Raw genomic sequence first — 139231 nt, 5'->3', positions numbered from 1 at the left:
TGGAGCTAAACGGCTCGCTGTAGAGGAGACAATGGAGCAGAGGAGGCTGGTTGGGAGCACAAAGCCTGGACTCAGGGGAAGGAGAACAGGTGCAGGAGGAGCGCAGGTTCATCAGTGCAGGAAGGGAGCATTTAATGTGCTAATCAACATTACAATACCTATATTTTTTTATTGTTTACTCTCCATTTTTGTTGCTCAGCCTCATTGGTGTTTCTGCTGCACTGCACTTCCCAGAGATCACCTGTCAATCAAACAGTAGCTTTTTTAATGCTTTTTTATGAAGTTTGAGTTCCTGTAGGTGGCGCTCTTTTCTCTGTCTGTTCAGCCATGGTGGCTATCATTGCTCATGCTAACTACCACCAGTGCTTCTTTTATTTATTACAACCCACTGCGTAACGCTTTAGAATACAGCCCGCAAATAAGCATGTAGTTATAGTATAACTACGGGGTACAAGGAGTGAATTTAGACTGTAACTAGAGGGTAACAAGATCTGTACTTATAGTATAACTACGGGGTACCACATTGTAGTTTTAGTATAACTACGGGGTACAAGGAGTGTAGTTATAGTATAACTACGGGGTACAAGGAGTGTAGTTATAGTATAACTACGGGGTACAAGGAGTGTAGTTATAGTATAACTACGGGGTACAAGGACTGTAGTTATAGTATAACTACGGGGTACAAGGAGTGTAGTTATAGTATAACTACAGGGTACAAGGAGTGAATTTAGACTTTAACTAGAGGGTAACAAGATCTGTACTTATAGTATAACTACGGGGTACAAGGAGTGTAGTTATAGTATAACTACGGGGTACAAGGAGTGAATTTAGACTGTAACTAGAGGGTTACAAGATCTGTACTTAGCGTATAACTACGGGGGACCACACTGTAGTTATATACTATAACTACAGTCCTTGTACCCCGTAGTTATACTATAACTACACTCCTTGTACCCCGTAGTTATACTATAACTACACTCCTTGTACCCCGTAGTTATACTATAACTACAGTCCTTGTACCCTGTAGTTATAGGCTACTATAACTACAGTCCTTGTACCCCGTAGTTATACTATAACTACACTCCTTGTACCCCGTAGTTATACTATAACTACAGTCCTTGTACCCCATAGTTATACTATAACTACACTCCTTGTACCCCGTAGTTATACTATAACTAGACTCCTTGTACCCCGTAGTTATAGGCTACTATAACTACACTCCTTGTATCCCATAGTTATACTATAACTACAGTCCTTGTACCCCATAGTTATACTATAACTACACTCCTTGTACCCCGTAGTTATACTATAACTACAGTCCTTGTACCCCGACTACACTCCTTGTACCCCGTAGTTATACTGTAAATACACTCCTTGTACCCCGTAGTTATAACTACATGCTTATTTGCGGGCTGTATTCTAAAGCGTTACCCAAACTGCTAATGCTGCTGGAAATGCAAAACGCATCACTTCCTCCAGATGACTTTTCCCAGGAAAGACCTATATCAGACACCAGCTGTTTAGAACAGCAAATATAAAAGCGTCATGTTCAATCTGAAAATGGTGTGCACCAGTTATTGCTACAGATTCAGGGTTGAACGTTATGTTTCCTTGTATGTTTCAATGCACCATTATGTCTGTTTAAATAAGCATTTTGCTACGTGTTGTTGGGGCTGAACTTGACCCTGGATAGTTAGAATCAGAAATAGAGAGTAGCAAAATAGACATTTATTTACTGCTACTTTAAATGTCCAAGCGAGTTCCTTCTATTGGAAAATGACATTGAACAAAACCTAAACAAAAACAGAAAAAAACACGATATTAGATGATCAGGCAGGATTAATAATTCACTTCTAAACAGCCACAACTCTTTCAGTGATAGAGTGATATTCTGGGAGGGAGGAAAAAAAGCCCCAGGTCAATAAGACCCTGCTCTGGCTCAACAGCCTCCTCTGGGGCCAGAGAGATAATCAACTTGAACGAAACCACGCCCCCTTTTTCATTCTAGGAGAATTTATCAGCGGCTCTGTGCTGCACGCTCTGCATACAAGACCGAGGCAGAGGAGATAGTGGATCACCAGCAGACCCATGCTGAAAACACATCATCCAAAACCACATCTCACTCCTGTGGACGCTCAGCTTTTCAACTCTGAAAGATGGATTTTCTAGACCACAGCTACTTGGACGCGCGGTCTCCGTACGATTACACCTTCAATTTCTGGAACGATTACCTCGGTTTGTCGACACTTGTCGCGCAAAATAAGATCCACAACCCGGCCCTGAGCCCCAACTCTATAACCGAGTCTCTCAAAGCGACCCTGGGTCTGGATGATTCCCCGGAATGCTCCTGCGTAATTGGGCACGTCAGCGGGGACAGCAACGACGGGCACTTGGACTGCTGCTGCGCGCCGCCAAGCTCACCTCCGATCTCCATCTATGATCTGAAGGAGCGCATCTCGCTTCTCAGGCCGTACGAACATCTGTCTGCTGATTCAGAGAGAGAGTCACCCGCCTACAGGGGCAGCTTCGGTGGCCTAGACCTGCTCTCCATGGACAGAAGGCGCAAACAGACGCAGAGGTGCAAACCAGAGCCGAAGGTGTGCGTCTTCTGTCGGAATAACGGTGCACCGGAGGAGGTGTACGGATCTCACATCTTGAAGACCGCGGACGGAAGAGTCCTGTGCCCCATCCTCCGCGCATACACCTGCCCACTCTGCAGTGCCAACGGAGACAATGCGCACACCATCAAGTACTGCCCGCTTTCTAAAGACCAGCCAGGCCAGAGAGTGGCCAAGGGGGGCAGAGCCATTGGCAAAAGGCTGAAAATATTCTAAGCAAGGAAATGAATGAAGTTTTAGTTGATTTGAGATTGCACTGTGTCTAAAATTACTATTGTGTTTGGCAGTCATTTTTGCCCCAATTCGTGCACTGCACGACAAGTCTGGAAAGTCTTAAAAAGGTTTTAAGAAAACAAGATTTTTATTGATTTAAAAAAAATGTGTCACTGTTTCATTTGTAATGTTTTCGTCTATAATTCTATGGGCACAGTTTACACTTGGATGCATTGTGCGCAATAGGTTTCCCCATGGACTTGGTGATAATGTTGCTCCATATATAACTGAACAAATGAACCAAAGTACTGTATAGATCGACCTGTGAATGACCACTTTCATACTGTAATCAGACGTTTAAGCAGTGCCAAAAGCAGCCAGGCTGTGCGCATGTCAGCGGACTGCTTTTGGTTTGCCAGATGACAACGTCAATGAATATGCAGCGTTCCTGATCTGAAATGAATGTTAGTCCCACAGTTCATTGGCTTATTGATGTAAGAAGTGTCATAGGTGGTGCGATGCAAGAGCCTACTGTAGGCTAGCTAGCCTATATACTTCTTTATATCAAGCACATTTTTTCTGAGATATTAAATGTTTTCTACCAAAGGAGTAGGCCTACATTTTTGTAATGAAACTTATCCTAAAAGTAATTTCTGTATATTGTTTGTTGGATGTCTTCTATTCTTTATGTGCTTTTCTCTCGATAGTATTTTACAGAATTTTACAGATTTCACCTGAATGTAAAAGAAAAATACAGTTGACCTGCACTGTTGTTAAAGTAGGTCCAGGCTACTGCTGAATCTGCTCTCCTATCATTAATCATAATTATCATTAATTTGTATTTACCTTCATGAATTCAGTAACACAGTTGCCTACAGACTAATGGTTTTCCACACTCATATTCCATGTGGAAATGTGTATATTTGCAATTTCTGTAATTGTAGCCTAATAAAGGGGTGAATAATTTTAGCTATGAAAAGCCTGACATTCCAAAGTCTTTATGCGTCAATAGAAACATTTTATGTACTTATTTTTACCTTATGTATCATTGGGAAATATATTCACTATATGGCCTCTGAATAAACATGTTATTTGCATTTGACTATGCTGGGACTATACCAGATTTTTCATACTAACCTGTGAAGTTACAAAATGAAAACTTCATATCCAATAAATCACCAGAAGAAGAAAAAAATCTACTAACTTAGTTGAACTGTAGCCTACTGTATACATGAAAACAGAACTGAAAAGCATTTCTCCTCAACTGTTTCATCTGAAAACGTCTGCATTGCAATATTTACAGTCATGACTCATGCGATGCCACAGTGCCACCTTGTGCTCAAAACTCTCCATGACAATTTCTCTTGAGAGATTCTACAGTACTGTAGCCTATTTAAAGCTGACTTGACTTTCAAGTCAAGTTTATTTATATAGCCCTAATTCACAGGCAAGTCTCAAAGGGATTCACAGAAAACAGTATAGCTAGATCTAAACACAACCAATATTCAGAGACTGAACAACTTATAGCCTATAAAACAAGCATGGCAGGAGAGGCAGAAGAGAGAGAAACACAGCAGACTAGAGCAGATTTTAGTAAGGCAAGCAATTACTACCGCCTAACCTACCTCCTAACCTACTTAGCGGCAGCCCTCAGCCTTGACCATATAAAACAAGCAACACAAGGTAAAACAATCTAGCCCAGTGATTCATAAACTTTTAACATCAAGGACCCCTAACTTGACACAAGGGGATCGAATTGTCAAGGATCTATTTTCAGCTATTGCTCTCACAAATAAGACATTTCAGCGCTTGGATACAGAAGAAAAAAAAACAGTGTCCAATTCAATGCAGTGTACAAATAAATTAAACTGAGCTTATTGCAATTCATTGCACACTGACTAGTTGCTAATATTTCACCCTGAACATGGATGGATTTTGCCACACAAGACTATACTGAATAGAATAAAAGGAATCAAGGAAAGTCTGTTTTAGAGACTTGTCTGTGATTGGAAACAAACCGGACACTATTTGAACTCAATGTGTGAAGCAGCGCCACCTGTCTGGTTACTGACAGCAGGACTGAAACCATTTTGCTCCAAATGCCTCATGACCCTGGACAACCAAGGGCCCCCGAAGCCCCTACATGTTTGCATGTAATCTGTAGATACATTTGTACTTTAACAGTAAATTTGCACTCTCATTTTCTATCTCAGTTATCATAACTATTCTCGGGGACAACTTCCGGCTTGTTGCTTAGCAACGAGCACCCATGCTCTCCTATGCGTCACGCCATAGATCTTCCATTACTATCTTGATGCTTGAAGCTAGCTTGAAATCCCATCGTCTTTGGTCACGCCAAACTCAATAGAAAAAACCCTGTCCGTTTACTGTTGTCTTGCTTGTCACTAAGTGCGCCCGACCGCTATAACATGACTTTATACCTCTTATGAATTATTGGGGTCTTTTGAATTATTGGGGTCTTTTGTAATATTCGGATTAGAAACCGAAGCTCAGACCACGTCCGTTTCATATACTTGTTTGTTTACAGCATTCACATCCGCGCTTTTGACTTGCTGTCTGCCCCCAGTTGCAGTTGCGTGACATCAGGGTGTCCCCAAGGAAAAGGATGTGAAGTCTGTGAGTGAGTGAGCAGAAATTGTGTTCGGCCACAGCTATGCCATTTTATGTGTGATCGCACTGAATCTTTCAGGAAGTGTAAAGAGCACACCTGTGGGTGACCTGGAGCCAGATTTTTTGATTCGATAATTAGGGCCGCTTAATGGCCGAATTTGCGATGGCTAGACAGATTAATGGTCTGTGCAGCAGCAATAGCTGTGCAGCCTCCATCGGTCACATCACTGCACGGGTATTTCAGTAGTTTACTAAAATTTGCTACAAGGTGATCTTTGACCTTTATCAGCCCCTACTGGTAACCAGTAGGAATTGCGCCAACATTGACACAACTTGTCTCCTCCTACACAAGGTCTCTGGCCTGTAATTAAGAAAAAGTCATAGCTAGATTTTCTTTTTTCATTTTCACCTTTATAGAGGCAACGTGAACATCACTTCCTGCTTCAGCACTGTACCAGAGATTTTCTTCCGCAATTTGTTTTCCCATAGACGTAAAATGCCTATAAAGAGGAGAAAAAAGGAGCTTCTTGGATACTTATAGATAGGTTATTAATTTACGAAGTAAAGTACATGTCTTACTACAATAGTTAATCAAATAATGTACATCTTCAATGAACAGGGGCACAAACGCAACGCGTTTCAACCTCTCTGGTAAAATGCCTATAAAAATAGTTTTACTTGGTCAAACCAAAACGGTTCATCTATATTTAGAATTGGGAGAGACCATAGAACATTTCACTCGGACATCAGACCAAAACCTAAAAAAACAACATTGAAAAAATATTTTCTTTAAACCTGCTTTTTTTTTTTTACGTTTTGGTCTGAGTGAAATGTTGTGCAGTCTCTCCTGTTTGTAAATATATCTGAACGGTTTGGTTTGAAGAAGTAAAACTATTTTTACGAAAGGTCTATAGGAAAATAAATGGCGGATGAAAATCTCTGGTACAGTGCTAAAGCAGGAAGTGACGTTCCACTTTGGCTCTCTATTAGACAGGTCAAAGTGGTGGAGAGGAGAAGCAGTGGATATGTGATAAAGGGCTGGATCAAACCCAGGATGTTTCGTTTACATGGTCAACAAGACAATTCAAGTTAAATTGTACTAGTGGACCTGTGGGAGTTAGACCTCCCCCTGGGAGTTAGACTCCCTGGTCTGGAACACAGTGTCTCTTTTTTTGTACTACTCCCATCACTTAAATAGCCTCAGACTGATGACATCACTGTTCAAGGTTCAAGGTTCAAGGTTCAAGTTTATTTGTCTCCCTTGGGAGAAATTTGTCTTGGAGACAGAGATTCGAGCTGCATACAGACATTTAACACAGATATATCAGATACAAAAAACATAGGACATAATTGCATAGTTGCAACGTGAAATTGCATACACCCTTGTGCATTACCTTAGTAAGGAGCAGCTAGTTATCGTTGAGTAGCTTAATTGAGAGAGGGACAAAGGAGTGTTTATATCTATTGTATTTACACTTTGGAATTCTATATCTTCTACCGGACCTCATGAGCACATATTCTGGGTTCAGTACATGCAAAGGGTCAGAAGTAATATTCCGAGCTTGTCTGACAGCTTCCTGGTCAAAAATGGCTTGGAGGGTGATCGGGGGGCTAGACATGCCCATGATCTTCCCGGCCGTTTTTGCAAGCCTTACAATTTGGGATTTAAATTTGACTGTCAGGTTGCCAAACCAGCTGGCTATACCATACCTCAGGATCGATTCTATGCTCGCCCTGTAGAAAATCAACATGATACTCGTACTGACTCCAAACAACCTGAGTCTGCGAAGAAAGTGCAAACGCTGATGTATCTTTGCACAGCAAGATGTGACATGCGTGTGCCAATTCATATCCTTATCAATATGTACTCCTAGATATTTATATGAGGAGACCTGTCTGATGTTATTGTTATGGACACTTATAATAGTGTGGTCACCTATGGACCTGGGATCTATAACCATCTCCTCTGTTTTTTTTGTATTTATGATCAGGTAATTCTGATCACACCACTCGTCAACCCTGTCCACTCCCTCTGTATGGCTGAGAAGGCTGGAATTGCTTGTTAGTAGGGTTAGTACAACAGTGTCATCCGAAAATTTGATTACATATTGATTCGGATCTGAGCTTACATAGTCATTTGTATACAGAGTAAAGAGGAAGGAGGAGCTTACAGTTCCTTGGGGTACCCCTGTACTACTCAGTGCCTCCTCAGATAGCACACTGTTGAATCTGACCCTCTGTGGTCTCTTAGACAAGAAGGAAAAATACCACCTTATTACAAAGGGGTTCACACCCAGCTTAACTAGTTTCCCTAGCAAAATGTCTGGGTGGATAGAATTGAACGCAGAACTGAAGTCAATAAACAACATTCTAGCATATGCATTGTTACTCTCCAGGTGTTTCAGTGTGAGATGTGCTACTGTGGAGATTGCATCACATGTACTTCGATTTCTTGTATAAGCAAACTGGTACTGGTCACATCATTAGGTAATTAGGGCAATTACCTAATTAAGAACTCTGGCTCCGTCAGGTCACCCGCAGTTGCTATGTTAAAACCATGTAAGCAACACAAGCTGCTCAACATAAGGCAAACATGACACACAGCCTGCACAACACAAGCTGCTCAACATAATGCAAACATGACACAGCCTGCACAACACAGGCTGCTCAACATAATACAAACATGACAAACAGCCTGCACAACACAGGCTGCTCAACATAATGCAAACATGACACACAGCCTGCACAACACAGGCTGCTCAACATAATGCAAACATGACACACAGCCTGCACAACACAGGCTGCTCAACATAATACAAACACGACAAACAGCCTGCACAACACAGGCTGCTCAACATAATACAAACATGACACACAGCCTGCACAACACAAGCTACTCAACATAATGCAAACATGACACACAGCCTGCACAACACAAGCTGCTCAACATAATGCAAACATGACACACAGCCTGCACAACACAGGCTGCTCAACATAATACAAACACGACAAACAGCCTGCACAACACAGGCTGCTCAACATAATGCAAACATGACACACAGCCTGCACAACACAAGCTGCTCAACATAATGCAAACATGACACACAGCCTGCACAACACAAGCTGCTCAACATAATGCAAACATGACACACAGCCTGCACAACACAGGCTGCTCAACATAATGCAAACATGACACACAGCCTGCACAACACAAGCTGCTCAACATAATGCAAACATGACACAGCCTGCACAACACAGGGAAGCTCAACATAATACAAACATGACAAACAGCCTGCAAAACACAGGTTGCTCAACATAATGCAAACATGACACACAGCCTGCACAACACAAGCTACTCAACATAATGCAAACATGACACACAGCCTGCACAACACAGGCTGCTCAACAACATAATGCAAACATGACACACAGCCTGCACAACACAAGCTGCTCAACATAAGGGAAACATGACAAACAGCCTGCACAACACAAGCTGCTCAACATAATGCAAGCATGACACAGCCTGCACAGCACAAGCTGCTCAACATAATGCAAACATGACACACAGCCTGCACAACACAAGCTGCTCAACATAATGCAAACATGACACACAGCCTGCACAACACAGGCTGCTCAACATAATGCAAACATGACACACAGCCTGCACAACACAGGCTGCTCAACATAATGCAAACATGACACATCCTGCACAGCACAAGCTGCTCAACATAATGCAAACATGACACACAGCCTGCACAACACAAGCTGCTCAACATACTGCAAACATGACACACAGCCTGCACAGCACAAGCTGCTCAACATAATGCAAACATGACACACAGCCTGCACAACACAGGCTGCTCAACATAAGGCAAACATGACACACAGCCTGCACAACACAAGCTGCTCAACATAATGCAAACATGACACACAGCCTGCACAGCACAAGCTGCTCAACATAATGCAAACATGACACACAGCCTGCACAACACAGGCTGCTCAACATAAGGCAAACATGACACACAGCCTGCACAACACAAGCTGCTCAACATAATGCAAACATGACACAGCCTGCACAGCACAAGCTGCTCAACATAATGCAAACATGACACACAGCCTGCACAACACAAGCTGCTCAACATAATGCAAACATGACACACAGCCTGCACAACAACAAGCTGCTCAACATAATGCAAACATGACACACAGCCTGCACAACACAAGCTGCTCAACATAATGCAAACATGACACACAGCCTGCACAACACAGGCTGCTCAACATAAGGCAAACATGACACACAGCCTGCACAACACAAGCTGCTCAACATAATGCAAACATGACACAGCCTGCACAGCACAAGCTGCTCAACATAATGCAAACATGACACACAGCCTGCACAACACAAGCTGCTCAACATAATGCAAACATGACACACAGCCTGCACAACAACAAGTTGCTCAACATAATGCAAACATGACACACAGCCTGCACAACAACAAGCTGCTCAACATAATGCAAACATGACACACAGCCTGCACAACACAAGCTGCTCAACATAATGCAAACATGACACAGCCTGCACAGCACAAGCTGCTCAACATAATGCAAACATGACACACAGCCTGCACAACACAAGCTGCTCAACATAATGCAAACATGACACACAGCCTGCACAACAACAAGCTGCTCAACATACTGCAAACATGACACACAGCCTGCACAACACAGGCTGCTCAACATAATGCAAACATGACACACAGCCTGCACAACACAGGCTGCTCAACATAAGGCAAACATGACACACAGCCTGCACAACACAAGCTGCTCAACATAATGCAAACATGACACAGCCTGCACAGCACAAGCTGCTCAACATAATGCAAACATGACACACAGCCTGCACAACACAAGCTGCTCAACATAATGCAAACATGACACACAGCCTGCACAACAACAAGCTGCTCAACATAATGCAAACATGACACACAGCCTGCACAACACAAGCTGCTCAACATAATGCAAACATGACACACAGCCTGCACAACACAGGCTGCTCAACATAAGGCAAACATGACACACAGCCTGCACAACACAAGCTGCTCAACATAATGCAAACATGACACAGCCTGCACAGCACAAGCTGCTCAACATAATGCAAACATGACACACAGCCTGCACAACACAAGCTGCTCAACATAATGCAAACATGACACACAGCCTGCACAACAACAAGCTGCTCAACATAATGCAAACATGACACACAGCCTGCACAACAACAAGCTGCTCAACATAATGCAAACATGACACACAGCCTGCACAACACAAGCTGCTCAACATAATGCACACATGACACAGCCTGCACAGCACAAGCTGCTCAACATAATGCAAACATGACACACAGCCTGCACAACACAAGCTGCTCAACATAATGCAAACATGACACACAGCCTGCACAACAACAAGCTGCTCAACATAATGCAAACATGACACACAGCCTGCACAACACAAGCTGCTCAACATAATGCAAACATGACACACAGCCTGCACAACACAGGCTGGTCAACATAATGCAAACATGACACACAGCCTGCACAACACAGGCTGGTCAACATAATGCAAACATGACACACAGCCTGCACAACAACAAGCTGCTCAACATAATGCAAACATGACACACAGCCTGCACAACAAGCTGCTCAACATAATGCAAACATGACACACAGCCTGCACAGCACAAGCTGCTCAACATAATGCAAACATGACACACAGCCTGCACAACACAAGCTGCTCAACATAATGCAAACATGACATGACACACAGCCTGCACAACACAAGCTGCTCAACATAATGCAAACATGACATGACACACAGCCTGCACAACACAAGCTGCTCAACATAATGCAAACATGACATGACACACAGCCTGCACAACACAAGCTGCTCAACATAATGCCAACATGACACACAGCCTGCACAACAACAAGCTGCTCAACATAATGCAAACATGACATGACACACAGCCTGCACAACACAAGCTGCTCAACATAATGCCAACATGACACACAGCCTGCACAACCTACTGGCCATACAGCAGAGTGTCTTCAGTCAGAGGCTCCACCAGCTCCCCTGCAGTAAGGAACATTACAGGTCTTTCCTGCCCACCGCAATAGCCATCTACAATGACTCCCCTCTGTGCAGAGAGAGGAGACTCCTCCTCCTCCTCCGAATGCACATCACAAATGCACATTTTGTACTTAAAGTGTACATTAATAGCAATATAATATAATGCCTATATACAGTACAGTAATAATCTAAAGTAGGAGTGGAGGGCCTGGACCAGGAGTTTTCCTCTGAACAGTAGTTATAGTTGTATTGTTTTTTTGTAATTGTGTTTGTGTGTTTTTGTAATTTATGTAAATTGCTGCTGCAATGCTGGAATTCAGCAGTTGAAAATGCCAGTAGGTGTTTGATGGTGGGTGGGAGGGGGGGATTGGGAGTGTCTTGACATTTTAATGCTAGGAGTTTTTGCTCCAAAACACTAACTGTTTTTACCAAGTCTGGACCAGAAAGTGAGTTTTGAAGCCAGAGATCTCTGGCCAAGTAATCATTGAGTCATATATTGATCAGCAACCCAATCAAGTCCCTGCAGATATATTGTGGTCATGCTGTGCTATGGGACATCACAAATTGGACTTATTTCTCATGTAAGCTATTTGATACTGACTAAACCTATCCCATTTGACTGGATGGATATGACCGAGTGTAGCGGTGGCCAGCAGATAGTGCTGTGCAGCAAGTAAACCGCACTCTCCAAGACCTCAAGAGATGCTCTAGTGACAGATGCTAGAGCTCATGGGCCTTTGCTAGAGTGTCCCTTGCCGGGGGTTCCCGTTTCGATCCCCAATTGTGTGGGCCTCTACACAACACAGGTTACAGGAGGATGTACAATATAAAGGGTCAGATAGTGACTGCTGGCAGTGACCCTACTCTGAGAGTGTTCTGTAAAGAAAATCTTACAAGTTCAAAACCCGCAACAGCCATGTGGCTCACCATCCATGAAAACTGAAGTCCTTCCTTACTCCTCTAGGATAAAAGCATAAGCTTCATGCCGATCAAATTTTTTAACAAATCCTAATGATGATTTGCAGGTTGTGTTCAGTCTGGACCCTAAACACAGTGGGTGTGTTTCTCTGTGTCAGCAGATACAGATAGCAGTTTCCCCCTGAGCGGTGTCTGTGTCATGCACCATGTCTCCCACACTCTGTCAGGACAGCTGAAGAACATCAGTGACTCATCAATTTGCTCTCTAAATAGATTCAATATATATGCCTAAACAGACAGGACAAACAGTTGCCATTTTTGCAGGGCATCACAGTATGGTGTATCTACTGAGGGACATTGATAGCAATATAGACAATGAAGAAAGGAGGTTATTAAAAAGGAAAATATTCTTTGGTTCTTATTTTACCTGGAGATGAAGTGACAATTAGAGCACTTTCAAATGTGTTTGTTTGATGTCCAACTCCAAGGAAAATGTCATGGTTTTTGTACAGGCTATAAAGGTATAGGTTGAAACCATACCTCATATTAGTATTCAGACAAATCAAGAGACACAAATCTATCACCAAATCAATGCAATCTATACACTAATAATGCATTTATATACAAATGTATAAACACATTTAGCTGAGCACTGTGTAATCTATACACTAATAATGCATTTATAAACTAATTTATAAACAAATTTAGCTGAGCACTGTGCAATCTATACACTAATAATTAATTTATAAACAAATTTAGCTGAGCACTGTGCAATCTATACACTAATAATGCATTTATAAACAAATTTATAAACACATTTAGCTTAGCACTGTGCAATCTATACATTAATAATGCATTTATAAACACATTTATAAACACATTTAGCTGAGCACTGTGCAATCTATACACTAATAATGAATGTATTGCTTTTTAGAGAAGTAAAACCCTTGACTGGATGTTCTAAATAAATGCTCCCTCGCTCTTTTGATTATGCATCACCTATTGATTCACTCTAAATGGCTCAAGGAAAAGACCTTGTTTCAAGTCATCTGTCACAAGGTTTGCCCCAGTTTTTTCTCACCTTGATGGATAAGGTCATGGTCTGGGCTTGCTTGAAAAACACATTTGTAGATGTATTGAGGGTTTCAAGTGAAGCAAAATATGCTCTTAGAAATGCATAGTCTGAGTGGAATTATAATTATTTGCCGTGCTATTAATAGAAGAGAAAAAATGCTCTACCACATCTACTCTGCTTGCCACGGCTGAGAGTGACTCTGAAAACCAACCTCCTCACTGCAGCAGTCTGCTATTGGCTGAGCGGATGCTGACAGCACTGATGTTAGTCTGTGTGGGGGGGGGGGCAGCCTCACTGTATAAAAGGCAGGGATCTGCAGCATCACTGAGCTGGTGCAGTGCAAACACACCCGCTCATCCTCACCGATGGTGTGCAGAACAAGGGGGACATAAAAAAAAACCTTCTGAAACTAAAAATCATCCACATCCTTTTCTTAAACAAACAAAAACCAACAAAAAAGTCATCATGAGCTACGATTCCTACATCTCCTACCGCCGTCCTTGGGACAGCTACAGAGGCTCCCGGTCCACCACCAAATCCTCCATGTCTTCCTCCCTCTACTCCTCTCCCCGCGCCCCTCCGTCTGGGAAGAGGGTTCTGCGGCTGGGCTCCTCTCCGCTGCCCGACGGCTCTGAGCGGATGGACCTGGCTCAGGCCAGCTCCGTCAACACAGAGCTGCTGGGAGTGCGCTCCCAGGAGAGGGAGCAGCTAGTGGATCTCAACGACCGCTTTGCCACCTACATCGAGAAGGTGAGTAGGGGTGGGAATCGCAGAGTAACTCACGATACTAGGCACTCGATAACGATAGTATTGTGATACAGCGTTTCTGCGATAATCAATACATTGCACGAAATTTCATGTCGATCACGATATGAAGAGGGAAAACTTCCCATAAAAATGGGTTGAATTCACATGAATTATGTATTTATTCACTGAATTGACATGAAACAATGTACACCATAGTGCCACTTTAACACACTGACTGCAACACAACTCCACGTGTGAAGTTAAAATGTTTAAATGCCTCACTAAAATCTTTACAATTTGCGCAAATTGATTTTACAGAAAACTAAAAAACGAAATAAAAAACACATTGCAGTGCTTGACAAGCATATCAATTTGTTTTATGTAAACCTGGACACATTTCAGTGCCTGCAGGTTTTAATAAAAATATTGCTATTTGGCGCCAGTGTATCACGATATGGTGCCAGTGTATCAATAATGTATCAGAAGAGGAAGTATCACGATATATCGATATTTTTATATTTTGTCCCACCCCTCAAGGTGAGGCACCTGGAGCTGCAGAACCGGGCCCTGCTGGCTGAGCTGGAGGCGCTGAGGCGGCGGCAGAGCGATCCATCCCGCCTGCAGGCGCTCTACGAGGGGGAGGCGCGTGGCCTGAGGGCCTCCATCGACTCAGAGAGTGGGGAGAAGATGCGTCTGGAGGCGGAGAGGGAGTACTTGCGTGATGTGTATGAGCAGCTGAAGGAGCGCTACGAGGACGAGGCCAGGCTGCGGATGGATGCTGAGGAGGCACTGCAGAGGGCCAGGGAGGAGGCCAGCAGGGCTACGGTGTGTAACCAGCTTGGTAGTAGTGTATTAGCTTACATTAGCTTTATGTTGCTCCTGGATAGCATCAGCGTGGCATAACCGACTCAGTGTAACCAAATGAATCTGAGTCCTCGTGAGTCCAAAGTGGTAGCGACTAAGTTGGTTAAACTCACTCCCCAGTATAAAGGCCCATATTAACCAGCTCCGCCAAGGGAGCTTAGCTCTCTTGGGGTAGCGGTTAGCGAGTGCGCTTTGAAGCGGGAGGTCGGTGGATCGAATACCGCTCCACCCTTGGGCAAGCCTTAACATGGATTGCTGCCAGTGCTCAGTGAAAAAACAAATATGCGCACATTCAAGAGAAACGTACAGGTGCTGGACAAAAGGTGACTATAACAAAGAGAGAAGGTCCTCGCACTGAGGCTCCAGTGCTTCTTTATTTGCAACGTTATCTCAACAAAGATCCTGGAGATGGAAGCGTTGCAAATAAAGAACCAGTGATGGAGCCTCAGTGTGCAGACCTTCTCTCTTTGCTGCCAGTGCTGTCAACACAACACAGGTTACGCCAATATTGGGATTTCACACACACCTAGCACTTTATTCACCTACTTGTCAACCATACAATGCCTGGTCTCTACGGCACTATGATCTCTCAACATACGTGTAGATCGATTGTGTACGTGTAGATCGTTTGACACACATACCAAGGTATGTGTGTCAAGGTACCGAGCAATGTAGTAGGTACAGATGCACGAGCACACCATTATCAGTATCTGTATCTGTTTAACCAACTACATTATCTGTATCCGTATCTGTACTCGGAGGGGGTGTGGCTTAAATCAAAAGTGGGTGGGGTTTAGACTGAAAGCGGGTGTGGTGTAAGTTTTGTTGTTGTCGTTGGCAGTTCAGCATGCCGAGATGCCAAAAAAACGTTCAAAGTATGGCAAACCAAAAATGAATGAGCGGTATCGAATGAAGTACTTAATTTGAATCGGTATCACTTTAAGGGTACTGGTATTGGTACTGGTATTGTAATTTTTTAAACGATACCCAGCCCTAATCATGAGTACGGATATTGACACGTTGCACTCGGATGATACTCGTACTCATAAAAAGTACATTAAAGGATACTCCGTAAAGGATACTCATTCCATCCGAGTATTCAGCTCAACCCTAGTAGTAGGCATATTTGTGACTGTTACAGGTGTCCAACTGTGATGCGGAGGCCTGCGTGGTCTCCCTGTCTGAGGAGCTCGTGTTCCTGAAGAAGGTGTTCGGCGAGGAGCAGGTGGAGCTGCAGGCGCAGCTGCAGATGGCCAACATCAGCGTGGATGTGGAGGTGTCGCGGCCTGACCTCTCCGCCGCCCTCCGAGACATCCGCTCGCAGTATGAGAGACTGGCAGGCAAGAACATGCAAGCGGCTGAGGATTGGTACAAGAACAAGTTCGCCAGCGTGGCGGAGATGGCCAGCAAAAACAACGAGGCGGTGCACGCCATCCGAGAGGAGACCGTGGAGTACCGGAGGCTGCTTCAGTCCCGGTCCTCAGAGATCGAGGCCCTCCGGAACGTCATTGACTCCCTGCATAAGCAACTGGAGGATCTGGAGGAGATGCAGGGGAAAGACGTGGCAAAGTACCAGGTGAATGATGGGATCTGGATCCTGGGCTGGTATGCATGAAGATTAGGGCTGTAAGAAAATGAGTGCTGACGTGCCCTATCAGGTTATCTGATCATTATACATTCAGGCGGTGTCTCGTCATAGACACGTGGTCAATGGGTCAGCATGGGGGAAATCCTCCCGTTCTCCCCATTCAGCATAGTTAACATTTAGCTGCTAGCCCAGCCCAGGCAGACAGGATCAGGGATTCAACCACCGCAGTAAACGCACATCTGAACAGACGTCTATGTACTTGCTCTAGAATCCCTAATCCTGTAGTGTAGAGCCGCAGCCCCGTCCTTTAGTGAGTCAGCCCATTGAAATAGATGGGCTATTTCTCACGCATCAGCCGTAGTAACATTTTGTGGGCGTTCCCACACAGACAGTATCTATAGCTCCACTTTAATTTAAGAAGCTGTCTCAGATCAGCAATCCAAATATTGTTTTTGTTAATTTTTTAGAGCCTTCCTTCTTTATCAAATCGTACACAGTGGAGAGTGGCAGGAAAGATGGCAAGAAGAAAAGATGTGACAAAGGCTGTGTTTCAGATTCAATTCAAAACCACGACGTCACAAGTGTAGACATGCACTGAGGCAGTGATTGTTTTTTAGAGTGCATGAATATAGTTGTTTGGCCTAAAAGGTTTGGACACAGAGAGCTTAGAAGGGACAACTAACCAGAATATACTATGTATATATATAGCTAATGTGACCGAAAGCAAAGCTAATATGACCAAAAACGTAAAAAATTACCACTCTGAATTAAAAAGAAAGGACTTCAAGCGGAAAGCAGAGGAACAGTAAGTGCAATATAAACCTTTGGAGGACACAGTGGATGAGACGACATGTAAAATATTCCCCCTACAGTAGGAACCTCCCACCCCCTTACCCCCCCCCCCCCCCACACACACACACACACACACACGCACACACAGAGCTCTAGCACTCAGTAGCACATGAGAGCAGCAGAGGTGATAGTCCACAAGGTTACTGTCTGTGAGTCAGCTGAAAGAACCCAACACAAATTAGATTTTCAAAATGCTACAGTATATTCATTATAAAGAAAACACATTACTTCAAGCTCATGATTTAATATTTAGAAAAGATTATCAGAATCAGAATCAGAATCAGAAAGACTTTAATGATCCCCTGGGGGAAATTGGGAGTTATGAATTCACTTGTAAACATTTTGTCAACTAAAGACTTACATTCCTTCCTATCATTTACAAAATACCATCTTTTTTTTTTATATATAATTTTGCATATCAACTAAAATGCTTTTAGTCATTTTGTTAGACTAGAGGTCAGCATTTTCCAAATCGTGGATATCAAATTTTGAAGCAAAACTCAATACTCGTGTCTTATCTTCACGTGACTATAATGTAGCTTTACACCAGTCCTTGCCGGGGCTTTTTGCATCCATAACTGTGATATTTGATGACTTTCTTCTTTCATAGATGAGGATAAGTGAACTGGAGAGGGATATCTCTGAAGCCAAGCAGGAGATGGCGCGCTACCTGAGAGATTACCAAGACCTTCTCAATGTGAAGATGGCCCTGGACATTGAAATAGCAGCATACAGGTAGTTCTTCATTAAATATATCTAATGCATAATTCCACCTTGTCTTGCTGTCATGTCACTAAATCAGCTGTTTTATTTATCACATTGATTTTTTTTCTTCATCTTTCTCAGGGATAAGATGTTTTTATAAGCTTATAAGCTTTATAAAGAGCTTGTAAGAGCTCTATATAATTAGCATTTTGTCACTCTTCTATATGTTTTATTATATATGCATTATAAGACTTAACTGTATTATGCTGTGTTCTTTTTTCTTTTCAGGAAACTGCTGGAGGGGGAAGAGTTTCGGCTGGCCTACCCGTGTCTACCCACCCTAAACTAAGATCTAAAAACCTAAATGCCACTTGTCTGGCATAAACCGAATACTTCACACCCCCTCCCTCCTTTCCCAGACCTTCTCATCTCCTCTAACCCTCCAACGCCTCAACTTTTTTACATTCTACCCTCTCATCTCTTGGCCCCTAACACTCCCCCAAACCTTGTTTCCCCCTCCCGACCCGACCCAAACCTCAAACTAAAGCTCATTCGTCCTAAGACAGATGCGCCCTTGTTCTATACAAGAGGTCCACCAGGAAGTCCCCCTTCTTCTACACACGTTCTGACACCATACATCAAGAAGATAGCAAACTGTAAAATGCAGAGTGGCTGCACTGCGTTAGTTAAGTAGCAATGCCGGACTGCCATATTCCTTTGGCTGAGTTCCTCTTCTCTGCTAAGGTCCAAGCAGCAGGACGACCATTCGACTCTCTCTGACCCCCATTGTGCAAACATTTAACCAATTGTTTGTCAAGGAGGACAGAAAAATCCCCTTATCTCTTGATGCTTGGACTTTATCTGTGTTTTGAAGTGACGCAAGAAACCTGCAGTATTATTGATCGGGAACTTGACCAATCGATTATGTATTGTCCTGCACCCCTGGTTCTGTAGTAGTCGTCAGCGAACCAGTAACCTTAAACGTTTAGTTTCATTATGTTAGCGAGCCATTTGTCTCCTTTTAGTTATTCTTCCTTGGCATTTGTATACATACTAATGCAACAACAAGCTTTGGTTGGTTTCAAATGGGAGTCAGTTCTGGTCGTTTCTGGTCTGGCTGGTTATTTGTTTATCTAAATTTCTAATAAAACTCGTTTTCCTTGCAAAACCTAGATATGGAAATGCCATGGAAGACTAATTGTTACTGGTTTGTCCTTATATACAAGCAGTGTATCTATCAGCCTATCTGCATTAGAGTTTTTTCTGTTTGGTGAGATCATTCAGCCTTCAAGCTAAAACAATGAAACAATGAAACTTAAAGGTAACTGCAACTTGTGTGGAAACAGGAGCTCCATGTTGTTCGTATGCTGATCTTAGCTCTAAATGGTGCTTTACATCCGTGAAACTAAAGTCTGCACCTTTACGCTTGGTGTACGTGTGAGAGCCAGCAACATGCTGAATAAATAACATAACTGACCTGCAAATCACTGTGTATGTCTTCTTTTCATTTGCTGACATGACTCCAGTTGGGCTGGACGATATGGACCAAAAATCTCTGTATGTTTAGGCTGAATGGTGGTACACAATATATATCTCGGTATTTTCAACAAAGTGGGCTAAATGTTCAGTTGTAAGTCAAAGCCACATGTGAGATGTCATAAAACAAGATAGGGCTGGGCAAGGATATGGACAATATCAAATATTACAATATTTTTGGCCAAATACCTCAATATCAATACTGCAACAATATTATAGTGATGACTATTGGTGCTTTCACAAACTATTTACACGATGAGATTTGAAAATAAATAATCACCAGTAATGTGGAAATAATGTGTAAAGTGGATAAAGGCAAATAATAGAACAGTTCTGAAAATTACTTCACCGTAATGCAACCTTTAAAACCAAGATATCTAGTTTCATATCATGATATCAACATAATATCGATATATTGCTCAGGCATATATAGACTCCATTCCATTCATTCACTCTATCAGGATATTTGGGTCACATTTGTCAGGGCTGATAAAACAAGTCAACTGCTGGATGAAACGCGCTATCTTCAACTTTTCGAAGGAGAACAGATCAAAACAGACAATATTTTCAGAATGATGCTTTATAATCGATCATGGCTTTTAAATGGATGCAGTAAAGAGGTGCTCGTTCACCAAAGTGCAGTGGAGAGGTGCTCGTTCACCAAAGTGCAGTGGAGAGGTGCTCGTTCACCAAAGTGCAGTGGAGAGGTGCTCGTTCACCAAAGTGCAGTGGAGAGGTGCTCGTTCACCAAAGTGCAGTGGAGAGGTGCTCGTTCACCAAAGTGCAGTGGAGAGGTGCTCGTTCACCAAAGTGCAGTGGAGAGGTGCTCGTTCACCAAAGTGCAGTAAAGAGGTGCTCGTTCACCAAAGTGCAGTGGAGAGGTGCTCGTTCACCAAAGTGCAGTGGAGAGGTGCTCGTTCACCAAAGTGCAGTGGAGAGGTGCTCGTTCACCAAAGTGCAGTGGAGAGGTGCTCGTTCACCAAAGTGCAGTGGAGAGGTGCTCGTTCACCAAAGTGCAGTAAAGAGGTGCTCGTTCACCAAAGTGCAGTGGAGAGGTGCTCGTTCACCAAAGTGCAGTGGAGAGGTGCTCGTTGGAAAACAGGGTAATTTCAAGGCACACTTATCTGTGACAAGAATTAGTGCATTTTTTGTTATTCTTGCCATACATAAGCTACAATAATAAAGGCTTTTAAAGTGTTGTATGTAAGAGAGTGTGCCTTCGATTTATTTGGATCAACTCATAGATGTATTTGTAGACTTGCACATTTGGTAATAAAGGCAAAATATACAAAATATAGGTATTATTATTAGTAGTATTAATAGTAAGGAAGGAATTATAGTCTCCATCTGTGACCTGACAATGAGAACAGTGACTAACACGTGTGGCTTGTGATTTGTTTGGAGCCTGGAGTGCTCCTTTCCTCTCTGAAATTGACTAATAGTGCTGCAGGCATTTCACCGTTTGAGCCAACATCCCCCTTAAATCACTCCTTACCTCCAGCTCTCAATGTCAGGTGAACAACACACAGAGCGCCACTGCACCATATCCCAGAATTCCATCTTCCTGGCAAGCTGACTCTAGCTGTAATGTGTGGGTGCCTCGCCTCGGCAGGAGATCCAGTCAGCAAGATGAAGCCAGGCGTCCAAATGAAACTGCAAATGAAACTCACACACTGAGGAAATATCATTCATACACAGGAGTTTTCATTTTGAGTGCATATATAGGCTAGTGTGCAAAGTGATGACTTGTCATACATAACATGAAGGATTCATCAACAACACTACTAAATTCCCATATACATTGATTTTTCAGCAGAAAAAAGTGGGGAAACTGTTTAGTATATCTTTAATTTCAACAAATAGGCAAATTACACAACAATTATATGCATACATATACACATGTGTATGTATATATATATATATATATATATATATATATATATATATATATATATATATATATATATATACACACACACACACACACACACACACATTTGTATCTACTCACCCTCGTGTCATTGGGAAACACTGGTGAAGTTTTTATGTGCACATAACACATGCCAAATAGGTACTGGTAGCGTTGCTCTGTAGCAGCCTTCTCCAAAATAAATGTGAATAAAAAGTGTCCAGCAGGTCCTGGTTCCAAAAAGGGTTAAAAAAGAGAGCGATTAGCATAAGATACTCCAGATTGTAGCCTGACTCCCCAGATCCAAATGTTACTACATGTTATGGTGGATTTCTGTATTTTGTGAGAGCATTTAGAGACCTTTTCACAGCAGCCATTTTTTTCTGTAGGCCTATCACTAGTTCTGATGGATGGACACACTGGAGGACACACTCACTGTCAGGCCTCGCTCAGAGTTGGCATACAGCCTCTCCTCTCTCTCCCCAGATTCCAACTCCGCTCAGGTGTGCTTAATCAGTAGCAAACGAATAGAGCTCTCCATGGTACTGAACCTGTGTTCACTCATTTTGGCCACTTTTTAGCCTACTTAATTCAAAAATCCGGCCCTGTCACCGTCTGCTTGGGGCCCCTGCCGGTACCCGTACCAAATATAAATGCTGTGTCAGGCTCACGGTGTCAGGGGAAAATGAAAGAGAGCCACATACATACATTACATACTTCGAAATAGCTGCTGTGACCGATAACCTGCAGATGGCAGTAGAGTGCAAAGAGACAGTCACTAAAGTAATCACATCCTGTAGGTCAGAGGACACCAACATGGCCGCCTCCTTGTCGCGATAACATTCCGTCTACATGTCAAAATTCTACCCAAACCCGAGGCCTGCGTGCACTGTGCAGTGACTGACGTTCCGTAGCGTTTCCTCTGGTAACTGGTCGTTTTATCCATAGACTGTATTGTCTATGGTTGTATCGCTTTTCGACGCCGCCATGTTTCAGGTAATCAGCGGGAGGAGCGTGCCCGCGGCCCGTCTGCTCGCACCCCGAGCCGCCGTGCTGCTGGAGGCTGTCCGCGGCAGAAAGTCCCGCGGCGACCCGCCTGCCAAGTCCAAAGAGGGGCGGATCAAAACGCCTCCTCCCGTCGACCCGGTGGAGATGGTGGTGCTGAGGGAGAGATTCACCGAGTACGACCTCATCATGCGCGCACTTCGGTACGTGAACACCACAAAAACCGCAGGCGGAAGGTCGGTCTGTCTGACTTGACACTGTCTGACAGTCACTCACTGACAGAGAGCAGGATAAAGCCAGCAACACTTTTAGCCAGCAACAATCACTGAGACACTGTCTGCCACACAGAACAGTGTGTGACAGTGACAGACCATTGACATATTGACAGACAGACAAGCACTAGTCTCAACGCCAGACCCATGAGTGCTGATACACTGCATGTTGCATGTTGCAGATCTCTCTCTGGGTCTGGGACACTTTCCCTCAGAGGGCTGGTTATGGGAGGGAACCGTTCACTTGGCCAGTCATATGCCAGTGATGGCTTCAGTCCTCTCCAATCAGGAACGACTTTGCGATCAGACAACACGGGAGGCTAGTCTGGGCACCTTTCATCCCGCTTTTTGTCATGGGGCGTAAACCACGGAACCAGAATGAACACCGGAAGGCAGTGCGCCAAAAAACGTCTTTGTTGCCGTTAGCTTGACGTCTCTTGCCTCGATTAATTGTCTGATGCAAAGCTTCTGTATCGGCTTAAAAGATGTGAGATTGTGAATCCGCAATGTTTCTAAAATAACTTCTTCAAAAACTTCGTTCGGTACGTCCATCTTTTGTTTTGTTGTTTGCCATTCTGATACTTGGGTCAAATTGTCAAGTTAACGTAAAAGTTGACGAGCTAGAAACGCTGCCCATCCGGTCTAGGGCGGGCTCTAGGCCGGAACCAGGTAGGGTGACAAAATCAATTGGGGGCGGGAGCCAGGCTCTTTCTCCCCGAGAAGAGCCTGGTGACGCGAGGTTACGGGAGGCGCAGCCCATTTTTCGAACCGCTCTCTCATCGGTGCTACGACCTGTCACTCATTCAATTTAAACCCAAAACCAGCAGTGGCTGTTAACTGGCACATACTCACATGTAGCATGCGGAGCGCAGCGATTCAACATAATATTTGAGTCTGGGGAGAGACTAGACAAGCACTGACTCCTCTGTCTAACCGTCTATTAAAACTGGTTCCTCCAGCGTGTCTTATGTTTTGCCAGTGTTGGGGGTAACTCATTGTAATATAATATAAATGTAATATTACTTTTAGCAGTAACTCAGTAATATTTTTAAACTTATTAAATAGGATTTCAGTATACCAGTTACTTTGTCACTTTTTTTTTTTTTAATCAAAGCACATACAGCACATATTTAAATAAAGATACAATCATTCCCTAATCAAATTGTGTGTTTTTATGCAAATAACTAATATAGATGACAATAACAAAGGAGAAGGATAACATTTGCAATCTTGGACGGTTTACACTGAAATTATTTTTCAGGATGGTTCCAGGGCGGCAATGCCATTCTGCTACTGCAGTTATTTTGGTGAAAGTAATGCAAAAGTAGTGTAATAAGTAACAAGTGACTACTCATACAGTAATATTGTAAAGTAACTTATTACTTTCAAATGAAAGTAACTAGTAATATGTAGTATATTACATTTTGAAAGTAACTTGCCCAACACTGCTTATAGCAGGCAAACACAGGCGTAACTATTAGGTAGTGTTACTACCTAATTAAACAATAAACAATAAACAAGGTGATGCTACATTAATTGATTGAGTTGATTGAATTGACTACTACTGTGACCGGGCTGTGTTCTGTGTGTCTGTCAGTATGGAGTTCAAGGAGGAGATGCTGAGGAAGAGGTACGAAGAGGAGACGGGCTCTCTGGCCGAGGAGCGAGCCAGGCAGGACGAGGAGGAGCATCGCTCCCTCATGGCCTGGAACCAGCAGGAGAACCTGCGCCTGCTCACACTCAGGTCAGGACAACGTCTAATCTGCTTTTTATTAGTATCTTGCTGACATCTGCTCAGCGCTCATTGCTGTGGTGTTTCAATAAGTGGTTGTAAAAAAACAAATCACTGTTATGCTTTGGGATGAACACGTTATTTATGCATTCTACTTCCTCTTTGTCAGCAGTATCCTGGTTGCTCTTGGTTCTGTATCTGATGATGATGTCAGGTATTACTCGGATCTCCTCTTTGTGTGTTTTTTAGACAAATGAGGGTCCAGAAAGAAATGGAAGAGGCTGAGCTGAAGAAGAAAGAAGTGGCCGTTCAAAGAGAGCAAGCGATGCAAGAACTGATCAAAGAAAAAGAGAGCGAGATTTTGCAGCTGCAGGTATGATGTTTAACAACTTTGTGTTTATTTTCTACCTGTGTGGTATTTTCCCCAAACTGGAAGGGAACTTTGTATGGGACAGTAACTCTCTATCACACTTATCTTTGATCTTTACCGCCCTCTATTGGCGATCAGTAGGAACTGCAGTAAAACTGATAGTCAAATGAAGATTAATTTTGAGACCCCTTCAACATGAAAACCATGTCTCAAATGACTTAACAATGAACAAACCTTCCTAAATCTGACTAATAACAACAAATATGTTGGAATACAGTGTACAAACAAAACAAATCCCAAAGCCAACACCTCTCTGCTTTCCCTTGAGTAGTGACAGTGGTCTGTAATTGGCACAAGAAAGTCACATTATGACAATAGAGATGAGTAAGATAGCTAATTAAACCCGATTCGACTAGAAAGCTAATAGTAGCTTCCACCAGCTACTTTTCTCATTTATAGTTTTTATTGAGAGTCGCAATGGTCCATCAAATTTTACAACAATCATTATTCATCATATACTTTCTTATTTTTTCAAGTATAGACATACACACAGAAAAGACAGGAAAAGGAGCACAAAATTGAATTAACATACAAGAAAAAAGAGGGGGGGAACGGGGGAAGTGGGGAGATGTTGGCCATGAACAAGGGCTGAGTGATTTACAGCGGCTTCATCGGGTCCTATGTCTCCTACAAATCATATGAGGTACAATACTGGTCAGAGGCGAAGTGTGAGTCACAACACCTTTTGAAATCAAACAGCAGTGCTGTAGAGATGACCCAATGCACACAACAGAGTCCGCAAACCCAGATAAACATCACCGTTGGTACAGACCCCCATAGAGAAGCTCACAAAAGATGTCTGTGTTGTCCAGTAAAGTATCAAATGTAATGTAAAAAATAAAAAACAAGAAAGTACATAGTTACCTCCAATATGTCAAATCAAATCACAATTACAACACCAGTCTCAACATCCCCAACCAGATACTTTTTCAAAATCGATCAGCCCCAGAACAAACTAAGACAAGGAGCACAGAAGAAACAAATCAAAATATGAAAGTCTGGGTCAATGGTATTGAGAGGTTGCAACCAATTAGCCCAATTTGCCTGGAATCTATTTGTTTGCAATTTTAAAGAAAAGGTAAATTTATCCATCATAAATATATCTTTCGTGATTTAAAAAAAGACTTGTAGTGTAGGCGGTTCAGGCTGTAACCATTTCCTTGTTATTGTTTAATTATTAGCAGCCAGAATTATTTTGAACGGATACTTCTGTCTTTAAGTGTCATGTTTACAGTCGATAGGCCTAGGTATAAACAGAATAGCATTTGAAAATAAAGTCCCCCTCCTAAGATCTTATGTATGTCCTGCCAAAATGAATTAATTGCATTACAGTCGCAGAAAATATAATGATTGGGATTAACAAAACCACACTGTCTCCAGCATGTTGAATCCCATGAGAAAAGGTTTTTTTGTCGAGCAGGTGTAATAAAAAAAATCACATCACATTCTTCCAACAGAATTCCCTTCACCTGAGAGAAGCAGTTGTTTGCCACTGGGCGGTAATTAGTCCCCCATGCTTCCTCAGACACACCTACTTTTCATGTGTTTTGGAAGTATGTGTTCAGTTTATAAAAAAGGAGCAGTGACATTTTTAAATTCAGCTACCATGCCCATCCTGGCTGTATTGCTAATACTGGATTTATAATTTAGTTGGATCCCAAATCAGACCTCTGGCTCACTTTGATGTCCACCCCCCCCCCCCCAACTCAGATGTTTAACTGTCTCCTTTCCATGTTATAGGAGGAAGCCAAGAACTTCATCACGTTGGAGAACTTGGATCAGCGTATCGAGGAGGCTCTGGACAATCCAAAGAATTACAACTTTGCCATCGACCGAGAAGGCCGAGTGGTCAGGCAGACGGTGCTGGAGTGAAACAAACAGGCTGAACTGTGTCTTACCCAGAAGAACCAGGACGGATGACTCGATCCACCTCATTAAATGAACTGCATTGTTCTACTCAGCACTGGAGTCTGGGTTCAACCGAATGGATTCAGGCAGTGGATTCACTTCTGAAAAACATTTTGGACATGAGAAGGTTGTTGTATCTATCATACGAGGAAACATTTGAGATCAGCAGATGATTTGTTTTTGTATACGTTTTGAATTTAAATTGGAACTGAAATTGCTTGTATTTTCCCCCCGTCCAAGCTTTACCCCGTTTTCTCTATTGTACTTGGCCAATTCCTCCTGCTGTCCGTGTTTGTTGCTCCACCCCCTCTGCCAATCTGGGAAGAGTTGTAGTCGACTAGCACATGCTTCCTCCAATACATGTGCAGTCACCACCAGCCACTTCTTTTCATCTGACAGCGAGGAGTTTCACCGACAGGATGTATGTAGCACATGGGACAGTTTTGTCAACTTGGTGACTTCGTTGCTAAATTTAGCTACTTTTCAGAACCCCCTGGTGTCTTTATTTCTCAAAAGTGACTAGCGACAAATCTGGCGACTTTTTCTGACCATGGGAAGCAACGGTAATCTGTTGAATCCAGTTGAATCCTAATGGATTTTGCCTATAAATTGGTGCATCTGCTGCCAGGTTTTCTTTCTCTCTCCTTCTCTCTGCCTGTCTGACACACACAGCACTTCAGTGCAGCCCCTCCTCTCCTTTCTCTCCTCTGCTGAGGGCAACAGGATAGGCTTTACTTGTCATTTCTAACGGCGTATGCCAAATCTGGCCCGGGTGGGCAGAGTCAGCATTTAATATTACAACATACAATGATCACAACAATCAATGATTACCCCGGCTACGCCAAGGCGTGCTTTTTTCGTAAGCATATATTGATATGTAAATTAGTGTGACGTCATCTAGCGAATTTCTGAGCAGCCAATAGCGACTTTGCTTGGAAAAGTGTTGGCGTGGGAGGATCACGCTATTCCCCCCCAGCCCCCCCCCCCCCCCCCCCCGACCTGCTTTAACCACACCACAACCTGTAAATACAAGAACATTGTCTGATATGTCTTAGCTTTTTCACCATTGCTGTCCACAATGGTGAAGTTACAATTATGTGACTGTAAAAATAAATGTATGTTAATACTGCTGTGTCCACTGTAGCACTCAAGTGATTTTGGATTCAATGAGAACTTGATTCTAGAAAGTTGGCTACATTATTAATATTATCAATACAGAGTTGAACTTGATTAACCAGAGCATAAATAGGCTACAAAGGTCTTCCTAATGTTTGTACACAGTGTGTTTGAGAACAAAAGACTACTTTTTGTACCATCAGGAATTCCATCAACTACATAAAAGTGACTGAGTTACCTTTGAGAAAAGAAAATGTTATTTTCTATGTGATTCTAAAAGGAGAGGACAGAGTTCAGATTCATTTCAATAGAAAATTTGCCAGAGCAAAAACAAAATGAAGCCAGATTACCCTTCTCTTCTTTGATGACTGATCGTTCACTGTGAATCGCTCCACATCTGTACTATGTAATGGTCTGGATGAGATTTAAAATGTGGCAAAAAGGTACAAGTACACAAAATATACTTAATTACAGTCATGTGAATACTGTACCATGTGTATATGAACTGAAGTATGAAGTAGGCCTACTGTATGAAGTAGTATGATGGGCATCACTTTTATGGCATTAACATCTTTAGCAAAACCAGGAATACACTTAGCTTTGTTAATTTGTAGTCACCTGAACTCTGCTGGTCTGTCTGATCAGTGCTGATGGCTGGAGACGTTTTAAAGGACTTTAGTTTAACTCAAAGATTGCAAATTCTATAAAGCTAATATTTATTTACAGTTACTCAAACAACAATAGTGCACTGTGAGCGATGCAGGGATAAGGGATAGTTATTTCTTGATGTTGCATTGAAACATTATTCAAACAAACTGGCAATAAGCCAGTAGCGAGCACACTCACTGGTGTTTTTAAAGTTTCGGTGCACGGCACAGCAGAATACTTGGTAGGAGAAGGAGAGCCAGCTGGCCAGTGTGCTGGCATTGAAACATTAACCTAACACTGCCAGATGGATGGGCTTGCTTCACGTGAGTCAGGTTACTGTAACATCTCTGCACATCATGAAAACAGGCTCAGGGCGCTGAGTAACGTTAGCATTGCATGTGGTGCAGACTGGTATTAACGTTCGTCGTGGTGCATTATGACGTCACATTATGACGTCATAGTCTGCTATAAAGGGCGAAATTAGTCAGCTCTTGTCATACTTGTCTAGCTGTCAATAATACAATGCCTTCTCAGAAGAAAAATGAAAAGGAAAGTGAAGGGAAAAAACCGAAGAGAAAAATTCTGAAATCTGAGAGGTATTTGCTGTGCAAAATGCCACCTTCCTGGACGACCCTGCCCGTCGACCCTGGTCCTCAGCCCGGTTATCCAGATGACAGCGTTGCGGTATATGTCAATGATGCAGATGGAAACTTGGCTTACGCAGGATACATCCTCCGACCTGCCGCTGGAGGATTGCTGCCTACGATGGAGATCCAGCCATTCAGTGCAGCAAGTGAGCCAGCTAAGAAAATGAGCTGTCTCGTCATGCCACCAAAACAAGAAAGACTGGGGAGAAAGTTAAAGAAACTCCAAGAGAAGATGGTCGATGGTGCTGGGGATGAGGCTGCAGCAGGGCAGAGTTCCACCCTGGCAGGGCCTGCGGGCAGCAGCCAGCCACAGCGAGGTGCGGGCGCAGCGTGGCGGAGCAGCACACAGCCGCACGTCTGTGGTACCGCTATGGCTGCACCGTGTAATCTGCCAGTCTCCTATACCTCACTCCTACCCAACAACCAGCCCAACGACTACCTCAGCGCTCCAGTGGCACCACCCAATAATCAGTCAGGCTCCTACACCTCACCCGGACCCAACTTCTACCTCACCAATTCAGCTGCAGAAGGGGCAATGATCCAACCTACCAAGGTTCCAACATACCAAAACCCCTCTCTTGCCCCTCAAAGCTTCATGGACCAATTAAGCACACCATTTTCAGCCAGTGACTTAGTCATCTTGGAGGAGTTTTTAGGACCTCTGGTTTATGTGGACAGTGACTGTGATGGCCAGTGCACACACAGCACCTCAGGATCGAGGCTCCAGGGTGGTAATGGAGGTTGGGAATGGAACCTGAGAGCCTGACAACAGACACTTCCCTGGCAATCGATTCCCTGATTATCAACTCGACCTCCATTGTTTTTTTTTCTTTCTCTGATTGCCCTTTGATTTTCTCCCAATTGTAGGGGAGACCTGTGCATCTTGTCACTTTTACTTTTGTTGATAAATAATAAAAGTTATTTTGCACAAATGTATAATCTTAATAGTTTAAATTTAAGTAGGCTACAAAATGTGCATTTGTGACAAGATTCCCCATCACAGGGTATGTTGTCACACTATGCAGAGTAATTGTGATGTCAGTGATATCATCAGTAATGTCACTCAAGCAATTGTGATGTCATCAATTGTTGCTTGAGTGACATCACTGATTACATCACTCACTGATGACATCACTGCACATAGGCATTGAGCACTGATGATGTCATAGACATTGTGAGATCATCAGTGATGTCATAAATCCTTCCCTGCTGAGGTTATGAATTGGACGATCAAGCAAAACTACTATGGCGTAGCTGTGAATGCGAGCTGCAGGGCCAGCGTGGCGAGCTACAGGGCCAGCTTGGCGAGCGGCAGGACGAGCTAGCGAGCCCGCGTAGCGGGCGAGCCTAGGAATCGAGCGCGCGTAGCGCACAAGATGCCTAGTCTTCCTAAAGTTCCCCAAGTCCGCTAACATCATCCCCTGCTCTTCCACACAAGTTGATAAATGCTAACAGCATGTGCTGTCTTAAAAGTCCATCTTCCAGATTATAAAATTGATCAATTTTGTGACCATGCTCATTGCTCCTGCAATTCAGGCACTCACAATTTGGTCTCATTGTTAGGCTAGTTCTCTCATGTAGCTTTGAAAACTCTCAGGTCTGTTTTAAAGCTGTATATTGGTAATTCTCTACTAGTCTCCGTTTTGTCATGTAGGCTAGTAGTTGCTTCAGATATCTTTGCCAGGCAGCTGGCTGCCAGCCTACATCTGGCTATGTCTGAAGGAGGGAAGCTGACTGACAACCCTGAGCAAGTATCCCAAATGCTTAATTGGATACTTGCTCAGGTTTGTTTTTCTAAGCAAGGCAAGGCAACTTTATATGTATATGTGTATAGCACATTTTTTGATGTCCTTTACAATGACGTCATCAGTGGCCGGCCAATGACACTAGTGGATCTCTCTTGCTCACCCAAGGTCCTTAGAATGAGGTAAAGTCATGCTTGGAAACATGTGATCCAAAATGGCATTTTTATTATTCATGTTCTGTCCTCTAGGAGGCAGCATGGACAGTGTCCCACACTGTTTTGAGTGTTTCGTGTAAGATAGCCAAGGTCCTAAGCGTCTCCTGTATGACAACGTGCAACTGATCCACTGTGATCCTCCTGTCAGGCAGGCCTGGCAGGTGACCTGATGATGAAGATCAGTGGAGGAAATCCCCCAGGAGATCTGGAGCAGGGGCCACATCAGTGGAGAGGAGGGAGACACAAGATGTCAACTGATCATGTTGGTTTGAGATTCACTTCAATAAATGGATTTTTCAAGAACACTTTTGAACTGTAGATTTCTTTTTCAGGCCAGAGTTTACCCACCTTTCGATTCACCACTACATGAGTAAATGCTGTATATTGGCTTTAGTGATCTAGCTCACGGGATGTGAAGGCAGTTGGTCTAATGCTGTGCTCACTGTTTAATGTGATTGGTGATTGAGGTTAACAGGATTGTGGCACTGAAGGTTGAGATTAGCAGTGAAACGCCTGAGCAGACTGAGATGATGAACTCTCAGCTCGTCAACAGAGCTGGAGGCTGCTGCTAACAGAGAGTCACGCTCAGAGTGTGTGTGGCTTTTCAATCAGTGACATGGACTCTTCAACCTATTCAGCCAAGCAAAAAATAAAAAAATAAAAATAAAGCAACCTACTGTAATTATGTCAGTACTGGTATTAAGGTCATGACACATACATAGGGAAATACAATTTAGAATAAAATAAACATGTATCTTAGATACACCACAGTCATTATTTCTTTATTTTTATTTGGTGCAGCGGTGTGGTTTACATACCAGCAATTCATTTGGGTAACTGTAGTGTTTCATCTTTTCCCAATAATCTCTGTCTTGGCCATAAAACAAGTTCGAAAAATGGATACAGACTAAGGCTATACTACATTATGACTTCAAACTGGTTCCAAAGCATTTCATACGGACAATAAAGCTATAGTGAACAAAAGCTAATCATTGACATGTACTGTCTTTGAGCACCTTGATAGCAATAAATACATTCACAAAATAAATGATTGTGTGAGTGGAGGCAGGCACATTTTAGCTTGACCGAGTGGTCCAGACGGCAGTAAGATGGATGGAACAATCTGTGTTTTCAGGCTTGTGTACATTTCAGGTATTAAATAATATCTGTATGAACCTGCACTCAAGACCAGTAAGACTTCCACAAAGCTGCATCACACAGAAATGGATGGTTGTTCATGCAAAATAAATGCCTCAGTTTTTTGTTTTGTTTTTGTTCGTTTTTCATGTGTTAACAAGTCTCAACACTTCAGCTTGACACCTGATTCCTCCAAGTAAAAAATAAAACAATCCATTCATAACACGGAACAAAACATTCAATTTGGGAGGCTGTACATTTCAGTCATACAGAAAGACAAATTGTACGACAGACTGTTTAAAAAGACTGTCGACGGAAAAAAGTTCAGAGAAAGATTAGCACTCGAATATTCAAGTATAATAACTCAGGCATACAACACATTCACCAGAAGAAAATAATACTGGGACTTGGCTCCTTCTCCAAATGACTTAATTGATCAGATGTGATGTGATCAGATGGGATTTGGGGAGAGATCCATATACTGTAGGTAGCTGTCAGCAGAGCGAGGGGTATGTGTCTCTCTCGTGGTGGTTCTTTATACATACGAGCCCCTCTTTGCTTCTCACGTCGTTGTGAAATTATTGTTGATTAATCTTGATGATTGTTGATTAAGAAATCTGGTTATTCTGTCCGGGGTATTTCTCAAACCGCCTCTCTGCCTCCTCACTGAAGGCGTCGCCTGGACACAAAGGTTAGAAGTTGTGTCCCAGTAAGTAATTGTATATTAAAAACAATGAATAAAGCAGTAAACAAAACAACTAGATGTGATGTGAATGGAACAATTGAAAGTATAGAGACATTGCGGAGCGTGTCATCATTCAGAAACCACGCCCAAAATGGGGGAAAACACAAACTCCCCCCAATCCTGGCGTTCTCCTATTGCTGCCTTCCAGACAACTGGGACCTTCGGATTTTCTGGCCTCCTATTAGGAAAAGTGCCCTACGTGGTCGGGTGTTGCACACAAAGATCATATATACGGAAGATGAACACTCCAACTTACTTCCTTGACAGCTGGGTCCACATTTTTCTCCTCGCCAATTCTCAATGGCTTCCTTGTTTTGCTCGGGAGTACAAAAAAACTTTAATAGGCGATTTTTTTACATTTGTTGTCTGCGCAGCCCACACCACACAACAGCTTTTAGCTATGTTTAATCCAAGGGAAATGACCGCTGGTGTATAGGAGTGAATGGAGTGCTTTCCCACGTGATGGGCGTGGCCTATTTCATACAGTGTCTCTATCCACCTTATTTTTGTGAGGCTCCCGCTGTAAAATAATTCTGGGAGCAATATCCGGTCTAGAACGTGAGCAGCTGTGTTTACGCTGGCTTGACGCTGCCTGGATAGTACTCTGCACTGCAGCCCATGACTGCAGCGTGTGCCTCCTCGCATCGCATTTCCTTGTCGAACTCCGACATTAAAAGTTTGCTCGTCACAAAATAACACTCGTTTTGGGAATGTAGCCTAATGATGTTATCTATCACATTCGCTAACCTGTTGCTCGTTGAACAAGTCGGCATTTATCAGCTCAGCTGCACCGTTTACAGACGGGTGCATTAGACGGGCTGTGTTGTGTCAAGCTAGACTTAACGGGGGAAGAGGACAGCAGAAGGAAGCAGCCAGCACCCATGGTGCATCATGGCCGCCAAAAATAAGGTGGATAGACACTGCATGAAATAGACCACGCCCATCACGGGGGAAAAGCTCCGTTAATTTCCACACACCAGCGTCATTTTCCTTGAATTAAACATAGCTAAAAGCTGTTGTGTGGTGGGCTGCGCAGACAACAAATGTAAAAAATCGCCAGTTAAAAAACAAGGAAGCCATTGAGAATTGGCGAGAAGAAACATGTGGATCTAGCTGTCAAGGAAGTAAGTTGGAGTGTTCATCTTCCGTATATACGATCTTTTTGTGCAACACGCAACCATGCACGTGACATAGGAGAACGCCAGGATTGGAGGGGGGGTTCTGTTTTCCCCCGTCTTGGGCTGGTTTCTGAATGATGATGCGTTGCGCAGTGTCTCTATGGTACTTTTGCTGTTTTTGAATGCTTACCAATGTGGCAGTTATGGAGCCAGATACGATGGCCGTCATATTTGCAGTTGCATTTCATGGCATTATTGGTGAAGTCGCTCTCAGCCACTTCATAATTTGGATTTATCACAATCTGAAGAGGTGAGACACCGGGAAGAACATTTCCATAACAGGATGGAGGGTTACAGACAGTAATAAAAAACAAAGTGATAGCAGATATTAACACAACATTATTAGTGAATAAGCCTACTAGGCTTATTCACTAATAATAAGTGAATGCCTACTAGACTTATTCACTAGGCTTAACTAGGCTTAACTAGGCTAAGTCCCAGACACACATGCATTACTCAGATGCAGTGATGGATTTTACATGTTTAACTAGCAGGTTAAATGTTAGACCTGGTAGATAGTTCATCTGTTTTGCAATTTCCTAGCCTGATATCAAACTGAATTGCCAACTCGGTACACTGGAGTCAGCCTACAAGAAGGAAGTGGATCACCTGGCCTCCTGGTGCAACCAGAACCACCTGGAGCTGAACACTCCGAAGCTGCACTCCGAAGCTAAAATTAGCGAGAGTACAGACTTTTAGTGTGGGTCACTATGGGTGTGTGACTCCTAGTGGGTGGAAGAAATTTGGTAATTTAGAAGGGGGGGGGGGGGGTCCTCCAACACACTAATATATCGCCCAAGCCTAGTGTCAAAATGCAGTTTGTATGTCTTGTTGTTTTCCTCTGTGTCCCCTGGCAGCATTGGTGCCGTGCTGCTGCTCACCTGCAGAATGTAGTTTCCAGGCTTGATGTCTGTGATGTCGATCCACTGGCAGTCGATGTCGTGACGGTACAAATCCCAGCAGCCCACAGTGATGCCTTGGTCACCGAAGTTGGCACACTCATACCGCTTAGACACTCCTGGGGAACAGATGAAAGATGGATTTACAGTACTGCATGAATGAGTCTAGATAGATAACATTAATATCCTGTATTTAGAAAAGACAGTTTTTAACTTGACAACATAAACATTCTAAATTGGCCCTAGCTTACTTCCTGTTGCAGTGTTTCCTAATATAATAGCTGACAGGAAATACACTAGGTTTCAAACTGTTCCCTAGCAACACAATTCCGTGAAAACCACCACCGTGAACAACTCCAAAAACTAGTAAAGTCATATACTGTACTTGCAGATAATTTTTAACACCTGGATTTCAACTGTTTGATTTGCAGATCAAGCCTATGTCATTTGTAATGTCTGATTTAAGATGCTTGGGGTTGCAGATAGGTGGAGTTCACTATGTCAGGACAACTCAGATAGTTGCAGGTTAGTTGGGAATCCCATAACCTCGTGCTCCAAACAGAAGAACCCGCCCCCCCTAATCTGAAAGGCCACAGCAGCATTGGGGGGTTTGATGCCAGACTCACCCTCTTGGCAGTCTGTGTCCTCCAGGCAGAAACTGGCTTTGTGTCCCTCGGCCACTTTGCTGCCGTTGGCGTTCAGCAGGTCATAGTGGGTGAAGATATCCATGCTGTGGTAGTGTCTGCAAAACACAAGAGAACAATTCATAATGGACTACAAAGAGCCTCATTAGAGAATTAGATGATCCATCCATCATTTAAAAGTGATATCTACTCTTATAAGATGACTGATAGCAGAAAACAAGTTGTACACAAAGGTACATTTTGAAGGTATGGTACTACTGCTGCAGATCCCATCCTCCAGATACTCTGCTTTATTTAATGCCAAAACAAACTGATGCTATTTCCAGAGCAGCTGTTAGACATATTTATCCTCTTCTATCATCGCTGAGCTGTCTGAGAGGCTAAAAAGTGATGAGGAGGTTAAACTTCACAGTTCTCTTCCCACTAGTTTGAAACTGCTACAACTGACTCAGAGGGTAAAATGGATGTGAGGAGATCTGCTGGACACAACTGTGGGAGGAGAGTGGGGTCGTGTCCGGATGTGAGAGATGTCCAGAATGAAGGAAGACAGGAAAGGAGATTGCGAATACAAGCGGCCGAAATGGGTCTTCTTCAGGAGGGTGGCATCTCCCTTAGGGATAAGGTGAGAAGCTCTGTCACCCGTGACAGACTCAGAGTAGAACCACTGCTCCTTTGCATATAAAGGAGCCATTTGAGGTGGTTTGAGCATCTTGTCAGGATGCCTCCTGGTCACCTCCCCAGGGAGGTTTTCCAGGCATGTCCAGCTGGGAGGAGACCACGGGGCAGACCAACGACCTGGTAGAATGACTACATCTCCACACTGGCCTGGGAGCACCTTGAGATCCCCCAGTCAGAGCTGGTTAATGTGGCCATGGAAAGGAACGTTTGGGGCCCCCTGCTGGATCTGCTACCTCTGTGACCAGACTCAGGATAAGCGGTTGAAGATGGATGGATGGACAGACGGACGGATGAAAGTAGCAGCTTATACGAACGAGTTGATACTAGATGAGATGTGGGAAAGGTATAAATGGCAAATGAGTGAATAGCCTGTGATGCAGATGTGCAAGCCATGCATAATATAGTCTCATGGTGGACTGTAAATTTGTAATCTGTCAATACTGATCATCTTTAGCTGAAATTGGCTAAATGGGCGGTGTCTGTCTGTCTGTCTGTGTGCTCGGTGTCAGTCATGATTTGTGACAGAAGTGATGTCATCAGTGATGTCACTTGAGCAATTGTGATGTCATCAGTGATGTCACTCAAGCAATTGTGATGTCAACAGTGATGTCACTCGAGCCAATTGTGATGTCATCAGTGATGTAATAAATCCCCCCAGTCTGTACTTTGAATGATCTTCAGTGGAAAAAGGATGGCGTGCACTCAAAAAGCAGTAGGTTTTCCCAAACATTTTGAGTTGTCAGTATGCTACTTTTATAACATTTGAATCAATTTATAAATTCAGAAGAAACGTCATTCAGAAATGGTTTGGCTAGTGCCTTCAGTGTGGATGTATCGTCGGTAGATTCCCTGCCTACCAACACAAGGGTTTGCATCCCTGTGTTACCTCCGGCTTGGCCAGACATCCATACAGGCACGATTGGCTGCTGTCTGTGGGTGGGAAGCTGGATTTGGGGTTTGTGTCCTGATCTCTGCACTAGCACCTCCTGTGGTCGGGGTGGAAGGGAACTGGTGAGAATAACGTGATCCTCCCACGTGCTACGTCCTGCCGGTGAAGCGACCCCTGTCAGGTGAAAAGAAGAGAATGGCAACTGCGCATGTGTCGGAGGAAGCATTGTGCTAGTCTCGGCTCTCCCGAGTACTTGGAAAAATTGACCAAGTACAATTGGGGAGAAAATGGGGGAAAAACAAGGAAAAAAAATAACATTTTAAAACTTTAACATGATGGTACCTACCACATGAGCATTACAATCAGGCAAATTGGAGTTCGTACAAACATTTGATTTCTCAGACTCAACCAATGACATTATTTCTGCCCCTTACCCATGGCAGGCGTGCCAGACCCAGGAGTGCCTTCCAGCCTTGGGTTTGAAGTCGGAGCGGCCGATGTTGTGGATCTGGGAGGAGAAGCGGAGCAGGCGGCGGTGTCCGTAGGGCCAGTTGGCCTTGGCGGCAGACTTGGACAGGCAGTCCTCCTCGGCAGCGCAGTACAGCATGTGCAGGGGGCGGTCCTCAATATAAACCGTCTGCTGGACCAGCGGGGCGTTCAGGACCAGGTCAGAGGCCGCTGTGCAGAGACTTAGATTAGATCAGTACCCCCAAACTGGGGGTACGTGGTGGTACTACAGGGGCTACTTGAGAGAGAGGGGGACATGGAAAAATGTAAGAATAAATCATGAAAATAAATGAAACGTTAAAATAAATCTGCTTAGGAGGCACTTATTGCAACTCTTTCACTCCATTTCTTATTTTGTAATGTTATATTCTTCAAAAGGTGAGTTACCATTCATTCATTGCATCATATTATAATAACTGGTGATTATTATTCCATAAGTGGTGTAACATTTTTAACAGAAGCAATAATAATATTGACTGAGAATATAATTAGTTATTACATGTGTTATTACATCATCATCATCAGTATATAAATGGGAGCTGGGGCTCTGTCTGTTTGTTTGTTTCTCTGTTTGTTTGTTTCTCTGTCCCACTGTGATTGTCCCACTGTGATGTCATAAATCCCACTGTGACATCATCCATGATGTCATTAATCCCACTGTGACATCATCTGTGATGTCATAAGTCCCACTGTGATATCATCAGTGATGTCATAAATCCCACTGTGACAGCGCGTGTAGCGTGCAAGATCGCTAGTCAAACAAAAGAACAGAACAAAAGATGCACACCACATGTGAGGAGGGAGAGAAACATGAATGGTCTGCAGGCTTTTAAAACCCAGGGAGTACACCGGGCCAACGACCCAACCACCAGGCTCCTCCTCCAACAGGGCCAGGAGAGTGGGAGGCTCGTCACATCTTCAATTCCAAGAAGTGGGAATGCTAATCCTGACAGCATTAATGCCTTGCTCAAGTTGCTCTACCCGTGCGTCTTTCACTCCAGTTGTCATTACTCACTCTCGGAGCAGATGACTCCGGCGGCGAACTTTGCCGCTACTTTCTGACAGCTGACGGTTTTGTGATGCTGGCACTGGCTCAGAGACATCTCGCTGCCCGTGCACTTCACTCCGCTCAGAACCATCTCTGTCACGTTGCTGCTGTCCCAGTACCACGTTTCCTTAGAGGGTCAAACACACAGACACACAACGAAACACAAAACGTGTATCTATCAGGAGAGGATCATTCACAAATGGAGCTACAAAAGAGTTAAAGGGACAGTTAAAAATCCATAGTTTTCGTCTGAAATGTAGTTAGTTATCCATCTAGATCAGGGGTTCCCAAACCTTTTCATCTTGGGACCCAAAAGATACATTTTGTGTCTTCCTAGGACCCAAACTCACAAAAAACATACCGTAATGAGTTGCCATGACGACCAGTTGGCGACCCCCCCCCCCCCCACAGGTCCGTGACTCAAAATGGGTCCCAACCCATAGTTTGGGAAACACTGATCTAGATCGTTTTGGTGTGAGTTGCTAATATCAGACATAGAGAGTCTTGCTTTCTCTTGAATTCAATGAATGGAACTGGATGGCACTTGGCTTGTGGTGCTCAGAGCGTGGTTTTTTTTGTACAACAGCAATGTCTCTTTCCAGAAATCATGACCTCGGTTACTCAAAATAATCCACATACCTTGTTGTCAGCAGTTTCATGTAGGAACTATTTTCTTTCGACTGAACTACACAGCTAGCAGCTTACAGTAGGTCGAAAGAAAATAGTTTGTAGATGAAGCTCACAACAAGCTCTGTGGATTATCTTCTGGAAGAGATTGCATTTTCAAATGTATTTCTTTGGCGCTTTGAGCAACACAAGCCGAGTGCCCTCCAGCTCCATTGTATTCGAGAGAAGGCAGACATCTCTATGGCCAATATCCCCAAAACTCAACAACTTGCACCAAAACGATCTATGATAAATAGCACTTCAGGTAAGAGGGAAAATATGTATTTTTGATTTTGGAGTGAACTGTCCCTTTAAATGTGATGATTTGATCCTGAAAAACAGATGTTCGTGACTCATGTTGGCTGTTCACTGAGGACACTATGTGATGCAGGGTTTATGATCACTGGAGAGCAATAACTTTGTTCACATATAGAATGTGACTGAATAATACTATTGCCTGTTGGCTAGATCAGGGGTTCCCAACCTTTTTTGTGCGAAGGACCGGTAGATACATGAAAAAAAAAGTTGCAGACCGGTTGTAAATTTGAATGGTTTTAGTTACATATATATTTACTCACCAGGTGGCGACAAAGGGTAAATAACAGCCTTTTGTGTTGTACTGTATTTTCTACAGTTCTACAGTAGTTCTACAGTATTTATGTTTTTGTTTCAACTACAAACATAAAGAAACGTCAACTTGAAACTACTATGTTTCAACTACCACACACAGCCTATAATATTATAGCCTATGATTATAAAAAAAAAAGAAAAAAGAATGTACCGGGCTTGCGGCCCGGTACCGAATGCGTTGCGGCCCGGTACCGGTCCGCGGCCCGGTGGTTGGGGACCACTGGGCTAGATGACTACTGAGAGGCCACTATAAAATCACACATAGAATTAGTATAAATAGATCAGCTGACCACTGGACACTTTCTTTTTTTCTTTTTATTATAATTTTTTTCTGATTTCCCCCCATTTTTCTGCCCAATTATACTTGGTCAATTTATCCCCATGCTGCCCTATTGGCTGCCTCAGTTGCTGCTCCACCCTCTGCTGATATGGGGAGAGCCGAGACTAGCACCATGCTTCCTCCGACACATGCGCAGCCGCTTCTTTTCACCTGACGGGGAGCTTCACCGGCAGGATGTAGCACATGGGAGGATCACACTATTCCCACCAGTTCCCTTCCACCCCGACCAGGCACCCCGACCAACCAGAGGAGGCGCTAGTGCAGTGATCAGGACAAATTCCACCAATCCGGCTTCCCACCCTCAGGCACAGCCAATCGTGCCTGTATGGACGCCCGACCAAGCCGGAGGTAACACGTGGATACGAACCTGCGACACTCGTGTTGGTAGGCAGGGAATTTACCGCTACACTACCCGGACGCCACTATTTCTTACACATGATGTATTTTCTATCATGATCAGTGTTTGGCATTCAGTTTCTTGCAATCATAAGTATTCCATTATTTTAGATATTTGAAGAGTTAATTTCCAAAATCCCTGAATATCTCATGTCATCAAATACCACTTAAAGGAAAAATCCACGCTCAGATACTTTTGACACTGTTTCATATCATCGATCTGTGATCTTCAATCTGTGATGTTCAATCCATTCCATGAGTTTTAAGCATTATAAAGTTTATAATTGTGACTGACGACCCTCCCACTGGGCCTGGTGGAGTGAAACTGGGCCTGGTGTACTCATTGTGCTTCAGAAGACCTTCAGGCCATTCAGTTTCTCTCCCTCCTCATGATGCACCTTTTGTACTGTTCATTTGTTTAATGTATATAGTTGTGATGCATGCCCACAAATGCAAACTGACGTTACATCCCCAATAGTTGTTCTTTTTAAGTGTTGAAGGGTTTTATTGTGGATTTTCCCTTTACAAAGTATAATATTTTGCTTTCATTGTGTGCTATAAATCATTTTAAAGCACACATCTAAAGAATAGTGTCACTTTTTCCAAAGGTGGATTCATGTATTTTAGTCCTACTTACAGTGATGGCATGCATGGAGTAGCCCAGCCCTAGCTGCCTGCAAACCACCATGGCTTCCTTTGTGGTCCAGCCTGTGCTGCACACTGTGCCCCACTTGGACCCAACCTGAACCTGCACGCGGCCTTCATAAGTGGTCCGGCCGCCCACTATCCGGATCTGCACAAATGTCCTGCTGGAAGTCAGTGAGGGGAGACACACATGTCCTATCCTGCCTCTGAACTGTCTGGGCTGATTGTAATGTGTTTCAGTTTGGTTGTTGAAGCAGCAGTCAGTGGGGTTAGTCTGTAGCTGAGGTGAACGCCAACATGGTTTCCAGATGCAGTCACCGCTTGGCCTGGCTGCTTGTGAATGGCTTTGAGTTTTATTAGAGGTTTGGTGGATAGCTGCCTGGTCTATCCATGCGGAACATACCAGAACAGCATCTGATCCTCCCATGTGGGAAACCAAACCTCAACTCCAAATGACAGTTAAACTGTTATGTATTGAACACATGCATGTATGTTCAAGTATACTCCAAAAATAAACACTGTTGTGGAATATACTGTATATTTAGCATGATAATATATTCTAGGAATATATTTAAATGTTTTACCAATACTAGAAACAATTTAGTATTAGTAAAACAACATGTAAATGTAGAAATATTAATTATATTGATCAAAAATAATATATTCATGTTTAAACACATCATTCTTGGAATATATTTGAACATAGATGCACATTTGGTATTAAAAAAAATCTGTATACACTCAGTGGACACTTTATTAGGCACACCTCTCTGTTTATGCAAACAGCTCCTCCAGACAGAGTCACGTGACCTCATATTCTGTTACACTCCACAGATCAGTCTGGACTTCCAGCTGCTCATATTGATTTCAGTGGGCGGGAGTACTTGCCTTGACAGACAACTCCTTAAACCAATCAGCATCGCCTAATCCAATCCAAATCCACCCAGAAGAATGGCGAAAACATATTCAGGCATCTCAGACACAGCCGACCTCTGGTGATTTTCATTTTACCTAACTGACCTAATAAAGCGGTCACTGAGTGCACTATATTCAGTCAGTATTATATTTGCATATTTCAAATACGGCAAAAGGCACCCTTCCCCTGGTCATGGCTCTACTCTAGTGGGGTTAATGACCTACTTGCAGGCCGTGGTTAGCGTAGCCCAGGCCCATCTGCCTGCAGGCCACCATGGCCTCCTTGGTGCCCCAGCCCTCTCCACAGATCAGGCCCCAGCTCTGGGTGCCATTCGAGTCTTTGCCCGTCACCTCCACACGGCCCTCATAACGAGTGCGTCCGCCAGTTAGCCGCATCTGTCGGGCAGAAGGGTTAGGAGGCACAAAGCAAAGCATAGATACACAAGGGCCAGGCAGGGACTGTGGGGTAAAACCTCTCTCTTTAGCATTACAAAGTCTTTAATCCTTATGATTTTTGCACAGCCAAATATCTTAAAGTCGACATGAAAAGCTAATCAAATACAGATTTTTAGATTTCATTCAAGTTAAAAAATATATGTTGCTCAGGGTAGGAAATTAACTTTCTTTAGGGCTTTTTTTGCCCTTGTGAAATACGTTTCGGGGGCATTTTGGATAGTTTACAGGACAATTTTATCAAATGTTGGGAAATACCTTAGTTTTTCTATGTTGCATGACAGACCAATCAATGACTCTTATCCAAGCATATTTTATTCCTAAAAGTTCATAAACAATCACAGTAAAAAAAAAAAAATTCTTATAATCTCAACAACACTGTCTGGCATGTTATGTAATGTACTACAGTACTTGGCAAAAACTTTTCAGATAACATGTAGATAGACAGTAGGCTACATAGGTACATGTCGCTATGTAGTTCATTCTTCAACCCACAATAGTCAACTCTTTGACAGCTTTTTTAGGCCCTGCATGGGAGGAGAGGCTCAGCGACTGTTTCTGTCATTTGGATCATTTTCTAGTCCTGACTCAGTGGGTGGTTTGCGTATTGCAAAACTAGTGAGCTAGTGAACTAGCTGGCCAGCTAGCCTGCGCTGCCTGTCACTGAAATAACACTAGTAGGAGGAGGGGGCAGGGGTTGTGGTGTTGGTATGGATGCCTAGCTGGCTACTTTCGAGTCGCGCTTTGGACACAATCCGGACACGCTTTGCATTACAGAGTAACATTAAAATACAGAAAGTTAACTTTATTTTAAATACAGAGTAACATTAAAATACAGAAAGTTAACTTGATTCTACGGGTGTATTTAAAAGCCCCCGTCATCCCAATTCCAAGGGCAATTTTAGATTTTTTACGGGCAATTTGCCCTGAGCCCCCGCTAATTTCCTACCCTGATGTGGCTTGGAGTGGAAAGTATAAACAGGAGAGGGAGTGTTTCTTGCTAGAGCTTTTATCCCACACAGCCCGGCCGCTCTGTGTGTATCTATAGGGAACATGGAAGAGTATGATCTGGTAAAATACAAACTGTACAACCAGTCATACTGTCTGTTAAAGGCATATTGCTGTTGTCAAAAAACAAAACAAAAATCTACAAAAGTTTTTCAGAGGAGAAAAAAAAACTATTTTCTCACTGTGTTTTTCTAGCAGGTTTCAATGGCCCAAGAATGAAAGTCAACATATAAAAATGTAAACTTTCTATTCAAGTAGATAAAAGAAGATAAAAAGACAGAGACTGGAGAACTTTGCTCTTTTTCATGACAGCAGCAATTGTCTGGTCTGGAAGAAATGTTGGTTGAGAATGAAGATGTGAGATTTCTGCACAGTGAAACTGTACTTGTTGTCTCTAAATCTCACATCTTAATACAACCAGCAAAGAAAGTTAGAGCAGTAAACATAAACACGGAATGCAATAAATACAAGTTATTTCCTATAGCATACTATAATAGTTATGCTGTTATCAGGTCAAACCAAAAACAAATGTGATTCAGTAAACTTACACAGCCCTATTTTCACATATACATCAGAGCAATAAATTCAGTATAAAACAATTATTCGGCTCTGCAACTTTGCCTAGAGTAAACACAGATGTAAGATGTAAGATATGAGTAACATTGCCTAGAGCTGTAAACACAGATGCAAGATATGAGTAAGCAGGGTGAGCTCTGACCGAGTTTTCCAGGGCCATGTAGGGTATGTTGCAGCGCACCGCGGCATCCTCTGTGTGCTGACAGTCTTCCGCTGTGATGTTTTTAAACGGGCAGTTCCAGATGGACTTCTCCTGACCCAGGCACTTCACCTCGTTCATGTAGATGGGACCCATTCCTGGACAGAAGAGACACACAAACAGGCACACGTGAAGAGACACACAAACAGGCACACATGTGAAGAGACATACAAACAGATGCACATGTGAAGAAACACAAAAACAGGTACACATGTGAAAAGACACACAAACAGGCACACATGTGAAGAAACACACAAACAGGTACACATGTGAAGAGACACACAAACAGGTACACATGTGAAGAGACACACAAACAGATGCACATGTGAAGAAACACACAAATAGATGCACATGTGAAGAAACACAAACAGGTACACATGTGAAGAAACACACAAACAGATGCACATGTGAAGAAACACACAAACAGGTACACATGTGAAGAAACACACAAACAGATGCACATGTGAAGAAACACACAAACAGGTGCACATGTGAAGAGACACACAAACAGGTACACATGTGAAGAAACACAAATGGATGCACGTGTGTGGAAACACACAAACAGGTACACATGTAAAGAAACACACAAACAGATGCACATGTGAAGAAACACACAAACAGGTACACATGTGAAGAAACGCACAAACAGATGCACATGTGAAGAGACACACAAACAGGCACACGTGAAGAAACACACAAATAGATGCACATGTGAAGAAACACACAAACAGGTACACATGTGAAGAAACACACAAACAGATGCACATGTGAAGAAACACACAAACAGGTACAGATGTGAAGAGACACACACAGATGCACATGTGAGGAGACACACAAACAGATGCACATGTGAAGAAACACACAAACAAGATGCACATGTGAAGAAACACACAAACAGATGCACGTGTGAAGAGACACACAAACAGGTACACATGTGAAGAAACACACAAACAGATGCACATGTGAAGAAACACACAAACAGGTGCACATGTGAAGAAACACACAAACAGGTACACATGTGAAGAGACCGATAAACAGATGCACATGTGAAGAAACACACAAACAGGTGCACATGTGAAGAGACACACAAACAGGTACACATGTGAAGAAACACACAAACAGATGCACATGTGAAGAGACACACAAACAGGTACACATGTGAAGAAACACACAAACAGATGCACATGTGAAGAAACACACAAACAGGTGCACATGTGAAGAGACACAAACAGGTACACATGTGAAGAAACACACAAACAGGTGCACATGTGAAGAAACACACAAACAGGTACACATGTGAAGAGACCGATAAACAGATGCACATGTACACTTTGTGTCTGCATCACTGCTGTGGGGTTTCTGCACTGCACATAGAGATCTCCTGTCAATCAAACAGTGTGGGCGGGACTGTGGCGTCGTTTTGTTGTTGGATTTTCTGTTGATGTCGTTTGAGTTTCTCTTAGGTGCTCATGCTAACTACCCGGTTGTTCTTCTGTTTGTTCCCTAACAAAGTAGAAATGTAAAACACATCACTTCACATCACAGACTCCGGCTGTTTAGAACAGCTAATACAAACATTTCCATAAACTGCATATAGATTTAATCACTATTGTGTTATAGTATATATTTATATATATCAGTCAGTATTGAGAGTAGCAAAGGATATTTATTTGAAAATGTCACAGATAAGGTAAGATAAAGGTAAGAAAACTATACTCAGAGGCACATCTAAATAAGATACACACTAATACCACTTTCATACCAATGACCACCAGGGTTGGACCAGGGTTACTTATAGCCTAGGTAAACCCAGCCCCCACGTGACCTGCTCTCTCAGTTCCCAGTCACTAGTGACTGTAAGCAGGGTGAGCCTGAGAGCAGGTCACTGGGGGCTGGGTTTACCCAGGCTAGGTTAGTTACCCTTCTTTTGTCAATTCACAGCAAGTCAGTCAACTGGTCATGGTCCCTGGTCATGGTCCCTGGTCATGACAATTCAGGGTCACAACCCTTGTCCGACCCTGGTCTGACCCACGTCTGAAGGTGGGTCATCACCAAGCCGAATCGGGCAAACCGGGTTAACCCTTTCATACCCGAAATCAACCTGGGAATAACCCTGGTTGGACCCTTGGTGTGAAAGGTGTATTAGTCTAGTGTTAGATGCATAGAACCTGGCTGTGATATTTGTGTGATTCTTATTGCTTTCTTGTTAAATTTTGTCTTGTTTTCATATACAGAACTGGCAGTTACAGTATGTAACCAATCGTGTATAGGAATGGCTTTCAAAAGACTTGTACCTCTTGCAACAAATAGCCTACACAGTGTATTTTTCAAGCTTTATTAATCCAAGACAGCTTTCCTGAACATGCATGCTCTTCATCAGCAACACAGTTTACATTTCACCTCAAGACAACGCATGATATCATTCCTGTGAAAGGAATTCCTTCAACGGCGCACGTTTCCAGCTTCAGTGACGTCTGGGAATGTTTCTGAGCTGGAAAATGTTTGAAAATTCAGCAGGGGGGTGGTCGGTCTGAAAGCCCTCGGTGTGCACAGCAGGCTCCCTCAAAGAGATTGAGTGAGGAGTCCGCCTAGCTCACTTCCTCTGCGGTGGGAAACGTAATGTACAAACACGACAGCGGACATTGTTTCGGAAAACTGCCCTCCAAACGTCTGCTTGTTTTTCCAGACAGGATCTTGCGGGCAAAATACCGTGCACACCGCGATGTTCTAGGGAAGAATAAGTAATGAGGAACATACACACAAACATGAACACATAGGCTCTGTCTGAAACATTTGAGGCATTTAGCTGAGTGAGTTACAGTGATTCAGTGTCTTGTTCTGGGACACATGGGATCAAACCTATGACCTATTGGGACGGGGCAATCTCTATAGTGGCTAGACATGCAGCTGTACACATGTAACAGACAATGTTTGTACAGCTACCTTAGTGAGGACATTTATTGACATAATGCATTCCCTAACCGCTAACCTTAACCATCACAACTAAAGGCCTAACCTTAACCCTAACCCTAATCCTAACCCTAACCCTAATAGAGCTCAACAGACACGTGACTCAACAGTTCCGCATCCATTTTCTCCATACATTTCTCAGATAAATCCAAATATAACGAGTTTTAAGGCTCGAACCAAGCCAAAAAGTCTTCCAGAGAATCGTGAGTGACCATAAAACATTCGGTTTAAGCGAGAACAAAAAATAACAACAGGAAAAAAATAGATTTCCCCCCGCCCCCCGTTATTATTTGTTCTCGCTTAAACCGTCACGAAAAGTGACGTGCCTGTTGAGCTCTATTCTAACCTTAACCTTACCCTTAAAACCAAGTCTTAAACTTCAAACAAGGTTTGAAGGTGTGCGAGAAAGTGAGGACCGGCCAAAATGTCCCTTTATCACTTTCCTAAAAATGTGCTCACTTCCCAGGCATAAAACTAAAATTGGTCCTCACTCAGATAGCTGTACCATACAAGAACACGCACGCACGTGCTACTTCTCACACACACACACACACACACACACACACACACACACACCAGTAGCATAGCCAGACTCGGCTCATTGGGTGTGCCACAGAAAGCCAGGGTTACGGCCGCCACCAATTTTTTTTTGGGTCTTTTCAAACCAGATTTAGAGGAATATTTGTGTGTTGTTTGCTCCTTTTCGCACTCATTATTAGCAGGTAGAAGCAGTCAATTAAATTGTATTTTTTGGCAACATGTAAAACCACTTTGTTTAGTATCTCAAAAAAGTCTCACCTACTTTTTCCAATGAGTGTTCTAGTCGGGAAAGAACGCAAATTTGGTTGGCATGCAGATTCGTCTACTGCAGAGAGATCTGTAGCGTCAGTGTCCTCTGGCTCTGCACAAACCTCCGGTGTGTTGTTGGCTGCGTTCCCCGCTGTTAACGTCATTGTTTCGGCTGCATCATCTTCTGTCTCTTCTCCACTGTACACCACCAATACAGGTGCGGGAACGGGTGCACTACAATCCGCACTTGTTGAGGGGGAGGGTGACGACGAGTCATCTTCTTCCTCGTCGTTTCTTGCCTTTGCCGAAAAAGCTTAAAAGCGAGCTTTGTTTCATGTCTTCTTGATTTGGCGCTGCTGCTGCTGCTGCTGCTGCTGTGCGTGCGTGCATTTGTTTACTTTACGTGGACACAGCTTAACTAGTTTCCCATGATGCTCCGGGGCACATAGGGCAGCGGACAGTTGGACACAGTGCATGACAGCATTGACATGTGTTTTGCAGACAAAACAAAACACTTTTTACCCCATTTTTTTGGGTGCGCCAGCGGCCTGTCTGGGTGGCATTTGCACACCCTAGCGCACCCGTGGCTACGCGCATGACACACACACACACACACACACACACACACACACACGCGCACGCACGCAAGCTCGCACACACGCACGCACGCAAGGACGCACGCACGCACGCACGCACACTACTTCATTCAGCTTTAGGGATCCTGTCTGCTTTCAGCCAACATTCCCTCAGGAATCTGGCTTTTCAGCCAAATTTCTAAGATGTTTCCAACCAAATGGCTCCTCAGAAGAAATTAATATGTGGGCGAATGTGTGTGTGTGTGTGTGTGTGTGTGTGTGTGTGTGTGTGTGTGTGTGTGTGTGTGTGTGTGTGTGTGTGTGTGTGCGTGCGTGCGTGCGTGCGTGCGTGCGTGCGTGCGTGCGTGCGTGCGTGTGTGTGTGTGTGTGTGGGATAACCTAAAAGAAAAGATTAATTTAATAGTTTTGTTCTAAAAGAAAAAAATCAGCTACCAATACAGCTGGTGTAGGTACAGGATCTATCGCTCTTCAGATTCGGTTCGGCCGGAAGTGCCTCGGCTCTGGGTCCACAACGGGGTCTGACCCTAACCCTAACCCTAACCTTGATTCATATGTTTAATGTATATCATGTCTGATAACATCAGTAGCTTAGCATTAGCTTGTTAGCTAATCCAAAGCTGTCTGCCATTTTGGCCACGTTAATCGCACCACTTGCCCGATGTACAGCCAATCACAATGTGTGCCCGAGCCGATCTTGTAGCCAAGCCGAAATTGCACTGGAATGAAAACTAAAACTCACCATAGGTTGAGGCGATGTCTTGTCATAGACGCTGGGTTAGCTGGCTCAGCCTGGCTGGGGGCGTGGTCAGGGTGGGGTAAATCGCCCGTTCTATCCATTCAGCAAAGTTAGAATTTAGCTGATAGCCCAGCCCAGGCAGACACGATCGGGGATTTAACTACCGCAGTAAACGCACATCTGTGCAGACATCTTGTGTTCTGCTCTAGAACCCCCAAACCTATAGTTTAGAGCCGCAGCACCATCCTTTGGTGAGTCAACCCATTGAGATATATCGGCGGTTTTACCCCACTCGCGCGCCAGCCGTATAACATTTTGTGGGCGTTCCCACACATGCCAGGCAGGCAGGAATGAGTTAACTTGTCAGTCAGAAGCTGCTTAGTCTCGCTGGCCAGCCTCAGTCCCCTCCCTACTGAGAGATGAGTCTGGCGGCACAGGTCTCCATAGTGGGATTGTGATGGGCGGCGCTTGGCGGCAGTGCCCTTGGAAAATTGTTTCCAACAATCCAACTCGCCATTTTCAGCATGTAGCAACGAGCTAGCGTGTAGGTTTCTGCCGTTAGCTTGCTAGCTAGTTAGCGTTATTGTTTTCACTGAGGCGGCAGGGCACTATTTACAGCGACACACAGGGAGGAGGGAGCGGAAGCCGCTCTGATTGACATGGTTGGAGCCAATGACAGAGCTTGTAATAAGCCGGGAGCAGACATCCGGCAGCGACTGAAACAGTCGCTCCAATGGGGAGCAGCTGTAGAGCAGGGGAGGGCTTATCCCAGTTGCCTGTTTCCGTGCAGCCAGACGACTCTCATGGAAGGGAGGGGAGGCTGGCCAGCGAGACTAGAAGCTGCTGAGACCCCAACACGGGTGGGCGGGGCTTGCTGTTCAACGGTGCCAAAATGGAGAAGAAAAGAGGTGCAGAGAGGTGGAAAGAGAGGAGCCTATGTTATGTCTTGGCCTAAACTACAATATCAGTGGTAGACAATTGTCTATTGCCTCTAGAATATCCGAGATAAATTAAATTAATAACACTAGATAACACAAAGATTTTGCTGCTTTTCTTTCAATCCATTGTGCAGAGTGTAATGCTGTATGAGAGTAGTGCTTGGTATAACTGTCTGTCTGTGCAGCTTAAAGCTAGACTGGGCGGGTTAGGCCGTATTTGCTCTAAAATTGTAGGACAAACACTGGAAACAAGCTTTCAGGAGGCCCACATGCAGACGTAGAATCTTGTCTCTAGCACGTAGGATAATATCTGACCCAACGCACATTCTTTTTAATGAATTTGAGCTGAGTCCCACGGGCTCGCTTAAACAGACTGAGGAACTAATTTGTGCCCCAGGCTGTCAAGCTGTTGAATCAGGCTAGAGGCTCAAGATACGGACTAAGGAAGCGCTGCAGCCACTTTCCTTATTCTTGTCTTTTGTTATTGTTTTGTTTTGTCTACACTTTGAGGATGGTGTTGGTTGTCGTTTTGCACTGTTGTATGTATCGATGAGAAACAAGTGTCTGTGGATGCAAGACAAATTTCAGACTCTGTCTGACAATAAAGTAATATCTTATCTTATCTTATCTTACTAATTTTTATTTATTTATTTATTTATTTGTTTGTTTGTTTGTTTGTTTGTTTGTTTGTTTATTTATTTATTTATTTATTTATTTATTTATTTATTTATTTATTTATTTATTTATTTATATTAGGCTATATAAAAATCCCAATGGTCAAATGTAAACAGTAGTGGCTAATTTGAAAGTATGGGTTGGATTGCTTTTGGGGTTTTCTTCACAAAAGTGGAGAGGGAGGCAGAAGCAGCACTAGCAGAGCTGGAGGTGTTGAACTTATCAGAATCAGGAACCTTCAGGGGCCTGTACTACGAATGTTGTATAAGAAGATCCAGGATCTGTCTCTTGATCTGGTTTGTCTAAACCAGATCAGCTCGATTGTAGTTAACTTGTACTACGAACGTTGATTGGCACTCGTTAACTCGAACCAGGTTTTTCTAATCAAGCTCTCAGCTCGTGCACATAAAAATGCCCGTGCACTGGAGCTCGTGTCCGCAAAAGAGGCGTGGTTTTTAACAACTGCCAATCAGAGTGCAATATGGACTGCTCCAAAACTCCTACAGCGCAAGACACGCCTATTTCCTCATTGAATGAAACCGCAAATGCAAATCTGCGTTGGATATTATTACTGTTCCCGAATGACTGTCTAAAGTGACCACTTTTATCCACACCAGTAATTTCTTTGAAGAGCGGTTTCGTAGGCTATCTACAGCTCTCTATCTACAGTCTTTTGTGGAAGCAATGTGTAATCTATCTCAGTCCAAAATCCGTATGTAGCTATAGACCATTTAGGCTCAATAAATAATAATGATCCGTGTCTGTACTTTGTTCAGTATATTGTATTTCAATTTGTAACCGTCAAATAAAATAAAATAAAATAAAATAAAATAAAATCAATGTGTTTAGTCGCACTGATTGAATAATTCCTATAGGCTAATCAATAAAAAAAAGAATGATAATAAAATAAAATAAATGCTTCTGAACTGAATCGACACGGTACGTGCGGGCATAGATTTCATTTATAAAAAATAGCCTATTTTGTGGTCACATATTGTCAGCAGAGTCGCATATCTCCATATTTCATATAATGATGCTGGAAATATGAAGTTCAATCAAATCATACAGGCCAAAAGCAACAGAGTTGCAGCTGCAAAATGCAGGAGTAGCCTAGATATGAATCATCTTAATATGGGATCGCCTGTGTGCAGGTGATCCCTTATTAAATTGCTTAGATGTAGTAGGCTATTCCAGCATGTAGGCTATGACCATTTCAATTCCAACCCAACGTCAGTCTCAGCTCCGTTGCGCACACGGCACCGTGCGCTTTGGAGACGTTTATGTAACCTTTTTATGCCGGTTTAGTGATATTTCTCCACTCACTATTCAGCTGCAATCGATCAGCGGGATCAAACAACGTATCTAGGCTACTTGAGAGCACAAAAATGAATATATAAAAACATATTCCAAAGTGGTAAGTAGGGCTGAATTAAAATAGCCAACAAGTGCAACAAGGCTTTAGTCCTTGATTAACATTAACTTTGATTAACATTACTCATTCAACATTACAATTCGTGCTCCTTCCTAGATGGGAAACTCATCCAGAAAGTGGTTGGCCATTTTTCCAAACTGCTGATTGGTTCGTGGGCGGTGTATTTAAGGTCTAATCTTATCCTTGCAACTTAACCTGCTGCGGACCAGGTTAAGTGTGAAGCATAAGTTGCTATGGAAATATATGTCGGTAAGAAGTTAACTTGCTTTGTAGTACGGCCAAACCAGGTTTAAACCTGAAGTTACCTCGCTAAACCACTAATCTTGCTTTGTAGTACAGGCCCCAGGTAGGCTACAATTTCAGAGCATAAAGTGAAACATGTAGGCTATGCTTATTGCTTTCACATTAATGTGCTTTATGAGATTATCAGTAGGACTGCACAATACAGTTTAACCCATTGATACCTGATGCAGCATTTGCGTGTATATCCCTCATTTGTGTGCGTATCCCTTTAAGACTGCGAACCGCATTAACGTGGTTCGCGGTCTTAAAGGGATACACACACAAATGCTGCATCAGGTATCAATGGGTTAAAGTGGAGATGGACAGTGCACTCTTCCTTAAATTAAGTTTGCTGTGAAGCTTTTGTACAGAGACAAGTTTTTGTTTTTACGTCTTCATATTATACTTGCAGTTATCTAGGCAATGTTGAATTCTATTAGTGAACAAATAGGTAACATGTAACATCACGCTAGCATTATATTCACTAGATCTTGCTTCAAACAGGCCAAATTTTCCTTCAGTTGCCGGCATGTGTGTGTCCGCGTGTGTTGGCCTGGCCTGGGTGGAGTCAAACTCCCGGCCTGAAAGATGGTCCTAGTCTGCCACTGCCTGTCACTCATATGGAGGCCAGGCTGAGCAAATTAAATACATGGCACCATTTTCAAGTCAAATGATCCACAGCTTTCTGCTCTCAGAAACGCCTCACAGATGCTCAGTAATCACAAATACTCTCACTGAAAAACTATGTACTAATGTATACAAGAACATCAGCGAATCTGAGATAGTGGAGGCTAAACACACCTAATCTCAGTTTAGACACCTTTTCATTTCACTCACTATTATAAAATGAAATGAACCTCTAACATGAACTAATACTAGGTAAGTGATGGCAAGAGTTATTAGACAGTGTAATGTGACATGAAAATCTGTCAATTCAATAAAAATCATAACTTCATAACTGGTCCAAAACAATTACTTATTTTTCTGTAGATTTTGGGTTCTTTCTTTCTTTCTTTCTTTCTTTCTTTCTTTCTTTCTTTCTTTCTTTCTTTCTTTCTTTCTTTCTCCTTAAAACTCCAAATGAAATTCCTTGCAGGAATGTGGACTTCATTGAGGTCAGATTGTCAGAGATGACCTGAGAGATGAAACGGGCAGCATGTGGACAGCTGATGACTGAACTGCTCTCTGAAGATACTGTAGTTATGAGCATGTCTAGTCTCAGGTGAAAAAATTACAGATCCACCTATATGAACTATATGCTGCTAATAATACATTAAAGTAGATTATGTTTTAGCACCTAGTGGTACTTCATCATGTCTCAAAGTGAACATCTGATGCTCAGATATCCAACAATAGAAACATATAGCTGCAGCTCTGCTGTAGCTAATGGGGATCTTAAATAAAGACAAAGACAAAGAAACACACGTCCCCCAGGTTCAGTCCTGACTCATGTTAAGTAGTTGTAGTTTATTATTAGCTTTATTATTAGTAGTATTGTTATTATAAACCTGGCTTGGATGTCAGAGGTGCATAGTACGGGGTAGATAAAAATGTTCAATTCCTGATATAGTTGGCAAAAATTAATATATCTTTTTTTAAAGTGTATTTTCAGTAGGTTGTTGTCCCCCCCTTTTTATTATCACATCAACCCCACCCCAAACCCACCCACCTCGCCAGCCCGCCGGATTGCTCCACCTCCTGTGTCGATCTGGGGAGAGTTGTAGACTAGCACATGCTTCCTCCGATACATGTGCAGTCGTCAGGCGTTTCTCTTCACCTGACAGCAAGGAGTTTCGCTGGCCGGACCTATTGCGTGGGAGGATCACGGTATTTGCCCCAGTTCCCCTCCCCCCGAACAGGAGGGGGCACTAGTGTAGCGACCAGGACGCATACCCTTAATCAGGCTTCCCACTACAGACACGGTCAATTGTTCCTGTATGGACACCCGAACAAGCCAAAGGTAACACGGGGGCTCGAACCTGCGACCCTCATGTTGGTAGGCAGGGAATCTCCCGCTGCACTACCCGGACAGTAGGTTGTTGTTGGTTGGTTGGTGTTTGACAGGACAGTGAACAGACTCTCCTCACCTTGTCCCATGCGGGCTCCGGTGAGAGCCTCCTTGGCGCTGCCGAAGCCCAGCTCTCTGCAGACCACGCTGGCTGACTGCAGGCTCCAGCGGTCATCGCACACCGTGCCCCACTCCCCGTTCTTCAGCACTTCCACCCGGCCCTCGCCCAGCCGCGCGCCTCCCTTCAGCCGCACATTGCTCTGGACCACACAGAGACACAGAACATCACATTTTGGTGGAACATTAGAACATAGCCTGGCAAGGCGAGATGCCTGCCATTTCTGTGCTGTGTCTATTGCACTGCTCAATACCAACCAGTCCTATCCCTCTTTGTGTGAAAATCTGTGTCAGTTTAAATTTGGACTTTTGTGTACTTTTTTTATCCCATGGTAAAATGTATCCTCTGCATTTAACCCGTCCTCTACTAGGAACCTTCCTAGAGCTAGGAGCAGTGGGTAGCCGCAGTGCAGCACTGGGGGACCAACTCCAGTTTGATTGCCAGTGCCTTGGGTCACAGACTTGGGACGGACCGGGGTTCGAAACCAGGACCTTCTTGCTGCGAGGCAACAGTGCTAACTACTGAGCCACGTGCCCTCTGAATTGCCAAAGTGTTCCCCCAAGAGTTTTATTGTTGTCAGTGTGGGAATGCCTCTAAAACAGCTTTTAGACCTTCATGGGACACAAACCTAGTTGGGTTAGCAGCTCCAGAGTTTCTGCTATTCAATGCTAGGGAAAACTCTTGGATATGTTACTGCCTTTAATTAAGAACTAATTTAAAAAGAACATTAAATTAAAAAGTAAATTGTGTCAATAAAATTCCATTCCAGGATTTGCAGACTATTTGTGTAGCTGCGGTCAGGGAGGGAGGAACATCCATTATACACTGCAAAAAATGACAAGTTCTCAAAGTGATTTTTAACTTGTTTCCAGACTGATCAAGCTTATTTCATGATAATGTCAAATTATCTCACTGCACTGGCAGATAATCTTGCTGGTTTCAATAAATATCACTTGATAGGCTACATGCCAATATGACTTCTTTCAACAACAACAAAATCATCATAAAACAACGAAGAAAATCTTGAAACAAGACATTTTCTCCAAGACAATTTTACCAAGCAATTTTACCAACCTTGTGGTGAAGACAATACCAGCCCCACTGTAATGGCTGGTATTTAAAATATTGTCAGTTTTTGCAGTGTATCAGTATTAGACGATAATCGGCTGATTGGCCTACCTGATTTTTACTGACCCGATATACCTCCTTATCGATATGTTGTTCAAATTCTATTTGAAACAACATACATATGAAGTAAGTGAAGCATCTATCATGAAGCTAATGAAGATTATTGCCTGTAGAGTCTGGATAATGTTACTTTCCCATAATTCCTATCCAGCCCTTGAGGATGACTTCATTCAGCTGCCCTGCAATTAAGAGATAATACTTTACCGAAGTTTTCATTTTCTTCTTCAGGGCGCTGTTCTGTGTGAACAGCGGCCCGGGCATGCAGCTGACCACGGCCGGACCGCCGCCCGGGCAGGGCGAGGTGTAGTTGGGCTTGGTGAACTCCAGCGGACAGGCAGCCAGGTGGACCTCCGTGCCCAGACAGGTCACAGAGTGCAGGTGGAAGTGGTGCTTCTGACGCTCCAAATACAGCCTGCATGCAGGAGACAGGGTCGGGGAGGGGGGGGAGTTGCATGAATCAGTAAGGATTGAATGAATGAATGAATGAGTGAATGAATACTTCAGTTTTATTTATACAGTGAAGATCAAAAACACGTCAGCATGCTGAGAGGTAAAAGTGCACACAAGAACTATTTTCATTGGCCCTTCTCAGAATGAATGGATGCATGCATCCATGAATGAATGAATGAATGAATGCATGCAGCCATGACCATGAATGAATGAATGAATACTTCACTTGTGTTTGAACAGTGAAAATCAAAAGCATGACAGTATGCTGAGATGTAACTTTTTTAAGTACACATAAAAATTCAATTTTTCATTGACCTGCACCAGAATGAATGAATGAACAAATGAGATAATATATGAATGAATGGATAATTGGATAAGTAAAACTGAACACGTATGCTTGCTTGTGAAACACACAGCCATCAAGCCAGCTTGCTATAATACCACGAGTGTCACTCAGCTTCAAACAGAATATGACAGATATTGAGAAGCCAAACATATGACCTGGAGTAGGGTGGAGATCGCTACTAAATCTGCATTCAATAAAGTGGAAGAATAAACAAATCTAGAATTTAATTCAATATGTGAAAACATTTATTCAAAGCCTGTAGAAAAATGGGTCTTTTAAATCAGCCTCCAATGTTTGTGTAATGTGTGGTACATGCACACAGGCTGTTCTGCAACAACAATAAAACATGTACTTGTACTTGTACATGTACTTACATGTAATCTTTTGGCTAAAATAACCTAGCAAACAAATACGTTTTTGTCTAATCCAACACCAGTTTCCATCAACTAAAATTACTGAATGTGTGAGGCGTGTGTGTGTGTGTCTGTGTGTGTGTGTGTGTGTGTGTGTGTGTGTGTGTGTGTGTGTGTGCGCGCGTGTGTTTGTGTGTCTTTTCAGACGGTTCATTCTCCCCATATGAATTGACCCGCTGAATTGTTTCTCCTCAGTTTACCTTTTGCTAGAGCCGCTTTGTTTAGACTTAGCATTAGCTTTAGCTTTGGATGCCTGCCTGCAAGGTAAACACTGGTTAGACTGCACAGTAAGAGAAAGCACATGAGCTGACAAACAGTGGCAAATCTTAACAAAGCTTACACGATGTTACACAGACAATCAAAAACTGCAACTGCACTCTTAAAAGGATAGGACATTTTCAACACATCTACGTTAAACATCCATCTACACTGCTGCTAAATTTCAGCTCAAAATATGTTAATCAAAATATACTGTGTTGAAAAGTAACAGATGTTTTGCCCCAACCAGACACACAAATATGTTGAAAAGTCGCATCCTCCTTAAGCGTGTATAAAAAAACAAACTATGGCAGAGAATTGCATTACTTACACATTAATTACAGGATAATTATTAACATGTTGATTAGTAGCCTACAAACTATGTTACTCTGTTTGACCTATGAGATGCAAGAAATATCAATGTGAACCTCGAGTTCCCACATCAACCGTGTTCCCTTATGACATTTATTTTTTACTTTTGGGTAGGATGTTGGCTGACAGCTGGAAGCTCCCTATGGATGTATAGCTTAATAATCAATATGATGCTAGATGGTCATATAATAAATAATACTGTACAGTCTAAGTCAGCGGGTTCTTAACCATTTTGATCACAGGACCCAAATGAGAAATGTAGTCTCATCCAGACCTGGTTCAATTAGAATTTGCAAATTATTCACATTATCTTTTGGTTTAATAAAATTGAAGCAAAGACATCAGGAAGTCAACAACATGGCTACAATACAACACCAGGCCAGTGGTTCACTATGTTCAAAATATGAGGGTTTTTAGCATTTAATCAGATTCTAACAGGATGTTTTCAGTTTTGAGGCTGTTCAGGTGCCTGGGTCATCAGCCCAGCTGCCCCTTTCAGACCAGGTTGAGATATGTTTTTGTCAAAGTCTTCACATGACAGTCATGTGATTTAATATTCCTTGCTGTATTATTCATTATCATTTGTTTTTACCTCTTTACAGCCCCTGATGGGTGGTGGGGTTTTACCACATCAATCCAGATTGTGCCATGTACGCTGCAGTAGTAGTCTCTTCTTTCATGTGATTAGCACAACTTTGTGACTCCCATTGTCGTACGTGGCAAACCCCACCCATCTGGTGCTCGAAGCAGGCTAAAACAAACACTGAGGATTATCTGTTCTTGTCATGTGGATTCAGAACACTCTGGCCTGTGACCATTTTAGTTTAAGAACCCAGGGTGTAAGTTATTGACCTCTTCCAAAAACACATGCCATAATAGGGAATGAGATTTCCAGCTGGTGCATTGGATTAGACATACACTAATCCATGGACAAATGAAGCCCCGCTCACTCACGCAGCACAGATTGACAACATCTGTCCCATCAAAACGCCGTTAGCTATGAATCAAAATCATAAAAACACCTCATCAACCTTTTCTCTGATGATAATATCTCTGCACCAAAGATACAAAGACAAATTCTTGTACATTTATTGTACTTGCCAATTAACGCATCTCAGATTTTATCAGGTTTGTGCATTAGACGTACTAGTTAGAAAACAGAAGAAATATTTATGTATGTATTTATGTATGCCATTGATCAGGTGTCAGCCTGTACAATCTGTGCCATGTGAGTGGAAATGTTAAAGAAGAAGAAAGACAGAAAACAAAACAGACATACACTGCAAAAACAAAACTCAATCTTGACAAGTCATTAGTCCATTATTGAGTCCTAAAATTGCAAATTGCTGTGTGTGTGTGGGGGGGGGGGGGAATTGCCAATGGGGTTTGATAATTTCCCTTGTTTTCAATGGAAATCAACTTTTTTCAAGAATAAATGACTTGTTAAGGTGGATGTTTTTTTGCAGTGTAAAAAGAAAACGGAACCCTCCAGACAAGACAACCATGAATTATAACTGGATAAAACAAAACTACACAGCCCATTCACATGCTACACATTTTAATAATACAATATTACAAAGGACGGAGGAGGGCGGACTAGCTTGAAAACGTGGTTATTTTCTACTTCTACAGGAAACCCACTGTCAGAAACACAGTGTACTGAGGGGGTGGGCTGGGGTGGGGGTGTCGACGGTGGGTTGTCCTGCTACAGTATACCTTCCACTGGCCGAAATATTAATCTTTGGCTTGGGGACCTTCTCCGCTGCTCGCTTTTTCAGACGTCTGCAACGGTCAAACAGCCAAATTCCATCACATACAGGGGAGACACTATGCAAGAAGGTATAAAAGCACGCACATCCAAACGCTAAAAACCAGGTGCAGGACCGAAGTGCAACTGATCACCACAAAGTGATGTGACTATATTCACACACTGCTATGTATACACACACACTTTACTAATATGGTAATAATAATAATAATTGATTGGATTTATATAGCGCCTTTCTAGACACTCAAAGCGCTTCACATATCAGGGGAGGGAGGGGAGGGAACTCTGTCTCTGTGTGTTGCACGCAAACATATGCACTTACAGTCTTACACACATACAATCGACAGAAAATGTACACATTTTGCACGCACGCATGCAGATACGCACGCACGCACGCACGCACGCACGCACGCACGCACACACACGCACGCACACACACACACACACACACACACACACACACACAATTAGAGAGAATTAGAGAATTAATACAATACAATTATAGAATGTAGAAGGACTATTTTGATCATAAATTTAGTTTAACTGTTATCTCGTATACCTACAACAGAGATAGTCATGGAATTCTTGACAAAATCATATCTAACAATAAAAATGTTCTCACAGATTTTGGGTTTGTGAGAGAGAATCTCATCAAATAGGGGTCTGTGGTCAAAATGTACTAAAGCGGGGGTCCTTCATATGAAAAAGGTTGTGAATCACACTGAGGTAAAGTACTGTAGTCTTAGCTTCAGTGAATAACATTTTTGACATTCCTTGGGTCTGGAGAGCTCAGGTTACGAAGCTGCTTCAGGTCGCCAACATAGACGTCAACCTCAATTATGGAGTTATTTCAGCTATCCACCATCTAGCAGTGTTGGCCTCAGAGTCTCATTAGGCAGCGACAATACCTCAAAAGTATCTAGGCGTGTAATTGGAAGGTATGGAGAGAAATCAGCCACAAATAATAAAGCTTTGATTGGCTGTTTTGAAACGAGATTTTGCAATCAAATCTGTCTCTCCTAATTGTTTTTTTTTAATCATAAACATCCCTGTCAGTCTTTTCCCTGTCTGTTTCCCACCATCAACACATATACCGACTCGTACTTGAATGACAACTACCTGAAACCTCTTAAAAATGCCTATGCTTGTTTACCTTATCCCAAATATCTTACTTCTCCATGATAATGTTAAAATGCGTCATGTCAGTGGAGGTTCGAGCCAGACTGGCATGGACTCAGACAGGGAGGCAAACAGGGTGATATAAAACCTGTCAAACAGAGAGTACTGTATATAATTTATTCTTTGCACTGATTTGACAAGCTGAGAAAAACTGCATGAATCACTTGTTATGTGTTTTGAAAGGTCTCAGGCAGCTGGCTGATAGAATGGAATTATTTGGAAGAAGATCTCTTTCCTATCTACTGGCCAGCCACCTGGACCCTGCAGACACACACACCTCTTTTAGTCACACACAGTGAATACACATTGGGCATAGTATACTATAACTTGATAACAGTCTACCAGTCTCTTGTTATTTACTAATTCTCACCATGTTACAGTCTGATGACAGTATGTGCAAAATATGTAAACGGACTAACAAAAAAAGTTTTTGTGCAAAAAAGTTGAGTTTTCAATTTATTCTGAAATCAAGGTTGTTAGAAATGGCTGGATATGTCGACCATTGCCGATAGTGGTGGAGGTTCCTCCCTGGCAAAACCTGCAATGAAATGTGTCCTTTGCACTTTATTCAATTATGTAATTGTTCAAGAATAACATTCTGGGGGAAACACTTAATACCTGTCATTCTTTCACAGGAAAATTATCAAATCTTCAGTCACACGACAACTTAAATCCAAAAAACCTTTAGTTCAAAAACCCATTTCTGTCCAACTCTATTAGAAATATACATTATTTCTAAATGCTGGAGTTAAAACTATGCCAGTTATGTTATGAAAAACGTATTTGCCATCTACACACATCCTACTAATATAATTGGAGAGCTCTGTGTCCGTCCGGATGTCCGGAGTTCCAAGGTGCACAATTGCTTTAAATCACCTCAAAATTTGCCAAAACACTTTTCAGGGCTCTGGAATGAATTAGTCTGACTGAATTGAAACAGGCAGCTGGTATAAGCTCTGCCATTGGCCGACTATTTCAGTCGACAAGCGGAAGAAAATCACTTTACGCTCCCTGCAAGCTCTGCCATTGGCTCCGATCAGCTCCAACTGACCGGCTGTGACCATTTATGGCAGGGGTGCCCAAATTATTTCCCATGAAGGGCCAAAACTCAATCTGGGTGGAGGGCCGAGGGCCAAAAATAAACAATTACATTAAAATGTATTGTGTTTTATAGAAAATTAACATTCTAAATCTAAAATAACATTTCAATATAATATATATTATAGTAATAATCTACTTTTTATCTGTTTGGTAATTGTAATAATTTGCAATTGGTTATATATATTAAAAAAAACATCTGCATTTGTGGGGAGCTTAAACATTTAATCAGTAAACACCCAGTTAAAAACAGTTGTATTTTCCACCTTTGTAATCAAGAGAGAAATTTGACTTAATTCACAACTTGAAAAATCCTCAAGGTACTTTGAAAATCAGTTTCGTAGTGGCGACGTATATTGTACTCTTTCAAAACAGCCACTCTCTGTCTGCAAATGAGACAAACCGCTGTTGAATTTACTTCGGTAAAAAAATACTCGTCTTGCCACTCCGTCCTAAACTTTCTTTTGTCAGTGTGCCACTGCAGTGATGATGATCTGTCCATCTTGCTGAGCTGGTGTAAAGCCAGTGACTGGGGAGGGATCAAATATCAGAGCTCACCCCCCAACCAGGTGATTCAGCCAACCAATCAGGAGCGATCAATCCTCAGATAGCAATGCCTCACACCCGTGTGATAGTCGGGGAGAGAGAATACCAGCTGCACAAAATTAACATTAATCGTAGATAGAAGAGTCCCGACATCTCCATTCAGGCGCGGACTGCATAATCGGGCACGTCGGGCAACTGCCCGGTGGCCTGGCCTGCAAAAAATAAAATAAATAAATAAATAAATAAAATTATTTTATTTTTTTCACCCCCAAATCCGTGGCGGGTCAAAAAAAAATGAGCGCGGGCCAAACGTGGCCCGCGGGCCCCAAATTGGGCACCACTGATTTATGGATTTCCTTTCCACTCCCTGCGTGTCGAATCTGTCGATCTCAAATGACTCCGCCACTGTGAAACAACGCTAGCTCATTGCTGAAAATGATGTGATGTCAGTGATGTCATCGACATTGTGACGTCATCAGTGATGTCATAGACATAAAAAAAACTATGTTAGCTCACACCAAACAATTGTTTAAAATTAATAATTTTCAATATTAGACACAAGATGTTAAGTAACTGGGGAACATGTCTAGGATTGGAAAACAAAAAAGATCAAGTTACACAGGAAAGCAAGTCTGTCGTGAATGTTAATGAAGACAATCATGGAGGAAACAAACCGACTGTTGTTGCCAATGATGAACAGAGCAGTTTTGCGAGAGATGTCCAACCTCCTCAGCTTCTACAAAAAGCAAAGAGATTCAGTGGTTACATTTATAACTTTGCCAACAGTGCATCAAAGAAAATATCCAACTCTGTCGTTGAGGTTGCACAAACCATAAAGAAAACTCTGGAGGGGAAGATTGATAAGACCATTTTGGGTGATTTCCAGAAAGAACGGTTTGTTCAGGAGAATGCTGTACCACCATGGGTTGGTTATAATGAAGAGGAGACCATCCACCAATAGATTTGAGCTCTTTCAGCAGACAAACACAATTTTTTGCGGGACCCTCCTGCTGGTGTGCAGTTTCACTTTGACTTTGAGCAAATGTACCCAATCGCATTGGTGATGTTGGAGGAAGATGAGCTCCTCAGGAAGATGCATTTCCATCTAGTCCCCAAACAGGTAAAAGAGGACATCTTCTGGAAAAATTACTTCTATCGTGTCTCCTTGATAAAACAGTCAGCTCACCTCACAGCTCAAGCTGCTGAGAGGAGGGAGGGGGAGAAACATGCTTCCACTCCTGAAGATGTTCCTCAAACAGAAACAGTACAGTGGAAAACTGCCCCTGCCATCATCAGTGCCAACCCTACGGCCAATGAGGATGAAGAAGAGATCTCCACCAGCCCAGGCCTGTCTGAATTTGTGAGTGATGCCTTTGACGCTTGTGAGATAAAGGAGGAAGATCTGCATAAAGAAATGGAGCAGCTGGTTCTGGACAAGAGGGAACATCCTAACAACACACATGCGGAGGAGACTCCAGACTGGGAGAGGGAGTTGCAGCAGGAGCTTTAGAAGTATGAGAAGGTGGCTGATAATGAGAACCATGATGACAACTGGTACAAGGAGATCGAAGAGATGCTGCAGGACGACAGCTAGAGTACCTCAATACAGAGTTTTTTTCCCCACCCCACTGTAATGATGCATTTTAACATTATTTCAGGTGTGTGGAAAGAACTCTGAGGGATCGAATCAGAGCTCCCTTGGGGCGGCAAAGCCATGCTGCTTGATGGAGACCCTAGGCCAGGGGTGGGCAACTATTTTTCATGGGGGGCCACATGAGAAACCCAGATTGTTGCCGGGGACCGAACAGATATTGTCATGCCGTAACCCATGGATGGGCAACTTTGATGATAGAGAGGGCCACAAAAAAAAATCCTCGTTATCAGATTTTGCTGAGGGGTGAACGGCGCCACCGCGAAAAATTTGGGGCATTTGAAGCCAGGTTTAGAGGAATAACTCATTTTTAATTAACAGTTGTGATATCATTATTCAGTATTAACCACCAATATTTGATAATTTTCTCACTCACTCCTATGTCACCACCTGCTCTCCCTGCAGGGCTTGAAATTAACTTTTTTGACCACCTGCCAATATGGCTGCTAGATTTTAAAGTTACCAGCCAATTAGAATTTCCACTAGCCGAAATGTTTTTCTTGAAATAAACCAGAATATGAGTGGGTTAATTTAAGCATAAGTATCAGTAAGTGGCCCGGGATTCTCAAAGCCTGTGTTGAGGGTCACACAAGAACAAAAATGCACTCTTGAAGCTAAATAAATCCAAAACCAACGAGTTAATTATTTAAATGTTTACTTCAATGTAGAACAGACATTTCTTACACATGAGATTACTTTTAGCCTTTTAGCCATAAATATTATTGAAAGATATTCCATACCAGACTGAAATGCTATAACAGAAGTGGAGTATTGGCCAGAATGACATGAACATTTGGAAACGTATTCAGCGGGTATCTTGCATGTTGCCTTCAGATGCATTGTAAAAAAAAAAAGAAAAAAAAAAAATAGAAATTCCATCGCGGGCCACACAGGAGGCGCCGGCCGTATTTTGCCCATGTGTGCCCTAGGCAGACACTACCAGTTGTCAAGAGAGGAGGCAGGGCTCAAATAGTCAAATGTCAACCTTCTATCCTCTCCTGCAGGAGCACCAACTGAATGTCAACATGAGGACAGACAGGCAAGGCTGGAGTTCTCCAGCTATCTCATTGATTTGGGGGAAGGCAAAATTAAACATGGGGAAAGTGAAGGTCAGGTCAGGATTGATTCCTCCAGCGTACTAGGTGAAGGATCTGAAGACTCTGGTTCCTTCCCTAAACTACAAAATGCATGTGGTGACAAAGACAACCTTCTGGACAACCTTCTGAAAGGCATTATACACAATACACTCCTCTGAACAAGGACATCAAACACATCAACATGTGCTTAGATGAGTTCCATGGAGAAGAGAAAGTCTTCTTTTCAGCTGAGTGTTCTGGAAGACAATCACCGAGACTAGAGTTCCTTAACTCACTGATGCCCTCTGGAATTCCTGACCATGTCATCAAACTGAAAGTTAGGAGCTCCAATCATCCTGCTTTTAGGAACCTACAAGCAGGTCCTGACAGTCTCAAGAACGGCACCCAGATGGTGGTGGTGCAGATGATGGACAATGTGGTTAAATGTGAGATTCTGTATGGCAAACAAGGTGAAAAGATCTTCCTGCTAATAATTCCTCACCATGAAAGAAATTATTAGCTTCCCTTCACCTTTATCAGATGGCAGTTTCCAATCAGATTGGCTTTCTCAGTTTCCATCAACAGAGGTCAAGGGCAAAAGAATGACGGAGTTGGCATCTACCTACCTCAGCCAGTGTTTGCTCACAGCCAGCTCTACACAGCCTTCTCCAGGGGAAAGCGAGCCAGCAGCATGAAAGTACTTAATGAAGGTGATGAGGAGGGAATAACAGACAACATCGTCTATTCACCTTATGTTGCCACGCCCACTTTTTCTCTTCCGTGTAAGACGCAATTGTATTTGTTCTTCCGGTTCAGCGTTAGCTGGCCGGTAAACATCGATAAACTGTAAACTATGAATGAAGTTTGGCAACATTCAGCAGGTACACTGGGGCCAACTTCAGTTACATGCTCGTTACTGCTGTACCCGGATCGCCATTTAACATTAGTTACAAAAGCACGTCGACAGTGTTTTCTCACTGCCAGACAGTAGGGGTTGACAGATACTAGCTAGTCCGACCGATCACACAGCCAGCGCTCCTTGCTGCTCGTTAAAAAAAATTAAAATAGGTGTTATTCTGATAAACTGGTCACATATTTGGATGTTACGTTCTCATCCGAAAAAATATTAAAGCTTTATCCAGCTTATTTCTAGCTGCCATGATGCCTGATGGGTGCTTCTTCCGCTTCCGGTGTAATAGACTGTTTTAACACATTAAGTGCCAGAGACGACCTAACTCGTCTTACATAATCCAGCGCTTAAGTGCCAAGGACGACCTAACTCGTCTTACATGTTTTTTTGACGGTGGGACATCAATCAACCCCTTTTACATCTTCGAGATAACTATAGGAGCAAGAGCATGTGTGTAATCTATTTTACCGACCACTAAGTGGCGACAGATACAGAGAGAAGCCACAGCCACGGGACCCGTACACCAAAAGCAGCCGCCTCCCGCGGAAATCGCTTGGCGATTTTACAGTCAGAAGCCGGAGACACACACACAGAACGGACAGAGATCCCCTCCCCCCCAGAGCCGCGGAGCAACGCGCGAACACACACACACACACACACACACACACACACACACACACACACACACACACACACACCGCGGGAGCAAGCCATTCAAGGAAATGGCTTGGCGATTTTACAGTAATCCATTTCAGACTCGTCCCCGCACGCAGGCAAGCAGGCAGGCAGGCACGCAGACAGACAGGCAGGCAGCACAACGCGCTTCTGACACGCCCGCTGCCAGGAGGAAGGAGGAGAAGACACACGGAGGGAGGAGTTTGAATGAGAGGGGTGTTTCCTGTTGTTATGGAGGACATTACTGTTCAAAACTATTGTTTAGAATGTCTGACGGTCTTACTGATGCCAAAAATGAATGGTTAAAGTGACTGTTTCACAAAAAGCCATTTATCTCTGAATAAATTTCCAGACGCTGAAACCATGCTGTACTCAACGGCTAATATCTACATAACTACTAACTCTGCAAACTAACTCTTTTAGACAGAGAAAGCACACATTCTATTAGTTATTTTTAGATGATTGGTGTTCATGAATTCTTAACAGAAAAGAATCCTCGGCTGTTCTAAAATGAGCCAGAATCGTCAAAAACACCCCTGGCACAACTTACCTACAGGAATGAAAACATGGCTGGCATTCAATGTGTTAACTTGACAAAAAAAACGTCTATGAGGATTTTACAGCAGAGCCATCTGCTCTACAGCCGTGTCGTTCGGGTGCTGGCCATAACGTAATGCATTGTGGGTAGTCGGCTTCTGTGGCTAATGCTAGCGGCTAGCGTAATAGTTACTTTACATGGCAGTAAAACGCCACTGAATGACCAAATTGATTTAACTTTTAACCATTTCGAGTAACACTGTTTCCATACGGACCCCCAGCGTTGGTTAGTTGTTCATAACGTGACTATATAACTTTTATAATGTACTCCAGTTTCTCGTTTATAATTCGGGTCTGCAGCCGAGTATAACAAAGGAAATGGCAAGCTGCAACAATAAGTCACGTTAAACCCTTGTACCCACAATTATTTTTGTTTTTTTTGTGTTGCTTGAAAACAGCTTTTTGGCAAGTCTAAAAATGATAAAGATGGGAGTAATCTACTTCTGGGTCTAAAACGGAAGAATGATTACAAAATGACGTAATGCAGAAGCGTCCTGATATGGGCAAATGATAAGGTGAATAATGAGCAGCTGTAATCCTGTACTCATACAAACATTTCCATAACATGTTGCGCCCATGGCGCATCGTCTCCAGAGTCTCCACCCTAAAGATCGAGCACAAGATTCTAGCACGCAAGATTTCTAGTACTAATAATTGATAAGCCCCCAAAAAGACTTGGGCTTTACAGTAACTTTGACAGCACAGAACAATTTGCGTCTTGATGCATGCAAGTTGGCTGCACTCCAGTTATTGTAGTCTGTGCATTGTGTGACCCCCCCCCCCTCCCCCACAGGCCTCTCCCCCTCTCCTCAGTCTTCACACATGACTGAGAGAAAACACACATTTCCCCTCGCACTACTGTGAACCATCTGCACGAGACGCAGAGAAAAAAAGCCTGGGACTGGAGCCAAGCCCGGAATGTCGTATTGGAAGGTTATATTGGGAAAACTGGAAACTGGGTCTGGAGAGCCCCACCAATGAAACCCCTTGTCCTCAAACACTGCAACGTACTCAATTTCATAACACATCTGAGCACTTTTGAATCTGCAGCACACGTTTTGAATTTGTAAAATTGGCAATTGAACCATACAATGCTTGATTCTATCCAATTAGCCAATATTATTTGCTATTCTTATCCCAATGCGCATATGTTTATGCACACAGTAAGCTCAGATAGCTGAATATGAAAGCACAAAAGCCTTATTTTTTAAGTAAAATATTCTTGTCATCTGCACAGTAAACAAACTTTGGTGCATCATCATTCAAATCCTCTCTTTATATATCCAGACTGGAGTCCAGATGAGTATATTCTGCCTTGACAAAGGCAAAGCACTGCTGATGTGCAAAGTAAACCCCATGGCACACACTGGTCGGTAATTTTTCCATCACCGCAGGCATTCAACAATCTCTCCCTGGCTTCCTCTGCAAAGTAATACACAAAAACCGAGAACACGAAAGACATGACCCCAACCGGGATACAAAAGAACCGTTTCTGTCTATCCCTAGAAAAACTTAAACATCCTCCAAATGGAGAAAAAAAAGTCAGAAGAGAAACAAGCAGAGGCTCAGCTGAACATTGCAGCCTCAGCCTGGCTCACGTGAGCTGGTTGCAGCGCTGCAGTGCTGGCCGATAGGAGGGAGAGTCAGATCCATGGTGAGTTCACTAACATATCCGGGTTCTATCTGACAGAATCCCAGCTTGTGGTTTGGTCACAGTGTTGCCACACTGGAGAGAAGTGTCATACAGTACATCGGGCTGGACATCGCTACTTGATACCTTTAAGGTATCGACCGAAATAACCCAGTGCCAAGAAACTTCTCCAGTCAAACGATATCTGCATCCTACCCTTTTTGGTACACAAATCTAGAGAAAAATGACTATTTGGCTTTTCTTGCAGCCAATCACAGCAAGCGCTCTTCGATTTAATGTGATGTGTGATTGGCCCACTACCGCAGCAGCTACAAGCCATACAGTCTGTGGTGGTGGTGAAGTCGAGCGCAGTGTATGTGTTGGCAGTTCAGCGTGCTGAAAAAGGTATCCAATCAAGTACCCTATTGTATCGGTATCACTTTAGGGTACTGGTATTGGTACTGGTATTGTGATTTATTTTGAAAGATACCCAGCCCTACTACAGCAACAATAGGCTGCAGCACAATCACAAAGTGGGGCTGCAATAGAGCACTGTGGCTCCTCCTCCTATAGAGCACTGTGGCTCCTCCTATAGAGCACTGTGGCTCCTCCTATAGAGCACTGTGGCTCCTCCTATAGAGCACTGTGGCTCCTCCTATAGAGCACTGTGGCTCCTCCTATAGAGCACTGTGGCTCCTCCTATAGAGCACTGTGGCTCCTCCTATAGAGCACTGTGGCTCCTCCTATAGAGCACTGTGGCTCCTGCGTTACATTGCTGGCTTGCTGCGGAAGGCCAAGCAGGCCTCGAGGTCCTGACTCTCTGTGGACAATTAGATCCCATCGGCACTCTTCACAAGAGTAGGGGTGTAACCCCGGTGCCCTGGGGGGTGTACTTAATCATCCCTCGATATCTAATTGGCTTTTTCAGTCCTCAACTCTTCACCGTGATATGGCTGATGTGTGGTGAGCGTTCTGGTGCAAACTGGCTGCTGTGCATCACCCAGGTGGGTGCTACAAATCGGTGGTGGATGAGTAGAGTTCCCTGCCACACACACACACACACACACACACACACACACACACACACACACACACACACACACACACACACACAATTTTAAGCACTTTGGGTGCCTTGAAAATCACTATAAAAATGCAATCAATTATTACTATTAATAGAGAAGAGCGGTCCATGCCCACTGATTAAGACGCCATAGATTCTCCCTAGTTGCGTGCCGTGTGCAAGATACTGACCTCACTGCACAGGATTTCTGGGTATTGAAGATCCAAAGTCGCCTAGTGCAGCGTTAATCTCATCATTTTAAACCTCATAGACTTACTTGTAGAAGTTCTTGTTGACCTTCCTCTCGTGGGGGAACCCCAGCATGCCGCAGATGACGCGTGTGTTTTTGATGGTCCAGCCCACATTGCAGACCTGCGCCCAGCCGTCCCTGTACCTCACCTCCACCACACCCTCCATCACCGGCAGCTTCCGCTTCGCCATGACAACCACCGGCCGCAGCCGCACCTCCTCCACTCTGTTCTCAACCACCTGCGCCTGGAGGGAGCCAATCAGGGTGATTCTCAATTTCTTCAATTCAGGGATTAGATTTGCTTCAAAACTCAACATTTGTAGATGTGTAATAAAATGTGGCTTAATTAAAGGGCCACTTTGTCAATTTTCAACCAGCTTTGTATTATTACAAAATCAGTAGTATATATTATGCAAATTAATGTTTAACTTCCCTCCATCTTGCCTAGACCGAGTGCTCCCTGTTCATTCACAGAATTTCCTGGTCCAAATGATGTCATAATGATGTCATTTGGAGCTGTTTTACCATGGTGTCACTCACTGTCACTATCACTATCACTATCATTATTGCTCTCTCTACCTTCATTCGGCAGCAAACTGCTCCAAATGACATCAATATGATATCATTTGATCCAGGAAGTTCTGTGAATGAACGGGGAGCTCTCGGTCCAGGCAAGATGGAAGGAAGTTAAACATTGTTCATTTGCATATACTACTGATTTTGTAATGACACCAAGCTGGTTGAAAATCAGCAAAGTGGTGTGCCCTTTAAGTAATTCCCAATTATCAGTAAACAAATGTGTCGTCATTTGGTGTTTAGTATTCACTGGATATTTTTTTTTGATTTTTTTTTACATATCTATGTTGACATAAAGCTTTATGATGCAAATATAGTACACCTAATAGTAAGTAGTATCAAACTGATGTAAGTTGTAAAATACAGATGCTCAAATGAATTAAATGTTTAGAATGAAGCTGTGTTTTCACTGTTTCTATGCTCTCATGCTGAACGCATCTATTAAAAGGCTTTGAATGAGCACAGCAGACGATCCTGTGAGTCACAGCCATTACAGAGAGTCTAATCCTCACACAGTGACTCTGTGACTGCCAGCAGGGCACTGAGTCACCTCAGCCTGCGGGTGGCTGCAGTCCGAATGTAGTCTGGACGCCTGAAACAGGCAGAACGAGGGACAAAAGTTAGCTTTTTGAAAGTCTCCCCCCTCTCCTCTTCTTATAAAACCCTTTTTCTTTAGATATGTAACAGCCAATCAGCGATACCTTATCCAATCAGAATGTCAAGCTGTTCCCAGTGATCTGTGGAGATGACGAGCCCCCAGTCTAACCTTGTTCACCTCGGACCGGTCTGTCCTAAAAGCTGACACGTTTTTCCTGACTCAGAATTGGCCTTTGGCGGGTGACTACGCAAGACAGTAAACATGATCGCTCAGACTGAACTTATCAAGTGATGTGTTTTTAAAGCACCCCAAGTTTCAGACTTAAACTCATTTGTTTCAACGTACAAATGTGGGATTTGAAAAGTTTCGAAATTCTCTAATATGATACAGTGAAAATGCTTGATTTTGGGTTAGTGTGTAGTCAGGGTTACCCTGAATACAACCATATACTGTATCAGTCATTGGCAGAACTTATAGAGCAATTTGTTTTTACAGCATTTCCAGTTTCAGAAAGGAAGCCATTTCAACGTACAAATGCAGGACTTTAACTTTGAAATTCTCTGCTTGATTTTGAGTTAATATGCAGTCAGGGTTTTCCTGAACTCATATCATTCATGAGTTAATACAGTCAGGGTTTTCCTGAACTCATATCATTCATGAGTTAATATGCAGTCAGGGTTGTCCTGAACTCATATCATTCATGAGTTAATATGCAGTCAGGGTTGTCCTGAACTCATATCATTCATGAGTTAATATGTAGTCAGGGTTGTCCTGAACTCATATCATTCATGAGTTAATATGTAGTCAGGGTTGTCCTGAACTCATATCATTCATGAGTCAATATGCAGTCAGGGTTGTCCTGAACTCATATCATTCATGAGTTAATACAGTCAGGGTTTTCCTGAACTCATATCATTCATGAGTTAATATGCAGTCAGGGTTGTCCTGAACTCATATCATTCATGAGTTAATATGCAGTCAGGGTTGTCCTGAACTCATATCATTCATGAGTTAATATGTAGTCAGGGTTGTCCTGAACTCATATCATTCATGAGTCAATATGCAGTCAGGGTTGTCCTGAACTCATATCATTCATGAGTTAATATGCAGTCAGGGTTGTCCTGAACTCATATCATTCATGAGTTAATATGTAGTCAGGGTTGTCCTGAACTCATATCATTCATGAGTCAATATGCAGTCAGGGTTGTCCTGAACTCATATCATTCATGAGTTAATACAGTCAGGGTTTTCCTGAACTCATATCATTCATGAGTTAATATGCAGTCAGGGTTGTCCTGAACTCATATCATTCATGAGTTAATATGCAGTCAGGGTTGTCCTGAACTCATATCATTCATGAGTTAATATGTAGTCAGGGTTGTCCTGAACTCATATCATTCATGAGTCAATATGCAGTCAGGGTTGTCCTGAACTCATATCATTCATGAGTCAATATGCAGTCAGGGTTGTCCTGAACTCATATCATTCATGAGTCAATATGCAGTCAGGGTTGTCCTGAACTCATATCATTCATGAGTTAATATGTAGTCAGGGTTGTCCTGAACTCATATCATTCATGAGTTAATATGTAGTCAGGGTTGTCCTGAACTCATATCATTCATTAGTTAATATGTAGTCAGGGTTGTCCTGAACTCTCTTTTGTGTGTGTGTGTGTGGGGGGGGGGGGGGGGGGGGGGGGCTAAAATCTATTGGGGGATGCCAAAAATTCCTATGCAGGAAAAACCCTGGTACAACAAACAGAAAATGTTGGGCAGCTGGAAAATGCTGTGCTGGAATCTCACCCAGTGGTGATTTCTAAGTGTTAAATGAAGTTTTTCCTTCCATTTTCTCAGCATTTATTTGTCCAAGGAGGGTTTGCTTCACATTCATTCAGTCGTTCATTCGCATGCACGCACGCACGCACGCACGCACGCACGCACGCACGCACGCACGCACGCACACACACACACACACACACACACACACACACACACACACACACACACACACACACAGAGACGCACAGACACACACGCGCACACACGAGCGCACACACACACACACACACACACACACACACACACACACACACACACACACACACACACACACACACACACACGTAGGAGCGGTCCAGTCCAGCCACAGTCTCCTACTGTCGGACACTGTTGAATATAGCTCTAATGGAGCAGCTGGGGCTTCACTGCTTGGCTAAAAGGCACTAACATTCAGGCATGCATGCGGGCATTGGGCAGTAATTCATATATAATCATATTGTGATTTAATAATGGTATCAATAATCGTGATACACAATTCTGCTATGTAATGACAAAAAGAAGATACTAATTCAAATCTTAGATCAGAAACAAACTAGGGAATATTACTTAAAAATGGTCGACCGATCGATCAATCAATCAATCAGTTCATTATTTGATTATTTAACATGTGATTGACATATATCAACACAATTGCTTATTATGGTGATATTCATATTTGTCCATATTGGCCAACCCAAACATGGTAGCTCCTAAGGGAGAAGACAACATCACTCATCCTTGGGTACTGGAGCGGTAGATTCCCTGCTTACCAACAGAAAAGTCGCAGGTTCGAGCTCCGTGTTACCTCCGCCTTGGTCAGGCGTCCATACAGGCACAATTGGTCATGTCTATGTGTGGGAAGCCAGACAAGGGTAACCTTGTGAGGCAGCTGGATTCACACGAGATCACAAGATCACGATCACACAACAAATTCATCTTGCCACGCTCCAATCTATTGGTTTGAATCTGAACCACCAGTTGTTCGCACCAATCAGTGTCCTATGAGGCAAGTGGGGGGAAAAGCATGATCCTCCCATGCCCTATACGTCCTACCGGCGAAACTCCTCTCTGTCAGGTGAAAGGAAGTGGCTGGCCACTACACATGTATCGGAGGATGGCATGTGCTAGTCCAGTGTTTCTCAACCATTGGGCCGCAGAGCACCATTTCACATCAAGATATCAGAATGATAGCCTATCATTTATTTGGGAAGGTGGTCCTCAGAAATGTCTTAACAATCAGAAGTGAGCCTTGAATTACAAAATTGAGCTCCCCTGTGCCAGTCTACAGCTCTCCCCAGATCAGTAGAGGGGGTGGAGTAACAACCGGCAGTGGTAATTCCGAAGTACAATGGGGAGAAAATGGGGGAATATCAGGGGGGGAAATCACTCCTTTATCCCAGTCCAGGTCAGGATGTCCCAGGCCGTCCTGGGATTTGAACCACTGACCTGCAGGTCGTGACCCCACTTCTGTAACCCTTAAGGCTTCCACCAGCCCCTAAAACAATCTGTCAAAAGACGCACTGCTTCTGTCTGTTATGCACCGACTGTCAGGTTCAGCCAACAGACTTGGAAAACCTGCTGCAGTTAACGGGTGCAGACTCTCATGGTACAGCCCAGAGCTAACTGACGCCATGTGTTCAGTTCAGCTACAGGCGGAGCTGCACTGTAGCGTTAAATGTCTCCCATGTGGCTTCAGCCCTATAAAGTCTATAGGTTGTGGAGCGCTAGGACTGTTGCAAAGTGGTTAGCAAAGTGTTAGTGCAATAACAGCATTTACAGGGTGATAACAGCCCATTATCCTAACTAACTCAGAACTTTAATGATCATTTTGCTGCAACTGCGGCATGGTGTGCGGATGAGAAAAAGTGTTAAAAGTCTCACACAGGCCAAAAAAGATCTCTTATTTTTGTTTTTGGCAACTTGGCAATAAACTGAAATCGTCGAGTTGCTAAATTAGCGAGATAGTTGCTCAAAGAGAAAGCATCTTAAACCATGCAATATTGTACAGCACATTTCAAAACAGTAAAGTTTAGAAGTTTAGAGAAATGGTTGAAACTACTGGAGTGGTGGTGGCGGTTTGTACAAAGAACGTACAAAGAAAGTGACTTTCTTTCATGAGAATATAATATGGTGCCGTGTGCACAGCCGTGCTGCTAATTCAGGGGTTCTTTAATCTTTATTAGGCTATTTGTATCTAATGACTGAAAATGAAATGTTGCCAGATCCGCCCATAACATAACGGTAACTTACATCGTAACATAACATAACGTTGGTAACTTACATCGATGACGTTTGAGTCGACGAAGCCCAGGATCCGCTCGTCTTTGCACACCACCCCGGCGTCCTCGTCGTGGGTGCAGTCGCTGTTGCCCCAGCCTCGAGACTTGCAGTTCTCTATGCTCTTCTCACCTCCGTTGCACAGAACATTGTCCAGCCAGATTTTCCCTGCAGAGTCAGCAGAGAGTCAGCGTGGCTCCAACTCCAACTGCAACTCCAACTGGAGTGAGTCCAGTTACTATGATTTACTATGGCAATAAAGACCACAGATTTGCATTAACTCATTGCAAAAGTACAGGCTCAACACACATACTACAGAGAAATGTAAGGCACAATGTACTAACAAAAAACATCATTTTATACAGGGAGGTCAAGTTTCGAAAAATGGTCTCATGAGAATGAAATGGCTACTATGGGAACTAACATCATCTCACATCAATAGAATTGGGCTCAATGAAACCACAAGAGTCTCAGCCTCCCTGTCATACCCAATTTATGCAATTCCAAGACTGTTTAGGGTCTCCAGTATGCAGATATTTTCTAATAGAAGCCAAAAATAACACATTTATACTGCATGCAAAAAACGTCTTGTTTTTGCCAAAAACTGCAGGGAATTAGCATAAAGTGGGCATGTCTGTAACAACCCGATCTCCAAAAAAATTGTAAAATAGCAACGTTTGTGGACAAACGTTGGTATTTTACGATGTCGGCTAAGAAATTGTAAAATGGGAACGTATGCGTCTACAGCGGTGGGCGGGGTTTGGGCGTGTTTTACGGAGATTTTCTGTTTCTAACCCCTCCCCCTACTCTAATCCTCACCCTAACCACTCAGAACGTTACTATTTTACATTTTTCGAGCCGAAATTGTAAAATAGCAACGTTGGTCCATATCGTTGGTATTATACAATTTTCTAAGAGACTGTGTTGGTCTGTAAAGGGGAGACACGTGGGTACCCATATAATCCATTCTCATTCAGATATCTTGAGGTGAGAGGTCAAGGGACCCCTTTGAAAATGGCCATGCCAGTTTTTCCCTCGCCAAAATGTAGTCTAACTTTGGAGCGTTGTAGCTAGCATGGCATGGTCATGCCTGTCACTGATCCTATCGAAGTGGCTCAGGTGGCCCTCACCTTGGCCCTTGCCATATTTAGCGCTGTGGGTCCAGCCGGTGGCGGAGACGAAGCCCAGCTGGCGGCAGAGCACGTTGGCGTTGGCTATCGAGAAGTCGTCATCACAGATGGTTCCCCACTCTCCCTTGTAGAAGATCTCCACTCGCCCCTCGTTGTGTTTTCGGGGGTATCCGGTCAGCCGGAACTTTAGCCGTTCAGTCTGGGGCTGTGGGGACGGGGACGGGGATGGGGACGGGGAGGGGGAAGGGGAGGGGGAGGGGGAGGGGGAGGGGGAGGGTGAGGGGGTGCGTGAGGGCGTGGCTGCGGGCGAGGGCGTGGTGGTCTGGGCAAAGCAGAAAGGCAGCCACACCCCCAACAGTAGGCTGAAGGATAACCGGTGCCTACGTCTGGACTTCTCCATCACTTCAGCTGCTGCACACAGAGGAAAAGCAGACAGGCAGTGTCAAGTCAAGCCCAGGGTTAAACAAGGAGGCTGTTTGCTGTTTCAGCTCTTCAGTAAATCAAAAGATATTGGCCACATCATTCACGCACATTTTTATGAGATGCCGTTATCAATTTAGGAGAGTGAGAAAGAGCCAAGCCTGCACACCATGAGTTTCAAATAGGCTACAAGAGTTTAATGGCTGCAGTTACACAAGTTGATGCGGGGCCACTGTGAAGAAGAAGAAGAGTGGTTTTATGTGTGAGGCAAAAGACAGGACAGACCGTGATGCCCGCAACTGAAAACGAATGTGGGCCAGGAGCATATGTGTGTGTGGGGGGGGGGGGAGTGGCTGGGGGAGGTACATAATGGCCTCTTGCTCGGACCACACCCATCTTGGAACTCTACCTTCATTTTAATGTGTATAAAAATGCTCAGAAACCCTTAAAATTTAAAATCGGCTTTGTCAATCCCTGCGCTGGTGCACAATGCATGATGTACAGGTTAGCCGAATTGTTGTGGAGATAAACAAATGGGGACAGACGGACAGCATTTATGTCAACTACACACCTGTAAAGTTTTGTGACTGCATCTTGCATGGTTTTGATGCTATCACGCTAACAAAATCTGTCCACTCCACAGACAGACAGACAGACATAAACACCTGGCAAAGTACTCAAAACGGCTTCTCTGGTAGTTCCTGCTACAATAGGTGTCTCCTGGACCACATTTTGCCATGATGACACACAGAATCACTTAGGTGAAAACAATACCAGCCACATGCTGTTGTGGCTGGTAATAAACTGCTAATTAACATGTCATCCACTGGTGATCATGGCTGGTGGAATCAATGTTTAATAACTAGACCTTTAACAGAAAAATATGTCTTTAGAACAAAAAACAAGCATCAAAACATGGCTGGCATGTATCAAAGTGAACTAACTTACCAGCCACAGTGATAATGCTCTATAGCCATTTGGCAGGTAGTAACTTGCCCACTTTGGACTGCACCATCAGATTATCACAGATGTATAAAACAAATTGTGGTACACTCACAAACTCTGCTCCATATATTCTGCAAGCATCTGCAGCTTAAACCAAGAGCTCAAACCAAGAGGGCCCAAACAAAAGAGCTGAAAATATGCGCGGCACATGGGTGACTGAGTAAAGTAGAGAGTAGAGTTGCTCCAGAAGTCTGATTCAAACCATATGGTCAATGTTTACTTGACTCCAATGGGTGGGAAGTATAACAGGGTACATTCAAAAATATACGAAATGACCACATAACCAAGATGATCACAAAGCAGAAGGATATTTGAATTATTGGGATATTGATGAAGTTGGCAGCTTAAGTCCTGTGTTTTTCTTTTTCTTTTCTGTTTTCTCCCATTTTCTCTCCAATTGTGCTTGGCCAATTCCCCCTGCTGTCCCAGTCGTTGCTCCACCCCCTCTGCCGATCTGGGGAGAGTGGTAGACTAGCACTTGCTTCCTCCGATACATGTGCAGTCGCCAGCCGCTTCTTTTCACCTAACAGCGAGGAGTTTCACCGGCAGGACGTAGCACATGGGAGGATCACGCTATTCCCCCCAGTTCCCCTCACCCCACAAACAGGCACCTGGACTGACCAGAGGAGGCACTACTGCAGTGACCAGGGCTCATGCCCCACTGGCTTCCCACTTGCAGACATGGCCAATTGTGTCTGTATAGGAACGTCTGACCAAGCCGGAAGTACCACTGCCGTGAATTTTGAACCTGGGTCTCTACGATGGTAGGTGAGTGCTTTTACCTCTACAGTCTACACTACCCAGTCCGGTGTTTCTCAATGTCTGTGTGCAAATACTCCATTACTTGGGACTTATTACTTAGGATTTATTGAGGAAGTTTCTCTCTATTGGGTTAATATTCCTTTAGAGGATACAAGACCTCTCAGCACATTGATGTTTAACAAAGATCAAGCTGGAACAAACTGTTAAGATTATGCACAATTTTCCAGGTAGGCCTAGAAAACACATTTATTTACAACTTCTGTGACAAATATGTGAGGATGCCAGTCCACTTCTTTCCAAAAGGCTCATTATCTGCACTGAGTAATCATTCTGGTATTTCTAATCTGCTTGACCCAACAAGACACCCTTACCCTGAAAAATTCATGAACTTTTCAATCAGCCTTTTCTTAAACCTTCCTGTACACACTCCATTAGGTCCTGAGAGCTGCATAGGCCTGCTATTGATATCCTGACAGCTACACTCCTTCTTCCAGGCTCCAGCCTTTCAGCGAGCGGGGGGTTTCTCCTGCAGAGACACACATACAGTAGTGTGGTGTGTTTGGACAGAGGCCGCAAACTCCAGTTCCTGCTTCCAAAACATGTCTGAGACTGACTGCGTTGTCTGAGTCCAATTTCACAGTGGATGGAAGGACACACACATTCACAGAGAGGTTTGACCCATATCAGGGTTTTTCCTGGCTCAGAATGGGCCTTTGCGAGGTGACTACACACGACAGTAGCCTCAAGCATGATCGCACAGATCATGCTTGGGGTCGACTTTTGGGTTAGTGTATAGTCAGGGTTATCCTGAACACAAATATATCAGTCATTGTCAGAAATTATGGAGCAATGTGTTTTCACAGCACCCCAAGTTTCAGACATAGTCATTTCATTGTACAAATGTAATACTTTAACTTTGAAATTCTCTTTATTGATACAGTAAAAATACTTGATTTTAAGGTAGTATGCAGTCATGGTTGTCCTCACCTCAAATATGTCAGTCATTGTCAGGATTTTTTTAACTGGATGGACAAACCTGTCTTCATTTGTCACACGACAACACACGAATGTGGCTGGCCACACATGCTGATGGTGGCCGGTGCAATATAGTCTCTGCATTTATCTCATTCAGGCTGCGTTCCGATCAGCTAGTAGTTCTCTGTGAAGTGGACTGCACAGAGTATTGAGCCATATTACTTAAAGGGACACTCCGTTGATTTTCAACCAGCTTTGTATCATTAGAACATTAGTAGTATATCAGAAAACTGTAAACAGGTTTGAAGTCGTTCATTTAAGTTGACAGTTATTGAGAGTTGATTTGAGTAAAGTTGTGGACCAGTGATGTCATTTGTGCATGAATGTCAGGTGATGATCTTCTGCATGTTTTTAGTGGGGGTCCATACCGATGTTGTATGGAGGAATCCCAGGGGAGCATAACATGCAAACTCCACACAGAAAGGCACTTTTGATGGGCTGGTCTCCATCAGAGACCTATACATAGATGGTCATTTTGCATCCTTTGAACTTCTGAAGGGGACATTTGAGTTGCCCAATACACATTGGTTCAGATACCTACAAGTTAGACATTATGTTCAATCCAAGATTCGTGGTTTTGAAGTTCTCCCAAATGAACATGCTTTTTTTTATGTTTTGCTGAGCCCCCCTCATTCCAAGCATATTATTTCTAGATTTGTGTACCTGTTTGATGGTTGTATCAGGGCCTCTACTGAGAGGATTAGAGAGGCATGGCAGGAGGAACTTGGTGTTGAGTTATCTGACATTATTTGGGACAGGAGTCTGTCTGTGGTCCAACTTTGCTCAAATAACAGCAGACACCAGCTGATTCAATTTAAAGTCACTCATCGACTAGATCGACATCTAGATTGCACAGGATCTACCCTTCTGTCTCACCACTATGAGTGATAGGTGTCAGTTGTTAGAGGGCACACTGTCACACGCTTTTTGGTTTTGTTCTTCATTATCCGGATTCTGGGCCAAAATATTTGACTGGTACTCTAAGGCCTATGGAATAACCCTTCAACCAGAGGCGGAACTTGCCATCTTCGGCTGTTCTGAATCTTCTTTACTCCTCCTTTTACTCCTCCGCTGATCGCTGTGCAGCAATCTTTGACGCAGGGGATGACTGTCGCCAAGAGACTCATTCTAAAGGAGTGGAAGTCCCACTCTCCACCATCTTTTCAGTTGTGGCTGACGGACATGGTTTCGGTTGTGCGCATGGAGAGACTCAGGTAGGGCGAACTCACTTGGGAAGTTCTCGACTATTTGGGACCCGTTCCTGGCCTACTTTAGTCTCTTAGAACAGACGAGTTGGCTTCCGCAATTTTCAAATGCTTCCGCCATACCGTCTGTACTTTGTGGGGGAGAATCATGCACCAACCGGAATGGGAAGTAGAAAGGCGGGTCTTCCGCTCATTAGTCCAATCAGAATCCAATATGCCGCATTTTTCGTGGACACACGTGTCGTGATTGGTCGGATTCCGTCGAACTTCTTTCCTGTCTGAAGGTTTTTTTCCCAACTTCCTTGTGCATGTTCTGGGGGTGTAACGTACAGACTGTGTATAGCTGCATTCGCCGGATGTAGATGAGACAGTCTGTTTTAAGAGACTAGGCCTACTTTGACGAGGTTAGAAATGAGTGACTCGTCCAGCTACTCCAATGGACTCCTTAATTTTCTATTATTATTTTTTACAAGGCCTAAGCACCTTACACGTCTGGTAGCACTGTGTTGTAATGTTTTTTGTGTGTGTGTGTGTGTGTGTGTGTGTGTGTGTGTGTGTGTGTGTGTGTGTGTGTGTGTGTGTGTGTATATCTGAGTTTGTTTCACAATTGTTCTGAAAATTGAAAAATAAAATATTGAAAAAAAAAAGAGAAAGGCCCTTTTGACGAGATAGCCCACCTGGGCAGTAGGCGCTGAGGACATGGGGACACACCCTCAGTGCCCACAAATCGAACCAAGGACTTCTAGCTGTGAGGCGACAGTGCTACCACACTGGACCACCAAGCCCCCTCTTGGGGCTTTTGGAGGTGGATCAAACCTCTTTGGGGGTGCCAAACATTCCTCCGGCTCCATGCAGGAAAACCCTGTGAAGCAGCTGGATTCGCGCAAGATCATAATATAACAATTACATGACAAAAATCTATCTTGCCATGTTGCAATCTATTGGTTTGAATCTGAACCACCAGTGGTTTGCACCAATCAGCGTCCAGAGGCAGCTACTGGTGTGATGGTGTGATGATGACAGCGAGAAGCAACTCCATGATAGACAGATGGTTCATCCAATCATCTGCCAGCAGTTCCAGGTATTTTTTGAAAGTGCCTTCCCTTTGAAGAATAGCGTGACTCTCCCACATGTTACGTCCTGCCAGGAAATTAAAAAAAGAAGCATTCCTGGGCTACATTTCGTTATTTGGTGGTGTGGATAACAGTCTGGTGAAATATAGACAATGTGACATCACATTTCAGGAAGTGTAAAGAGCACCCCTGCAGTTGACCAGATTTTTGAATTAGGTCATTAGAGCCAACTAAATGGGCAAAAATGGCTAATTAGTGGCCAAAATGCCTCACCACAGGTTCAGCACCATGGAGAGCTCCAGAATGGAGCAGCACATGGGTGAGCAGAGTTTGAATCAGCCAGTGAACTCTGGAGCAGCACACAGGTGAGCTGAGTTACAACAATCAGTCAGTGAAGACTACTGTATGAAAACCCTCTGGGGAGAGAGAGGAGAGACTGCATGCCAACTCTGTGAGCGAGACCTGACTAAATGGCCAGTCATACACTAGTAAAAAAAAAACAGATCAGTGGTAAAGGTTAGGTTTTAGTGTCAGTACCTCAGAATCAAAGAGCGAGGACTTCTTTCTACAGCTGCCATCAAACAGGGAGAAATCCATCGTAGAAGGGGAGAGAGACCGGTTTCTCCACCCACAGCAGCAGAAAATAGAACGCAAAGCAACCAAAAGACATGTTGCAATTTGAGTAAGACCCCAATGGCCACAAACTAGTTGGCTATATTTATATGACCATACGCTCATCTTTGATTGAAAGCAACAAGTTCATGCCCCTTATTTGTGGGTTTTTGAAAGGAATTCTGTGAGACGTACTAACTGAAGTAGACGAAGAGGCACATCATCACAAAATAACTCCTGCAATACATTGAACATCAAAGATGAATGATATCTAATTTAATAGTATAATGCTGTACTTTTTTTCTTAGAGGCGCTGGACGCTGATCAAACGGATATCCAATATCGGTAATAATAACCTTGGTCCAACTCCAGTTCATACTTCATACTGCACGCTCATTTCTAGCGTCCGTAGCCTATGCTTCATGGCATACTGGCATGCTTCATGCATGCCAGTTGAGCCCCTCTCCCTATTATAGTAGTAAGATGAATATATTTGAATATGGAATAACTTACGAATGTGCGACTGGCAGCAATTCTGCAGTGTGGCTGTTTGCTCCGACACACAGGACAGGTTCAGTCACTGTTGTCCATCACAGTATCTGCCATGCACATCCCCACCACACCACAGCACAGCACAGCACAGCACAGCACAGGATTATTGTTTTATCTGTGAAGCACTTTGGTCAGCTTTGTCATTATAAACGTGCTCTATAAATAAAGTTGACTTGACTTGAGACACACTGACCTCTGACAGTGTGTGCCGTGCACATTCCACCACAGCACAGCACACACTGACCTATGAACACATCTGCTAATCAATGAAAGCATCTCCCTTTGTTTGCTTTGGTAAACTGAAACCAGCCGGGAGTGAGAATTCCTCACCAACACACCAGCTTTGACTGCTTTGCTGCAGGATGCTTGTCTTGAAAGTCAACTCTCTGAAACCGCTGATGTCAAACAAAACTGACATTTCCAAATAATATTCCATAAAATTCATATTTTAAATCACAGTTGCTTGTTATCATCAATTTAGACAGCAGAATATCCCAGAATCATGATATGATTCCACTGAAAGACGATAACTATAATATTGAATTATCACCGAGCACAAGTTCAAATGGGAAACATGGGTAGCTGAATCTTTCAAGGAATTCTGAGAAAGTATGGTTTGGGATTTCTTGGATTTCTAGAGCGAGAAGTGAAGAACCCATTTCTAAAAGGGTTCAGATACACATCACAACACAGTGATGAAATCTTTGTTTCTTTTCCAGACACAACAGTGAAAAGTCAACACTTCTCATTTGCATGGCTGATTCCACTGATAGAGATGCATTTGGGATATTACAGCCAGACTCAGATCGCCAGATATTAGGCTATAAGGCACCAGCCGCCCACTGAAAGCCATTCATACTTTTTCCAGGTCACTATTTGGCAAAGGGAAGATATTTTGTTTCCTGTTGTAACATTCCATATTCTGCATCCTGAAATTGCCCAGAGAAAGTCTCTGTTTGTACTAGCTGGATAGGGGTATTACAGAAATATTGCTGCAGATGGAGTTTGATTTAATAAGCAATATTATAGCACAGAGTTGCCTAAGAGTTATGATAACATTATGCAGGGTTCCCACACATTTTCATGGTTAAAATTTCAAAACTTTTCCATGACTTTTCAAGGATATATAGCCTAATAGAATGTACAGTAATGTGAGGTGGTGATTCTGAATCTATACCAGAAATGACTAGCCTACAGTTTAGTGCTTTAGTCATCGCATTACATGGGCTATTGAAGTAAAACGTGCATTTTCCATAAACATATGAATATAAAATACAAGAAGCATTCATATTTGTCCAGCGTCATTACACACAACAAAATTCCATTACTTTTCCCACAACTGTCAAGGATTTTACTAATTCCATACTTTCCCAGGCCTTGAATGAAAATATCATTTTAATACCATGACTTTTCCAGGTTTCCCATGGCGTGGGAAGATAATTTATGCTACACAGTTGATTTAATAATAACCCAAACAGAATGTCAATTATATCGTATTGCTCTTTTCTTCCAAATAGGACAGTTAAGTGTCAAATCACACCGAAATCACGTGTAAAAAAAGAAAAAGAAAGTTCAGTCATTTCCCCACTGGCGACTCTCTCCTGACCTTTCAATTCACTTGGGCTAATCAAACTATTATCCACGTTCTTACCTTATGTTTCCAGTATCCGGAGGCTATAACGGTTCCAATGAGGGGGGTGGGGGGGCAAGATGTGTTTTTGTTATCCAGAGGTTCATAAACTGAAACCTCCAAGACAAAAGAAAAATAAGTATCCAAACCAGCGCTAATTCATCTCCCCCAATCAAAAAAGGATCCAATTTGCAGAGGGCAGAGGTCCACCTAACCAACAGCCAATTACGCCTTTCAGCCTTTTTTGTCCGTAAATTGCCAGCTGTACAGCCTTCAGAGGAGGAGACGGGAGGAAGGAGGACGTGACTGTATGGGGGCTGGATTTTCCCTGGAAAGACACTGCCTCTTTCATGAGGGGTTCTGCAACAGGTTTTCTCCTTGCAGCATAATAACGCAAAAAAGAATGAAAATGTAACTTATTTCACACACATACAGCGTACGTGTGAAATGCGGCGTGGCTAGTAGCCTACGTGTCTTGACGACGTACGCTACGTAGCCTACGTGCCTGTCAACACGTTCAACGTGTCTGTCCAAGATTATACGCGAATTAACTGAGAAGAAATTCATTAACGATCTAAATACATCTGATGTGAGAATGTCCAAAATGTAAAATAATTTGAATAGTGCTGTAATAGTCAAAGGACTGGTGATGTTTGTGTGGTACTAGGCTGACTATATTCTTATAATAGCCTACTCCTGTGGTGACTAGCTAGTGTGTCTTTGGTGCTTTAGTGTACATTTCCTAAGAGTCTGTTCTAGCCCCCTTTGAGACTTGTTTTGTGTTGGGGCTAGTTCTACTCTTGATAGCCTATTTAAATAGCATGTTCTAAAATGTAGTAAGTAGCCTAATGTAGTCATGAGATTACTAGTCTTTCAAATTTTCAGTGAATATTTAAACTCTTGCTAAACAAATTAACTGGCCACATGCAGTCACAAAGATAAGAAACATTTGCATTTAATAATACATGTCATAAGAAATTTGAAAAGTTACAAAAATGTGTTTTCTTTGCCATTGAACATGATGCAAACAGAGGGAAAAACCATGTGAGAATTACAAATCTGTCTCATTTTGGAGATGATCACATGAAGGTCTTCAGTACAAAAACATTACAGGCACTTCATTTAAATCAACAAACTGTAGAACCATTTGCCTTAATAACTCAAACTGTCCACCTAAACTGACTGATTGACAGATATGGTGCCTATAATAATCCCTCCCATGGATTAACAATTATAACAATGCTAAAACTCACTGTGCTTGCCTACAGTTTACTGAACAGAAAAATCTGGAAAACAACTGATAACACACACAAGAAACATGGGGTTGAATTTTTCACGGTATACCCGCTAAATGTCTTTCTGATAAGCCTGACGACAGTGGTTTGACTGACCAATAAGGAAGTACAATATCACTTTTCCACCATCAAAACTATTTAAGAATAGCCTACTTTTCCACCATCAAAACTATTTAAGAATAGCCTACTTTTCCACCATCAAAACCATTTAAGAATAGCTTACTAAACAGTCTGACAGAGTACCAACAACAATCCAGACTCAACTGGTTTGGGGTCAGGTGACAGATTCATCAAATGTTTTTGCATGAAAAGTTACATGAAAAGCTTTGATTTATGTCACATGTGACATGGCTCTTCGCATTGGATTTTAGTTTTGGGGAAATTTGTATTGATTTTGATCATTTTCAAAACCAGTAGCCTACCAGTAACAGTTACCGGTAATGTCTCTATTAAAGCATACGCCTGAAGTAACAGTGACTTTGGGGGGTGTTTTTATCGATTATGGTGATTAACAAAGAAAATCAACACCCAGTTTTGAAACCTCGCTGTTTGAAATTAACATATCAGTCATGCCGACTCTGATATTAGATAATGAGTATTTAATCACAGATATTAGCAGACCTAAGTGAGTTTTGTGTATTTGTTTTAGCATACTAAAGCCCATACTAAATATGCAGTGAACCCCTGAAGATATCCAGACATCACTCGGATGGGCTGTATGTACTGAAGACACAATTGTCCATTGTGAGCATGCTCCCACAAACACGGATCTTACCCACCCAATATATATAGAGGCATGTCTTACGGAGTTGGTGAGACGGGATACGGGATACACGCAAACGGCTCACTTTTTGACACATCGCCACCCCACGTTTTCTAATCTTTTATAGCCTGGTTAAAACCATACCGGTTCTGGATGGCTAGTTTCTATCCCTATCGCCAGAATAATGCATTGAAAGAGTTGTCATGGAGTGGAGAATTGCTTGCTAAAATATATATTGCTGACATAGTCTTCATTGAGAAATGTAATTAAGTCTGTCTCGCATACTGGTGGGAATAGCGTGACCCTCCCACGTGCTACATCCTGCCGGTGAAGCTCCCCACTCTCAGGTGAAAAGAAGCGGCCGGCAACTGCACATGTTGAAGTAGCATGGTGCTAGTCTACGGCTCTCCCCAGAACGGCAGAGGGGTTGGAGCAGCGACCAGGGCAGCAGGAGGAAATCGGCCAAGTAGAATTGGGGAGAAAATGGGGGAAGGATCAGAAAAAAAAAGTCTGTCTCACACTGTGATTCCCGCTGCACTACATCATGCCCCATCCTCCATCCCCCTACTCTCACCGGAGATTTTCCTTGTGTGGAAACATCTCGTCTGGAAGGGTAACTCCAGGGAATGCCTGGACCTGATTCAACAGACATAGTCCAGAGTTCATGTCTAGAAGTGGCTTAAGAGTACCAGATGTGTGGACTGACATTTTTCCTGACAATCACATAAAAAACAAACAAAAAACACTAGAAAGGCAGAGCGTTGTTGATTTTTCAACACTTTCTCTGTACAAACCAGTGTTAGTAGACTTTCAAAATCTTCAAGGGAACAGTAGTTCTATGTATGTTATTGTTCACCACCCTTTGATTGTCAGTTTGTGTCTTATCTCAACACCTCAAACTTTACTGGCCTTTCTGGTATTAAATCTTTCCCGTGATTGTCTTTTAAGTTCTGTCACTCAGTATCACTCAATTCAACAAAACCCTCCTCACCTGGCACCCAGGCAGGATCAAATAAACCACAGAAAGCATTTAGAAATACTACTTGTCCGAGGTCCCGATACCCACTGAAGGGTAACTCGTATAGTTGACAAGACAAGTGCTTTTTAGCCAAAGCATTTCAGGCAATTCTGGTGAATTTCCTTGAGATGTCTTAAACGAAACCTTGCCAACACTGCATTCCGCCTGGCTCAAGTCCCTAATGCGAAACGTTTGTCTAACAGATGTGACACATGGTGGTTTGGACCTAATGCAGTGACTCTGAATACAATCTTAGGGCAGGAAAACAACCTTCATCCGCTGACCGCACACCGTTTTTTACAAGAGAAGATTTCTGAGAATGGGACCTCCAAACAGGCTGGGAGAATAGACTAACTTTACCCACCACAGCCAAAAGTGACCAGTGTTTGGCTGGTGGCTGCTGTTAGATCTTCACCCTGGTTTGAATTTTGGACAGTTTAAAGTGCTAATCTGCAGCAGATAGAAAAGTGCTTCTTTGGATGTGCACTTAGGATGGATTCAAAAGCTCCAGCAGGGCTCCGACGGCTCCAAAGTAACCCTAAACAAGACACAAAAAAGAAAAAAGGTTTCACTTAGTTAAATATTGGTGATTAAAAGTATTTTATTTATGATGGCGCCCATCAGGGCAGTAAACAACATTTCTGGTCTACAGGCCGTGCGTGGTAAGAGAGGGCCAGAGTTCTTACCTCATGCCGGAGGAAGAGAGCCTTCAGCTGGCCTTTGGACCAGTAGTCCATGGCGTAGGCCAGCAGCTTCATGGAGAGGGTGTTCACCCTCAGGAAGTTGCCCACAAAGACCACTCGCTCTATGTTCTTCACAAAGAAACAAAACAGAGCAGGGTGCAAATAATTAGGGCACATGCTCTTCATCATCTTAAGATGGTGTAAACATACAGTAAATGCACAAGAAATAGCAATATTTTGTGGGTTTAACCAGCTACTTCCACCCCACTTAAAGGCAAATTTATAAAAGCAGTTTCACCCAAGCAATCTGATTGACCAAAGATGATTCCCAACTATCTCTGCTGATACTGTTAATCCCATACAGAATGGCTAGGCCTGTTTTGGCTGCTATGCTGCTAACTCTTGTGGTTTCCACAGGGATGGTAAATTATCCTTCTTGCAAAGAGCACCCTCTTCAGTACTATTATTATAACACAATCTCATCTCTATTTTGCCTAACATTAAAATTGCATTGTCTTGGCCATGTAAAAGAATACAGTGATTCCCTGTATTAGCACATGGAATAACACATTTGTGCAAGCATAAAAACGTCATCAACGTCAACGTCATCATCACAAGGACAGATTAACATGAAAAAGGCTGGTATAAAGTAGAAGACCCAACTATGAAATCAAATCATGTGAAACTTACTGATTAAGGCTGTAAACTCTGTTCACATGACTGCAGTGCTGATTGCTGAATAAAGACTTTTTTTTTTGTTGAAAATCACAATGGAAATAAACCCTCAGGTTTTCTTGTGTTTTTAATCCTCTGTCATTTTGAATCCTATATGGAGACTGATAGTATGTTCAGCCGATCATGTATGTTTTAAATTTTGTCAAATACAATTAACTAACTAACTGACTAACGGACACCTCTGGCTTGGACGTGTAAAAGAAGGCTGTATTGGTGTGGAAATGCAGCATACCTCCTCTACGCCTTCATAGCCCTGTACAATGCTGCTTGATCAAGATGCCACAAGGCAGCACCGTAAAGAGGCTGAACGCACAGAGGAAACAGACAGCATGGGGGACTGGAGGGAAGCCATTATTCCACAGAAAGCCTGTTGAAACCCTTCATGTGGTGGTGTCCTGATACCAACATTTTGACCGTGATACCAATACTAAGTAAGTTCAATATGATACGATGCGGCAAACAAGAACATCATCAACCGATGTGCTACCAGTACACATTTGACTTTTTTGGGATTGGATGTTGTTGTTTTTTTTGGTTGGGTGTCTGTCTTTGATAGCTCTCTAAGCTGAATGGTAGGGCTGTGGGATATGACGATATATACCATTTTCATGGCAGAAAATATCATTTCACATTCGTATATAATCATATCATGTTACAAACCACACTCTTTACGGCAATATTGTTCTCAATTTAGATAACGCTTTGCTTTCGTCAGTCTGTTTTTTTACTCACCTACACACACCACCAGTCCACACCCGGTTCTGTCAACCAGCCCCTTGCATCCCTTTATCAGCCAGCGAATAAAGGGCAAGGAGAAGTTATCTCCACTTCGTCAGCATCTCCAAGTATTTACGCCGTGTGCCAAAACATCATCTCTCATCATCCCAAGGAAATCCATTGAGGAGCCGACAGCAAAACGTCTCTGGAGACTTGACAACAGCTGTTGTAATCTTAGCTAACTAATTAGCCAACGAACTAATTAACTAACCCTAGCTGATAGCAGCTGTCACCAGCCTTGAGTTGGCAAAAGACGGGTGACCAATTGACAAAGCTTTGGGTTATGCTTCGGTTAGCTTTCGCTTATATATCTATAGTTTACTTGGCTTTGAGTTTTGTTGGATAACAAGGAAATTCCGGAGTGGAGTATTTTTGTTGAGTGAACTGAACTACATTGAACTGGTAACATGGAAATCCTGAGGTAGAGTATTTTTTCTTCCTTTATAAACTGAACTGGGGAATTGGACTGAACTATAATGAACTTTTCTTCTACCCGTTTTGCTCGAATATAATCTTTGAAAATTGAACTGGTGGTGTGGTTCAGTTTGTGTTTCATTCTACTGCCCTGCAATTAATTATCAATTAGTTTATGTTGTAAAGAAAATAACCAGGCTTCATCTGTATTCTGAATGCATGTATCCTGTGGGGTTTGACATTAACTGAAACTTTTGAATGGTTTAAACTTGGTCAAACCGCTACATAAATAAATGTCCATTTTATATAAACTATCCGTTAAATCTACAGAAAATATCCTATATCGTGATAATTAGGGCTGTCAATCAACTAAAATATTTAATCGCGATTAATCGCATGATTGTCCATAGTTAATCATGATTAATCGCAAATTAATCGCACAATTTTTTTTATCTGTTCTAAATCTACCTTAAACCGAGGTACCTTAAACATGGGAGCTTTGTGCAAAGATGCACTGTTGTATTAATATGGGTAGTAGCTATTATCATTAGTATGGGTAAGTATTTGGCCATTGGTATATTGTTATTATTGCTACTAGTTACTGGGAATACACATCTCTCAGGATGCTCTGTGTGAAATTAACCTGCTATCCAGGAGCAGCTGTGTGCCAGCTCTCTCTCCCCCTCTCGCTTTCTCTCTCGGCCTCTCTCTCTGACTCCGGTCTGGTCGCCCTCCCGTCTTTCTCACTGTCTGCCTCTCTCTCTAGTCTCTCCCTCTCTCCGCCCCCCGCTCTCCGTCTGTCTGTGTGTGTGTGTGTGTCTCTCTCTCTCCCTGCAACGGTCTGATCGCGCTAACGCGCTCTCTCTTTCTCTCCCTCACCCAAAATGCGGGACATCTTCTCAATTTTAAGCTGAACTTGCCATTATAACAATTTTCTTCCTCCTTTTCTGCTCACGGAGGTTTCTTTCTGCTTGATATCAACGTTACTGCTTCCTGATTTCCAAAACTACGGCGCGGACCAAGGCTCAAACATCACAGAATGTGCATGCGTTAATCGCGCGTTAAAAAGATTAGTGGCGTTAATAGGAATTTGAGTTAACGCGCGAATAAAGGGGTTAACGCTGACAGCCCTAGTGATAATATATTGATATTGGGATATGAAATTACCTATATTGGGATATGAGATTTTGGTCATATCGCCCAGCCCTACTGAATAGTTCGATTTTGCTCCTGGTATGAGTTTGTCAACCAGTCTAGGTGAACTGAGATTCTAGTGAAGCAAAGACAGCATGAAAACAATCTTCAGCAGATAGGGTGGGGGTGGGACTGACCTCATTGACCGCACACATCCTGGTGATAGAGCCGATGTTGTTGGTGATGCTGACCAGTGTGGCTCTGGCCAGGTCCTCTTTGGAGACAGACTCCCTTTTCTCTTTAGACACCATGTTGCCAAAACTACCAAAGCAAAAATATGATTCACTGTTACAGCAACAGCAGTGAACAATGGTCTGTTTTCTTAGGAGTAATGTGTACGTCACTTTGGATAAAAGCATCTGCCAAATGGGACATTGTAAATGGAGTATTATGTAATATTCTGCCTTCTGGAAGAGCACAAATCTTTTGTTTGGAATCAATCAAGAAAGCTAAATTTAGCATTATCCTGGAATTCATGGGATATTTGTGTGCCACTACTGACCTTTTCTGATTACTTTTATGCAAGGAAGCCATGCCTTTGTTCTTTATCAATATTATATGCACTTATTAGGTGTCAAGTAAAAAAATTTTTTTATCCAAAACAACAGTTTCCAGAAATCATTAAAAAACCCCGATGTTAATACAAATTTGTTTGGTTTAATAATTAGACTGAAAATAGACAAAAAATCAGTTGCCTCCTGGTTCATTAAAAAGGTTCCTCTGTGTGGATCTGCCACAAATAGATAAAAAAAACAACGCTGGTTTAAGTCCTACCTTGACGCCACAGCCCAGCCTGGCAGCCCAAACCTCTCGTAGTCTCCGCCATAGATGTCACGCACCAGTTTGTCCACGCGGGTGCTTTCCCCCTGAGAAGCCATTTCTAGGGCTTCCTCGAAAGTAGAGCAGCCAGTGAGAAGGCAACACAAACCCAGGAAGGTCCCACCGCCCAGGCTGCCAACACACGGATGAAAAGACGATGTTATAAGACAACCTCCAAATAAAAAAAACATGACATGCATCTGGAATATTAGCTGCCTGCTCCACTGGGCAGCAACTGTGACATCACATTAGTTGTCTGAAAATTAGGGGCAAAAAGCAGCATGTCTCTGCTACCAGTGGATACATTACAAATGAATAACTCCAACAAGGTTAGGCAGATTCTTCAGATTCTCGATGAAAATACGCTCATCTTGTGTTTCTCTCGCAGCACAAAGAACAGAGGGCCATTATGTCGAGGCAAAACCAAGTGTTCATGAGCCGGACAAGAGTCCCTTTCAAAGCCACCAGACAGAGAAACCACCAGTGAAGAGAATAGGAGCAGTGAAGAGAATAGGAGGAAAAAACACTGAGCTGACCAATAGCTAAACCTTCAGTTGAACAAACGTTATTCAAAATTCAACCTAAACCCAAATCAAAGTAATAAATAAATAAATAAATAAATAAAGCTTTGGCTTAAGCTCATGAGCAAACAGATGGTAAAGGAAGTGGTCTGGTCACTGGCAGCTTAAAAAATTCTGCTACTTTTAACACCATGGCAGGAGGGAGACATGGAGGGCAGGCATCATCAAACACCGACCACACACACACTGCCCACCCTGCACCCTCCTGTAACCACACACACTGCCCACCCTGCACCCTCCTGTAACCACACACACTGCCCACCCTGCACCCTCCTGTAAAAAACAACAACAACCCTACATCACCTTCAGTGATCAATTCAGTGGTTTGGAACCTATATATAAATGTGTCTCTTACTTATATCGGTATATATTTTTTGTGTGATCAGGAAAATAATTCCACCTGCTAAAGTCGATTAATTTCCACTGAGGTCAGTAAGTCAGTGTGTACTGAACAATTTGGACACTTTTGCAGGTATCCAAACAGTGTTTCTGGATTCTTCTCCATTCTAAATACCAGTAAACTGTTGAAAAGTGGCAGGAGTCCAACAGCCATCATGACCAGTGGACAGCAGATCTCCTACTGCTGATTATTACCTGGTCCCAGTGACTCGTTTGTAGTTATTCTCAGAGTAGACGGCCAGGATGCTGACCCCAGACCCGATGTTGACCAGCAGCAGAGGGTAGGGGTTCTCCAGTGTGTAGGGCCTCTGGACGCAGCGCTCGGGGTCCGTGGGGTTTTCAAAGTAGTAGCACTCTGAGGGCCCGCTGGACACCACCGAGTCGATGTACAGCACCCCACGGATCAAACAGTCCAGCTCATCCAGCTTGTGAAGCTGCAGGTCAGCCATCTTGTTTCAGGAAAGAGAACACGGAAAACATGATTGAGGGGATGTGGCCAGGAGAACACACAAAGAGGCAGGAAACAGGGGGAGGAAGAAAAGGGGTGAGCGGATTGAATAGAATGGGAGTTGTCTCAACATAGAATATGGTCACTGCTGGAGGAAATGTAACAACACCATGGCCGACCACTTTCATACTTTTTGGGACTGTGCTGTAATCCAACCATACTGGCTGGGAGTAGTAGCTGAGATAAATACAATAATGGGCCTAAGGCTTAATCATTTTTAGTACAATTTACTTATGCAATATACCACACAAGCTCAATTCACATGATAGATATATTCTCCACATACTGCTTGCAGCCAGTAAAAAAGCCATAACGAGGAAGTGGTTGAATGTAGAACCTCCAACAAAATCAGAGTGGATAGGGCTTGTAAAGGAAATTTACAACATGGAAAGTCTGACCTTTTCTTTGAGACTATGCATGGACAAATTTGTCAACCACTGGATGAGATGGTCTCTGTATCTGGGTAGATCAAGGGATCTCTGAGGGGTAACCTATAGTTGATCCATTCACTCTGTATACTGTGTTTCTCCCCCCCCCCCCTCCCGTTCTCTCCATGTGATAATCCCCATGGGATGTGATTGTTGAATGTCTCATATGCAACCCACAGCAATTCTGTCAACTAGATGTGAAGAAATGGAAGTGCTCCTTCAGGACCTATTATTATTGTATTTGAGTTTGTATTTGTTCCCTCCACTAATGTCTGTCTCTGTCATGTGTACTGTACTTGTATGTCTGTTCCTTTGCATTTAAAAATGGAAAAATTGAATAAAAACAAAGTATAAAAAAATAATGGGAGTTGTCTCAAGAAAAAAAGAAAAAAATCACAATCTCTGCATCCTCTCGCATTCAAAAATCCACAGTAAAGTTGCATTTTCTTTATTTACTAGGCAATTATAGCACATTCCCCCTTATTTTAGGAGAAATTGAATACAACAACCATGATCTAGCTCCCTACCATCCATCCCTCCCTCCCAATCAACCACTGCTGTCTAATAAGGTCAGGAATAAAAAAAAAGGGATGTTTAACAGTGTCAGAATATAAAGTTGCTTTGATATCTGACAGGGCTGGACAATATATCGATATTGTGATATGAGACTAGATATCATCTTAAGATTTTGGATATTGTAATATCGTGATATGCTCCAATTGTTGTCTTTTCCTCATTTTAAAGGCTGCTTTACAGTAAAGTGATGTCATTTTCTGAACTTACCAGACTGTTCTAGCTGTTCTATTATTTGCCTTTACCCCCTTAGTCATTATATCCACATTAATGATGATCAAAAATCTCATTGGTAAATATTTTGTGAAAGCACCAATAGTCACAATATCGATATTCAGGTATTTATTTGATCAAAAATATTGTCTTATGAGGTTCGTGGAATCGTAATTAATTATTATTGGTATTTCTTTTTTCCTTTATTGGGTAGGGCACAGCAGAGAGAGATGGGATCCCAGGCCAGATTCAAACCCAGGATGTCGTGGTTGCATGCTGCACGCCTGTCAGACTCCTAATGCAATTTCACAATTCTCACCCATTTTCCTTCCTGTTCGCCGCCTGTAAAAGCAGACACACATGAGCTGCGGACCCACCGTGCGGAAATCAGACTCGAACTTGTACGCCCCACCTCCGGTGGCACAGAGGGTGGTGTGCAGGCTGGAGAAATGCTTGCTGCGGCCCATGTGCAGGAAAGCGGGCAGGTCGTGGGTGGGGAAGCGGATGCAGTGCAGGCAGCCCGTGCGGCCGCACAGCGTCAGGTCCTGGAGCTCCAGGTGCACGTCCCTGACGCCCGTCTGGCCGTACGCCGTGTGCGACGTCAGGTACCTCCGGATGCTCTTCAGGTTCTCCACCTCCTCCTGCTCCTCCTCCGCTGTGATGTCTTTGGGCTCAAAGTACACCAGTTTCACCAGAGTGCCTCCAATATCCATGCCAAACCAGGGAAATGCTGCAGAATATGAAATATGAATACATACAAAAGACATTATTTCACTATTGATCTTGTAGAACAAAAATATTTTTTATAGGGAAAAATAAATGTATATCTTAAGTAAAATGCTTAGTGACACTGAAGACTAATGTACTGATTTCTCAGTGTTGGCCCTGATAATAGCATGCAGCTACATCCTCATATAAGCACCAGTACAGTGTGTACTATAAACGCCATCTTGTTGCAAAATAGGTCCTGGCTATTTAACGTTACTGCCATTGGTACTATGTAATACCAATATCAAATGATTTTTTTATAGTACTTCTAGCATACTTCTTACGTCATATCGATTTCATTTTGCGGCATTTGCGTCCCCCATTAGCTTACTGTAACGTATTTATATTTGCAAATCTCGACATTTTTAACCAGTGTCTTTTGTGGAACGCCTTCGATTTTTGTAAACATGCAACGGTACAACTCCAGCGAATACACCAAGCCCAAAGGCAAGCTAGTAACCGTAAGGTGAACACACATACGCGGCCTGCTTTTCTTCACCGAGTCGATGCGATGCCTCGTTGTGGAGTTGGAGGTCTTGCGGGCCGGGGTGGCGCTTCCCCCGGGCGTGGCTGGCTCATTGTCGGGGTCGTTTCTGAAAGAACCGCCGGCTGGCATCTCCTTCGTTGACCGAGGCTGCTTCGTGGGCGTTTCATCGTCGTCGTCGGAGGGTTCCTGGTCGCGCTGTTGGCCATTGAACGCCATTTAATTTTATGAACAATTGGCTACATATGCAGCACGTTATGATCAACTAAACCGTTAAAATGTTGATGGTGTATGTGGGCAATGCTGTATGTGCTGGCTAGCGCGATGAGAAGGCTAATTAGCTAAAATAGCTGTGTCGTTTTCTATGCAGACCAAGCTGAAGAGGGCGGAGCCAGTGTTTGATCGATGGAAGCCTGAACCAATCAAAGTACGAGTATGCCTAACCTCGCGTCACCTAGTCTGGGCACCTTCCACCCCGCTTTTTGTCATGGGGCGTAAACCACGGAACCAGAATGAACACCGGAAGGCAGTGCGCCAAAAAACATCTGTGTTGCTGTTAGCTTGATGTCTCTTCCCTCGTTTAATTGTCTGATGCAAAGCTTCTGTATTGGCTTAAAAGATGTGAGATTGTGAATCCGCAATGTTTCTAAAAGAACTTCGGTACGTCCATCTTTTGTTTTGTTGTTTGCCGTTCTGATACTTGGGTCAAATTGTCAAGTTAACATGAAAGTTGACGAGCTAGAAACGCTGCCATCCGGTCTAGGGCGGGCTCTAGGCCGGAACCAGTAGGGTGACAAAATCAATTGTGGGCGGGAGCCAGGCTCTTTCTCGCCGAGAAGAGCCTGGTGACGCGAGGTTACGCGTCACCAGGCTCTTCTCGGCGAGAAAGAGCCTGGCTCCCGCCCACAATTGATTTTGTCACCCTACTGGTTCCCGCCTAGAGCCCGCCCTAGACCGGATGGCAGCGTTTCTAGCTCGTCAACTTTCACGTTAACTTGACAATTTGACCCAAGTATCAGAATCCTCTTTCACCGTTTTGACCGGTGTGTCAGGCGGTGGTGGCGGAGATGCCATATTGCATAAACGTTTTGTTTTATGTAACGCTAGCTTTGTTTTGATCAGACTCTAGTTTAGGTAACATCACCGCGTCAAGCTAACGGCAACAAAGACGTTGTTAGGCGCATTGCCATCCGGTGTTAATTCTGGGTCCGGGGTTTACGCCCCCATGACAAAAAGCGGGGTGGAAGGTGCCCAGACTAGAGTATGCCAGGCAGTCAAACTCGGAGTAACCTAAACTCGGAGTGAGGTTTTTCCAGAGCTGTGTAGATGGAAGAGTCCCGACATCTCCATTCACTCCAATGGACCAGTTTTTTACATTGAGCTATATTAAATAATACTATTAAATGTATATAATGTTGATGGTTGATGGTGGTTATTTTTTACTCTCAAGAGTTCCAGGAAGTAAGGTCCTGGCAGCACTGTCGAGTTGCAGCAACATAGACAGTTTGTGTTGTCCTTTGGAGAAAAAAAATCCCCTTGAATCAAATTGTATGTTATCAGCTTTATTTTAGCATGCAAAAGTAGCGCGAGACTATTCCTGGCTGTTCATTGGCTAATGAGTCTCGCATCGCATTTTGTGGTCCTCTAGTCTGGGCACCTTCCACCCCGCTTTTTGTCATGGGGGCGTAAACCCCGGACCCAGAATTAACACCGGATGGCAATGCGCTTAACAACGTCTTTGTTGCCGTTAGCTCGACGCGGTGATGTTACCTAAACTAGAGTCTGATCAAAACAAAGCTAGCGTTACATAAAACAAAACGTTCATGCAATATGGCATCTCCGCCACCACCGCCTGACACACCGGTCAAAACGGTGAAAGAGGATTCTGATACTTGGGTCAAATTGTCAAGTTAACGTGAAAGTTGACGAGCTAGAAACGCTGCCATCCGGTCTAGGGCGGGCTCTAGGCCGGAGCCAGTAGGGTGACAAAATCAATTGTGGGCGGGAGCCAGGCTCTTTCTCGCCGAGAAGAGCCTGGTGACGCGAGGTTAGTGGTCCTCAGCTGACGCCACTCTCTAGCCTGGATGGAAAGAGTTTCCATCCAGGCTAACATTTCTGAGAGGCTGGTGTGTAGTGGAGATTTTGCATATTAAAGTGACAAACAACTTGACATAATAATTAACATGGTTTCTCTGCAGAGACATTCTTTTGTAATTTAAATTTTATTGATTTGATTGTCCAATGCATAGAAATAGATTTAGATGAAGAACAGATGGGGCTAAAACTTCAGTGCTTCCCACAATGACAAGGCTATGTGTCCACAAACATTCTAAATTAACTTATTATTTTCTGCCATCTCTTGCATTGACAATACTATATGACACATTAGAATTTGTTTTACTTGAACAATAAGAGAAACTGTGTAAGAGCAAAATTACATCTACATGTAGTTATCCAGGGCATGTTGGGGAGACAAATCCATAAACAAATAATTCAGCAAAATATGAAATTAAATTATATGTTATAGCTAATTGGTTCTGGTTGAAATTTGAATTAAAACATAAATGTGTCTATAACAATGCTTTAAAACATTTGTGATACATAACTTTCTTAAAATGCATGATCATGGATATATGTAAATATACACAAATAAATACAGATAGTGCATCTAACACATAAAAGGGCAAACCTGTATGTATGTATACGTATGTACACAGTATGAGACGGTGACAGGGCCAGATTTTCTAATTACGGTATGTCATTATGGCTGATTAAGCACTACCCACAGCAGCCAGTAGGTGTGACACACACACACACACACACATACACACACACACACACACACACAAAAATTAGTTATAGCATTACCCACAGCAGCCAATAGGTGACCCTCACTCAGACAGGCAGACAGACAGACAGTGACTGCTCCAACCACTGAGCTATAAGTATACGTCAATGGCTCCAACGGGTATCAGCAATTAGTGATAGCACTAACCACAGCATCCAGCAGGTCACTCTCTCTCTCTCTCTCTCTCTCCCTCTCTCACTCACTCACTCTCTCACACACACACACTCTCTCACACACACACACACACACACTCTCTCACACACACACACACACACACACACACACACACACACACACACACACACACACACACACACACACACACACACACACACACACACACACACACAGTGATTGCATCATGCTCCAACGGGTATCAGGACTAGTTACCTATTATTTAGTCTCGCTAGCCAGCCTCTCTTGGAAGGGAAGAGAGGCTGGCTAGCGAGACTACCTATTACTGTATTAGGCCTATTTCCAACTAAACACAGGAAAAGCAAAATCGCAGTGTGTTTTGGGAAAGCTTTCTTTCACATTACACATCCAGTGAACTTCATGTCCATGATGATACACTAGTTAATCAGCTGTCCTCGCTGGGCAGCAAGCAGCCTTATCAAGAAAGTGCTTATCAGACATTATATATATATATATATATATATATATATATATATATATATATATATATATATATATATATATATATATATATATATATATATAGTGCTATCATCAATACACAGTATCAGTGTACCTTTACAAACCTTAAATCACCTGAGATCTTAACCCAGCTTCAATAAGTCATCAACTAATAAAATGAATAAAGTAAAATGTGTAGATTATAGTATTTGGTCTTAGGTCAGTAGGGCTCTAACTCAATTCAACATTTACAACGCAAAACATGTTCCATCTTAACAGCAGACTGATTTAATTACATGTAGATGTTCAAAGTTCTGCCAGCTATTATTATGGGTAAATATTAAACAAGTTACATCACACTGTCACAGTCCAGAGACCACAATAAGGCACGGTGCCCTTAAAATCCTCTTTCAAAAGCCTTAAAGCCCTTGGAAACTAAAAATAAATACTGGAGTGTGTTTTGAGTTTGTCACTCCACAGAAAAAAAAATTATTAACCCCCCAGGCAAATTTGAACAATTAAAAATGTTGCCAAGTATATACATTTAGGCTTCAAAAGCTGCTCTGAAACTGTGGGGGTGTGTCCACCGAATTGTCCCCCGTGATCACCCCCCAAGTGGTGCTCAACTTGATGTGGATGAGATGTGCGCATGACATATAGCATTAAAAAAAAACTTAAATGACAATATTTCGAATTTGGATTTAAACAAATTAATTTCGAATACAGCTGTAGCTCAGGACGTAGAGCAGGTCATCCACTAATCGCTTTGGAAAAAAGAGGTCGGTGGTTCAATTCCCGCGTCCTCCAGTCTGCATGTCGAAGTGTCCTTGGGCAAGACACTGAAACCCAAATTGCTCCCGATGGTGTGCCAGCACCCTGAGTGGCAGCTTGCCGCCATCGGTGTGTGAATGGGTGAATTCATTGTAAAGCGCTTTGGATAAAAGCGCTACATAAATGCCATTTACCATTACATTTTGATGCAGATTAATATGTACATAAGACCCTAAATTACATAGAAGGTTATTGTGGATTTGGGTTTCCAGGGGCTTTAAAACATAATCTTTCCTTGCTTCAACCTCCACGCCACCATCAATGCACAGGCGCCGACTGCGGCAGCTGTCATAAAGTACTTTGCATTCGGCGACAGGTAGGCCTTCTTCTCTGGATCCTGCTGCTTTGGCGCAGACTCTGAGGGGGTGTTTGAATTCGATACGGGCTCAGCGGCGCTGGTGGGCGGTGCAGAAGCGGGCTCTTTGGCTGCTTGGCCATTCAGGATCTGAGCCTGCGCTCTCAAGTTTTGGCCGTCGTAGTTCTGGATAGACGCTTCCTCGGCCACTCGCACCACCATCTCCCGCACCTCTCCCAGGGAGCTCAGGCTGACGGATTCGTAGTGGTCCTCCTCTGGTTCGTTATTATTGGGAAGTTTGTCCGCGACAACACCGTTGGGCCGTCGTGGTGGCGGAGAGGTGGGGACAAGAACGTGGGCAGAAGGCTCAGGGTCACTTATTTCCAGACGCTCGCTGTCGCCTGAGTAGGGTTGCTGTTCTGCAGGGAGAGTAGGAGTGTCGTGATGCGGCTGTTGGATGCTGAGCAGTTGGCCAGGCTTGCTCAGACACACGGTGTCTGTGAGAGAAGCATCCAGCACGTCCATACCACGCACTGGGGAGGCTGTGTCTGTGCTTTGCTCCTGCTGACTGTCGTTCATCACCTGCAGGTGAAATAACTATCAGATGTCAGGTTTTTGACTTGGAGAGTTTAGAAAACACCTGTCTTACACACAGGAGGGTAGGAGACTTGTATTACCCATTCGGAATTTGTCAGCTGTAAGGAAGGATGTAGGGAGGATGTAACCTCAGAATTTTTGTTAACTTGGAATGAAATTTTACATGGTGATTTTTGTGCTTGTTTCATGACCCTTGGGTTCATGACCATGTTAAAAAATACCTTTTTTCAAGGGGGGAATTAACCTTTAAATGCTTGAATACGGTAAAAAAAATAGGATGTAGCTTGCATTTCTGGGCACATTTTGTTGATCTAAAACATTAGCGGTAAACGTCAGGTTTCGGTGTCAGTACATCACAATCAAAGAGGGCTTCTTTGTACATTACATTACATTATGTAATTTAGCAGACGCTTTTGTCCAAAGCGACTTACAATATCACATTTTGTCAAGACTACAGAAAACAACTATGCAACACAATCAATGGCAGCTAAGACATTTTGATGGACTAGAGTAGCATTATGTAGAAAGTAGTTTGAGAAGGACTAAGTAACATTAGTTTTTTAATGAAAAGATGTTAGTTCAAGAAGGGCCCAGGTATAGCCTGAAAAGGTGATTATAGATTATAGAGACACCATTTTGCACTGCTGTTTAACAATCATACAGGGAGAAATCCAGAAGAGGAGAGAGACCTATTTCTCTACTGACAGAAGCTTCAATAATAGACCAGAATGCAATACAGCTACTGTGCAAGACGGGGTGCATTTTGAGGAAGGAGCACAGTCCATTCTGGGAAATGTAAATCACTGACTAAAGTAGAAGTACACGAGGCAGGCTTTGGGAAAAGTGGGTACACACAAACAAACACACACACACACACACACACACACACACACACACACACACACACACACACACACACACACACACACAACCACAGTTTATATCTAACAGTGTAAGAGTATCTGAAGGTGGATTTCCCTTTAAGCTATAAAAATACATCTTTCTTAATCAGAAAAATAACTACAGCCTTTTCTGAATTCCTTTTCAAATGTGTGGTTCTCACCTGCCAACAGTTACTTGTTACCTCCGCCAAGGAGGCTATGTTTTCGGTGCTGTTTGTCTGTCTGTCCATTATCAGGTTTATTGAAAAACTACTGGGCTGATTTTCCTGAAACTTGGTGGAATGGTGGAATGGTGTAGCGTGGGCCAAGGAAGAACCCATTACATTTTGGAGCGGAGCCGATCCGACTCACACAATTTGCATATCATAGCAGACTGGACTATTGGCCTTGGCAGAGGTCTGTTCTCTCCCAGTGCCCTTCTAGTTCATTATATTATCTTGAGCTAATTTGAGGTTTACCTGTGTGGCGATGGGTTCAGAGCTTTCTTCAGCAGCTACTAGGTCTACTGGTGTTTCTTGTACGGGGGGCTTCTCTGGGGTGGTTAAGAGACTCTGCGCTGTGCTGCTCTCCTGGGCTGGTGCTTGGCGAGCGTGTGGTGAGGACGGAGCAGCTGCATTGCTCTGGTCCACAGCAGGTCCTGGGTCAGCGGTCGGCTCGGAGTCGAGTGAAACCTGGCCGTCTCCCGCGCTCACTCTATCAGGAATCAGACTCTTGTCACTGGAGTCATCCTGATCCATGTCCTGGGAGTCCATTTCAGAGTTTTCCTCCGGCTCCTGCTGAACTTGGCGTGAGGGTTCGGGAGAAGGAGGAGGCGTTGATGGAGGGGGTGTCACTCTCGCCTGGGGGGACTGTGGAAGCTGGGGGGCAGGCTCTGAAGAGGGTGCAGCCTGTGGAGCTGGTGGAGTGTCTGGGTTTGGGGGCGCTTCTGGCTGCAGGGGGGCTTCTGGAGGGGGTGAGTCTGGGGCGGCTGCCTCAGGCGGGGGGGAAACAGCGGACACAGGCCCACTGGCAGATGGAGCCGGGTGGATGTGTGCCGTGACCACAGTGGTAGGAGGGGAGGGTGGACTGGGATCTAGGGCAAAGCAAACAGCGTTATCACTTCATTCAGTTTTGACTGCGCACATCTAGAGGTTATCCAAATCTGTTAAGGGATAGTTCACCCAGAAATTAAAATTCAGTGATTATCTAGTCTACACACCCTGATGTCAGTTAGTTCATAGGACCATCAAACACACAGGGAGTAGTTAGCCTCTATAGTTCCATCTCAGCCTTCTATCAAACTATTGAAGTTAATGGGGCCATCTTTTTACAGCTAAGAAATAAAATAATAATAAAATGCATAGGATTGCACTGTGGGTCCATAATCCAATGTTTGCTTCCTTATTACCCATATTTTCCTGACTGACTGACTGACTGACTGACTGACTGTGCTTTTGCTGTATGAGCTCTTTGTAGAATTTTTTTGTTTTTTGCTGTTTTTGGAATAGTTAACTTCATAGTCTGGGAGAAGGCTGAGATGGAACTACAGGGGCTAACGCACTGTGTGTTTCAATTGGGGGTGAATTGTCCCTTTAATACAATCTATGTCACTAGATCATAAGGAACCTGAAGGACATTTTGATCAAACTAGTTTTCACAGCTAGCGCTAAATAATCTTGACTCGTATACAAAAGTGCAACTTTTGCAAATGCATATTCACTGATTCAGCAGTTTTGATCTCTTCTGTATACTAGTTAATCCGTGCTGACTTACTGTTGGGGCCTCTCAGAGAGTCGTACTCTGATCTGATCTCAGCTGCCATCGTTCTCTGCTCGCACGCCTCCAGCGCTGCGATGAACTCGTCCGGCCAGTTCTCTCTCCTCCTCAGACAGTCCAGGAGATGCTGCATGGCAGCGTAATTCCCGTTAACCTCTCTTTTTGCCTCTATTTCTTCCTGAAGATAATGTGTTATGAAAGAATATGTAAGGAATACACACATCAATCAATAAAGGTGGTCTTTATGACACCTAAACATAAGATGATAAGTAGCTTCTGCCAAGCAATCTGCTCTGTGAAGAACCCCGTAACCACACTGATAATCAGTCTTTCTAGGAGTCTGGGTAGCGTAGAGGTAAAAGCACTCGCCTACCACCGTAGAGTAAAGACCCGGGTTCCATTCCCGGTAGCGGTACTTAAGGCTTGGTCAGATGTTCCGAAAGGCACAACTAGCAGTCTCTGTGGGTGGGAAGCTGGATTATGGGTATAGTACAGTACATGTCCTGGTCGCTGCACTAGTGCCTCCTCTGGTCGGTCGAGGCGCCTGTTGGGCAGGAGGGGAATTGGGGGGTCCGGGTGTGGGTCCGGCGTGATCCTCCCACACGTTACGTCCTGCCGGTGAAACTCACATGTATCGGAGGAATCATGTGCTAGTCTACAACTCTCCCCAAATCAGCAGAGGGGGTAGAGCAACGACCGACAGCAGGGATAATATAGCACTGCAGGAATGAGCCCGGAAGTAGCATGTTGGATCTTACGGGGAAAAGTCAATGGGGTTTTAGAATGGGGATTATAAGGTCTGTGGTTAACAAACATATGGGAGCGGTAACTTGGGGTCAGCAGGATAATCTTCACAAACGTGAATGACTTTTATGACTTTTGAAACGTAAATGCGTTTTTTAAATGCAATTTTTAGAAAACGCTTCAAAAGACATAAAAGCGATTCATATTCATGAAGATTATCCTGCTGAACACAAATTACCACTCTCATAAACTTTTGTGAACCACAGACCTTATGACCTTAAGTGAAATCCCCCATAGACTTTTCCCCGTAAAATCCAACATGTCCGGGATTTCCGACTTCCGACTACAAAAATACATCATCCCTGCGGTACTCTATTGGCCAAGGACAATCAGGGAGAAAACGGGGGGGGGGGGGGGGTTTATAAAAATAAAACACTTTGAGTAACTGTCATGGAATGTTTTTTCTTCTTCGGATTTCCCCCCCATATTTTCTCCCCAATTGTACTTGACCAATTCCCCCTGCTGCCCCGGTCGCTGCCCCACCCCCTCTGCCGATCTGGGGAGAGCCGTAGACAGACACACACACATGCTCCCTCCGATACATGCGCAGTTGCTAACCGGTTCTTTTCACCTGCCAGCGGGGAGCTTCACAGGCAGGACGTAGCACGTGGGAGGATCACGCTATTCCCACCAGTTCCCTTCCGTCCTGAACAGGCGTCCCGACTGACCAGAGGAGGTGCTAGTGCAGCGACCAGGACACATATCCTCATTTCGGGCTTCCCACCTGCAGACAGCCAATCATGCCTGTATGGACGCCTGACCAAGCCGGAGGTAACGGAACCTATGACCCTCATGTTGGTAGGCAGGGAATCTACGGCTACACTACCCGGACGCCTGTCATGGAATGTTTTTAAAGTAATTGACCCATAGGCCACACCTTGTACCCTTTGCTGCACAATAGGTGCAAGGTGTGGCCTCATAATATCCATCATCACAGTGAAGAAGGGAAAGCCCTCTTCAGTATTCTTACTAGAATGTAACACAAAACTAATGCCATCCATTCTGTACATGTAAGCAATCATGGATGTGCTTTGGTGAAGAGCATCCACCAAATGTTCTATGACACAGGCAGCAAAGGCTAACAGGAGCAGTCATGTGTTGCTGCCAAAACAGGATCATGAATAACTACATTTAAGGTCCTCCTTCTCCCTAATGAACTGACCCTGTCAGAGGTGGTCAAGCAAGGCAGATGGGGCACGATTTCTCTCGCTTTCACATTGCTGGCGATGACAGCCATTTTCCGCCGCAAGTAGCCATTGTATAGTTTCTCCCTGGCGAACGCCATCTGTGAAATAAGAGAGGAGTCAATTTAAAACAGAGACAGTAAATTCTGCAATATTCCAAACTTCTTACTTCTGCTCGATGTATAGTTTATCTTTGTGAAATAATGGAGCGGACACTAAAACAAAGTGACAATACATTCTGTGATATATTCCAAACTTCTTTCTTCTGGCATCCAAACCAGGTGTCTACATCGGCTTTCTTTTCACACCCAAGGAATAGATAGAAACTACATACTGTATATAGATCCTGTGGTAAATGTTTCAATTAGGGATATGCCGATATATCGGTACCAGCCAATATCAGCTTTAAAAAGCAATATCATTATCAGCCAAATATTATTTTTTACCTTTTTTACCTAGAAGTGTTAACACCACATAGAATACAACTAGCTAAGGACGTCTCCCTTCTGACCAGCTTAACCTGTTTTACACGTGCATTATAGGTGGGAAAATATATTGCATAATCGCTATCAGTGCATGTCTCAAATTGAAACAGGATTCCTTGCTATTCGCTACATGTGAGACACCTTGATGGGAATTGAGCGCTTTACATGAAAGTACCCAGAAAAGACAATGATAACACATCTTGCTTGGCAAAAAAAAAGAAAGACCGGGGATTTTTAGATCTTGGTTTGTTCAAGAAACCAAAAGTGAAAGTGAAAAGCAGCTAGCATGATGACACATAGCAACAGGAAATAAGTGAATCACTCCCACTTCCACCCCATTAAAGGAGAGTTTGGGACTTAACCATTATTTCCAGACAAAGGCTCTGCAGACAGACCTCTTTTCTGACTACGCACAGCTGCACAATTGTTTTCACTTTGAGGAGAACACATTGCTGTATTTCAAGGTTGTGAATGCAACTGGTGTGGAGGAGGAGGAGGGTGAACAGGCCTTGACTAGTAACTGATTAATAACCTCCAGACTCTGGTTTAATATCTGCAACTGCTTGGCAGTGCAGCAGGGAATTTTCAAAGTGTCTTACACCCCTAGCCTAGCATATTTCATTGTCCTTCCAGGGTCAACAAATGTAAAAGCAAAAGGCAGGGCACTCGGTGGTGTGTTGAATACACTTTAAACCTGGCCTTCAGTCTGTTTATACCTACACAGACTGCTGAAATAATCTGTTGTCACATTCAGTCAGGCAGGGTGGACTTTCTGGCTGACTCCACCGGCCAGTCAAACTCAAAGACCTGTTCACATTTGCTATATGACGTGGGGACAGTAAGTAGCAGTCTGATATGGTGGCTCTAAAACTCCAATGCAATATCAGAGGCAGCAACCAAGGAGCAAAGTCTCCTTCTCAGGTCGAATTGACTTGACTGCCGTTTGGTAGAATGGAAAAGGTTGCATAATATATCAGAGCTGAACAATTAATTAGGATCATTTCCAAATGGCAGAGGCTGCAATTAATTGCTCAACAAACTGGATTTCTGAACCAGGTGTTTTAAAGCTCCAGGTCCATGAATCAAGTACAGTACAGGAGAAAGCCGTTCATTGTACTCAAAGAAGAAGTAAGCAAGTATTACTGTATTCCAACCAGCCTTGTAGATGAAAGTAAAGCAATGAGGGATAATTGCAGATTAACAGGACAGAGGAGGCAGTGTGTGTGTGTGTGTGTGTGTGTGTGTGTGTGTGTGTGTGTGTGTGTGTGTGTGTGTGTGTGTGTGTGTGTGTGTGTGTGTGTGTGTGTGGGGGGGGGGGGGTGGGGGGGGGGGGGGGGGGGGGGTAGCACCTTGACACAAGGGCGAATTATGCCGAGCTGTGCCAAAACTGTGACCTCCAACTAACTGGCAGGTCAAGAAAGCCTTTCCTTGGCAGACACCTGGCTGGATCCCATTTCATTTCATAGCATAGCAGCAGACTCTTAATTTCGACTTGAAAGAGCTTGCAGGAAAGAGCAAAAGTTGACAAGTTTGGTAGCAAGAAGATAAAACAAGATGGTAGGTAACAAGATGGAAATTGATGTGATGGTATGAGGAAATTAAGTTCTCAAGCCTGTAACCTATTTAAAACCTATGACAGTTAAAGTTGGCAAGAAATTACACAATTACAATTACACACCAAAAGGGGCGTTTGTCACTGAGAAAAGTAAAAAAGGATAATAAAAATACACTATAATCCAAAAATGTATTATCAATATAAATAACATTACAAAGCTGCGTAGCCTACATGCTATTTTAAACCGAGTCATATGCAAAGTAGGCAATGATGTCACCTCTTGTTTCCCGCGTTGTTTACTTTAATGCTGAGTACTTAGATTAAAACAAATGTTCTGTCATTAGCCTACATACGCTTTCATTTAGCTACAATATAAGCACAGATCTCACCTTTCGTGTGTTGGCTTGGCTTCAGCAGTTCTTCTGACTGAGCTGTTCGTGACTCTCCCCTCAAACGCTATTCCTGCTTCAGCTTTTGGGGGCGTGACCTCCGCGCACACACATCTGCGCAGACGGTCCGGATTCTCCATCGCCATTGGACGACAGCGCCGTCTGTTAAATAAAGAGGACCAATAGTACGAGCTTCTTAATCCTGAACCCCAAGCGTGACCTTTGGATCTGGACTTCTGCTTTTAATAAATCTGTCTCTAAATCCTTTCAGGTAGGGAGGGAGAGAGAGACAGAGGGAGACTACTACCCACAACAAGCATGCATGCCCACGTCACCACCCTTTGCACGCAGACACACACGATATTGACAGCACTTTCCCCCTCATCACCTTTGATCGTCTTCGTTTTATAGCTGCTACTTAATTGTTTGTGATTGTGTTGTTTTAATCTCAATATACTTACCTTGAATTAATTTAATCTCAATATACTTACCTTAAGTTAAGTTATCCTTTATTTATCCCATGGGGAAATGTATCCTCTGCATTTGACCCATCCTCTACTAGGAACCTTCCTAGAACTAGGAGCAGTGGGCAGCCGCAGTGGGCAGCCGCAGTGCAGCGCCCGGTGACCAACTCCAGTTATTTTGTCATTGCCTTGGTCAGGGTCACTGACAGGGGAGAAGATGCAAACTCCACACAGAAAGGACCTGGGACGGACTGGGGTTCGAACCTGAGACCTTCTTACTGTGAGGCAATAGTGCTAACCACTGAGCCACAGAGCCCCAATACTGATAGTCATGGAATTTTGGACAAAATCATATCAGACTATAAAAATATCCTCAGATTTGGGTCAGAGAGAACATCTCATCAGATGGTGGTCCATGGTTGTAATGTGGACTAAATTAGGGGTCCTCAATGTGAAAAAGGTTGAGGATCATTTCTGTGCTGACAGTGCTGCATAATGTGGTCTCATTGAATTCTGAGAGTCCTATGCTTATTTCTAACCAGAAGATGGGGCTATTTACTCATTCAGTGAGTCAGTCAGCTCAGCAGCTACAATAAACTGAACGTGGCTCCAGTGATGTGTGTGGCTGCGTGCTTGCGTGCATACGTGCTTGCGTGCGTGCGTGCGTGCGTGCGTGTGTGTGTGTGTGTGTGTGTGTGTGTGTGTGTGAGTAAGTGAGTGTGAAGAGGACTCAGTCTTTGTATGACACTGATCTAATTTGATGCACAGCCCTGCTAACCAGCTGTAACTAGATGAACAGCATCCCAGTCAACTGAATGGCTTATGTGAGGATAATGGCATCCGGCAGGATCAGTCTTGTTGGAAAGAATGGCAAATATTATAAGAAATGAAGTAAAGATTTCTAAGAATAAAGAATTACCGTAATAGTACCGGTATAGTTCAAATATATAATTGCAAACCGTTTAGACATTGTGAGGCAAACGTTCCATAACACGCAGGAGGAGCCATCAAATAAAGCCACAGCAGAGCCTCAGGGTCGAGTGGGGAGAAAAAACACCAGCCAAAACTCAACAAAAGCGCAGGACATGTACTCTTTTCATCGCCCTTTAGCTTTAAAACGACAGCAGATTGGTCAAAGTAGTATGGAACACTGCATGCACATGCAAATCCTTCTCAATGTCGCCTTCATCTGTGAATTATATCAGTCTAGTTGATCACATTTTGAACCTAGCTCTTACATCTTAACCAAGCTCTGAACTCACAGCTCACACAGTTCAGTATGAAAAGGAATCAGCCTTTATTAGCAGAAGGAAGCAAAAAATGGGGAGGAGTGATATGATGAGAGGAGTGATATGATGGAGAGATGTGATATGATGAGTGGAGTGATATGATGAGTGGAGTGATTCAAGATTCAAGATTCAAGATTTTTATTGTCACTCCGTAGTACAAGTATCACATGTGAAATTCTTGTGCTGTAGACTCCGTTTACAACATAGTGCAAAATAACAGGGCATATAGGTGCAGGAAAACAAGAGAAACAACAAGCAATAAGGCAGTAAAGTGATAAGACAAGTCAAAGACAGTGACATATTCACTGCACATAGGTGCAAATGGCATGTACATACTTTAAACATACAATAAACATAATTGACATTCTGTTTGCACAGGTGCAAATAGCATATACCTAATTAAACATACAGTTAAACATTAGACATGCATAATGGTAGCACCTACAGTACAGTACAGTACAGCTACTACACTATTTGTGTATGTTAAGGAGTCACGTGGCCTGCGGGAAGAAACTGTCCCTCAAGCGATTTGCGCGTGCTTTTGGGACCCTGTATCTCCTCCCTGAGGGTAACAGGGAGAAGAGGCTGTTGTGGGGGTGGTGATATGATGAGAGGAGTGATATGATGAGTGGAGTGATATGATGAGTGGAGTGATATGATGGAGAGGAGTGATATGATGAGTGGAGTGATATGATGAGTGGAGTGATATAATGGAGAGGAGTGGGATGATGAGTAGAGTGATATGATGAGAGGAGTGATATGATGAGTGGAGTGATATGATGAGAGGAGTGATATGATGGAGAGGAGTGATATGAGTGGAGTGATATGATGAGTGGAGTGATATGATGAGAGGAGGGATATGATGTAGAGGAGTGGGATGATGAGTGGAGTGATATGATGGAGAGGAGTGATATTATGAGAGGAGTGATATGATGAGAGGAGTGGGATGATGAGTAGAGTGATATGATGAGTGGAGTGATATGATGGAGAGGAGTGATATGATGGAGAGGAGTGATGTGATGAGAGGAGTGTTATGATGAGTGGAGTGATATGATGAGAGAAGTGATATGATGGAGAGTGATATGATGGAGGAGTGATATGAGAGGAGTGATATGATGAGTTGAGTGATATGAGTGGAGTGATATGATGAGAGGAGTGATATGATGAATGAGAGGAGTGATATGATGGAGAGGAGTGGGATGATGAGTAGAGTGATATGATGGAGAGGAGTGATATGGGAGTGATATTATGGCTGACATCAGCTCATATACTGGAAGAGATTACTTGTTGTGATCCCACAAGCTGCAGATGTTGCTATTGGCGAATACATATAGGCTACATGCAGGACTTAAAGGGTTAATCTTCATGGGCCCCACACTGGATTGGGAAATAAACAAACAATACAAACATACATACATACATACATACATACATATATACAGCCAGCAGTAATGGTTTCAAAATATACTCAGATTAGCAAACATGGAAACATTATTACTGTTTTGAACGAGTAACAACGCACACTTCAATATTATACAGGTACAATCCATTTGTCGAAAATGTACAGGGATGACAGGCCGAAACTACTCCAATACTGACGGCTGGGTTAAAGGCAGGGGGGGATGCGAGGTAAGGCATCGGGAGATGACAGAGACGGTCGGACATGGTGGGGGATGGTGGAGGACGGGGTGGGGGCTGGGGGAGGGGTGAAAAATGTCCAGTGTGTGTGTGCGTGCATGTCCTTGTGTGTGCGTTGTACGTGCATGTCATGTCCTTGTGTGTGCGTTGTGTAGACTGGTGAGCGCTGTTGCAGACAAAAATTAACAGGAGAAAGAATTGCTGCAGTGTCCTTGGCGTCCTTGGCAGGTGGGGGAATCCAGATTAGAATAGAAATGTTTGGGTTACGGGGGGGTGCGGCGTTCAGCTGAATCAACTGCTCAAGTCTCTGGATTCTCAACTTAGTCCATTTCTGTTTTGCAGAGCAGTGAAAATGTCCATGATATAATCCAAGATATAATCCATTTTGCACAGTTCAAACTCACTGACCACCCATCTCAATTTTCATGACGTCGCAGCCTAGGGTCAATCGCTGTTGTCTTCCCGTACCCCGCGGCGAAAGATCCGTCTGGGCAGAGGGGGGGGGGGGGGGGGGGGGGGGGTGTTCCCCGGACCCTGCATTCCTCGTGGGGAAAAGTTTAGTCGATTTGCGTTGAGAGACCAGCTTAGTAAATCCAATAAATCCATATTTGTCATTTCGAATAGACGAATGCAAGTTTGCTCCGGTTAGGATGTCCGTGTAGGTGGTGTTGCAAGCAGAGGGAAAGGTGGAGGAGAGGAGATACTTGGTGTCAGTGGCGTGCCGTCCATTAGGCGAACTAGGCAAATGCTAGGGGCGCTTGAGCCGTTAGGGGCGCCAGAGAGGGTAAAAAAAATATATATATATATATATTTTTTTACAAATACTTTTTCATGATAATAGGCCTACTATTATTTTACAATAGTAGACAAAAAATAAGCAGAACAACGTCTTAAGTCTTTAAATAATAGTGAAATCATTTTTCTAATTCTGGCTTTCTGGCTGCCTGGGCTGCAGCACTTTCACCATGGTCCCTAATCCATACCACCCCACCCCCTGCACGGCCACGCCCCCTTCTACCTGCTCGGAGCTTTTTCCCAGAGTGGGGGAAGGGAGCTGGAAGCTGGGTGCTGAGGGTGCTGCAGCACCCCTGGTGGCAAGAAATGGGATTTTCGAAATTGTTGGATTTGGCTGTCTTGTGTTTATACCACCAACAAGATGCATTAAAAAACAGTTTGTGCTTCCCAGCTCTAATCTTATTTCATACGCTCTCTCTTCAAAAGTGTTTGATTTTCATCATAATCTGGTTTTCCATAATAATAATAATAAGTTCAGTGTTTATGCCTGTGTTGCTGTCTGTTGTAGTGTAAAACAACTAAAGGGAGAGCAGGTGCTTACATGAAAGTGAGTGAGAAAAGGAGAAGATACTGAATAATGACATCACAGCAGTATAATCCTAATGTTAATTTAAAATTAAATATTCTTCTAAATATGGATGAAAGTCCAAAAAACGTCAAATTTTCTTGACGTTTTAAGGAAGAGTCCCTTCCATACAGCACCCCCTACCTAAAAGTACTTCCAGCACCACTGGGGAAGGGCCATTCTGAGCCTGCACTGCAGTGGTGGAATTAGCTGCGATATAATTTTTATTATATTTTCTTTGGCGGGGGGGCACCAGCAAAAATCTTGCCTAGGGCACCAACTTGGTCAGGAACGCCACTGCTTGGTGTTCTCAGCAGCATGGCAACATCAATGATGGCAGTTTCTAACAGCCATTTACTGTAATGTAGCATCTTATCTAATGCAGCTACAATGCTTTGATACATTCTGCTTCACTTGGCCATATGAACATAATGCTGGCATCAAAGTAATCAAGTTGCCTTGGGCGATAAACTCCATAAGGTCCCATTTCCAATCTATTCAGTCTGACTGGGGCCTTAAGGTGAATGCCAGCCAAGTCAAGTCAAGTCAATTTTATTTGTATTGCATATTTCATACACAAGTAAGTTCAATGTGCTTCACATATAAAGGCAAAATAGTAACAATAAACTGATAAGGACACAGTTGTAGCAGTTCTCAGGTCATCGGGTAGTTTGTTCCAGAGAACATGCAAGCAGCCTTATCAAGAAAGTGCTTATCAGACATTATATATATATATATATATATAGTGCTACCATCAATACACAGTATCAGTGTACCTTTACAAACCACAAGTACTTAAATCACCTGAGATCTTAACCCAGCTTCAATAAGTCATCAACTAATAAAATGAATAAAGTAAAATGTGTAGATTATAGTATTTGGTCTTAGGTCAGTAGGGCTCTAACTCAATTCAACATTTACAACACAAAACATGTTCCATCTTAACAGCAGACTGATTTAATTACATGTAGATGTTCAAAGTTCTGCCAGCTATTATTATGGGTAATATTAAACAAGTTACATCACACTGTCACAGTCCAGAGACCACAATAAGGCACGGTGCCCTTAAAATCCTCTTTCAAAAGCCTTAAAGCCCTTGGAAACTAAAAATAAATACTGGAGTGTGTTTTGAGTTTGTCACGCCACAGAAAAAAATGTTATTAACCCCCCAGGCAAATTTGAACGATTAAAAATGTTGCCAAGTATGTACATTTAGGCTTCAAAAGCTGCTCTGAAACTGTGGGGGTGTGTCCACCGAATTGTCCCCGTGATCACCCCCCCCCCCCCCCCCACCCCCCAAGTGGTGCTCAACTTGATGTGGGTGAGATGTGCGCATGACATATAGCATTAAAAAAAAACTTAAATGACAATATTTCGAATTTGGATTTAAACAAATTAATTTCTAATACAGCTGTAGCTCAGGAGGTAGAGCAGGTCGTCCACTAATCGCTTTGGAAAAAAGAGGTCGGTGGTTCAATTCCCGCGTCCTCCAGTCTGCATGTCGAAGTGTCCTTGGGCAAGACACTGAAACCCAAATTGCTCCCAATGGTGTGCCAGCACCCTGAGTGGCAGCTTGCCGCCATCGGTGTGTGAATGGGTGAATTCATTGTAAAGCGCTTTGGATAAAAGCGCTACATAAATGCCATTTACCATTACATTTTGATGCATATTAATATGTACATAAGACCCTAAATTACATAGAAGGTTATTGTGGATTTGGGTTTCCAGGGGCTTTAAAACATAATCTTTCCTTGCTTCAACCTCCACGCCACCATCAATGCACAGGCGCCGACTGCGGCAGCTGTCATAAAGTACTTTGCATTCGGCGACAGGTAGGCCTTCTTCTCTGGATCCTGCTGCTTTGGCGCAGACTCTGAGGGGGTGTTTGAATTCGATACGGGCTCAGCGGCGCTGGTGGGCGGTGCAGAAGCGGGCTCTTTGGCTGCTTGGCCATTCAGGATCTGAGCCTGCGCTCTCAAGTTTTGGCCGTCGTAGTTCTGGATAGACGCTTCCTCGGCCACTCGCACCACCATCTCCCGCACCTCTCCCAGGGAGCTCAGGCTGATGGATTCGTAGTGGTCCTCCTCTGGTTCGTTATTATTGGGAAGTTGGACGGCGACAACACCGTTGGGCCGTCGTGGTGGCGGAGAGGTGGGGACAAGAACGTGGGCAGAAGGCTCAGGGTCACTTATTTCCAGACGCTCGCTGTCGCCTGAGTAGGGTTGCTGTTCTGCAGGGAGAGTAGGAGTGTCGTGATGCGGCTGTTGGATGCTGAGCAGTTGGCCAGGCTTGCTCAGACACACTGTGTCTGTGAGAGAAGCATCCAGCACGTCCATACCACGCACTGGGGAGGCTGTGTCTGTGCTTTGCTCCTGCTGACTGTCGTTCATCACCTGCAGGTGAAATAACTATCAGATGTCAGGTTTTTGACTTGGAGAGTTTAGAAAACACCTGTCTTACACACAGGAGGGTAGGAGACTTGTATTACCCATTCGGAATTTGTCAGCTGTCAGGAAGGATGTAGGGAGGATGCAACCTCAGGATTTTTGTTAACTTGGAATGAAATTTACATGGTGATTTTTGTGCTTGTTTCATGACCCTTGGGTTCATGACCATGTTAAAAAAATACCTTTTTTCAAGGGGGGAATTCACCTTTAAATGCTTGAATACGGTAAAACAAAAATAGGATGTAGCTTGCATTTCTGGGCACATTTTGTTGATCTAAAACATTAGCGGTAAACGTCAGGTTTCGGTGTCAGTACATCACAATCAAAGAGGGCTTCTTTATACATTACATTACATTATGTCATTTAGCAGACGCTTTTGTCCAAAGCGACTTACAATATCACATTTTGTCAACAGTACAGAAAACAACTATGCAACACAATCAATGGCAGCTAAGACATTTTGATGGACTAGAGTAGTATTATGTAGAAAGTAGTTTGAGAAGGACTAAGTAACATTAGTTTTTTAATGAAAAGATGTTAGTTCAACAAGGGCCCAGGTATAGCCTGAGAAGGTGATTATAGATTATAGAGACACCATTTTGCACTGCTGTTTAACAATCATACAGGGAGAAATCCAGAAGAGGAGAGAGACCTATTTCTCTACTGACAGAAGCTTCAATAATAGACCAGAATGCAATACAGCTACTGTGCAAGACGGGGTGCATTTTGAGGAAGGAGCACAGTCCATTCTGGGAAATGTAAATCACTGACTAAAGTAGAAGTACACGAGGCAGGCTTTGGGAAAAGTGGGTACACACAAACACACACAAAAACACACACACACACACACACACACACACACAAACAAACACACACACACACACACACACACACACACACACACACAACCACACAGTTTATATCTAACAGTGTAAGAGTATCTGAAGGTGGATTTCCCTTTAAGCTATAAAAATACATCTTTCTTAATCAGAAAAATAACTACAGCCTTTTCTGAATTCCTTTTCAAACGTGTGGTTCTCACCTGCCAACAGTTACTTGTTACCTCCGCCAAGGAGGCTATGTTTTCGGTGCTGTTTGTCTGTCTGTCCATTATCAGGTTTATTGAAAAACTACTGGGCTGATTTTCCTGAAACTTGGTGGAATGGTGGAATGGTGTAGCGTGGGCCAAGGAAGAACCCATTACATTTTGGAGCGGATCCGATCCGACTCACACAATTTGCATATCATAGCAGACTGGACTATTGGCCTTGGCAGAGGTCTGTTCTCTCCCAGTGCCCTTCTAGTTCATTATATTATCTTGACCTAATTTGAGGTTTACCTGTGTGGCGATGGGTTCAGAGCTTTCTTCAGCAGCTACTAGGTCTACTGGTGTTTCTTGTACGGGGGGCTTCTCTGGGGTGGTTAAGAGACTCTGCGCTGTGCTGCTCTCCTGGGCTGGTGCTTGGCGAGCGTGTGGTGAGGACGGAGCAGCTGCATTGCTCTGGTCCACAGCAGGTCCTGGGTCAGCGGTTGGCTCGGAGTCGAGTGAAACCTGGCCGTCTCCCGCGCTCACTCTATCAGGAATCAGACTCTTGTCACTGGAGTCATCCTGATCCATGTCCTGGGAGTCCATTTCAGAGTTTTCCTCCGGCTCCTGCTGAACTTGGCGTGAGGGTTCGGGAGAAGGAGGAGGCGTTGATGGAGGGGGTGTCACTCTCGCCTGGGGGGACTGTGGAAGCTGGGGGGCAGGCTCTGAAGAGGGTGCAGCCTGTGGAGCTGGTGGAGTGTCTGGGTTTGGGGGCGCTTCTGGCTGCAGGGGGGCTTCTGGAGGGGGTGAGTCTGGGGCGGCTGCCTCAGGCGGGGGGGAAACAACGGACACAGGCCCACTGGCAGATGGAGCCGGGTGGATGTGTGCCGTGACCACAGTGGTAGGAGGGGAGGTTGGACTGGGATCTAGGGCAAAGCAAACAGCGTTATCACTTCATTCAGTTTTGACTGCGCACATCTAGAGGTTATCCAAATCTGCCCACATGGAAAGAATCTATATGAACATATATGCAACTATATGCAACCTATATGCAACCTATATGCAGCATATAGGCCATATATATGCCGCATATAGGTTGCATATAGGCCAGATTTAGGTGCATATATGCGCATATAGGAGCATATAGGCCATATATATGCCGCATATAGGTTGCATATAGGCCAGATTTAGGTGCATATATGCGCATATAGGAGCATATAGGCCATATATATGCCGCATATAGGTTGCATATAGGCCAGATTTAGGTGCATATATGCGCATATAGGAGCATATAGGCCATATATATGCCGCATATAGGTTGCATATAGGCCAGATTTAGGTGCATATATGCGCATATAGGCCACATTTATGCCGCATATAGGTTGCATATAGGCCAGATTCAGGTGCATATAAGTGCATATACCGGGCATATAGGTCTCCTATAGCTTCTTTATATCCACATATAGGTACTATATGTGCACATACAGGGCATATATGTCTCCTATATAGCTTCTTTATATACACATAAAGGCCCTATATGTTCATAATACAGGTCATAATAGGTCTCACTTCTTTATATCCACATATAGGCCATATATGTACACAATACAAGGTATATGCCTCCTATATAGGTAATTTACAAATCTGTTTGTATACACTGTGTCATAATCCATATATACCCAGCGAGCACAAAACGTTTTTTCAACGTTGATTTTTAGTTTAAATCTGGGTGATATTGGGTTTGAACGTCTAAGACCTAATTTCACCCTCTTTTCAACCGGCTAAAATGCGGTTACAACGTAAACGTGTAAAAAAACACAATTTGGTTCATCATATTGTTAAAACATTTGTTGTAGTTTGGAATAGAGACAATATTGATAGTGTGTGAATTGGCATTTTATTGTCTTTTATTGTGTAACTGAGAGTTGAAATCTGATCTACACGAAAACTACATTTCAACGCATTTTATGTCACATGAAATATCATAAATATGGGACTATAGGCTATGTGGTGCCAGCAAAAATCTTCCAGGACACAACTATGGTTAATAGTTTAGCGCAATACTATAAAATAATGAATTCAGTTCCTGCAGCAACGAGCATGCGCAAGTACTTACTAGCTGTGACTGACTAGACCAAAGCAAGTCTGCACCGGTCTGCACCAAGTGCGGAACGAGGTGCTCTGGGCACACTATGTTATTGTAACAGACTATACGAGGCTCTGTGTAGGCCTACCTCCTGAGTCTCTGGTGTTAAATGAAGTTAACCTCTGAAGCCGTACAGCCTACAGACTATAGATGCACACACACACACAACATCATTTTAGTCTGTTACGATCGTACGCATCACATAAAATAACTTCCCGATCGCTGACAATTGTGGTCTACGTTGTGTGCGAGAGAGTATATAATGTGCCCGGCTCTCTGGTTAGTATAAGAAAATGTATAGCTCAGCACTAGAGCGCACGGCTTGAACCTTGGAGAACGGGGTTCGAATCCTGTGTGCGCTGCTATTTTTTTTTTTTTTTTATCCTACATATAGGTACATATATGTACATATAGGTTTCCCATATATGGTGCATACATAAAATTGGCCGATTTCCTATATTATATGTACATATAGGTACATATATGTACCTATACATATAGGCAGGGTTCGAGTTATGGGGGGACCTATGGGGTCTTGGACCCCATAGCTAGAGTCTGGGACCCCATAGTCCAGAACACCTGTGGGACCCCCACAAATATAACTTTTTTATTTTTATTTATTTTTTCCTTTTTTGTGTTCCAAATAACACATTTTTCGATGGAAGAATTATTATTATTTATGTTAACTAGATAAATAGGCTAAATAAGAAACATGTTTTCAGTTTTCCCAAAACAACCGTTTGAATTGTTGTGTGAAATAGGCTGCATTTCACCTCCAAGCCACCATGTGCTGCCCATGAGCGCGTGTTCTACTGCTACAACCGAGTTGCAGGGAGAAGAAGCCACAACATGCAACCATCACGTGATGTAAACAGCCGCCTGAGCCAACAAGATCTTATTAATCTTTAGTATAGCGTTATCATGCCACTGAAGAAAAGGCTGAAGCTGCCAACGGGGTGTACAAGCCTGGATAGCTTCGGTTTCAGAAAGAAACAAAGAACGACTTCAGACAAGGGACAACGACCTGTTAGTGCAACAGCTAGGTTGCTACTAGCTAGTAGGTAAGCTAACGTTATGGTCTGATGATGAGAGGAGAGGAGAGGAGTCTGAGATTTTTCATTTTGTAAGTATTACGCCTACAGTTGTTTTTGTTCTAACAAGATGCTGCTACTGTATCTGCTGAAATATGCTGCTGTTTGTTGCAATTTGTTTTTCATTCACAAGTTCTTGATTACCTGTGCACAAGGGGTTTGTTCGTAAGGTTAGCCTACTCTGGTAACTTCCGGTCTGTTGTTGCTATGCAACGGTAGCGTAGGGGATGGCTGCCCCATTCATCTGTTTTCTTCTTGTTGTTGTTTTTAGATAGCGTTTCTTGCTGAGTGCAGAGAACTGCTCGGAAAGCAAATTGTATGAGCATTATGTATTTATTTTTGTAGTTTTTGATTTATAAGTGCAGAGACAGAGTTAAATAAATGTTAATTTAAGTTAAGCAATTTTGTCTCATTTGTAAAATTAAATTGTTGTATTTTATCAGATGCAAGTGTAAGACTGAATAATAACATCATACAACAGTCTAAACCGAATGTTAATTTAAAATTAGATATTCCTCTAAATCTGGCTTCAAACGGCCACAATTTGAGGAAAAAACGGCCCAATTTTTTTTCGGCGACCCCCTCCGGGGGCCGCCGATTTAGGGGGACCCCATAGCTATCTGACTATAACTCGAACCCTGCATATAGGTACATATATGTACATATAATATAGGAAAACGGCCAATTTTATGTATGCACCATATATGGGAAAACTATATGTGGCCCTATATTAAAACATATAGGGTACATATAGATTCTTTCCATGTGGGTGTTAAGGGATAGTTCACCCAGAAATTAAAATTCAGTGATTATCTAGTCTACACACCCTGATGTCACTCAGTTCGTAGGACCATCAAACACACAGGCTGAGATGGAACTACAGGGGCTAACTCACTGTGTGTTTCAATTGGGGGTGAATTGTCCCTTTAATACAATCTAATATGTCACTAGATCATAAGGAACCTGAAGGATATTTTGATCAAACTAGTTTTCACAGCTAGCGCTAAATAATCTTGACTCGTATACAAAAGTGCAACTTTTGCAAATGCATATTCACTGATTCAGCAGTTTTGATCTCTTCTGTATACTAGTTAATCCGTGCTGACTTACTGTTGGGGCCTCTCAGAGAGTCATACTCTGATCTGATCTCAGCTGCCATCGTTCTCTGCTCGCACGCCTCCAGCGCTGCGATGAACTCGTCCGGCCAGTTCTCTCTCCTCCTCAGACAGTCCATGAGATGTGGCATGGCAGCTTTATTCCCGCTAACCTCTCTTTTTGCCTCTATTTCTTCCTGAAGATAATGTGTTATGAAAGAATATGTAAGGAATACACACATCAATCAATAAAGGTGGTCTTTATGACACCTAAACATAAGATGATAAGTAGCTTCTGCCAAGCAATCTGTTCGGTGAAGAACCCCGTAACCACACTGATAATCAGTCTTTCTAGGAGTCTGGGTAGCGTAGAGGTAAAAGCACTCGCCTACCACCGTAGAGTAAAGACCCGGGTTCCATTCCCGGTAGCGGTACTTAAGGCTTGGTCAGATGTTCCAAAAGGCACAACTAGCAGTCTCTGTGGGTGGGAAGCTGGATTATGGGTATAGTACAGTATATGTCCTGGTCGCTGCACTAGTGCCTCCTCTGGTCGGTCGAGGCGCCTGTTGGGCGGGAGGGGAATTGGGGGGTCCGGGTGTGGGTCCGGCGTGATCCTCCCACACGTTACGTCCTGCCGGTGAAACTCACATGTATCGGAGGAATCATGTGCTAGTCTACAACTCTCCCCGAATCGACAGAGGGGGTGGAGCAACGACCGACAGCAGGGATAATATAGCACTGCAGGAATGAGCCCGGAAGTAGCCAATAGAGTAATAGAGTAAAAGTGTGTGGGGGGGGGAGGTTTATAAAAATAAAACACTTTGAGTAACTGTCATGGAATGTTTTTTCTTCTTCGGATTTCCCCCCCATATTTTCTCCCCAATTGTACTTGACCAATTCCCTCTGCTGCCCCGGTCGCTGCCCCACCCCCTCTGCCGATCTGGGGAGAGCCGTAGACAGACACACACACATGCTCCCTCCGATACATGCGCAGTTGCTAAGCGGTTCTTTTCACCTGCCAGCGGGGAGCTTCACAGGCAGGACGTAGCACGTGGGAGGATCACGCTATTCCCACCAGTTCCCTTCCGTCCTGAACAGGCGTCCCGACTGACCAGAGGAGGCGCTAGTGCAGCGACCAGGACACATATCCTCATTTCGGGCTTCACACCTGCAGACAGCCAATCATGCCTGTATGGACGCCTGACCAAGCCGGAGGTAACGGGGGGGGGGGGGGGGGGGGCGCAAACCTATGACCCTCATGTTGGTAGGCAGGGAATCTACGGCTACACTACCCGGACGCCTGTCATGGAATGTTTTTAAAGTAATTGACCCATAGGCCACACCTTGTACCCTTTGCTGCACAATAGGTGCAAGGTGTGGCCTCATAATATCCATCATCACAGTGAAGAAGGGAAAGCCCTCTTCAGTATTCTTACTAGAATGTAACACAAAACTAATGCCATCCATTCTGTACATGTAAGCAATCATGGATGTGCTTTGGTGAAGAGCATCCACCAAATGTTCTATGACACAGGCAGCAAAGGCTAACAGGAGCAGTCATGTGTTGCTGCCAAAACAGGATCATGAATAACTACATTTAAGGTCCTCCTTCTCCCTAATGAACTGACCCTGTCAGAGGTGGTCAAGCAAGGCAGATGGGGCACGATTTCTCTCGCCTTCACATCGTTGGCGATGACAGCCATTTTCTGCCGCACGTAGCCATTGTATAGTTTCTCCCTGGCGAACGCCATCTGTGAAATAAGAGAGGAGTCAATTTAAAACAAAGAGACAGTAAATTCTGCAATATTCCAAACTTCTTACTTCTGCTTGATGTATAGTTTATCTTTGTGAAATAATGGAGCGGACACTAAAACAAAGTGACAATACATTCTGTGATATATTCCAAACTTCTTTCTTCTGGCATCCAAACCAGGTGTCTACATCGGCTTTCTTTTCACACCCAAGGAATAGATAGACACTACATACTGTATATAGATCCTGTGGTAAATGTTTCAATTAGGGATATGCCGATATATCGGTACCAGCCAATATCAGCTTTAAAAAGCAATATCATTATCAGCCAAATATTATTTTTTACCTTTTTTACCTAGAAGTGTTAACACCACATAGAATACAACTAGCTAAGGACGTCTCCCTTCTGACCAGCTTAACCTGTTTTATTACACGTGCATTATAGGTGGGAAAATATATTGCATAATCGCTATCAGTGCATGTCTCAAATTGAAACAGGATTCCTTGCTATTCGCTACATGTGAGACACCTTGATGGGAATTGAGCGCTTTACATGAAAGTACCCAGAAAAGACAATGATAACACATCTTGCTTGGCAAAAAAGAAAGAAAGACTGGGGATTTTTAGATCTTGGTTTGTTCAAGAAACCAAAAGTGAAAGTGAAAAGCAGCTAGCATGATGACACATAGCAACAGGAAATAAGTGAATCACTCCCACTTCCACCCCATTAAAGAGGAGTTTGGGACTTAACCATTATTTCCAGACAAAGGCTCTGCAGACAGACCTCTTTTCTGACTACGCACAGCTGCACAATTGTTTTCACTTTGAGGAGAACACATTGCTGTATTTCAAGGTTGTGAATGCAACTGGTGTGGAGGAGGAGGAGGAGGGTGAACAGGCCTTGACTAGTAACTGATTAATAACCTCCAGACTCTAGTTTAATATCTGCAACTGCTTGGCAGTGCAGCAGGGAATTTTCAAAGCGTCTTACACCCCTAGCCTAGCATATTTCATTGTCCTTCCAGGGTCAACAAATGTAAAAGCAAAAGGCAGGGCACTCGGTGGTGTGTTGAATACACTTTAAACCTGGCCTTCAGTCTGTTTATACCTACACAGACTGCTGAAATAATCTGTTGTCACATTCAGTCAGGCAGGTGACTTTCTGGCTGACTCCACCGGCCAGTCAAACTCAAAGACCTGTTCACATTTGCTATATGACGTGGGGACAGTAAGTCGCAGTCTGATATGGTGGCTCTAAAACTCCAATGCAATATCAGAGGCAGCAACCAAGTAGCAAAGTCTCCTTCTCAGGTCGAATTGACTTGACTGCCGTTTGGTAGAATGGAAAAGGTTGCATAATATATCAGAGCTGAACAATTAATTAGGATCATTTCCAAATGGCAGAGGCTGCAATTAATTGCTCAACAAACTGGATTTGTGAACGTGTTTTAGGGCTCCAGGTCCATGAATCAAGCACAGTACAGGGGGGGGGGGGGTAGCACCTTGACACAAGGGCGAATTATGCCGAGCTGTGCCAAAACTGTGACCTCCAACTAACTGGCAGGTCAAGAAAGCCTTTCCTTGGCAGACACCTGGCTGGATCCCATTTCATTTCATAGCATAGCAGCAGCTCTGCCTGGGTGGGTGACGACATCTTACAACTCAGACTCTTAATTTCGACTTGAAAGAGCTTGCAGGAAAGAGCAAAAGTTGACAAGTTTGGTAGCAAGAAGATAAAACAAGATGGTAGGTAACAAGATGGAAATTGATGTGATGGTATGAGGAAATTAAGTTCTCAAGCCTGTAACCTATTTAAAACCGATGACAGTTAAAGTTGGCAAGAAATGACACAATTACAATTACACACCAAAAGGGGCGTTTGTCACTGAATTAAAGTGAGAAAAGTAAAAAAGGATAATAAAAATACCAAAAATGTATTATCAATATAAATAACGTTACAAAGCTGCATAGGCCTACATGCTATTTTAAACCGAGTCATATGCAAAGTAGGCAATGATGTCACCTCTTGTTTCCCGCGTTGTTTACTTTAATGCTGAGTACTTAGATTAAAACAAATTTTCTGTCATTAGCCTACATACGCTTTCATTTAGCTACAATATAAGCACAGATCTCACCTTTCGTGTGTTGGCTTGGCTTCAGCAGTTCTTCTGACTGAGCTGTTCGTGACTCTCCCCTCAAACCCTATTCCTGCTTCAGCTTTTGGGGGCGTGACCTCCGCGCACACACATCTGCGCAGAGGGTCCGGATTCTCCATCGCCATTGGACGACAGCGCCGTCTGTTAAATAAAGAGGACCAATAGTAGGCTACGAGCTTCTTAATCCTGAACCCCAAGCGTGACCTTTTCCTTTTGTAATGTGGACTAAATTAGGGGTCCTCAATGTGAAAAAGGTTGAGGATCATTTCTGTGCTGACAGTGCTGCATAATGTGGTCTCATTGAATTCTGAGAGTCCTATGCTTATTTCTAACCAGAAGATGGGGCTATTTACTCATTCAGTGAGTCAGTCAGCTCAGCAGCTACAATAAACTGAACGTGGCTCCAGTGATGTGTGGCTGCGTGCTTGCGTGCGTGCGTGCATGTGTGCTTGCGTGCGTGCGTGCGTGCGTGTGTGTGTGTGTGTGTGTGTGTGTGTGTGTGTGTGTGTGTGCGTGCGTGTGTGCGTGCGTGTGTGCGTGTGTGTGTGCGTGCGTGCGTGCGTGCGTGTGTGTGTGCGTGTGTGTGTGTGTGTGTGTGTGTGTGTGTGTGTGTGTGTGTGTGTGTGTGTGTGAGTAAGTGAGTGTGAAGAGGACTCAGTCTTTGTATGACACTGATCTAATTTGATGCACAGCCCTGCTAACCAGCTGTAACTAGATGAACAGCATCCCAGTCAACTGAATGGCTTATGTGAGGATAATGGCATCCGGCAGGATCAGTCTTGTTGGAAAGAATGGCAAATATTATAAGAAATGAAGTAAAGATTTCTAAGAATAAAGAATTACCGTAATAGTACCGGTATAGTTCAAATATATAATTGCAAACCGTTTAGACATTGTGAGGCAAACGTTCCATAACACGCAGGAGGAGCCATCAAATAAAGCCACAGCAGAGCCTCAGGGTCGAGTGGGGAGAAAAAACACCAGCCAAAACTCAACAAAAGCGCAGGACATGTACTCTTTTCATCGCCCTTTAGCTTTAAAACGACAGCAGATTGGTCAAAGTAGTATGGAACACTGCATGCACATGCAAATCCTTCTCAATGTCGCCTTCATCTGTGAATTATATCAGTCTAGTTGATCACATTTTGAACCTAGCTCTTACATCTTAACCAAGCTCTGAACTCACAGCTCACACAGTTCAGTATGAAAAGGAATCAGCCTTTATTAGCAGAAGGAAGCAAAAAATGGGGAGGAGTGATATGATGAGAGGAGTGATATGATGGAGAGATGTGATATGATGAGTGGAGTGATATGATGAGTGGAGTGATTCAAGATTCAAGATTCAAGATTTTTATTGTCACTCCGTAGTACAAGTATCACATGTGAAATTCTTGTGCTGTAGACTCCGTTTACAACATAGTGCAAAATAACAGGGCATATAGGTGCAGGAAAACAAGAGAAACAACAAACAATAAGGCAGTAAAGTGATAAGACAAGTCAAAGACAGTGACATATTCACTGTACATAGGTGCACATGGCATGTACATACTTTAAACATACAATAAACAATTGACATTCTGTTTGCACAGGTGCAAATAGCATAATTAAACATACAATTAAACATTAGACATACATAATGGTAGCATCTACAGTGCGGTACAGTACAGCTACTACACTATTTGTGTATGTTAAGGAGTCTCGTGGCCTGTGGGAAGAAACTGTCCCTCAAGCGATTTGTGCGTGCTTTTGGGACCCTGTATCTCCTCCCTGAGGGTAACAGGGAGAAGAGGCTGTTGTGGGGGTGGTGATATGATGAGAGGAGTGATATGATGAGTGGAGTGATATGATGAGTGGAGTGATATGATGGAGAGGAGTGATATGATGAGTGGAGTGATATGATGGAGAGGAGTGATATTATGAGAGGAGTGATATGATGGAGAGGAGTGATATTATGAGAGGAGTGATATGATGGAGAGGAGTGATATGATGGAGAGGAGTGATATGATGGAGAGGAGTGATATGATGAGAGGAGTGATATGATGGAGAGGAGTGATATGATGAGTGGAGCGATATGATGGAGAGGAGTGATATGATGAGTGGAGTGATATGATGAGTGGAGTGATATGATGAGTGGAGTGATATGATGGAGAGGAGTGGGATGATGAGTAGAGTGATATGATGAGTGGAGTGATGTGATGGAGAGGAGTGGGATGATGAGTAGAGTGATATGATGAGAGGAGTGATGTGATGAGAGGAGTGATATGATGAGTGGAGTGATATTATGGCTGACATCAGCTCATATACTGGAAGAGATTACTTGTTGTGATCCCACGAGCTGCAGATGTTGCTATTGGCGAATACATATAGGCTACATGCAGGACTTAAAGGGTTAATCTTCATGGGCCCCACACTGGATTGGGAAATAAACAAACAATACAAAGCAGAAGCAAGTAGGCTACATACATTTGTGACCTCATGGTTAGTATATCCACTGTCTTTACAGGCTTAAAGGCAGTGGGCCGCAGTTTGCCCCAGGGCCGGACTTTGGACATGCCTGCCCTAACCCCACTGGTGTTAGCAGCATCGCTCACGGCTGAGCTATCCACACCAAAGATCAAATGCACTTATTGTAAAGCTTCCAGCAGACTCTTCTCTCGGGCACTCAGCGGTGGATTGGATCGAGGCCAAGAAAGTCTCTTGTAACCCACAGCGATCTGTGACAAGTCAACCATCCCAGCTCTCTCCCAGTAGATTCCTCGCCCCTCTCACTAGAAGATACGGCCCAGGGCTCCTGCAACAAACACAAAATGAAAAAAATGAAAAGAAGAAAAGAATCCATCCAAACATCCAGCATCCAAACATCTTCCAATATATCATGAAAGCAAATTGTATGCAACATTTTTATGAGATACTTGGTGTTCTCAGCAGCATATGGCAACATCAATGATGGCAGTTTCTAACAGCCATTTACTGTAATGTAGCATCTTATCTAATGCAGCTACAATGCTTTGATACATTCTGCTTCACTTGGCCATATGAACATAATGCTGGCATCAAAGTAATCAAGTTGCCTTGGGCGATAAACTCCATAAGGTCCCATTTCCAATCTATTCAGTCTGACTGGGGCCTTAAGGTGAATGCCAGCCAAGTCAAGTCAAGTCAATTTTATTTGTATTGCATATTTCATACACAAGTAAGTTCAATGTGCTTCACATATAAAGGCAAAATAGTAACAATAAACTGATATGGACACAGTTGTAGTTCTCAGGTCATCAGGTAGTTTGTTCCAGAGAACAGACTAAATACCTAAATGTACCTAGGGTTAAATGTGTATTAAATACACATTTAACCCTAGGTACATTTAGGAGACACATGGCTGATAATCTCAGGGATCTCATTGGTTTATAGCCAGTGAGCAGGTCAGAAATGTATTTAGGAGCTACCGTTTAGGGCCTGGTGAGTAGCTGGCCAGGGGCAGGCGGGTTGGACACATATTTAAATGTCTAATTTTGTATACTTGTACTTGCTTTGTGTTTCATGGTTCCCAGTGGGACCCTGTTTTTGGAGGGGGGTGTGGCGACCCTCCCACTCTCGTTAGGCTGATTGAGTGCACCTGGGCCTGCCTTGGCTTTAAATGCATGCAGGCCATTCAGTGTCACTCTCCCTCCTCACCTGTGTGCACCTCCTCACCTATGTGCACCTTTTGTTCTGTTCTTTTGGTTTGAAGTAGTTTGTGTTGTTTAGTCCTTTAGTTTTAGATATGACATTATTATTATAACTTTTACATTGATGTATGACTCCCACCTTTTGTTAGCCTATCTTTGAGCCCCCATACAACCCAGCTCAAGGAAGTAGCTAATGAGGGAGTCATACACTGAAGTAAGTTATAAACAATAATGTATTAACTAAAACTAAGGGAAAAATAATGTAACAACACAAAATACATAAAACAAAGAAGAGCTGAACAATGGACTGCAACAAAAAGTGTATCGGTGAGGAGGGGGAGAGAGATATTAGCCCTGTCGAAATCTGCCATATTACAGAAATAGTGGACTATATAGTGTTGGCCATTCTGTATTAATGTCCAAATACTCAACTGTTAATTTGATTCACTATATAGTCCACTATAAAATACCCACAATCCACTGCATTTTCTAGTGAACTGAGAATGTACCCTACATTACAGTAAATGAGTGAACCATTGTGAATACAGCTATTGGTGGAAGGCTTTTAAATCTCAGGGAGAACACTGGGCCCACATGCACCCAATTACCCTCAAGACCACAGTGCTGGTGCCCTCTAATAAACAGAACATCCAATGTGTCTATTGTATTTTGGTTTACAGCACGATAAAAAGGTGGAGTAGGAATGAAGAAGTACTTTTATAGATTTGTCGATTTAAATAGACTTTAATTGGCCATGATTTAATTTAGGTATAGGCATTTGAAGCAATGGTCCATTGTCAATAAATAACTGATGTGCAGGAGCCTAATCATGCTGAAAAGCTTTAGATGTTTTCTTCTTCCCTTCAACATCTAACCTTTCTTTTCACACCAGCAAATGTCAAATGTGACAGGCGTCAGAGCTGCAGGAGGCCGCTGCTTCAAACACACTGACAACTAAACGACTGAAAGGTTAGATCATTAACCCAGTTAATATGTTGGTCACCTCACCTGACCATCCAGTGTACAATGCATGCACTGTAAAAATACTAACCAAACTATTATAGCTATCAACAAATCTTTTAAAGCCCTGATATTGAGATTAATGTAACCTTTATTTATGCAGGAGGAGTCTCACTGAGAGTAATGCTCTCTCTCTTTTTCAGGAGCGCCCTGCATTCACTCACACATTCACACCTGGACGCTGACCAGTACAACCACAGTCTGATCTGCTGGCCACTGAGCAGCTCCACTGGAGCAGTTGGGATTAAGGGCCTTGCTCAAGGGAACCTCAGTGATGTTAATGAGGGAGGGGCAAGTGCTGCTTATTCACTTTCCCCACCCAGATTGATCCTGCCAGTCCGGGGGATTGAACCAAGGACCTTCCGGTCACAAGCTCGCTTCTCTAAACTTTAGGCCACCACTGCACCTGTAACTGCTTCATTAGTGTGAACAAACACATTCACTACATTAAAGAAATAACTTGACATGACTAAGCCACACTCAGTCTTTTTTGTGACGAATAAACATTTATACTGGGTCATTTCTCATCCATTTGACTTCATTGACAACATGTTATAACCAACTTGATTTGGAAATAAATGCATTAAAAGTAGAAAATAACTTGAAACACTATTTGGCTAGAACCTATTGTGACTGATTTTGATGATGATGTAACCTAAACTGTGTATGGCCTCTCATGCAGTTGGCCATGCCTGTAGCAATCAATACCAGCATCTTGTCTTTCATGGTGTCATTGTGTAAATAGCTTAAAGCTGCATTCAGCGATGTTTTTGTGTTCAAATAAGTGTTAAATGGCTCTATATTCTGACAGCAATCACTGTATATAGAGTGTTTGGTCAGTGATTTGAAACCCCCAACCCCCCACTGTCCTCTATCTCTCCCCTGTAGTCCTGCATGAAGGGCGGACGTACTGTATCTCCACAACCATAACTCGTAGAGACTCACGGATGGCGGAGTCCTGTAAAGGACCATATGTATTTTTTCACCCCGAATCCAATGCCACCAACACACACACGGGCGGCTTTAGCTCAGGAGGTAGAGCGGGTCGACCAATGACGCAAGGGTTGGCGGTTTGATCCCCACTCCCTCCCAGCTGCTGTCGTTGTGTCCTTGGGCAAGACACTTAACCCTCCTTGCTCCTGATGGTGTGTAGGCACCCTGCGTGGCAGCCTGCCGCCATCAGTGTATGAATGGGTGAATGTAGACTACCTACTGATTGTAAAGCGCTTTGGATAAAAGCGCTATATAAATGCAGGCCATTTACCATTTACTGTATATAAATGCAGGCCATTACACACACACACACACACACACACACACACACACACACACACACACACACACACACACATACTGTACATACATACATACATACATACATACATACAGTATGTTGACCAGATACAGTACAATCTGCTAAACTGGTGCCATGCTACTTTCTCTGAAATATGATGATTGACTTGACCTAAAATAGCCAGCTGGATTAGTTGTGAATGTAATATGGAAAAATGGTTTCTGTTTTGACAGTGCATGCCATCTCATAACCTTTTGAATTAAATTGAGAGCTTTGCTTGTTGAACTAATCTGTGATTAAGGTAGGTTAAGTGTTTTTATAACCTTTGGGGAAAAAGGAGAGCAGTCCATATTTGAGAATGTTTTAATATCCATATTATGCATAAGCTATACACAATCACAACAAACCCTCCGAAGCTCAAGTGGCCTGAATATTTATATAGCGTACTTTCACATAATACAAATGGTTACAAAATCATTACTTACAGTGCTGCAAAATACTATAGGCTAAAACTAATATTCACAATTGATAGAAATGGACATATATCTGCAGTAAACAACTAAACAGAATAGGCTATACTGTACAAGTTTATTTTATATCAAACTCAGGACAGCAAATAGGCCACTACAGCCTTTCACCAAGGGTCAAAAATAAGAGAAGCAACTGAGAACGAGTTGAATTCAAAAGACATTCACATCAAAAGACACACCAGTTTATAACAGTAATTCTCAAACCTTTTCAAATCAAGGACCCCTAATTTAATCCAGATTAGCCGCCCCCCATCCAAATTTGGTGAGATGTCTCTCAAACCCAAAGGTGGCAATATTTGTATTGACTGATATGATTTTGTCTAGAATTCCATGACTATTTATAGCCTATTGTAGGTGGAGAGTAAACAACGATGACCAGTCAGTCTTCTACATTTTCTAATTCTTGTATGAAATAATTCTGGTTTAACAATCACCAATTTGCTGGGGACCCCCTAGAACCCACTCAAGGACCCCTGGTTGTCCCCAGACCCCACATTGACAACCACAGTATTATAACATCTTCTCTTCTCTTTCCCATGGAACTGGATCCTGCGCTTCCTCGACGTGCGTATTCCTGCGCCCTGTCCAAAAGTGCTCCACATCTGGGAAGGTATTCTCCTTGTCTTGCGCGTCGGCGTTGGAGGAGATGGCATTGTCACCGACCTCCGCCCCATTCCCCTCCGTTTTCGGACACTTGTTGTTGGGAACGTGCAGCTTCGAGCCTCTGCAAGTCGTAATGAACCAGAGAGCGATGAGACCGTGGCGCACGTCGTCGTACATGGTCATCAGAATGACCGGGGAGAGGGCGCTGCATGCGTAAAGAAGCACCTGCGCAAAGATGACCGAGCCCACGGGGGGCTTGTTGTAGCCGAGCCTGACCCAGGTGAACGTGCCCCACTCCGGCAGCAGCATGAGTGCATTGGCCCCGCTCAGACACAGCAGAACCAGGGTGACTTTGCTCTGCTGCTGGGGGCCGGGCGCATGGTTCACTGCGGTGTGCAGGGTTTTGGTGTAGTAGGCAAGTGTGAAGATGATGGGCAGCGCAAAGGTCGCAGTCGGGTAGATTTTGTAGAACAACTTCATGAAGTCAGACGCGCACACTGGCATCTCAGAGACGCAAATGGCTTCCATACCAAACTGTTGCAAAGATGCGAACAACATCTGGGGGGTCGGGAACAGCATGGACACTATCCAGATGAACGCCAGCGCGCCGTGGATCAACGTCGGGCTGAACAGACGTCCACTGGCTGTGGTGCTGGAGACCAAGTTATGCTTCGCCCCGGTGCTGGCTGCGAGGGTTAACGTTTTTGCAACGACACAAGAATGCTGGAGCCAGTCCGCGGTGCTGCAGACGAAGCTGCCCAGCGTCCAGCTCTGCTTGTAGTAGGTGACTGCGCGCACGGGAGCGCACAGCAGCAAGATGGCCAAGTCTGTGGAGGCGAGAGAGGCGAGGAGCGCCTTCACCTCCGAGCCCCGGCCGGTCCGAAAGTCACGGATGAAAATCAGGAAGACGAGCAAATTCCCAACTGCCCCGGACACACAAATCCCTATGAGGATGACAGGCAGCGCTGTTCTGGTTTCTTCCCCCTGGAGAAGCTGCACTCCCCCGACAAAATCCAAAAATGAGACATTTTTCGGTCGAGCAATATTCATTTTCCCTGTGACTTTCAACTTGGAGCGTCTTGAAATGATTCGTATTGAAAACTTTTGAAATCAACAAGCAATGTAAATATCGCTCCCTTCTTTTTCCACTTCTCCCCACAGCTGGCTGTCCTGGAGGAGAGGAGCTGTCCGGTGCTGAAACGCTGCTAATGGGATGTGATCGCATCAGCAAGTGGGTGAGCGCGCGCTGGCAGGTAGTTCTATTTCAAGTGCTGCCATTGAGCGTCGTCAACCGTCACGTCATTTTACCATGCAGATGCAGGGAGAGCGCTGCGGGCTACAGCCAGTCCAACAGGCAGCAATGTGACAGCCTGAGCCTACACTGGAAAACAGAGGAACATCAAAACACTTTGAATGATACCTGTTCCAACATTGGGTTCCAACCTATGGTTCCAACAGACTGAGCACAGGCTGCAGCATGCATAACCAACTAGAACGAACTGGGGTCAGCGGTGTAAAGGAACACTCCGCCGATTTTCAACCTTTGTATCATTACCTACAAAGAAAACTCAAAACTGTAAACAGTTTTGCAGGCATTCATCTAGTTTGACAGTTATTGAGAGTTGATTGGAGTTCAGGTGTGGACCAGTGAGGTCATTAATGCACAAATAACATCACTGGTCCACATCTTAACTCCAATCAACTCTCAATAATTGTCAAACTGACAAAATGAGTGCAAAACTGTTTACAGTTTTCTCATATATTACTGATTTTTGTAATTATACAAAGCTGGTTGAAAATTGGCAGACTGTTCCTTTAAGTAATACCTGTACAACTTGGAATTCCATAAATAATGAACTTTTACTGTAATTATGAGTCCTGAAAACCTAAAAACATACATGTATAGTGTCTAAAATGCATTTAACTATTCAAGATTTTTTTAACTGAGAAAATGAACCTTTTTTTATTGCAGTTTGCAGATGCAGTTTTGTTCTCTTCATGACTGTTGCACCACCTCACATTTTTTAACTTTGGAGCAATAGAACTACAAAAAATAATTTTCATTTCAACAAAAGGAAAGTGGTTTCTCCTGAAGCAGATATTGCAGGATAGTATAATAGGAAGAATACTCATCCGAAGCACCTAATTATGCTCCCCTCGAACCTAATTTGAAACCTCTGACAGAGTGCATGGAGAAAATTGCAACACAAAATGAGATGTGTTGGTTTAAAGAGCATCCACAGGGGCGGTGGTGTGTGTGTGTGTGTGTGTGTGTGTGTGTGTGTGTGTGTGTGTGTGTGGGGGGGGTGGGGGGGGGTGGGGAGTTGAGGGTACCCACTCAGATATGTCACCTCCACTAAGTGGGCTGGTTGCTAGGAGACCAGAGCCACCAACACAGTATGGGGTTAGGAAGATGTGAGGTACCTTGAAGTAGTGTGAGATATGGAGACATGCTTTAAAAGACTCAGGCTTCTGATCTAATGAAGAAATAGTAAACATAGTCACACTCATAGAGGGGGAAAATGACATCAAAAGTATGTAGATATTACAGTCAGGAGTGCTTTTATACTCGCAGTAATCAGGAATAATTGATGAGTTGTGAGAGCGTATTTCTGCTTCCAGTGCCTATTCCACTCAATATAATTGTTGAGTTGCAATAGGATCAAATAACATAATAATGACGGTGGGATGGCTTTGTCCAAGCTTTGTCTGAGGGGAGGCCCACAGTCTCAGACTTTGAAAATGACTAAATGAACTCTGGTAATGTTCCCTTTGGAGACAAGAAACTCACCGGTAGCGAGCACACTCAAAATAGATTAAAAACTCACTGGGTGCAGGGCAGGCAAAGAGTTCAGTAGTGAGAGAAAAAGCCAGCACTCCAAATGTCCTTTCACAGGTTTTAATAGTTCCTCAAAACCGGGCAGCAGCAACAACCAACATTTCAGCCAAAGGCCTTCCTCAGCGTTGTGGCGTGTGTGGGAGGGTGAGCGGGTGGAGATGTAAGGCTTTTAATAATCATAAGCAAATAAAAAGCCAGCCAACCCTGGGACTGTGTGACACTGCGTGGTGACATGGCATTAGAAGGCATACAGTGTGGGATTAAAGATAGTACTGCCATAACCTTTTGAAAATGACTGTTTGTCTTTCTTGTTTTGCAGATGAATGTTGCCATAAGCACAGCCTACGCTTTGGAATCTAAAGTTCATCCTGTGGGCGAGAAGAAAAAGACAAGATAAGATGGTCTACTGCCTATTCTGTCTTCCTACTGTCTGACCTGCTTGCTGATGGCTTGGAGAGGGGCAGAACACTTTTTCACATTTTGCATTTTACTGATGCTTTTCCAAAGTGATTTAAAACAAGTGTAACAGACTGTTACAGTTGTTAGTAATCTAACATTCCAAGAGTGTCAGTATTGCAATTAACCAATAATAGGGAGGGAGTATAAATCATATTCCTAACCAGTATTGGGCAGGAAAGTCACATCAAGTCAAGTCAAGTCAAGTAATGCATTACTGTAATTAAACTAAAGATACTAATCCAAGTAACTTCAAAGTTACATTAGTTAAATGACTTTCTCCAGTGCTGGCACAGTGCTGGAGTCTGCTCTGGCTATGCGAGACTACTGCGTTGCCAGAACATATTTTTTCTTTTTCCTAGGTAGGCAAATAAAGAAAAAAATATGCAGTTTGGCTGATTGTTGACTCCTCCACTAAGGCTAATTATTGTTCCAATAAAGTGGATTCAGTTCTAAAAGGAGCTGGCTAAACACGTTGTATGTCACTTTTTCGGAAGGGGGGGGGGGGGGGGGGTGTAGTGATAGTATAGTAATATACAAAGTAATGTAACCAATTACTTTTTATACCAAGTAATAAGTAAACTAATTGTATTACTTTTTATAGGAGTGATTTCTTGAGTAACTTGTCCAACACTGCACATGGTGTGCAATTGTTCAGCTGTTGATACTGTTACACTGAACTACAGTAATACATCTCTTTCTGGCTGTGGTTTGCAATATTCCAGTACTGGATAATATGAAACACTTAGCAGATTCTACAGTTCCAAGTTTTAATGAAGAAGACAGCATTCAATAATTCTATTGGTAATAGGTTTTCAAGTAACTTAATGTTACTAGCAAGCCATCCTGAGGCTGGGACGCCTGATAGGAGACAGCAGCCAAGAGGGCTTTGTGCCAAAATTAATTTCAAATACAGTATAATAAGTGGTAATACTTATAGAAGACTGCCACCTTCTGACAGAGGAGGGAAGAACATCTCCAATGCACAACCCAGTGACAAGTGGATCACAAACATCAAGATCTTGATATAGTGCACTATTTTGCCACTCACTGAGAAATGAAAGATGAAATGCTTGTACAAGTCAACTTTATATGACCACCACTTTTTTCTTGTTTTTCCTCCTGACGTTTCTTTACAGATGCTGGTGAGAGCATGGATAAGTGAGCAAAGCAAGGTGAAATTAATCAATTTGATGTATTGTGCCTTCATCTTTGTATGTTTAACACACTTTATATTTGGAAAAATATTTTTGTCATAGTTTGTCATTGTCCGGGGAAACCACTGATACCCTGATATGAGCAGTAGATGGCAGCAGAAGATTTGTATAATGAAATAGTCCAAAATGCCTTTCAGCCTTTCAGCCACTAGATGGGGAGTTTGCCCCATCTGTCGCCTAAGCTGTGGCTGGCTGGAGTGAATATTTCAGAACCTTTTGGGAAGACCACATGTCAGCCAGGTGTTTCAGGTGTGTGTGTTCAGCTGTGTGTCTTGTACAAAATAGTCCCTTGCCGATTTCTAGCGACAAGGGGAATTTATGGCCGAAACCCCTGCTTGCCGCACTCAGCTCACAACTCGCCCGCAACTCGGCTGCTGCGTGGCCTCGCCTGCTCTATTGGCATGCGCAGCACACAATCGCCTGCTCTATTGGCATGTGCAGTGCACAATTGCCCAACTTCGCATCACTGATGACATCACTGTCACTGATTATGTCACAATGCCTATGAAATCATCAGTGCCTATGACATTATCAGTGATGTCATAAGATGATTTTGGTCAATAATTATGTCACTGATGACATCACTGATGATGTCATAGTGGGACACAAATTGAAACAAACACTATTGCCCACTTGAAACAGATATTGCCCACTTGCTCCCTTTTATATAAAGGATTGATTGGGCAGCAGCTTGAATGAAAACCTCATAAAACAAGGGTTCATCAAGGACAATGTAAATAACCTTGGAGGAAAGCTTCAAAAGAAGCTTAAAAAAAGAAAAGAAAAAATAAGTGGATATTGGCGCATTGACAAGCAGATATCTCCTGATCTAACCTCACTTCTCATGATGTTGGACACATGATCTGTAATGTAACCTGGACTGTTTGACATCCTTGCCACCCTGACTCTGTCCTATACAAACATTCTGTTAGAATGTTACGGAAGGGTTGCCAGTATAGACCATTATTAGGCTTCTTTGGTGTGTGTGTGTGTGTGTGTGTGTGTGTGTGTGTGTGTGTGTGTGTGTGTGTGTGTGTGTGTGTGTGTGCTTGTACAGCTATCTTTGTGAGAACTAATTAGAGTTTTATAGGCTACCTGGGAAGTGAGGACATTTTTGGAAAGTGAGGACATTTTGGACTTTCTCACACACCTTCAAAGGGCTGTTTGAAGGTTAAGACTTCAGGGTTTGTTCTAGAATTCGGTTTAGGGTTAGGGTTACTGCCAATAAACACAAAGAAGAAGAAGAAGGGTTAAGGTTAGGGTAAGAGTTAGGTTTAGGCATTTAGAAAAGATGACTTGTGGGTGCCGGTTTTTTGTTCTGTCCGTTCATTGCTGCAACCGGGCACCCAACACTAGTGCTTCAAACTTGGAGTTGTGCTGAGCACACTGCAACCTTCTACTGCATGTCAGAAAGACATTAAACAAACACACACACACACACACACACACACACA

The 139231-nt window shown here is 43.3% G+C and overlaps 7 protein-coding genes and 2 pseudogenes across 12 annotated transcripts; 4 read left to right on the top strand and 5 right to left on the bottom strand.

Annotated features, from left to right (window-relative positions):
- Positions 1–2156: 2156 nt before the first annotated feature.
- Positions 2157–2991, top strand: LOC310773487 (nanos homolog 1 pseudogene; annotated as a pseudogene). The gene has a single exon. The product of its transcript is annotated as a nanos homolog 1 pseudogene (transcript).
- An 11052-nt stretch (positions 2992–14043) lies between these two features.
- neff2 (neuronal intermediate filament family member 2) lies at positions 14044–18683 on the top strand (the record flags this gene model as incomplete). The annotated part of the gene is made up of 5 exons (XM_083633359.1): positions 14044–14328; positions 14863–15150; positions 16331–16765; positions 18240–18364; positions 18623–18683. 5 exons carry the CDS (start codon positions 14044–14046, stop codon positions 18681–18683), a joined length of 1194 nt encoding a protein of 397 aa, XP_083489485.1.
- A 3914-nt stretch (positions 18684–22597) lies between these two features.
- On the top strand, positions 22598–28175 carry mrps26 (mitochondrial ribosomal protein S26). Its single transcript, XM_083633374.1, has 4 exons — positions 22598–22987; positions 24654–24800; positions 25038–25161; positions 26959–28175. The coding sequence occupies exons 1-4, from the start codon at positions 22740–22742 to the stop codon at positions 27088–27090; spliced, it is 651 nt and encodes a 216-aa protein (XP_083489500.1). The 5' UTR covers positions 22598–22739; the 3' UTR covers positions 27091–28175.
- A 4107-nt stretch (positions 28176–32282) lies between these two features.
- Positions 32283–85827, bottom strand: loxl3b (lysyl oxidase-like 3b). Of its 4 annotated transcripts, none has more exons than XM_083634212.1 (17): positions 85778–85827; positions 84088–84173; positions 77463–77873; positions 76337–76500; positions 71092–71309; positions 60338–60403; positions 58192–58248; positions 56987–57194; positions 55556–55736; positions 44994–45148; positions 43040–43210; positions 39190–39349; positions 38102–38345; positions 36083–36198; positions 35439–35575; positions 34688–34799; positions 32283–33313 (listed from the first exon to the last, which is right to left on the bottom strand). In XM_083634212.1, exons 3-17 carry the CDS (start codon positions 77860–77862, stop codon positions 33243–33245), a joined length of 2460 nt encoding a protein of 819 aa, XP_083490338.1. In that variant the 5' UTR covers positions 77863–77873; positions 84088–84173; positions 85778–85827; the 3' UTR covers positions 32283–33242. The 4 variants fall into 4 exon arrangements, with proteins under 4 accessions (XP_083490338.1, XP_083490340.1, XP_083490339.1 ...); XM_083634214.1 differs by lacking the exon at positions 43040–43210 and adding an exon at positions 41892–42047; XM_083634213.1 differs by lacking the exon at positions 84088–84173 and having other exon boundaries at positions 85778–85789.
- LOC310774199 (synapse-associated protein 1 pseudogene) lies at positions 63775–64806 on the top strand (annotated as a pseudogene). Its single transcript has one exon. The product of its transcript is annotated as a synapse-associated protein 1 pseudogene (transcript).
- Positions 85828–86693: 866 nt separating the features above from the next.
- On the bottom strand, positions 86694–97726 carry pank2 (pantothenate kinase 2). Its single transcript, XM_083632900.1, has 7 exons — positions 97405–97726; positions 96534–96886; positions 94630–94883; positions 93410–93586; positions 92773–92896; positions 89519–89644; positions 86694–89370 (listed from the first exon to the last, which is right to left on the bottom strand). Exons 1-7 carry the CDS (start codon positions 97625–97627, stop codon positions 89320–89322), a joined length of 1308 nt encoding a protein of 435 aa, XP_083489026.1. The 5' UTR covers positions 97628–97726; the 3' UTR covers positions 86694–89319.
- A 3287-nt stretch (positions 97727–101013) lies between these two features.
- mavs (mitochondrial antiviral signaling protein) lies at positions 101014–109759 on the bottom strand. Its single transcript, XM_083634436.1, has 5 exons — positions 109690–109759; positions 107239–107361; positions 105270–105450; positions 103976–104589; positions 101014–102600 (listed from the first exon to the last, which is right to left on the bottom strand). Exons 2-5 carry the CDS (start codon positions 107359–107361, stop codon positions 101941–101943), a joined length of 1578 nt encoding a protein of 525 aa, XP_083490562.1. The 5' UTR covers positions 109690–109759; the 3' UTR covers positions 101014–101940.
- Positions 109760–115774: 6015 nt separating this feature from the next.
- Positions 115775–126210, bottom strand: LOC310773459 (uncharacterized protein). The gene is made up of 5 exons (XM_083633343.1): positions 126133–126210; positions 123874–123996; positions 122262–122442; positions 118227–118840; positions 115775–116833 (listed from the first exon to the last, which is right to left on the bottom strand). The coding sequence occupies exons 2-5, from the start codon at positions 123994–123996 to the stop codon at positions 116174–116176; spliced, it is 1578 nt and encodes a 525-aa protein (XP_083489469.1). The 5' UTR covers positions 126133–126210; the 3' UTR covers positions 115775–116173.
- Positions 126211–133172: 6962 nt separating this feature from the next.
- Positions 133173–134315, bottom strand: LOC310772847 (G-protein coupled receptor 151; the record flags this gene model as incomplete). Its single annotated transcript, XM_083632776.1, has 1 exon — positions 133173–134315. One exon carries the CDS (start codon positions 134313–134315, stop codon positions 133173–133175), a length of 1143 nt encoding a protein of 380 aa, XP_083488902.1.
- Positions 134316–139231: the final 4916 nt, after the last annotated feature.

The sequence above is a fragment of the Poromitra crassiceps genome (genome assembly GCF_964638095.1).
Source record: "Poromitra crassiceps genome assembly, chromosome: 3".
Taxonomy (NCBI): Eukaryota; Metazoa; Chordata; class Actinopteri; order Beryciformes; family Melamphaidae; genus Poromitra; species Poromitra crassiceps.
This window is presented reverse-complemented; position numbering and strand designations above follow the sequence as displayed.

Excerpts from the sequence above, each read along its gene's own strand:
- pank2 (XM_083632900.1), bottom strand. The coding sequence starts at position 97,627 with ATGGCGTTCAATGGCCAACAGCGCGACCAGGAACCCTCCGACGACGAC. Across the intron at positions 92,897-93,409 it reads GGCTGGGCTGTGGCGTCAAG|TTTTGGCAACATGGTGTCTA; the intron begins GTAGGACTTAAA and ends TTGCTTTGGTAG. Across the intron at positions 89,371-89,518 it reads CTCTCTTCCTCCGGCATGAG|GGTTACTTTGGAGCCGTCGG; the intron begins GTAAGAACTCTG and ends TGTCTTGTTTAG.
- mavs (XM_083634436.1), bottom strand. The coding sequence starts at position 107,361 with ATGGCGTTCGCCAGGGAGAAACTATACAATGGCTACTTGCGGCGGAAA. Across the intron at positions 105,451-107,238 it reads GCTTGACCACCTCTGACAGG|GAAGAAATAGAGGCAAAAAG; the intron begins GTCAGTTCATTA and ends CATTATCTTCAG. Across the intron at positions 104,590-105,269 it reads CTCTCTGAGAGGCCCCAACA|ATCCCAGTCCACCCTCCCCT; the intron begins GTAAGTCAGCAC and ends GCTTTGCCCTAG.
- loxl3b (XM_083634212.1), bottom strand. The coding sequence starts at position 77,862 with ATGGAGAAGTCCAGACGTAGGCACCGGTTATCCTTCAGCCTACTGTTG. Across the intron at positions 45,149-55,555 it reads CGGAGCCCGCATGGGACAAG|GAATGGGTCCCATCTACATG; the intron begins GTGAGGAGAGTC and ends TCTTCTGTCCAG. Across the intron at positions 43,211-44,993 it reads ACATGGCCCTGGAAAACTCG|ATGCGGCTAACTGGCGGACG; the intron begins GTCAGAGCTCAC and ends TCTGCCCGACAG.
- mrps26 (XM_083633374.1), top strand. The coding sequence starts at position 22,740 with ATGGTTGTATCGCTTTTCGACGCCGCCATGTTTCAGGTAATCAGCGGG. Across the intron at positions 22,988-24,653 it reads CTCATCATGCGCGCACTTCG|TATGGAGTTCAAGGAGGAGA; the intron begins GTACGTGAACAC and ends TGTGTCTGTCAG. Across the intron at positions 25,162-26,958 it reads GCGAGATTTTGCAGCTGCAG|GAGGAAGCCAAGAACTTCAT; the intron begins GTATGATGTTTA and ends TCCATGTTATAG.
- LOC310773459 (XM_083633343.1), bottom strand. The coding sequence starts at position 123,996 with ATGGCGTTCGCCAGGGAGAAACTATACAATGGCTACGTGCGGCAGAAA. Across the intron at positions 122,443-123,873 it reads GCTTGACCACCTCTGACAGG|GAAGAAATAGAGGCAAAAAG; the intron begins GTCAGTTCATTA and ends CATTATCTTCAG. Across the intron at positions 116,834-118,226 it reads CTGAACCCATCGCCACACAG|GTGATGAACGACAGTCAGCA; the intron begins GTAAACCTCAAA and ends TTTCACCTGCAG.